This window comes from Thalassophryne amazonica, chromosome 16 (assembly GCF_902500255.1).
Source record: "Thalassophryne amazonica chromosome 16, fThaAma1.1, whole genome shotgun sequence".
NCBI lineage: Eukaryota > Metazoa > Chordata > Actinopteri > Batrachoidiformes > Batrachoididae > Thalassophryne > Thalassophryne amazonica.
This window is the reverse complement of record NC_047118.1, coordinates 78,006,410-78,128,305: the sequence shown is the minus strand read 5'-3', so window position 1 is coordinate 78,128,305 and position 121,896 is coordinate 78,006,410. Positions and strand designations below refer to the sequence as shown.

The 121,896-nt window shown below is 46.4% G+C and overlaps 2 protein-coding genes across 2 annotated transcripts; one reads left to right on the top strand and one right to left on the bottom strand.

Annotated features, from left to right (window-relative positions):
- Nucleotides 1–1,135: 1,135 nt before the first annotated feature.
- samd14 (sterile alpha motif domain containing 14) lies at nt 1,136–86,583 on the bottom strand. The gene is made up of 11 exons (XM_034191012.1): nt 86,302–86,583; nt 82,949–82,995; nt 38,699–38,856; nt 32,743–32,859; nt 32,390–32,576; nt 32,184–32,283; nt 29,884–29,952; nt 12,976–13,114; nt 2,412–2,534; nt 1,891–2,046; nt 1,136–1,395 (listed from the first exon to the last, which is right to left on the bottom strand). Exons 2-11 carry the CDS (start codon nt 82,980–82,982, stop codon nt 1,240–1,242), a joined length of 1,239 nt encoding a protein of 412 aa, XP_034046903.1. The 5' UTR covers nt 82,983–82,995; nt 86,302–86,583; the 3' UTR covers nt 1,136–1,239.
- Nucleotides 86,584–105,646: 19,063 nt separating this feature from the next.
- Nucleotides 105,647–119,980, top strand: LOC117528488 (properdin-like). The gene is made up of 11 exons (XM_034191121.1): nt 105,647–105,841; nt 106,113–106,251; nt 108,040–108,203; nt 108,279–108,446; nt 108,814–109,023; nt 109,122–109,289; nt 109,516–109,707; nt 116,666–116,839; nt 117,725–117,922; nt 118,862–118,973; nt 119,073–119,980. The coding sequence occupies exons 1-11, from the start codon at nt 105,688–105,690 to the stop codon at nt 119,197–119,199; spliced, it is 1,806 nt and encodes a 601-aa protein (XP_034047012.1). The 5' UTR covers nt 105,647–105,687; the 3' UTR covers nt 119,200–119,980.
- Nucleotides 119,981–121,896: the final 1,916 nt, after the last annotated feature.

Here is a 121,896-nt window from a genome sequence, read left to right as displayed (position 1 = left end):
TGCAAGTTGTCACCACTCTCAGTTTTTCGGAACAACTGCTCCAGACTGTAAGGCCCCTCCCCTCTGCATCACATTTCAAATAACCAGCATTTAATTTGTCCAATCAGAATGTTTCCATCATCTCATTCTCCACCCACAACACGTCAGCCTGTGATTGGTTAATGATAGCATGAAAACAGAAAGCGTAAATACTTTTGCTAATTTTGCTTTAAATATAATTTGTTGTTGTTGTTGTTCCACAGGAAGCAACAATGTGACAGCAGGAAGTGCTTTGCTGTGGATTCTTCAAAGTGTTACATAAATAAACGCAGTTTAAGCAGTGATGGTTTTAAGCTCTGCTACATTCACCAGTAGTTCTCTGCGCATGTTAGCTTGACTGCTCACTGTAGCTGGCAGCTCTATAATGACAAAAGGAGAAGGTTCCTGCATTCACTCCCAGGTTAGTTAAACTTGTTTTTTTAGCGAAACATATTTTAAAACAGGGATTATGCTTGACAGAGACACTTATATTGTAATTTTGTGATTTTTACTTACATTTTTAATTGCTGAATCAGCTGTTAAGTCGGCCATATTGGCTAACATCAGTCCAGGCTACGGCAGAAACACAGATCCATTCCTGGTTACTGTAAAAGCACTTTTAAACCGTCGCTGCTTAAACTCTGACTTTTATCTTTGACAGCAAGATCTAGGGGGATAAAATAGCTTCTCTTTGGTCTAAAAGTGCAACATGTTTTTAAAATATTAATATCATAAAGACATTTAGGTTCAAGAAAAAGACATTAATTCTTTACAGCAATTTTCCCAGTAGACAGGATGTATATATTCAGATTCATTCATTGTCAATACCTTGGTTTCCTCTTGAGGTTGACAGCGGCCTGAAATCGATCCCAGCATGCATTGGGTGCCCTGGACACAAAACATTTTTCACATTAAATGATGTCTTTAATGAAGACAGACTTTTAAACATCATTTTAGTGGCATCTTGTGGGGGGGCAATTTTCACCTCCAAATTTTCAAAAAGGTGGGTTTTTTTAACAGCCATATATAGATACTGAACAGTTCTTGTCCGTGTCTTTTTTCATGAGGAGAAAAAATTTGGGATTAAAATGTGAGAAGATTAAATTAACTCAAGCTCTTTTTAAATTTTTTTAAGGGTTTGGAGGCTGGAATGATTTGGGGTTGGGGAGTGACCACCACCGGTCTTCTCCACTAGGACAGTTTCTCTCAGGCAGGCAGCTCCTAGTTCCTCTGCTGCTCCTGATCTTTCCGCCGTTGTTTCTCCTTCTGTTTTTCCAGTTTATCCAGAGCTTTGCGCTCCTTCTCCACTGCTGTCTGGATGTCTTTGATGCGACGCTTCAGGGCACTGCGATCTGACGAACTGAGCACGCCCAAACTCTGCACACGGTCACACAGACACACAGGCAAAGTCCTTAAGTAGGTGACTGAAAACTAACAAAACATTTTCTTCTCATTTAGTTACAGCACTTATTTAAAACGTAAAGAGCATGACAGAGTTCGCTAAACAGGTCCACAGCGGGCACTCTGAGTGTGCATGATAGAGACAAGTGAGGGAAGCCACCAAGACACAGATAATAACTCTGAGGCAGCATCCGTGGCTGTGATTGGACAGCTATGAAGTCCGCCGTTTGTCACTCATGCTTTTAGAAATATAAATAAACGTGATGACCATCAACACACTCTGAAAAATGGACCTGTAGCTCTTCAGGTTTTTTATTTTGAAAAGCAGAACCAGTCTGCCCAGACAACTGCTGTATGAAAAGTGGAACCAAACAACTGAAACACACAAAACCTGAAGGAGAAATCTCTTTTATGACATGTGGGTTTTGGCCTGATTAGTTTGGACACTGAGATCAGGGTCTCTGTCCTCACCTTTAGTCTGGTCCCGTCCATCTGCAGCAGCTGTTGTCCGTCGATGTCCCTCACACTGAATTCTGGGACGTAGCGCTCCATGTTGAGGCCTCGCAGCCACTGGCAGACCTGCTGTGTCGTCCACGACGACGCCTCGCATGGCGGCTCATCGAAGAGCTGAGGAAGAGCAGGAAGACACGTCACTGTATGTCTGAGGGGCTGCTCCTGCTCTACCTCACATGCACACCCACCACGTGCACACAACAGTGTTTCTTTAAAAGGAATGCATTGTGGGTAGCCAATGTGTATTCAGGCATTTCGAAAGTGTAACTTTTTCTTGAGACAAGTGTCAAGTATTTCAAAACAGAGAAGTATTAAAGCAACTGTGTTCAAGTTTTGAAAAAGGGAAGAGTTTGCAATCAAAATGTAGCCACGCCCCTGTTCCTCACTCAGCGGCAGTCAGCTGGTGGAGACACCTGCCCCCCGATGGCCGTTTATGGAGCCATCGCAGGTGGAGATGCATGGAAGCCAACGCTCCTTACCTCGTCAGAGGACTGTGACAGGGTGTGGTACGGGTGGGAGCAGCGGGAGGTAGAAGACTCCACAGGAGGAGAAGTGGAGGAGGAGGTGTGCGGTGGAGAGAACTCCTCACTGAGAGCAGACTCCTGCAGAGACACAAAGACACTCACACTGACCTGATGCTTTTCACGTGGAACCAGAGGCGGTTCTAGCCTGTAGGATGCCCTGAGCAAACACCCCCTTTATCACCCCCACCACACACAGACACACACATTTTGTTGTTGTGATTGCCCCCCCACCCATCACCAAAAAACCCAGAAACAATTCTGCACAAATTTATTTATCTAAATTTTGAATGTTTTGATCTGATGTTTGCTATTTCATTTGGACTGAAACACACCCTATAAGCAATGCATATGCATAACAAACGACACAGCAAGAGGTTAACAAACATAAGATTTGCAATACAGTGGTCCCTCGCTATAATGCGGTTCACCTTTCGCGGTCTCGCAGTTTCGTGGATTTTTTTTTGTACAATTTTGCATGCTTTTTTTTTTTTTTTTTTTTGCAGTGCATTGTGTTCTGCGTCCTTATCAGGCAGGCCGGTCGCGGCACCTGTCGGCATCACCGCGATTGCTCTCACTGCCTCTGATGCGCTTACTGAGTCTGCGGGCTCGGTAAACGCAGCAGCGGGCCACTCACACCGCCCTCCTGTCTGCTGTGCGGAGCTGCGCCAAATCTGGCAACAGGTCCAGAGACTTTGCTCGCTGTTTTGATGTGGATGTTGACTGCAGCCACAGAGCTCCGTGGCCATGACTTGGATTCTTTGCGGGTCCCGCATCCGTACCTCCAGAGGCAGTGAGCGAAGGGAGAGTTCTGCGTGTCTGTTTATAATCTTCTCGCCCAGAAGAAAAAAGAGAGTGTTTACACAGGAGAGAAAAGTGAGAAAATGTTAATGCCTGTTTGAGAAAAGTGTATAAAGTGTGTAGTGAGGGGTTTTACAGCCTTAAAACATCTATAATAATTGCAAAAAATAGCGCTGACTACTTCGCGGATTTCGTTTATCGCGGGTTATTTTTAGAACGTAACTCCCGCGATAAACGAGGGACCACTGTAATTAATATTAGCCCCTCTCATGGCGCACATTAAATCCAGGGGTGGGAATCTCTAGGCTCCTCACAGTTCAATTACAATTCAGAGGGCTGCGATTCAATTATGAAATGATGATCAATGCATCTTTTTCCTGGGTGATAACTTTGTGCTTTTGTTGTGGTACTGGGTTTTTGTTCATGTGTCTCTCCCAAGTCCTGGCTTTTGTTGGGAAAGTGTAGTGACACGGACCCACAACAGGGGGCGCACATGAACGGTCAATAGATGAGCCAAAATATAACAATTTAATGTTGTGAATGTGCACAACGAACATACAGACAATCTCAGAATATCATAACAGTCAATACACAAAGGTGACGTGTGGGCAGGCTCGAGGATAGAAGACGTCTGTCCTAAGAAGAGCCGGAACCACACGATTTCCGCCGCCCCAGAACCTGGTGAATACTGGAGCCGCCAAGTCCCGAATTCCCAGGTGATCACCGTCCCCGACTGTCGGATCTGGTACTGCTGGCGAAGAACAAAGACAGTCAAGTGTGGGTGTGTGTACACCCAGTAACAACAACGGTGGGAATGCCACCTCCACCTCTCACTCAGAATGCTGAGGTATTTACAGTGATCCCTCAGAGGAAAAGAGTGCCGTCCTGCACTCACTCAGCCTCCACAAGAAGAGGGACCAGTACTCCTGCAAACACTCACAATATACAGCTTATTAGAAACACAAATGGCTGAGGATATTACCTCCAATGAAGTATGATATCTCGGCAACGAGGTGGAGATGACGTCTGGTCTTTATGGAGTGAGATGATGTTGAGTAGATGGGTGACAGCTGTCAAGAGGTAATGAGCGACAGCTGTCACCCCCGGCTGTGTCCATGGCGGCAGCGCCCTCTCGTGCCTAAAGCCCGCACTTCAGGCAGGGCGCCCTCTGGTGGTGGGCCAGCAGTACCTCCTCTTCTGGCGGCCCACACAACAGGACCCCCCCCTCAACGGGCGCCTACCGGCGCCCGACCAGGTTTGTCAGGGTGTCGGCGGTAGAAGTCGGCCAGGAGGGCCGGATCCAGGATGAAGCTCCTCTTCACCCAGGAGCGTTCTTCGGGTCCATACCCCTCCCAGTCCACCAAGTACCGGAACCCCCGACCCATCCGACGAACATCCAGGAGCCGGCGCACCGTCCAAGCCGGCCCCCCGTCGATGATCCGAGCAGGAGGGGGCGCCGGTCCGGGAGCACAGAGGGGTGAGGTGTGATGAGGTTTGAGACGTGACACGTGGAAAACCGGATGGATCCGCAGTGAAGCCGGGAGTTGGAGCTTCACTGCGGCAGGACTGAGGACTTTGAGGATCTTGAAGGGGCCAATGTACCTGTCCTGGAGTTTCGGGGAGTCCACCTGGAGGGGGATGTCCTTCGTGGAAAGCCACACCTCCTGCCCGGGCTGGTAAGCAGGGGCCGGGGATCGCCGGCGGTCTGCATGGGTCTTCGCCCTCGTCCGGGCCTTCAACAAGGCAGAGCGGGCGGAGCGCCACACCCGACGGCACTTCCGCAGGTGGGCCTGGACCGAGGGCACACCGACCTCTCCCTCCACCACGGGAAACAACGGGGGCTGATACCCCAAACACACCTCAAATGGGGAGAGGCCGGTGGCCGAAGACACCTGGCTGTTATGCGCATACTCAATCCAGGCCAGATGGTTACTCCAGGCCGTCGGGTGCGTGGATGTGACGCAGCGGAGGGTCTGTTCCAGTTCCTGGTTGACCCGCTCTGCCTGTCCGTTCGTCTGTGGATGGTACCCGGACGAGAGGCTCACGGTGGCCCCCAGTTCCCTGCAGAAGCTCCTCCAGACGTGTGAGGAGAACTGGGGACCACGATCTGAGACGATGTCGGAGGGTATCCCATGCAGACGGACAACGTGGTGGACCAGGAGGTCTGCTGTCTCCTGGGCTGTTGGGAGCTTCGGGAGGGCCACGAAGTGGGCCGCCTTGGAGAAATGGTCCACTATCGTGAAGATGGTGGTGTTGCCCTGGGACGGCGGGAGGCCCGTGACGAAATCCAGGCCGATGTGGGACCAGGGGCGATGAGGCACCGGCAGCGGCTGGAGGAGTCCTTGGGCCTTTGTGTGTACTGCCTTGCCCCTGGCACAGGTGGTGCAGGCCTGGATATATTCCCCCGACGTCTGCCTCCATAGACGCCCACCAGAAGCGCTGCCGGACAACTGCCACGGTCCTTCGCACCCCTGGATGACAGGAGAGCTTGGAACCGTGACAGAAGTCCAAGACTGCCTCTGGTGGGACATACAGACGGTTCTTCTGACCTGTTCCTGGGTTCTGGCTCCGTGCCAGGGTCTCCCGGACGGTCTTCTCCACGTCCCAGGTGAGGGTGGCCACGATAGTGGACTCAGGCAGGATGGGCTCCGGTGGATCCGACAGTGCAGTTTTGACCTCCTCTTCGTGTACCCGGGACAAGGCATCCGACCTCTGGTTCTTGGTCCCGGGGCGATAGGTGATCCGGAAGTCAAAACGCCTGAAGAACAGTGACCAGCGGGCTTGCCTGGGGTTCAGCCGCTTGGCGGTCCTGATATACTCCAGGTTCCGATGGTCAGTGAAAACCGTGAATGGCACAGACGCTCCCTCCAACAGGTGTCTCCACTCCTCAAGAGCCTCTTTCACCGCAAGGAGTTCTCGATTGCCGACGTCATAGTTCCGTTCAGCCGGGGTCAACCTGCGTGAAAAGTAGGCACACGGGTGAAGTACCTTATCGGTCTCTCCGCTCTGGGACAGCACGGCTCCTATCCCTGAGTCAGAGGCGTCCACTTCAACCATGAACTGGCGGCTAGGGTCGGGCTGCACCAAAACTGGCGCAGTAGAGAACCGTCGTTTCAACTCCTTGAACGCGGCTTCGCACCGATCCGACCAGGTGAAGGGGACTTTTGGAGAGGTCAGGGCTGTCAGGGGGCTAACTACCTGACTGTAGCCCTTAATGAACCTCCTATAGAAATTAGCGAAGCCGAGGAACTGTTGCAGCTTCCTACGGCTTGTTGGTTGAGGCCAATCTCCCACCGCCGCAACCTTGGCCGGATCAGGGGCGACGGAGTTAGAGGAGATTATAAACCCCAGGAAGGACAAAGACGTGCGGTGAAACTCGCACTTCTCGCCCTTCACAAACAGTCGGTTCTCTAACAACCACTGCAGGACCTGACGTACATGCTGGACATGGGTCTCAGGATCCGGAGAAAAGATGAGAATATCGTACAGATATACGAAGACGAATCGGTGCAGGAAGTCCCGCAAGACGTCGTTAACCAAGGCTTGGAACGTCGCGGGGGCGTTGGTGAGGCCGAACGGCATGACCAGGTACTCAAAGTGACCTAATGGGGTGTTAAATGCCGTCTTCTATTCGTCTCCCTTCCGGATCCGAACCAGGTGATAGGCATTTCTCAGATCCAGCTTAGTAAAGATTTTGGCTCCATGCAGGGGGGTGAACACGGAATCTAACAATGGCAACGGGTATCGGTTGCGAACCGTAATCTCATTCAGCCCCCTGTAATCAATACATGGACGAAGTCCGCCATCTTTCTTGCCCACAAAAAAGAAACCTGCCCCCATCGGGGAGGTGGAGTTCCGGATCAGCCCGGCAGCTAATGAGTCCCGGATGTAGGTCTCCATTGATTCGTGCTCAGGTCGTGAGAGGTTGTACAGCCTGCTGGACGGGAACTCAGCGCCTGGAACCAAATCAATGGCACAATCGTACGGACGGTGCGGGGGAAGGGTGAGTGCCAGATCCTTACTGAAGATGTCAGCAAGATCGTGGTACTCAACCGGCACTGCCGTCAGATTGGGAGGGACTTTGACCTCCTCCTTAACCTGTGAACTGGGAGGAACCGAGGATCCTAAACACCCCCGATGGCAGGTTTCGCTCCACTGAACCACCACCCCAGACGGCCAATCAATCCGGGGATTGTGCTTCAACATCCATGGGATGCCCAAAATCATGCGGGAGATAGAAGGAGTTACAAAAAACTCAATCTCCTCCCGGTGGTTTCCAGACACCACCAGAGTTACTGGTTGTGTCTTGTGTGTGAGTAAAGGGAGGAGGGTGCCATCTAGTGCCCGCACCTGCAACGGCGAAGGAAGCGCCACCAGAGGGAGCCCTACCTCCCTTGCCCATCTGCTGTCTAGCAGATTCCCTTCTGACCCCGTGTCCACCAGTGCTCGGGCTTGAAGGGTTAAATCCCCGCTCAGGATTGTGACTGGGAGTCGTGTGGCAATTTGTGTGTGTCTCACTTGAATGTTTTGACCCCCCCTTAGCCCAGTCTCTAAGGGCGAGTGTTGTCGTTTTGGCCGTTTGGGGCAGTTTCTCTGTGTGTGCTCAGTTGAGCTGCAGAGAAAACACTCTCCACGGATCAGCCTCCCCATTTTGGCCCTGTGCGTTTCCCTAACAACGTCAGCAGGGGGAGCTGTTGCCCCACAAAGCGCTGCGGCTGTGGAGCGTGGGGAGGGCGGCCCCTTTTCGAACCCGGAAGGGAGAGGGGCGGCGCGTATCCGGTCACGTCCTTCGCCTCGCTCCCGACAGCGTTCCTCCAACCGATTGTCTAACCGTATAACGAGATCGATAAGCCCATCTAAATCCCGCGGTTCCTCCTTAGCTACCAGCTGCTCCTTCAGAACCAACGACAGTCCGTTTATGAAGGCGGCGCGGAGCGCAACGTTATTCCAGCCGGACCTCGCAGCCGCGATGCGGAAGTTGACTGTATAAGCGGCTGCGCTCTCGCGTCCCTGTCTCATTGACAGCAGCACAGTTGAAGCAGTCTCTCCTCTGTTAGGGTGATCAAACACTGTTCTGAACTCCCCCACAAACCCAGTGTATGCTGATAACAACCGTGAGTTCTGTTCCCAGAGCGCCGTAGCCCAGGCGCGTGCTTTACCCCGAAGCAGAGCAATCACATAAGCTATTTTACTAGCATCTGACGCGTACATGACGGGACGTTGTGCGAAGACGAGCGAACACTGCATAAGAAAATCCGCGCACGTCTCCACGGCTCAGGAGGGCTTATGTATGCTTCAGGGGATGGTGGGAGGGGTTGTTGAACCACCACTGGAATGTTTATATCCTGCACAGGGTCAGCAGGAGGATGAGCCGCAGCAGCGCCCTGAGCGCTCGCCGCCATCTGTGTGGAGAGAGCCTCCACCCTGCGGTTCAGGAGGATGTTTTGCTCAGTCATTTGATCCAACCGAGCCGTAAAGGCGGTGAGAATGTGCTGCAGCTCACCAATCACGTCTCCTGCAGACGCCTGCGCTCCCTGCTCTCCCATTGGTCGTTCAACAGCCGGGTGACGCCCCTCGGAGTCCATGACGCTGGCCGAGATATCCTGTTGGGAAAGTGTAGTGACACGGACCCACAACAGGGGGTGCAAATGAACGGTCAATAGATGAGCCAAAAAGTAACAATTTAATGTTGTGAATGTGCACAACGAACATACAGACAATCACAGAATATCATAACAGTCAATACACAGAGGTGACGTGTGGGCAGGCTCGAGGATAGAAGACGTCTGTCCTGAGAAGAGCCGGAACCACACGATTTCCGCCGCCCCAGAACCTGGTGAATACTGGAGCCGCCAAGTCCCGAATTCCTAGGTGATCACCGTCCCCGACTGTCGGATCTGGTACTGCTGGCGAAGAACAAAGACAGTCAAGTGTGGGTGTGTGTACACCCAGTAACAACAACGGTGGGAATGCCACCTCCACCTCTCACTCAGAATGCTGAGGTATTTACAGTGATCCCTCAGAGGAAAAGAGTGCCGTCCTGCATTCACTCAGCCTCCACAAGAAGAGGGACCAGTACTCCTGCAAACACTCACAATATACAGCTTATTAGAAACACAAATGGCTGAGGATATTACCTCCAATGAAGTATGATATCTCGGCAACGAGGTGGAGATGACGTCTGGTCTTTATGGCGTGAGATGATGTTGAGTAGATGGGTGACAGCTGTCAAGAGGTAATGAGCGACAGCTGTCACCCCCGGCTGTGTCCATGGCGGCAGCGCCCTCTCGTGCCTGAAGCCCGCACTTCAGGCAGGGCGCCCTCTGGTGGTGGGCCAGCAGTACCTCCTCTTCTGGTGGCCCACACAACAGCTTTGTTGAGTTCCGTCTGTATGTTACATCTGTCATGTCTACTGATTATGTCTCCCGTCTTCCACCGCGGCCTCCCTTCCTGTCCTGTTGCATCTTCTGAAGTCTACGTGGTCCGAGTGTCATGCACGCCCCTCCTGCTGTCTGCATGTGTTTGTGTGTGTGTGATATACGTCTTTGTTTAGCTGTCAGCGGTGTGAGGGTATGAACGTGTATGTTCCTGTTCCTGCGTTCCTCTCTGTCATGCGTGTATTGAGTCGTCATTTTTCGTGTCAGTCTCGTGCGTGTGTTAGATCTCCAGTGTCTGTCGTTCTTCATGTGTGTCTCTCTCTGTGATTTTTGTTCTTCAGTATGTCATTTTGTCACACTCCTTATTTAGTCCTTCCCAGTGGTTATGTATTTTGGTTATTTTCTAGTGTCCTTGCTTTCTGTGATTATTCTGTGTTGACAGTTTTTTTTCAGTTGTCACTTTGTATTTGTATTTTCTTCTTTCGCTGTGTTTGATTATGTTCATTTTCAAGCTTTCTGGTCGTCACCTGTGGATGTCTTGATGTTTGCCTCCCCTTTGTGTTTTCTTTAGTTAGCACATGTTCCTGTCGTCTTAATTCTTTACACCTTCTGTTAATTGAGTTTGTGTATTTAAGCCTCTTCCATTTGTCTTTCCATTTTGAGTTCTGCATTTGTTACTTCTCATTTGTGCCACCAGTTACTTTGTGATTGCTTGTTCCCTATTTTTTCCCTTGATTTGTAAGTGTGCAGTCTCTTGTGTTTGCACTCCCTTTTTGTCCATGGTTATTTTGACTTTTTCCCTCACCCCCTCTCCTCAGTGTTGGATTGCATTTTAGTTGGAACCTGAGTTTAGTCTGTGTCCTGGAATCTCTCACCCAGAGCTGGGTTAAGACTGTATTTTTGTTGTTATCTTCCCTACACCAGTTTGTGTGATTTTGTCTCACTTATTGTATAATACACAATGTTTTTTTGGAATTCACCTTTTGTCCTGGGGTTCTACTCCGCCTAACCGCTGGCTCCAAATCTTAACTTTTCAAAGCAAATTATTTGCGATGGCCCATAATGAATTTTTTCCAATATATTCTTAACCAGCTCAGCCAAATTTGCACCTGTGTTGCTCTCATTCACTGGTTCTAAATTCTAAAACCCAGGTTTAAGAATTTACAAAGCCTTCGTGTCAGTGTGCATGATCCACACTATGGGCACTGACACATCCATACATATATCCATCCACCCCTCCATTCATAGATAGAGAGTTGTCAGTGCCCACGTAATGTACAGATCTGTGAGGGTATGGGGGGGCTGTCAGTGCCCACGGTGTGAATGATGTACAGATCTGTGAGGGTATGGGGGTGTCAGTGCCCACGGTGTGGATGATGTACAGATCTGTGAGGGTATGGGGGGTGTCAGTGCCCACGGTGTGGATGATGTACAGATCTGTGAGGGTATGGGGGGGCTGTCAGTGCCCACGGTGTGAATGATGTACAGATCTGTGAGGGTATGGGGGTGTCAGTGCCCACGGTGTGGATGATGTACAGATCTGTGAGGGTATGGGGGGTGTCAGTGCCCACGGTGTGGATGATGTACAGATCTGTGAGGGTATGGGGGTGTCAGTGCCCACGGTGTGGATGATGTACAGATCTGTGAGGGTATGGGGGGGTGTCAGTGCCCACATAATGTACAGATTTGTGAGGGTATGGGGGATGTCAGTGCCCACGTAATGTACAGATCTGTGAGGGTATGGGGGGTGTCAGTGCCCACGGTGTGGATGATGTACAGATCTGTGAGGGTATGGGGGGTGTCAGTGCCCACGGTGTGGATGATGTACAGATCTGTGAGGGTATGGGGGGTGTCAGTGCCCACGGTGTGGATGATGTACAGATCTGTGAGGGTATGGGGGGTGTCAGTGCCCACGGTGTGGATGATGTACAGATCTGTGAGGGTATGGGGGGTGTCAGTGCCCACGGTGTGGATGATGTACAGATCTGTGAGGGTATGGGGGTGTCAATGCCCACGGTGTGGATGATGTACAGATCTGTGAGGGTATGGGGGTGTCAGTGCCCACGGTGTGGATGATGTACAGATCTGTGAGGGTATGGGGGGTGTCAGTGCCCACATAATGTACAGATTTGTGAGGGTATGGGGGATGTCAGTGCCCACGTAATGTACAGATCTGTGAGGGTATGGGGGGTGTCAGTGCCCACGGTGTGGATGATGTACAGATCTGTGAGGGTATGGGGGGTGTCAGTGCCCACGGTGTGGATGATGTACAGATCTGTGAGGGTATGGGGGTGTCAGTGCCCACGGTGTGAATGATGTACAGATCTGTGAGGGTATGGGGGGTGTCAGTGCCCACGGTGTGAATGATGTACAGATCTGTGAGGGTATGGGGGTGTCAGTGCCCACGGTGTGGATGATGTACAGATCTGTGAGGGTATGGGGGGTGTCAGTGCCCACGGTGTGGATGATGTACAGATCTGTGAGGGTATGGGGGTGTCAATGCCCACGGTGTGGATGATGTACAGATCTGTGAGGGTATGGGGGTGTCAGTGCCCACGGTGTGGATGATGTACAGATCTGTGAGGGTATGGGGGGTGTCAGTGCCCACATAATGTACAGATTTGTGAGGGTATGGGGGATGTCAGTGCCCACGTAATGTACAGATCTGTGAGGGTATGGGGGGTGTCAGTGCCCACGGTGTGGATGATGTACAGATCTGTGAGGGTATGGGGGGTGTCAGTGCCCACGGTGTGGATGATGTACAGATCTGTGAGGGTATGGGGGTGTCAGTGCCCACGGTGTGAATGATGTACAGATCTGTGAGGGTATGGGGGGTGTCAGTGCCCACGGTGTGAATGATGTACAGATCTGTGAGGGTATGGGGGGTGTCAGTGCCCACGGTGTGGATGATGTACAGATCTGTGAGGGTATGGGGGGTGTCAGTGCCCACGGTGTGAATGATGTACAGATCTGTGAGGGTATGGGGGGTGTCAGTGCCCACGTAATGTACAGATCTGTGAGGGTATCGGGGGTGTCAGTGCCCACGTAATGTACAGATCTGTGAGGGTATGGGGGGTGTCAGTGCCCACATAATGTACAGATCTGTGAGGGTATGGGGGGTGTCAGTGCCCACAGTGTGGATGATGTACAGATCTGTCAAGCTTGTCTGACGCAATCACACGTGATTCAAATCCATATGGTTTTTGAAAAAAATAATAAGGTCGGATACTTTTCTAATAGACCTTGTACATTTGTACTGTTTGTAGCTGAAGGAAAATTCTTTCAGGTGTGTGAAGATGGAAGTGATGCTTTTAAAAGCAAAGGTCACCCACGTCTCTCTGTACCTGGGAGTAAGACTTGCGTGGTCTCGGGGAGCCCAGCGGGGGGATTTTGGGGGAGCAGGGCGGCGAGCCACGCCCCTCTGTGAACCAGGAAAATGAGACAAAGGAGCCCGAGGAGCGAGACGGACTATCCGACGGTTCCCTGGATACAAAAGGACATGGTGGACTTAAACATACAGTTTGTGGTCATTACGACGAGTCTGAATAAGATAATAAGCAGTTTACCAGCACCCCCCACCATGACCACAACACAATGGACAATTTTCAAGTTGCACCACCATCTTGAAACCGTGATTTCCAGTTAGGGAGCCTCTCGCTCGCATGTTTGGCAGCATTAGAAACAACAATTTGTTATGATGCCTCACGCAGCAGCTAACCGATCGAAGACAGACACAGGTTAAACGATGTCTCCAAAAGTCAGTGTAAGTCCAGATTTCTTGTTTCATTTTGGTTTCGGTGCCCTTCGTTAGTGCTGTCTGACCGGGGCTTTAAATTCGTTGGTAGGAAAGTTCAACGACCAAAATACCAACATTCTGGGTGCAATGAACATGTTTTCACCATTATTTGATTTCTTTGTGCGACTGACATCATTATTCAAGCATTCAAAAGGCTATTCCTACCTCCACAACTCCAAACAGCGCCGATAAAGTTTCTTGACATTTCTTGTCATTGAACAAAACCGCGTCTCCCTAACCGGACAGAGTTGTGATGTCATCACACATGCGCGTAGGCGCTGCTCTATCGCAACTTGAAAATCATCCATTCCACTTAGATTTGCAAGAAATAATTAAGGGTCCAAGCCACTGTGGCTACAGGCCTGCTCCAAACAGGGACCACAGAGAATCTCAGGCAAGATCTATGAATTTATGTTATCACTCTGAAATTCATAAGAATATGGTTTGCAGCACCATCTAGTGGCACAGTTCCACCATATTTGGCACTGTGGTTATAACAGAGGTTATACATACACCCGCCAAATACCATGCCATTCAGTTATCCCCTTAAGAATAAACTCAATCGTAAAGTCACTACCTTTGAATATTGTCAAACTCAAGTTTCTGGTCAGATTTCTCAGTTGTGAAGCACAGAACGTTTTGACACCAATCTGGCCTTTCTGTGTCAAAAATCCAGAGACGAGGTCAAGTCGTCCTATTTTGCATATTTAGGAATTTTGCAAAAAAATAAATGTGTCAAGGCGCAAATGGGAGAGGCCTATACCAGCAGAAAGTCCTCACTCCACCGACTGCAACAGTATAAAGTTTAACTATGTGTGTCTGAAATTTCACAAGTTATTCGAAGTTGGTTTTGTAAAAACGTATTTATTATTTATAGCGCCACCTAGTGGTTTTTGCCAGGCATTTTCTGTAAATGGCTAGCTTGCTTTCTATTCTACCAACCTGCCACATTTCATGCCATTTGGTAATCCCATTAATGAGAAAATCATCATTAATTAAACAGCATCACAAATGGTCAAACTCAAAGTCAATAAACTTGTAAACAAAGTAAAAAAAAAAATCACACTCCAAAGAATGTTTTGACACCAATCTGGCCTTATTGGGTCAAAAATCCAGAGACGAGTTCATTCGGGATAATTTCACATATTTCTCAATATTGCAAAAAAAAATGTTCTATGTGTAAATGATGCCTTCGCCTGGTTTAGGCTGCCCAATCAGTTTTTGTGCCTAGAAATAAATAAATAAAAACAAAAACAATATGGTCCTTCAACCAGCTTCACTGGTACTTGGACCCTAATAACTGAGGGGTTTCACAAAATTTAGGTCTAACCAGCAAAATTATTTATTTATTTATTGTGGAAAGGGGCCACATCTTCACAAAACAGTAGAACAGTTAGCCTTGAACAGCCAGTTAATTTTGTCAGATGAGACGAGATGAAATATCTTCAACGATCCTTTTTTTTTTTTTTGCATGATGGAGACGAGACAAGGACGATATTATGCCAGTGTTCTAAAACACTGATCAAGACTAAATTAACTAAATTAACATGACTAAATTAACCGGTTTTGTTTATCTTGTTAGCTAGCTAAGTATGGTTGGCTTATTAACGGCTAATTTAACGTTAGCTCCTCTAACTATAGTTAGCTTATTTTCGTTATTTACATTTTTTTTTATTTTTTTTTACATGGTGTAGATTTTTTATTATTTTTCAGTTTATGGGTTCTTTAATAGATATCAACATATAGTACTTAGTTTTAGGCTTCCATTTTATAGCATATATAGATTATGTATTTTGTCTTCCTATAGTAAGATAACAGGTTTTACTTTAGACAGATACTGTTGTGTGGGCCGCCAGAAGAGGAGGTACTGCTGGCCCACCACCAGAGGGAGCCCTGCCTGAAGTGCGGGCTTCAGGCACGAGAGGGCGCTGCCGCCATGGACACAGCCGGGGGTGACAGCTGTCGCTCATTACCTCTTGACAGCTGTCACCCATCTACTCAACATCATCTCACTCCATAAAGACCAGACGTCATCTCCACCTCGTTGCCGAGATATCATACTTCATAGGAGGTAATACTCTCAGCCTTTTTGTGAGATTTGTAACTCTGTTATTGTGAGAATTTGCAGGAGAACCGGTCGTTTGTGAGGAGGCTGTGCAAGACGGCGCTCCTTTTCAGCTGAGACCGCTGCAACATATTGAATGAGAGGTGGAGGTGGCATTCCCACCGTTGTTGTTACTGGGTGTACACACACCCACACTTGACTGTCTTTGTTCTTCGCCAGCAGTACCAGATCCGACAGTCGGGGACGGTGATCACCTAGGAATTCGGGACTTGGCGGCTCCAGTATTCACCAGGTTCTGGGGCGGCGGAAATCGTGTGGTTCCGGCTCTTCTCAGGACAGACGTCTTCTATCCTCGAGCCTGCCCACACGTCACCTCTGTGTATTGACTGTTATGATATTCTGTGATTGTCTGTATGTTCGTTGTGCACATTCACAACATTAAATTGTTACTTTTTGGCTCATCTATTGACCGTTCATTTGCACCCCCTGTTGTGGGTCCGTGTCACTACACTTTCCCAACAGGATATCTCGGCCAGCGTCATGGACTCCGAGGGGCGTCACCCGGCTGTTGAACGACCAATGGGAGAGCAGGGAGCGCAGGCGTCTGCAGGAGACGTGATTGGTGAGCTGCAGCACATTCTCACCGCCTTTACGGCTCGGTTGGATCAAATGACTGAGCAAAACATCCTCCTGAACCGCAGGGTGGAGGCTCTCTCCGCACAGATGGCGGCGAGCGCTCAGGGCGCTGCTGCGGCTCGTCCTCCTGCTGACCCTGTGCAGGATATAAACGTTCCAGTGGTGGTTCAACAACCCCTCCCACCATCCCCTACATAAGCCCTCCTGAGCCGTACGGAGGTTGTGTGGAGACGTGCGCGGACTTTCTTATGCAGTGTTCGCTCGTCTTCGCACAACGTCCCAGTCATGTACGCGTCAGATGCTAGTAAAATAGCTTATGTGATTGCTCTGCTTCGGGGTAAAGCACACGCCTGGGCTACGGCGCTCTGGGAACAGAACTCACGGTTGTTATCAGCATACACTGGGTTTGTGGGGGAGTTCAGAACAGTGTTTGATCACCCTAACAGAGGAGAGACCGCTTCAACTGTGCTGCTGTCAATGAGACAGGGACGCGAGAGCGCAGCCGCTTACGCAGTCAACTTCCACATCACGGCTGCGAGGTCCGGCTGGAATAACGTTGCGTTCCGCGCCGCCTTCGTAAACGGACTGTCGTTGGTTCTGAAGGAGCAGCTGGTAGCTAAGGAGGAACCGCGGGATTTAGATGGGCTTATCGATCTCGTTATACGGTTAGACAATCGGTTGGAGGAACGCAGTCGGGAGCGAGGCGAAGGACGTGACCGGATACGCGCCGCCCCTCTCCCTTCCGGGTTCGATAAGGCGCCGCCCTCCCCACGCTCCACAGCCGCAGCGCTTTGTGGGGCAACAGCTCCCCCTGCTGACGTTGTTAGGGAAACGCACAGGGCCAAAATGGGGAGGCTGATCCGTGGAGAGTGTTTTCTCTGCAGCTCAACTGAGCACACACAGAGAAACTGCCCCAAACGGCCAAAACGACAATAACCGCCCTTAGAGACTGGGCTAAGGAGGGGTCAAACCATTCAAGTGAGACACACATAAATTGCCACACGACTCCCAGTCACAATCCTGAGCGGGGATTTAACCCTTCAAGCCCGAGCACTGGTGGACACGGGGTCAGAAGGGAATCTGCTAGACAGCAGATGGACAAGGGAGGTAGGGCTCCCTCTGGTGGCGCTTCCTTCGCCATTGCAGGTGCGGGCACTAGATGGCACCCTCCTCCCTTTACTCACACACACGACACAACCAGTAACTCTGGTAGTGTCTGGAAACCATCGGGAGGAGATTGAGTTTTTTGTGACTCCTTCTACCTCCCGCGTGATTTTGGGCATCCCATGGATGTTGAAGCACAATCCCCGGATTGATTGGCTGTCTGGGGTGGTGGTTCAGTGGAGCAAAACCTGCCATCGGGGGTGTTTAGGATCCTCGGTTCCTCCCGGTTCACAGGCTAAGGAGGAGGTCAAAGTCCCTCCCAATCTGACGGCAGTGCCGGTTGAGTACCACGATCTTGCTGACGTCTTCAGCAAGGATCTGGCACTCACCCTTCCCCCGCACCGTCCGTACGATTGTGCCATTGATTTGGTTCCAGGCGCTGAGTTCCCGTCCAGCAGGCTGTACAACCTCTCACGACCTGAGCGCGAATCAATGGAGACCTACATCCGGGACTCATTAGTTGCCGGGCTGATCCGGAACTCCACCTCCCCGATGGGGGCAGGTTTCTTTTTTGTGGGCAAGAAAGATGGCGGACTTCGTCCATGTATTGATTACAGGGGGCTGAATGAGATTACGGTTCACAACCGATACCCGTTGCCATTGTTAGATTCCATGTTCACCCCCCTGCATGGAGCCAAAATCTTTACTAAGCTGGATCTTAGGAATGCGTATCACCTGGTTCGGATCCGGAAGGGAGACGAATGGAAGACGGCATTTAACACCCCGTTAGGTCACTTTGAGTACCTGGTCATGCCGTTCGGCCTCACCAACGCCCCCGCGACGTTCCAAGCCTTGGTTAACGACGTCTTGCGGGACTTCCTGCACCGATTCGTCTTCGTATATCTGGACGATATTCTCATCTTTTCTCCGGATCCTGAGACCCATGTCCAGCATGTACGTCAGGTCCTGCAGCGGTTGTTAGAGAACCGACTGTTTGTGAAGGGCGAGAAGTGCGAGTTTCACCGCGCGTCTTTGTCCTTCCTGGGGTTTATAATCTCCTCCAACTCCGTCACCCCTGATCCGGCCAAGGTTGCGGCGGTGAGAGATTGTCCCCAACCAACAAGCCGTAGGAAGCTGCACCAGTTCCTCGGCTTTGCTAATTTCTATAGGAGGTTCATTAAGGGCTACAGTCAGGTAGTTAGCCCCCTGACCTCTGCAAAAGTCCCCTTCACCTGGTCGGATCGGTGCGAAGCCGCGTTCAAGGAGTTGAAACGACGGTTCTCTACTGCGCCAGTTTTGGTGCAGCCCGACCCTAGCCGCCAGTTCATGGTTGAAGTGGACGCCTCTGACTCAGGGATAGGAGCCGTGCTGTCCCAGAGCGGAGAGACCGATAAGGTTCTTCACCCGTGTGCCTACTTTTCCCGCAGGTTGACCCCAGCTGAACGGAACTATGACGTCGGCAATCGAGAACTCCTTGCGGTGAAAGAGGCTCTTGAGGAGTGGAGACACCTGTTGGAGGGAGCGTCTGTGCCGTTCACGGTTTTCACTGACCATCGGAACCTGGAGTATATCAGGACCGCCAAGCGGCTGAACCCCAGGCAAGCCCGCTGGTCACTGTTCTTCGGGCGTTTCGACTTCCGGATCACCTATCGCCCCGGGACCAAGAACCAGAGATCGGATGCCTTGTCCCGGGTACACGAAGACGAAGTCAAAACAGAGCTGTCGGATCCACCGGAGCCCATCATTCCGGAGTCCACTATCGTGGCCACCCTCACCTGGGACGTGGAGAAGACCGTCCGGGAGGCCCTGGCACGGAGCCCGGACCCTGGAACCGGTCCAAAGAACCGTCAGTACGTCCCACCAGAGGCCAGAGCTGCAGTCTTGGACTTCTGTCACGGTTCTCCTGTCATCCAGGGGTGCGAAGGACCGTGGCAGTTGTCCGGCAGCGCTTCTGGTGGGCGTCTATGGAGGCAGACGTCCGGGAATATATCCAGGCCTGCACCACCTGTGCCAGGGGCAAGGCAGTACATAAGAAGGCCCAAGGACTCCTCCAGCCGCTGCTGGTGCCTCATCGCCCCTGGTCCCACATCGGCCTGGATTTCGTCACGGGCCTCCCGCCGTCCCAGGGCAACACCACCATCTTCACGATAGTGGACTGATTCTCCAAGGCGGCCCACTTCGTGGCCCTCCCGAAGCTCCCAACAGCCCAGGAGACAGCAGACCTCCTGGTCCACCACGTCGTCCGTCTGCATGGGATACCCTCCGACATCATCTCTGATCGTGGTCCCCAGTTCTCCTCACACGTCTGGAGGAGCTTCTGCAGGGAACTGGGGGCCACCGTGAGCCTCTCGTCCGGGTACCATCCACAGACGAACGGACAGGCAGAGCGGGCCAACCAGGACTTGGAACAGACCCTCCGCTGCGTCACATCCGCGCACCCGACGGCCTGGAGTAACCATCTGGCCTGGATCGAGTATGCGCATAACAGCCAGGTGTCTTCTGCCACCGGCCTCTCCCCATTTGAGGTGTGTATGGGGTATCAGCCCCCGTTGTTTCCCGTGGTGGAGGGAGAGGTCGGTGTGCCCTCGGTCCAGGCCTACCTACGGAAGTGCCGTCGGGTGTGGCGCTCCGCCCGTTCTGCCTTGTTGAAGGCCCGGACGAGGGCGAAGACCCATGCAGACCGCCGGCGATCCCCGGCCCCTGCTTACCAGCCCGGGCAGGAGGTGTGGCTTTCCACGAAGGACATCCCCCTCCAGGTGGACTCCCCAAAACTTCAGGACAGGTACATTGGCCCCTTCAGGATCCTCAAAGTCCTCAGTCCTGCCGCAGTGAAGCTCCAACTCCCGGCTTCACTGCGGATCCATCCGGTTTTCCACGTGTCCCGCATCAAACCTCACCACACCTCACCCCTCTGTGCTCCCGGACCGGTGCCGCCTCCTGCTCGGATCATCGACGGGGAGCCGGCTTGGACGGTGCGCCGGCTCCTGGACGTCCGTCGGATGGGTCGGGGGTTCCAGTACTTGGTGGACTGGGAGGGGTATGGACCCGAAGAATGCTCCTGGGTGAAGAGGAGCTTCATCCTGGATCCGGCCCTCCTGGCCGACTTCTACCGTCGACACCCCAACAAGCCGGGTCGGGCGCCAGGAGGCGCCCGTTGAGGGGGGGGTCCTGTTGTGTGGGCCGCCAGAAGAGGAGGTACTGCTGGCCCACCACCAGAGGGCGCCCTGCCTGAAGTGCGGGCTTCAGGCACGAGAGGGCGCTGCCGCCATGGACACAGCCGGGGGTGACAGCTGTCGCTCATTACCTCTTGACAGCTGTCACCCATCTACTCAACATCATCTCACTCCATAAAGACCAGACGTCATCTCCACCTCGTTGCCGAGATATCATACTTCATAGGAGGTAATACTCTCAGCCTTTTTGTGAGATTTGTAACTCTGTTATTGTGAGAATTTGCAGGAGAACCGGTCGTTTGTGAGGAGGCTGTGCAAGACGGCGCTCCTTTTCAGCTGAGACCGCTGCAACATATTGAATGAGAGGTGGAGGTGGCATTCCCACCATTGTTGTTACTGGGTGTACACACACCCACACTTGACTGTCTTTGTTCTTCGCCAGCAGTACCAGATCCGACAGTCGGGGACGGTGATCACCTGGGAATTCGGGACTTGGCGGCTCCAGTATTCACCAGGTTCTGGGGCGGCGGAAATCATGTGGTTCCGGCTCTTCTCAGGACAGACGTCTTCTATCCTCGAGCCTGCCCACACGTCACCTCTGTGTATTGACTGTTATGATATTCTGTGATTGTCTGTATGTTCGTTGTGCTTCTCACCCTGCAGGCACGGAACAACACAGTTCAAATCTCCACTGCAGCAGAAGCTGATTAGACAATTAACATAACGTGACAGCTCACTAACACAAGGTGTGAGGGACACCAAATCCACTGTCATTACTTCATAAAAGTCACCAAAACCAAATTACCTCAGGAAGTGTGCTGAAGAGCGTGAGACCTCACCCAATCCTCCTTCACAGACTGTGGCGTCAAACCTGGAGCGGTCTCTGTGTCCGTGATGGTGAGATTGTTCTCCTGACGTCGATCTCACACGTCTGCTCACAAGGTCGAGTCTCTGGCAATCACACACTGTGCATTCAAGGTTTAAATGCAGCAATCTCTGATTAAGTCAAAATACACCACAGCTGTGAGTCCTGATGACCTGCACGTGATAACAAGCCTCAGGTGTTCAGGGTGAGGTCCTGATGCTCAGCCACTCAGTCCTGAATGCATACCACCTGGTGGGAGAAACAGAAAACAAAAACCAAGCCAGCCAAACACCCTAGCCCACAACAGTACCCCACCCTCACGGGAAGCCTCCCGGCGACCACACGGACCTGGGCCAGGAACAACAAAGCCCCCCTCCAGGGACCATGGCTGGAATGCTGGCTGGGAACAAAAAACGCCTCCTGCAGCTTCAGCTCCCCGTGCTGACGATCCAGCTGGGAAAGGCCCGTCTCCAGGAGCTGTGCGTTACTGTGCTCTGACGACAGCTCCATCATCAGCTGCTCCACCTGCAACGTTAATCTCTTCATGCAGTCATTGATCATCTCAATGTTGAGCCTCTCCAGCTCTTCCCTCAGCTGGATAACGCACGCTCCCAGCCGCCTCTTCTCTGTCAACAGGGAACTCCGTGCCGAGACCATCACTCTCATCCTGGAGCCCATCCTTTCCCATCCTGAGCCTGTCTGCAGCAGACTGCTCCGCAGCTGACACTCCAGTGCAGAGACATCCTTTGTTGACTTGAATGGTCTTGCCCTCTGTTTCGTTTAGCAAACCTATTAGAGTCTCCACCTTTGCGTTCATTCCTGTCGACTCTTGCTTTAGTTCACTTTGCATAAGTTTGGCCAGGAGTTCTTAAACCTGTGCACTCAGCCTTCTTCCGACTATGTGTTAAAGTCTGCTTAGTCATAAACAAAAAAAAAGACAAACACAAACAACCATACCAACCCCCCCTCCCCAGAGGACCGTTCCATCAAACCCTGGGAAGAGGAGAAAAGAAAACACAACCCAAACTTAAGCTTGCAAACAAAAAAAAAAAAAAAACGCTACCCCCCCCCCCCCCCCCCCCCCCCCCGGACGACATGTAGGGACCAACACCCCCCAGAGGACATCCCGCCAGCTCCAGGAGTAATAACCACAGCCGAGGTCCCTCTGGGATCCAAAGTCACCCACGGGGACTCCCAGCGCCTCCCAGAGGACCGTTCCATCAAACCCCAGGAGACGCCCCCCCTCATGACCAACAGACCCAGCCCCGGTCGTCTACTGCTAGATGGACCCACAGTCCTTTCACCCCCAGAGGACACCACAGTCACACCCTGAGGGCAGAAACTGGGGGAAAACAACAACAACAACAAAAACATACAAACAAAACAACAACCCCAACCACACCCCCTCACCGCAGTGGAAACTAGAAGTACGTCCAGTGTCACCAACCACGACTATACCCCAAAAGTCAACCGGGAGGAGTGGAACAGCGGTAATGGCATACGGCACAAGACGGCGCCACCCCTCCGACTTTTAAACCAGCCACCAGCTGCGGGTATATTCCACTGCCCCAAGCCTCAGCTACGCCGATGGCGTACGGCTCAAAGGCGCGCTGAAGCCGGTGGTGGAACAGGGAAGTAACAAAAAACACCCCTAAACCCCCCCCCCACCCGGGTGCAGAGGTTACCTGGGAAACGCCCAGCATAACCGAACTGCACCACCCCAGCAACGCCAATGGCAAACGGCACAGAGGCGCGCCAAGGCTGGAGGTTGTAAAGGGAATTAAAAAAAAATAAATAAATACCCCAAACCCCCCCCCCCTCCCAGGTGCAGAGGTTACCTGGGAAACGCCCAGCATAACCAAACTGCACCACCCCAGCAACACCGACAACCTACGGCTCACACGGCTGGGGCCAGAGGAGAAGACAGGGAACATCAAAAAAAAAAAAAAAAGAAAAAAGAACAACCCAATTACCCCCCCATCACCCCCCAGAGGACCGTCCCATCAAACCCTGGGAGGTGAAACCAAAAGAAATAAAAAAGAAAGACTAACAGACTAACATAAAGTCACCTGGGTCAAACTATGCTCCAGACAGCCTGCCTTTTCAACTCCACCAGACCACAGACAGTGCTTAAAAACCCACAAAAACAACAAATTAACCCCTGATAAAAACACCTCATACTAAAACAAGAAACAGATAATAGACCAATAAAAAAAACTACCATTGGCCTACGTCAAGTGCAAAGAATGTAAAAACGTATTTTCCATCCTTTGAACCTAGATTGTAATGTGACTCTGTCACCAACAGAGGGAGCCAAAGTGCCAAATAAGAAAATCCCTGTGGTAACAGAGTAAAAACCAATACACACTGCTGCAAACGACAGCAGGTTATAACAAACAGCTTAAAGTGCAAACTAAATACCACCGGGGCTGCTACAACAGGCGTCAGAGCCCGCTGCATGGGAGGAGACGGGGCTACAGCCGTAACAGCGGGGTGCGACGCGACCCAAGCTGTAAACTCCGCCATGCGCGCACCAACGCGCACAACCCGGGCAGAGCGCACCCGCAACTGATCCCGGATCAGCTCCAACATCTGCTGCAGCCTTCCCGGCAAAAATAACGTCTCTGCTTCCGCTGGTCCATTGTTAAATGTCCAGAGACTACTGTTATGTTTCGGACGCGGTCGGAGCACCAACCCAGCGTTTGAAGGACCAAGCATAAAATAAGCAGAGCACAGTTCAAAGGATAACAGAATTTAATAAACATAACAGTGAGATGCAGTGCTCAAACAACTAAAAAAGTCCGCGGTCTGGTGAGGTGGAAACACGGCGCGCTCTTAACAGCGCAAACGGTCCGGAGCCACAGCAGTTCGGACCCAGGGACCACGCCGACACCCCCCAGGTGGCCGCGACAAACTGAGTCTGTGAAGAAAGAAAACATGAGGTGAGTCCAACTCCACACAGAGAGACACAACTCAAAGGTGCACGCAATCAGCAAACACTTCCTGGCTTAAATCCATACATCAGCTTCTCACCCTGCAGGCACGGAACAACACAGTTCAAATCTCCACTGCAGCAGAAGCTGATTAGACAATTAACATAACGTGACAGCTCACTAACACAAGGTGTGAGGGACACCAAATCCACTGTCATTACTTCATAAAAGTCACCAAAACCAAATTACCTCAGGAAGTGTGCTGAAGAGCGTGAGACCTCACCCAATCCTCCTTCACAGACTGTGGCGTCAAACCTGGAGCGGTCTCTGCGTCCGTGATGGTGAGATTGTTCTCCTGACGTCGATCTCACACGTCTGCTCACAAGGTCGAGTCTCTGGCAATCACACACTGTGCATTCAAGGTTTAAATGCAGCAATCTCTGATTAAGACAAAATACACCACAGCTGTGAGTCCTGATGACCTGCACGTGATAACAAGCCTCAGGTGTTCAGGGTGAGGTCCTGATGCTCAGCCACTCAGTCCTGAATGCATACCACCTGGTGGGAGAAACAGAAAACAAAAACCAAGCCAGCCAAACACCCCAGCCCACAACACTGATGGCTCTGTGGATATGAGACCGTCGTGTGCTCTTTCTCTGGTTATCACAAGAGCTGGACATCAGCCATTTTCCGGCACATTTCACTTTTAACAAGAGATTTTGTCATGGAAAGCCGCGCGGAGGCTTCGCGCGTCACGACTGATTCGCTGATGAAGCGAGACAAAGGAACACCTCCGTTTCGGAGTGTTAGAGGACAAGTTGGGACATGTCTATCTCGGCTTTCAGTGCTTACCAGTCGAGTGAGTATAAGAGAAATTGTGGATAGCTGGACACATCCCAACTTGTCCTCTGACAAAATGGCTGATGTCCAGCTCTTGTGATAACCAGAGAAAGAGCACACGACGGTCTCGTATCCACAGAGCCATCAGCTTAGAAATGATCCAGTGGTTTGTGCCGCATCGTCGCAGCTCTGAGTGCGGCGCACCGACCGTCCTTAAAGCACTCCTGAAAGCTGTAGTAAAAGTCCTTATTCTCTGTGAAGCCCGTAACATTTTCACCGAAAGCCAGATAAATTTTTTGAATGGTTTCCAGGTGCCAGTCTCTAACAGCTTCTGAAAAAATTCTGATGGAAAAAAGTCCTTTTCATTCCGCCATTTCCAGACAATGAAAATCCGACGAGGGGGCGGGACCACTCCTTCCCAAGGCGTGCTCACAGGCGAATGACGTCACCGACAGGCGTGGAAAAACTCACGCATGCGCACAAGGGTTCAAGCATGTCTGACGTAAAAACATATGAATGAAATCCATATAGTTTTTGAAAAAAATAAAAAGGTACGATACTTTATTGACAGACCTCGTATAAAATGTACCGCGGGTGAATCTGAGAATGTGCGGTGTCATGAACTACCCAGCTCTGGTTTTGTTAACTGGCTTTATTAACAAACACGAACTGCAGAACGACTTGTGGGAACAACACACTTGGCTCTTAGACTAAAAGTTCTTACTGAAGAGTAAGAACTTTTTTCTATATCTCTTGTGTAACCTCACACTGCTCTGTCTAACAGCGAAACCCGGTTGCTAAAGTGAGAACTGCCTCAAACACATCACATCACATGTGGGATGTCCACACACTCAAAACGTTCAAAAATTGTTTTTCAAATAACATCTCTGTTTTGTATTGTTCTGTCTCCTGTCTGTAGGAGGGGGTGGGTCATCATGCCATAGATCTGTAAAGGCCACTAGAGAGGACATAATTGCATTTCATGTCATGCGACTAGCATACATGTCAACCACTATGGATTGTCCGTAAATTATACAGATTTTTCCGAGTTTCAGACTCATACGGATGTACAAATAAAGTCTTACGGATATTCAGGGTTTTCTGTTGTAAATTTATTTTTTTACTGTTGTTTTTATTAACTCGGCGGACTTTCAGACAGCCATCCACCATCTTTGTACTTCTCATAGAAGCTGTGTGATGACGTGCGCAATGTGAGCGTCCAATCGGAATTAGTTCACCGTCACATGGTTTTCTAATATCCAATCGTAGGGCAGAGCAGTCTCAGATGGTAGGGCCAAAGATTGTTAGGAGCAGTGATCTGTTACTCTGTGAGTTCTGGTTTCTGTAAAAATAGAACAGCTGTGTGACACTATATTCAAGGGAAATATATTGAGTTTGTACAAAATACCAAGCGATTTTACTGTGGAGCAAGAGAATTTAACTGTGGAGGACTTCCACCATAAAAGAGCCCATGTTAGTTATTAATATATGGACAAAACCCCAGTTATGTGATACCACCATGCGGTTGTGTGTACTGTAATAAAACTGATTTTGGTATGATTTGGAAGTTATAAGGATTTTGTGTTGATTTTATGGATTTTATCACTTGGTTATACAGGTGGACCCTCAAAGGGGTTGACATGTATGGACTAGTCAAATAAATTAAATAATAAATGGGCTGCAGAGTAAATCCATCTGATGCCAATGACAAACCTTTAATGAAGAAATAGTTTACATGTACACTCTGTCTAACAGTGTTAAAGTGTGATCTCTGTGAGGCTCAGACAGGTTTTTGAACACAGCAACAAATACTATAGCTATCCAATCTCAATTTGTTTTTAACATTATTTATCACTAATGTATGGGTTAGGGCAGATACACGTCACTTCCGGCGAAGTGGCGAATCCGAAGGCGAGAATTCGTACTGCCGCGACTGGCTGCCTGATGAAAACAAGCTCGGGCTTCATTGATAGTCTATTGAAATCAGCTGGTTTGGTTTTGTCTCTAACTTGCTTCTAACAGCCAGCTGACAGCTATCATTGTTTGGAACAATGAGATTTATACACTAAGCTGACCTGAAATGAACCATTGTACATTAAATTGACTGTATTGACGAGTCTGATCCCTTTGAAAAGTGACCAAATTTCATGTATTTGTATTGAGCTTGGCGATGTTTTCATCGGCCAAAAATGGCCACCAGAGGGCGCTTGGAGTAAAATCTATGGCAACCCATATATTGCACAATGGCAGCGGAGGTCCCCATAAGTGGTCAAATCCCGCAATATCACGCCAGGTTCAAATGTAACTGCACTGCCCTACTGGAAAGTTTCCACTACACTTAAAAAAGAAACCAACCAATTCTGAATGAACCCTACCAATTATGTTAAGAAGAGTTGTCAAATATCCAGCCAGAATTATGCCAAAAGCTTGCTTATGGCTATCAAAAGAGTCTGGTCGAGGTGCAGCTTGCTAAGGGACATTTAACCAAGTAATTGTGGGAGTATATGTATATACAGTATTTGAGCCTGTATGTATAATTTAGACCATGAGTGGATTATAGAAATTCAGACTTGTGCACCCAGTTTTTGTTCTTTTTAAAGTCATTAATGATGTTTGCTGCACAATCATTCCACCATGTCAAAACAACAGTTCAAAGACATCATTAAAAGCCCAAAATTACCATGGAATTCATGTCCATGATGAGTGCATGTAAATGTCCCACCAAAACCGTAAGTGCCCTAGCGCTTCACAAAGGTACGGTCCAACCTTCCTCACCCCCTCAGAGCAAGCACATTGGGAACAGTGGCAAGAAAAAACTCCATCGGATGTTTTCTCTCTATTTTTTATCAAGCTGTTCTGCTACTGCAGACAGAAATAAACATCCTACATGACCATAGTGAGCCACGTCACATAATTCAGGTTTATAAACTTCTGGATGACTGCAGTCAAACATGCTCCTACACAGATAACTCACAATTAATTCACATGCAATATTACGAAAGATTCTATACATAGTGTAATCTATTCTATTGTACACACACACACACACACACACACACACACACACATATATATATATACACACACATATACATATATATATATATATATATATATATATATACACACACATATATATTATACATATACATACACACAGACACACACACACACATATATATATAAAACACAAAAAATACTAGTGATATGCAGTTTAAATCTTACAATCCTCAACCCACTCGTGTGCGGAATAACAAAATACTATATGCGGATTTTGGTAATTATTTTTCTTTTACCTTATTTTTGCATACTTGCACTGTTGTTCTGTGACTGTCTTTGTGCTGCTGTAACATTGTAAATTTCCACGACGTGGGACTATTAAAAGATTATCTTATCTTATCCTATTAGGACTACAAAGTACGGCTGTGCCACATCATATCGTGCACAATAATAGAGGTATTCACTGAAGAGTCATATCACAATATAAAAAGCTGGGTTTCTGTTAGAGATTAGAGGAGTAGCTATATGGTGGTGGTGTGTTTGGAAGCTGTCTGCTTTAGTTTTTTTGGTTGCTTTACTATTTTGTTGTAGCAGTTTTGCTTGTTTGTTTGGTAGTGTATCTCCTCTCCTGGTATATAATGTCAGGCATGATTGCTCATGAGTCATGCTCTTGATTTGGTTGTTCTGGGGATATGAGTGCGTCTTTTTTCCGTTTCTGTCAGCTGTGCCGCTGCATTAGTTGGGGAGAGCGGCTGTCTAAGGACACGAGTGCTGCACACATGAGTGGGATGAGGATTGTAAGATTTAAACTGCATATCACTAGTAAATAAAATGTCAAATGTGCTGACTAAATAAATAATTATAAAAATATTGATGTATTGTGTTTTATTTTTGGTGCCATGTGCCCTGAGAAATTAAGTCATAAACATGGGAAATTTTGCCTGATTTTACCTGCTACTGATAAACGCTCAGAAACATGAAGCTGTGAGGAATGCCGACTTTGATGACATCACGCAGGGTAACACCCCTTGAGGCCCTCTATTGAAATGAATGGGAAAACTGAATTTTCTACAATTTTTTTTTTTGTTTTGTTTTGTTTTTTGTGGACTTTGATGGTGAATACGTCAAAATGGTTAAAAAGTGTGTTTTAGGAGGATATAGTCACATGACTCATGAGGTTTATTAGGTGGACAGATTTTCCAAAGACAATACTTTGAAGAGGAAAGTAAGAGTTTTTTTTTAATTATTTTTATTTATTTATTTATTTATTTGCTTTGTTTTGCGTGCCTCTGGGACAGAATGCAGAAGTGAAGCCCAGCACAGCGTGACAATAGTCTTCAAACCATGGATCTAACCACAGATTCTATTCTTTCCATTGGTGGACACAGGTGGAGTGACTTTCAGACACGGAATATTCAGTGCCTGACGTTACGTCATGATTATGGATCAAAACGGTCAATCTGTTGTGTATTTTTCAGATGCACTCTGGCTCATTTTACTTTTATCAGCTTTATCAGGACTCACACAAGATAAAGAGTTGGAAGTAATGATTTATAATCTGATATATAATTTTTTTTTTTTTTAAATAGTGTTGAGTGGAGTGAGAAAAGCCCTTTAAACACACTGGTGCACTATTGTTTTTCTGGGGGCACTGTACACATGTTAAAGATCTCTGACAAAGTGTCACAGTTTGACAGATTTAGAAGGAGGTGGGAAGGTTTTACTGATGACCAGAGGAATGGATTCAGTGACACTGTGTTGCTGTTTAGTGTGTCTGACTGGCTTTGACAGCATTAGACGGCTTTGTGAGGTCGTAAAGGATACGTGTGTCAGCACAGACCTGCTGCCAACCGACAGTCTGTTGGCTTTATCTTTCCTCACCCGTATGTAGGAACGTCTGAGAGTCACCCTGCAGACACAAAATCCAGAAAGCATTCACAAACACAGAACTGGACTGAACACAGAGACTTTTGGTGGATGGACCTCATTGGGTTACATGAACAGGAAGTCCAGTTCTTGGGAAAACCCATGGATATGGCAGCACAACCTCTGAATGATTACAAGTCGACTGCTAGCAGGCTAAGGAAAGTGGCTAGCTGTATAATGTGTCATCTTAAAACATTTCTTTACATTTAGTGAGGTAACCGTGCACACATTTACCCTCATAGGTGTCCCCTTTGTGATGAAAGACCCTTCTAATGACATTTTCACCTGCTCAGTGAGACAAGAAGCCGTTTACTAAGAGTGTTTTCAGTTTGCCCCATGCCATTACATTAGTTAGCCAGTTAGCCCGTGACAGCGTTTGTGTCCTAAATCAACAGCGCACAGATTAATTTAATTTTCTTCCTGAGTGAAAAAGTAGAATCCCAAAATGTCTAAAAATTGAGCCCATGTTGTAAAATCTCAGGGTTCCCCTTTAACCGGACTCTTATTTTTGTTGATATATATGAACTCTGCAGTGTTTGAAGTAAATTCGATGCCCAAATCAGTCTATTTTTGCTGGTGAGCAGTCACATGATTTAGTGGGTGTAAAGAGGCTTGAAGAAGAAAACACCACCAGAAACATTAAATGTTTAGTCTCAGCTGTAGTCTTTTCGCCAACACCAGCCACGTCCATTTTTGTCCCCTTGTGGGTTTCGTAAAGCAGTTTGTATTTTAATGTACAGAGTTTTGTTTTTTGCATCATAATTATAAAAACTCAGTTGAGGCCACACACAGAACTACGACAAACTACAACAGACAAACCCGAACACATGTTGCAACTGTCACCTGATAACAGAATAAATATAAAAGTGTGTGTGTGTGTGTGTGTGTGTGTGTGTGTGTGTGTGTGTGTGTGTGTGTGTGTGTGTGTGTGTGTGTGTGTGTGTGTGTGTGTGTGTGTGTGTGTGTGTGTTGCCATTGTAGTATGAAATTAAATCAAAATGTAAAACTGTATGTGTAATGATGACATAAATACTAAACCCACTTTAATCCTGGCTGTAATCTGGGCAAGATGAACATCTTTGACCCTGAGCAAAGCGAAAGCAGCCAAAAACAAGATGACAATATTTGTTCAAAACTGTGGAAAGATGCTCAACAGTATTTTAATCTACTGTGATGCTGAACGAGGAATGATGTAGGAATCCTGCCTACATCACAAGATACAATTAAAGTCCACTTTGTGACCAGAGGAAGCAGAATTAAACGAGAAGCACTCGGAGAGCGCAAACCTCCGCCAAGGCCATAGGGTCACTGACATCACATGGAATACCCTTTGGCAAAGAGACTTATTCCACGTCGTTTCACGCATCTACCGTCATGTTTCAGATTCAGTGGTTAAACCCTTAGATCTTCAGCAAATGTATTTATAAAGAGAAACTGTATGAACCACACAAGCTTTTTTTATTTTCTAATAAGTTTATTCAGTGAGGAGAAACAAATGCTAAATTATTGTTGTTGTGTCGTAACTTAATTTTTGTTCAGCCTTTGTGACCCGTCGTCATGAAGTTAGATGCAAAAATGTTGAAATTGGCTCTATCCTGCAATGATAAAGAATCCTTAAAAAAATTACTGTATCCAGATCGTGTTCCGGATCATTACCAAAATTTAATGACTTCTAAGTTAGGCCAAGATACACCCCTGGTAAAAATTTCATTCAAATCCATTGAGGATTTTCTGAGTAATCCTGCTAACAAACCAACCAACAAACCAACCAACCAACCAACGGACGTGACCAAAAACATAACCTCCTTGGCGGAGGTAATTATAAGCTCCACCCCTCAAATGTAATTGGTCTGTGACACAGTTTCCTTCTTGGCAGTGATAATACACCTTCATCTGTCCCACCCTTTTTTAATCCATTTATCTTACTAAACAAATTAAACATTATACAAATAACAATAAAAAGCTCACATTACCAGAAAAAAGTAAAATGTAAAGATCTTTTGTTCATTGTTCTGATTTTACATAAAATTTCTGTGTCACACAATTAGACCCCAGTCACCTAAAAACCTAAATAATTGCCTGTTTTTAAATGTTGTTAGGTTTGAGGCCATTGAAAGGGGAAGGACTGTATTGGAATCAACATTAAAGGGCTTTGACAGGTTCACTTACACCAGCAGGTCCCCACAGCAGTAGATAAACATGAGAACATCTCACCCCAAGTCCAAGAAGCGTCTCTTGGCCTTCTTGTCAAAAATGACGGTCGGACTGACAGGATCGGCCAGATTCGTGTCTTGAGTGGAATCAGATACCAGCACTAACACACACCAGGGCGACAAGAAAAAAAACAACAAAAAACCAACAGATTCCTTGACAAAGGTTCAGGAGAGGTTTGAGCCACACCTTTGTCCACAAGTTTGTACCTTCACTGTCAGGCCTCCGGTTCCTCCTCATGTAGACCGGGGAGCAGTCGGAGGATGGACATGACTTGGAGGGTGAACTGGTGGGTGTGGCCAGCCCCTCCTGAGAAGTGGTATTGGTCAGCTGGTGGTACCGCCCCCGCGGGGGATCATGAAACGATGTGTTACCATCCTCCGGAGAGTGACGTCCCTGATGAATAAACGCAAGAAGTAAAGGAGGATGTGGTCCAATTCAGTTTACTTGTACAATGCCAAATCACAAAAAGAGTTGCCCCGTAAGTTCCTTTTAGTGTTTCATTTTTATTTAACTTGTGTTTGTTACTTTGTGTCGTTACTTTGTCATGAACTGAGCTCACCAGGGACGTGTCAAAGGTGAAGCCGGGACTCCTCGCCAAGAGCAACAAGTCAGGGGCCGGGGAGGAGCTTTGCACGGCCAGGTGGAGAGGTGAGCGGGCGGAGTGTAACGGACTGTCCTGCAGAGAGAGATGTACAAGACACAATGTACAAGACTTCAGAAATTCAGTTTTACAGCGTCCCACTGCCCACCGTCTTTTTGAAACGTTTAATCGTTTACTAAAGCATCCGGCATACAGGGTTCAAATATTCAGAGCATAGTTTCTGCTGAACATTCTGAGGTGTCTAAACCTGAAACTGCTTCTCGGCTACACTTGTTTGTGTTATTAATGTGACAAATTCTCTCAAAATATCGCAGTCTTAATTTTTTTACATTTTGTTTTCTACCAGTGATTTAAACCGACTCTTGAAGTACACCTACCCAGAACATTAAATCACTTCCACAAAAAGCTGTGTGACTGCTGAAGGGGGTTGAACATATTACCAACAGGTGACCTACACACCAATCCAAATCCAAACGACACAAAAGTGTGTGTCACCAAAAGGACAGACTGCACAGACCCCAACCCAGTGGTGGGCACAGCTAACAAAAAAGTTAGCTTTGATAACTGTTAACCTGCTAACTGGAAAGTTATCTTTTATAAAGCTAAACCGATAAACCCCTAAAAAAAATTTGTGGAAGTTACAGCTAAATCGATAATTCTTAGTATTGACTCCAGTACACTGGCAGCTACTGATACTTCTGAGTAAATTCAAAGGCAATCACGAACCATGGGCAGAGCCAGGGGAGCACTAAAGGGTGCCAGAGCTCCCCCTGGATTTGTCAAGGCACCCCAAAGAAAATAATTCCTCATTTACTATTTTAATGTAATTTCATCCCATTTTTTAAGGCCTTGTCTACACTGAAACTGAACTTCTGCTATACAGTCTTTTTCTGTGTCATTTTCAAAAAGTGTTCCATTCAATAAATATCTCTGTTCTCACAGATCCAGTGAAACTGCACCCTGTTCAGCGTGCCGCTCTCGTTGGAGCGACATTTCTGCTATTTTGGCATTGTGGGATAGCTCACCGGACTACTATCACCTGACCCAGTGCTGAATTTGCCGACATGAGAAGATGCTGCTGGATGAGTGTGAGTATATTGACTTACAATCATTTAGGCGTAAAAACACACGAGATACACAAATTCTTGTGCCAAATATACTCCTTATGTTTTTGTTACCCATGAAAACGCACTGTCATCGCAAATCCAGCATTGTTTGGGAACTACTTTTTGCACAGGAATTCATCAAGCACATCGGCCACGGGCGCGTACTAACACAGAATATACAAAAACTGTATAGTTGTTCGGCCAAAATGAGAGCATCCACTTTTAGCTTGCCATAAACTAAGCTAGTGGCGCTCGTGAGAGTATGGTGAAACCGTGTGAAAATGCTGTAGTACACATGCCAGGCCTGTATGTACCGTTGTAACGCTTCTACAAAAAAAAGAAGATGATGTGGGGCTAACAACAAAAGCTAAAACTTTACAAGCCGGCTCACGGATTAAATAAAGTCTTTTAATTTGACCTGTTGCCAGGATTCATCATCATAGATGAAAGCTGTTCTCCACATGACACCCTTATTTTGGAAGATGATGTCTGGAAATGCATTAATTCCTTATGACAGAAGTTACTTTTTAAGTTTTTTTTTTAAGAATTTTTAAAGAAGCCCCTCAGCGTCTGTCTGCTCTTGGTGAGTTTCTCAAACTGAGAAGCACTTTGTCCCACCACCAACAAGAAGAAAGAAAATATATGCTAAATTAAACTGTAAAATTACACTGTTAACAACATGTTACAGAGGCAGGGCGATGACATCATCTTTTCAGTTTCCCACAGTAAGACACTTCTGGCATTTTCATATTTATGTGATTAGATAAATATTCCACTCATAAAAGAAAATAAATATTCATCAACAGAACTGATTGTTTTACACAAAATGAGTGTAACGTGATGTTCAGTGACATCATGTTCAACAATGCCATCATAATAATAAGCTGATAAGGTATAATAAGTTTTATTTATAATGCACCTTTCATTAATAAAAAAAAATGTGCTACAGGAAAAAAATAGAAACCAAGGATAAAAAAGAGAATAAAAACAGAAAATCTTAAGATAAAAACAGTCACAAGAATAGAATAAAACCAAAATAAAATAATAAAATAGAATAAAAAGACTAAGATGCAACAGATTCAAATTATTGAGACCTGTGATAGGCCTGTCTAAACAGGTACAGGTCTTGTGGCTTTTTTAAAAGGTTCCACAGTCTGTGGAGCGCTCTGATGGTCAGGGAGGAAGTTCCAAGTATGAGGGACAGCTAAACAGAAGGCCCTGTCTCCCATGATGTGAAGCTTGGTATGAGGGGGACGGAGAAGATTAGTGTTGTATGAATGGAGGCAATGGGAGGATGTGTGGGAACTGAGGAGTTCTTTGAGGTATGTGGGGGCATTGCCATGGATGCATTGGTGGGTGATGAGAGCAATCTTAAAATGGATTCTGTAGGTGGTGGGGAGCCAGTGAAGGTTATGGAGAATAGGTGTAATGTGTTCCTGTTCACATACTCTCATCAGAATTCTAGCTGCACTGTTTTGAATGTATTGGAGCCTTTGAAGGTTTTTTTTTTCCCAGAGATCCCAAAGAGCAGGGAGTTACAGTAGTCAAGCCTTGAGGAGACAAAGGTACTGATGAGTTTTTCAGCATCAATGCAGTGAGGGTAGTTTCAAGTTGCTGAAATGGTTCAGTTTTTGCTGCCCAAATATCCATGAGTGGAACTGGAAACAAGTGAAGTCTGTGTTGCCTAAAGATCTACTTAAGGAACAGCAGTAGGCACAGACAAACCAGTGACCCAGTGTCACTCCTGGCAATTAACCCTCAGAGAACACGGCCTCTGGACAGCAACCAAATCATCGATGCTTTTGCGCTTAACCACAACAACAGGCGAATTGTGCTGTTATGAAGATATCAATGGTAGGTGAAAGATTTTCTCTCTGCCTGCTGTTGGCATTTTTCCCCTGAGGCTATAGGCTACATGTGTAGGTCTATGGATATCTGTATTGAACATTAGCCAAGGTGTGTGTGTGTGTGTGTGATTTTGGTAATTCTGTATGTCATTAGTGACTGTCGCAGATCAGAATGTGGCTATGTGTACGCATGCCTGTGACACACAAGCCCATAGCACCCTAATAAAAATGCCAAGCTCCCCATAGCACCTGCAGAAAAAAAATCTCTGGACCTGCCACTGTCACAAACAACAACACTTGCAATCAGCCATGTCTCAGCAAAAAAGACCTGGTAACCAGAGAGAACAGAAGGGGAGACAAAAAAAAAAGCCATGAATACTGCCATCTACTGGATGGGAGTATGAATACCAATTGCCACACATTTGCTGTACATGCTGAATCACATTTAACAAACAGAATTTTCAGTTTCAAATTGCCTTTTTTTCAAATGAAAAAATATGACATATTTACAAATACAGATTTATTATAAAAACCAACACATGTTACAGTAACTTAAACCGACCAACCACTGATGACAGGAAGTTCATTTTCCCATAATTCCTTTTGGCATGTGTGTCTGTAAATGCTCAAACCCTCAAAATTAGTGCATTACTATAAAACTAAAACATATAGCTGATATTTTCATGTTGTAAAAACAACAGCGGTGATGTTAATTTCGATAACCTGTTCGGAATTACTTTGTTTAAAATTTTAACCATAAGTCAAAACTGCCTTGCTTTGCATGTCTCCAGTGACACGTCTGCAAGACTGTATGGCTGTGAAAATAAATAATCTTTTTTCTTCTCTTCTTTTCTCTCTGGTAGCCAGGTCTCCTCTGCTGGCAGAGGATTGAGCTCTACCTCTCATAGCTGTCTGTCTGCTACAAAACACATAACAGGCAGGAACTAAAATGTATGATTTCAGGCTGATGGTTTTCAAAGTTAGCTGAAAAGTTAATCAGCTAACAAAAAAATTAGCTTCGCTAATTAGCGGAACTGTGCCCACCACAGCCCCAACCTAACCTTTACATAACCCTAACCTTACCTTAAACTGACCCTTAATCTAATTCCTAGCCTTAAACTAACCTCTAATCTAACACCAACACTTTACCTAACTCCAAACATTTAACCCAGCGCTGAACCTTAACGTAACCCCTAACTTCTCACCTTAACCCAGTGGTGTGCACTGTTCTGCTAATCTGCTAACCACTAATTAGCAAGGCTAACATTTTCGTTAGCAGATTAGCTTTTCAGTTAACTTTGAAAACCATCAGCAGACCAGTTAGCCTCTGCTAAATTTAGTGCCGCTAACATTTTTTGCTGGTAAAGTGAGTAAATTTAATGGTTAGAAACATTTGTAAACCCTAAAATCATACATGTTAGTTGCTGTTTATGAACACATAGAGCTAGCTAACACTTAAGGCTCACAGGTCAAAGCACATAAGTGCTGGTAAGAAGATAAGAAGTTACACTGTGGACAAAAACAGCATCAGTGTTGCCAGATAGGAAATATGCAACTATCGTACCAAAACCTCAAAATTATTGTATTTTGGGAGAAATTATCGTACACAAACAAAACGCATACAACGTAGCTTTTAGCGGGTTTTTTTTTTTATTTCCAATGGTGATGGGGGTGGGCTAAGCTGCGTATGTGCGCATGTGCAGCCAAAACAGTCTACATTCCAGGTCAGTTGTCTCGGGCCCAGGGAGGGAGGGGCAGGGCCGAGAATTGGGAACTCGTTACTTTGTATGGAGAGGGGGTGGGCTTTCAAATGACTTTGTCCCCGGGCGGCCAAAGCTAGCAGTAGCCCTGTATGTGGTGTGTCTTTAATGCCGTCTGAGTGCAATGCTTGCAAAATGATTCTTGGGTGTCAGAGAGAAATGCGTGTTTGGGCAACCAACTGAAATTATCGTACATTTTGGATTTTTTCCCATTATTGATCGTACATCGTACAGAGGGCAAAACTATTGTACAAATACGATAATTATCGTACATCTGGCAATGCTGAACGGCATGCAAGCACCTCACAAGTCAGTATTTTTATTTATTTATTTTTTGTGCATTTGCTTTGTGTTTGTGAATGCAATATGGGTAAGCTGTAGCTCAGTTAACGGTTTATAAATATATAAAATAGAGATAAACTGTGACTTCTAATACTGTGATTTACTGCTTTTGATAAAGATGATAACAGTGTTTTGTTTTTATTATTTATTTTTTATTTATTTATTTTTCAGGTGTTTGTTTTGTGTTTGCCTTTGAAATTACCCAGCAGCCCCTGCGGTGCTTAAACTCGAAACTGGCTTATCAGTAGCTGACAGTGTACTGAGTCAATACTAAAAGTTAGTGATTAGTAGTAGCTTCTGCTAAATTCTTTTGTGGTTTAGCGTTATAAAAGTTAACTTTTCAGTTATTGGTTTAATGGCTATCAAAGCTATCTTTTCAGTTAGCTGCCTTAACCTAAGCCATACTGCTTAACTCCAACCCAATTTCAGCACAAAATAAAGATAATAATAATAAATTTTATTTATATTGCACTCTATATTTGATTCCAAATCTCAAAGTGCTACAGAGACAAAAAAAAAAAAAACAGTAAAATCATCATTATTAAATATACACATCAATTAATAACATTAGCTGTAAGCTTTTCTAAAAAGATACGTTTTTAGTCCTTTCTTAAAAGCTTAAAGTCCTTCTTAAGATTTTTGTTCTCGTTTGTTTTGGAGGGTTTTGAGCATCAAAACCTCTGTATGTCTGATCCACAGACCACTGTAACACCTCTTGGAGTAAAAGTGATGAATGTCACCTTAAGTAGGAGGAAATGTGAGGCGTGACATCTGGTCACAGTTGGTACATTCAACAGTTACATGAAAGCCATCAATCAATCCCCCACGTGCAAACCCTCTTCAATCAGCAAAACTCTACCTTCCTCTCCAGACTGTCGTCTCCCTCTGTGGAGCTGACGCTGTCACGGTAATGGGACCGTGAGGGGCGGTGCCTTCGTGTCTTGACAGACAGCTGAGCGCGACCCTTCTGGATGCTATTGTCGAGTAGTTCTGTCTCAGGGATGGCCTCGTTCAGGTCTGAAAGATGAAGAATTTTGACAAACCAGAGGGAGGACGGTTTGAACAAGGACATAAAGTGTATATTTTATGAGTGAGAGACAAGAAGGTAAAAGATGTAAAGAAGAAGAGAGCAGACAAGTAAAGTCCAAATGAAAAACAAACACAAAAGGCCAGGGGTGGGGAAAAGTGTGTCATGATTGACCAAACCAGTGCAGGTTTCTTTGCTGGCGATCAGGTGAGCCAGGTGGTTTTACTGAGAAGTTCCTCCTCTCAAGTTAAGGTGAGAGCAAAGAAAACCTGCACTGTGTTGGCCCTTCATGATGATGTTATTATACTGTATAATTCCTTATTGCTGTATTATTCATTCATCTTCTGCCACAGGCTGTGGTGGCAACAGACAAAGCAACTCATTTCACACTTCACTATTCTTGGCCAAGTCATCTAACTCTTCCTGGGGGATTCCGAGATGTTCCCAAACCAGCTGGGAAATATAATCCCTCTAGTTTGTTCTGGGTCTTCCTGGGAGCCTCCACCCATTTGGACATACCTGGAAGACCTCCCTAGGGAGATGACCAGGGGGCAATCTCACCAGATGTCCAAACCACCTCAGCTGGCTCTTTTGATAAGAAGAAACAGCCATTCTACTACCTGTCCCTCCCAGATATTTGAGCTTCTCACCATGTGAAGATGTGTAGCACAGAGCTGTCATGACACATGAGCCCATAGCACCCTCATAAAAATGCCAGGCTCCAACCATAGCACCTGCAGAAAAAAATCTCTGGAGGTGCCACTGCAGCTCAAAGTCTCGGCCTTAGCAATGGACGTCTTGATCGTGGACCATTCCAATTCCATGTCCCAAATCTCCCTTGGGATGTAGACGTTCCTTGAGAGGTGTGAGTTGAAAGCCATGTGGACAAGTTCTTTCACTAAATATTCCCAGAAAACCCTCACACTGCATTTAAACCTTCAAGGCTGGTTTGGTGGCTTACCCTACAACCTGACACTACTCAACACCAAGTTGTTATCAGTTGACAGCTCCGCTCCTCTTTTCACATATGGTCGCAAGACTTATGACACAATTAAAACAATCAATTATCAACTTTTGACCTGTGGCAGTCTTGTACCAAGTGCACTTATGAACAATCTTGTGCTTGAAGGCATTTGTGATGGACAGTCCATGACCAGCACAGAAGTCCAGTCTTGCGAATAAAGATTAGATTAGATTAGACAGAACTTTACTGATCCCTTGGGAAGATTCCCTCAGGGAAATTGAGGTTCCAGCAGCATTTTATAGCAGCACAAAGAGTAAGAAGCACACAGACTATCAAAAGTGAAAAGCAGTTTGCAAATACGAGGTCTGTGAGAAAAGTATCAGACCTTTTTATTTTATGCAAAAAATATATGGATTTGATTCATATGTTTTTACGTCAGCCAAGCTTGAACCTTCGTGCGCATGCGTGAGTTTTTCCATGCCTGTCGGTTGCGTCATTCGCCTGTGGGCAGGCTTTGAGTGAGCGCTGCTCTACCCCTCTCATCGTTGTTTCATTGTGAGGAAATGGCGGAATGATTTGGGCTTTTTTTCCATCAGAATTTTTTCCGAAACTGTTAGAGACAGGCAGCTGGAAACCATTCGAAAAATTTATCTGGCTTTCGGTGAAAATTTTACGGGCTTCACAGAGAATAAGGAGTGTTATTACAGCTTTAAGGACGGCCCATAATGGCGCACGGCACCCCGCGCTCCGAGCCGCCATCAAGAGGCAGAAACCACCACATCATTTCTAAACGGATCGCTGTGTGGAGCCAGGACTGTTGTGTGCAATTTCTCTGGTTATCACAAGAGCTGGACATCAGCCATTTTCAGGCAGATTTCACTTTTAACAAGAGATTTTGTCATGGAAAGCCGCACGGAGGCTTCGCACGTCACGACCGATTCGCTGATGAAGCGAGACAAAGGAACACCTCCGTTTCGGAGTGTTAAAGGACAAGTTGGGACATGTCTATCTCGGCTTTCAGTGCTTACCAGTCGAGTGAGTATAAGAGAAATTGTGGGGAGCTGGGGCATGTCCCAACTTGTCCTTTAACACTCCGAAACGGAGGTGTTCCTTTGTCTCCCTTCATCAGCGAATTGGTCGTGACGCGCAAAGCCTCCGCGCTGCTTTCCATGACAAAAAAGCCCAAATCATTCCGCCATTTCCTCGCAATGAAACAACGACAAGAGGGGTGGACCAGTGCTCACTCAAAGCCTGCCCACAGGTGAATGACTCAACCGACAGGCGTGGAAAAACTCACGCATGTGCACGAAGGTTCAAGCTTGGCTGACGTAAAAACATGAATCAAATCCATATATTTTTTGCATAAAATAAAAAGGTTGGATACTTTTCTCACAGACCTTGTATATACAAATACACAATATCAATACCAGACATACTGATCAATACTGGTTTACTGGCTACTATTGTTCCTCTCATTCTCATTCCCAACCCCTGTCTTCCTGTTACTCCTCTTCCCCCCGCGTGAGGAGTTGTACTGTCTGATGGCCTGAGGGACAAAGGAGTTTTTCAGTCTGTTGGTCCTGCACTTGGGAAGGAGCAGTTTGTGGCTGAAGAGGCTCCTCTGGTGCGGGCCCCACCCAGGCAGAAAACTTTTATGCAGCCACTGACTGTGTGCACTCGGTGATCCATCACACGCTGACAGATCAGTGCCGTGCATAAAAAAAACACATCAGATCCAGATGGATGACAATCCGTTTTAAAGATTTTCACTTTGCAAGCATATAGCCTCAAGGATCGGATGTGGTTTGGCCCAGAATTGTGTCCAGTACAGGAGGCAGATGGGATCACATGCGCTCACCCTGTATTCCACCTCATCACATTAAAAACACACCTCCCCTTCTGTTCTTTTTTTCTTTTTTCTTTTGGTTTTCTCTGTGCAGCTCCACATTTAGGCAATAAACTGTGTCTGACGTTACTGAGTGCTGCAAACTACGATCTGATTTTCAGTTCATTTTGAAATCAAACGCAGTTTAGCACGTGCAAAAGAGCGATTTTGCAGACAAATGGACGAACGTTGGCATTCGAATGTTGGTGACAAACGTTCTAAAGTTGGGCTTACCAACGTCAAAATGCCTGTAAGCCGCAGAAAAAATAAAACCAGCAAGAAGAAACAGAGAGGCAACTGTCCAAGAGCCCATAGTTCAATTCAAACTGGTCTGGTGGCTTTCAGGTTGTTAAAATGTAGAAATGTAGAAATGTATGAATACACACACACACACTATATATATATATATATATATATATTGTCAGAGTTGTTCAGAGTTTGACCTGAAAAGAACAACTGTTTACACACAGAAATGATCACACAAGAGACACTGAATTTCTTTGTCCTGTACAGGAGAGGACAAACGAGAAGCTCCTTCAGAAAGAACTGTTGTCCGCCCTAAAGGTCCTGCCCATTTGCCTCTCCTTTTTATTGAATATCGTTACATACAGCATATAGGGGTGACAATATCTCAAAACAATGGAAAGACACAAAGTCTGGTCTTACATTGATATGAAAACTGTTATGGCTTTTGAGCCCTCAGTCTCCTAAGCTTTCCATAACAATGTCCAGCCCTTGAACCGTGTTCCAGTTACAATGCTCTTCTTCAAGGCTGAACCATTAATCAAAAGTACACATCTGTGATTAGCCAAACATGACCCTAGCCAACCAGTCTGACATTCTAGAAAAACAATCTGCACATTGAATGGTCAAAGATCATCTGCTCACTTTACAGTTTTAATGATCACTTGAACTGTTCAGCGTATATGATTGCTTTTGACACTAAGTAATTATTTAAAGGAATAATGGTACATGAACTTTCACACATGCATATACGTATATATGAAAAATAGAGAACAGAATCAAAGACATGATTACAGAGAATACATCAAAGTGAAGACATTAATATTTGATTTCATATATATATATATATATGTGTGTGTATATAAAGTCGTGTGATCCACACAGGTGCATGTAATCAACGTGCAGGTGGATATAATTAAAGCTGCCTCTTCGTTGTGGTATTTTCGGGGGGTGTCACAGATAAACCTTTGGCTCATTGCTTTTCCTCCCATCATGACATCATGATGCGCACACCCACCGGACTGTGCAGGAGTGTCTTTTTTGGACCGCTTTTAAAAAGTTCCTCAACTTCAAAGCACGTCCTGCTGCTGCACTCAGCCCACACAGACGGGACCAGACAACAGAAAGAATGTAGACAGACATCAACGTCTGCATCAACAGGCTGATAACAGCAATCCCTCAGGTGACGACTCATAAAATAATTGTATGCCTCCAAAAACTTGAAATCTTTTATGGTCATCGTCTCCAAGATTTAATTTCTCACAATGTCGCTTTCGATCTTCGGGATTAAGACTTGACACGTAGCCTAAAGTCATCTTCCCGTGCGTTTTCTCACCGCATCTGTTTGAAGTTTGGAGTTTTCTGCCTACAGCCTGTGTGCGCATGTGCGGGAAAAGTGGAAGTAAATAACAACAGCATTCCCTTCTGTTGTCCATAATGTCCAGCACTTTGTCCAATGTTCTCTTCTCTGCCACCGTCACCAGAGAGTCCAGCTTCATGTCAACCACAGAGCCAGCCCATCTGATCAGTTTGTGTAGCCTGTGTGTGTTCTTCTTGGATGTGTTGCCCCCCCCAGCACACCACAATGTAATAGAGGACACTGGCTACCACAGACTGGTAGAACATCCATCTGTCCGCTCTGTGCCTCTCACCATGGACAACTCCAGAAAAAGAGAGTGTTCAGCCCCTCTCCAGAACTTTAGTTCCAGAGCCCATGCTGCATGTGGATGTGAGTCCAAATATTTCTAGTTGGTATCACTCAGCCTCCCACACCAGCTCAGGCTCCTTCCCCACCACAGAGGTGATGTTCCACATTCCAAGAGTCATGTACCATAACCATAACAGTGTCAGATGATGTGAGATTTGCACCCGTCCGCTGTCCATAGAACAGTGCACCAGGCTCTTTACTCTGTCCTTCTGGATGGAGGTGACATCATGTTTTGTTTTAAGAGCTGAACCTGACAGAACAATATGCCAAGGTCAGTGGAACCCACAAACTCCTCCACCATAAGGCATCAGTTAATTATTTAAACTGCAATCAGATAACATAACAGTGAGACAGTCACTGACAGTGAAACGAAAATGTAACCCCCCCAGTGGCCGCCTGCAGTACAGTCAGTTAAACCAACTTCACACATCTCCACTCAGTTTTTCCTCATTATGTCCATTCATTTGTATTCTGCATGATTCATCAGCTTTTACAAAGTCCTCCTTGCGAGGGTAAAGAGCTCATCCACCGCTCCACGACCAGGACAAAACCCGCATTGCTCCTCCTGAATCCATGGGCTCCAGGAGTATGGTTCCAGTGCCCATGCTGTGCGTGGAGGTGAGCCCAACTATTTCTATTTCTTTCTCCACCAGAGAGGTAATATTCCACGTTTTCAGAGTTAAGTTCCATAACCGAGTGTCAGTCCGTATGGGTAGTTGCCCTTGACTGCTGCCAAGATAACAGCACACCAGACCCTCGGCAGTATCTCTTGGCTCATCCATTCACCTATATGCAGATGACACTATCCTGTATACGTCCGGCCCATCCCCATTGGCACTAGCAGCTTTGTGTATAAGACTGAAAATGTTATTGTTTCCTACTAATTCTACAGTTGTAAACCTGTTCTGTTGTATATGCTGTAAAAGTGTATTGTTTAATCCACTTTTGTGATTTACCTCTGTGTTTCTCCCTATCCACCAGGTCGTTATTGTAAATAAGAATTTTTCTTAGCAACTTATCTGGTTAAATAAAGGTTAAAAAAAACTCTACAGACTTTATGCAGGTGGTGAGCCCACATGGGGAAGACACATGTCGTTTCTTTTAGCTGAGCCCAACCGAGTCCCACTGTCCATCCCTACTTGTGTCAATCATACAGGGTCATAACGATCACCCTTTGTCTGTCTCCTCACCTGGGGCCAATTTGCCAACGGTGGGCACACCAGGAACTAATGCTCCAGATAACATAGCTCCCAGGATCACTTGACCACACAAACCCCTCCACCACGATAAGGTGGCGATCCAGGGAGGGAAGATGGTCCACAAAGACTGCCAATAAAGAACTTTGGCAGAAGACCAACCATTTACCAGTCTCACATATCACCCAAACCAGAAGATGGAAATGGATAGGGCATATATTAAAGAAAGATGCAAACAACATTAGTTGTCAATCACTAGAATGGAACCCTCAAGGCCAGAAAAGAAGAGGTAGACCTAAGAACAGCTGGAGACAGACCCTAGATACAGGTCTGCAGGTCTTTCATGGGGAGAAGTGAATTAAAACAATTTCTGTGTTGTGTGGGCCGCTGAAAAGGAGGTACTGCTGGCCCACCACCATCAGATGGCGCCCTGCTTGGAGTGCGGGCTTCAAGCACGAGAGGGCGCCGGAACCAGTGGAGTGACAGCTGTCACATCATCACCACCAGCTGTCACTCATCTACGTCAACCTCCATAAAAGCCGGACTGCAACTCCACCTCCCCGCCGAGAAATCAGCTACCATACAGGTAATTCTCTGCTGAATCTAAAACCGAACAAAAGTCTGATCTCTTTTGCAGCCATTTTCCTGTGATGGAGTCCTTGTCTGCTGTGTTGGCATTTGGTGTGGACCGCGACGGCTTCGCCTCCCACCCCACCCAGATAAGTGGTTGTCTCAGGAGCTGTCCGAGTGTGTTATCGGAGGTGGAGGTTCTCCCTCCTAATTGAACACAGACTGTGGGATTACTGAGTGTGCGAACTCACACTCATCAAAAACGGTTTCTGTTCTCTGCCAGCAGTACCGGGTCTGACTGCTGAAGACAGTGGCCACCTGGGGCGCAGGGCTTGGCGGCTCCGGTGTTCTTCAGATCCGTTGGTGGTGGAAGCTGTGTGGGATCCGGCTCTTCTCGCACCAGACGTCTTCTATCTTCGAGCCTGCCACACATCACCTGGTGTATAATTGAGATTCCGCAATATTTGTATTGTCTGTACTTCGTCGTGCGCTTCACAACATTAAATTGTTACTTTTTGGCTATTCCATTGTCCATTCATTAACGCCCCCTGTTGTGGGTCCGTGTCACGACACCTTCCCAACAGGATTTCTCGGCCAGCGTCATGGATCCTGAGGGGCATCAACCGGAGCTTGAACAGCCAATGGAAGAGCGAGGTGCACAGGCGCGAGCAGGAGGCGTGTTAGGTGAGCTGCAGCAAATTCTAACTGCTTTCACTGCTCGGTTGGATCTAGTAACCGAGCAGAACGTTATCCTCAATCGGAGGATGGAGGCTCTCACCACCAGGGTGGAGGCACGCGATCAAAGCGCTGCTGCAGCACCTCCTCCTGCTGGTCCCTTGTCAGACACAGACGTTCCACTGGTCGTTCAACGACCCCCCCTCCGTCCCCTGAAGCATACATAAGCCCTCCGGAGCCATACGGAGGTTGTGTCGACACGTGCGCGGACTTCCTAATGCAGTGTTCGCTCGTCTTTGCACAGCGTCCTGTCATGTACGCGTCAGACGCTAGCCGGGTGGCATATGTTATTAATCTGCTTCGAGGAGAGGCACGCACCTGGGCTACGGCACTCTGGGAGCAGAACTCACGGCTCCTAACGTCATACGCTGGGTTTGTAAGGGAGTTCAAACAGGTTTTTGATCATCCCAACAGAGGCGAGACCGCTTCGAGCGTGCTACTGTCAATGAGACAGGAGCGCCGGAGTGCAGCCGAGTATGCAGTCGACTTCCGCATCGCGGCTGCGAGGTCCGGCTGGAATACCGTTGCACTCCGCGCCGCCTTCATAAACGGACTGTCTCCGGTCCTGAAGGAGCATCTGCTGGCTAAGGAGGAACCGCGGGATTTTGACGGGCTTGTCGACCTGGTTATGCGTTTAGACAACCGCTTAGAGGAACACCATCAGGAGCAGGGCGGGGGGCGTGACCGGGCATGGGCCGTCCCTCTTCCTTCCGGGTCCGAAAGGGTGCCGTCGTCCCCACGCTCCACAGCCAGAGGGCCCCGTGTGGCAACAGCTCCCCCTGCTGACGAAGCTATGGACACGAGCAGAGCCAAAATGAAATCAAATGATCGACAAAGGAGGCTGGCCCGCGGGGAGTGTTTTTTCTGTGGCTCTAGTGGTCATATACAGAGGAACTGCCCCAAACGGTCAAACTACAACGCCTTAGAAACTGGGCTAAGTGTGGGCCATAACACGCACGCGGGGAAACCCCGTAGATCCGCACAAATCCCAGTCACAATCCTTAGTGAGGATTTAACCCTTCACGCCCCAGCACTCGTAGACATGGGGTCGGAAGGGAATCTGCTGGACAGCAGATGGGCAAAGGAAGTAGGGCTCCCTCTGGTGGCTCTGCCTTCACCTTTGAAGGTACGGGCACTAGATGGCACCCTTCTTCCATTAATCACACACCAGACACAGCCCGTGACATTGGTGGTGTCTGAGAATCACAGGGAGGAGATTATGTTTTATGTAACACCTTCTACCTCCTGAGTGATTTTGGGTTTTCCATGGGTGTTGAAACACAATCCCCGGATTGACTGGCCGTCTGGGGTTGTGACGCAGTGGAGCAAAACCTGCCACCGGGAGTGTTTAGGATCCTCTGTTCCACCCGGTGAGACAGCTAAAGAGGAGGTCAAAGTCCCCCTCAATCTGACGGCGGTGCCGGAGGAATACCACGATCTTGCTGACGTCTTCAGCAAAGATCTGGCACTCGCCCTTCCCCCGCACCAACCGTACGATTGTGCCATTGATTTGATCCCGGGCGCTGTGTATCCATCCAGCAGGCTGTACAACCTCTCACATCCGGAATCAATGGAGACCTACATCCGGGACTCCTTAGCTGCCGGGTTGATCCGGAACTCCACCTCCCCGATGGGCGCGGGTTTCTTTTTTGTGGGTAAGAAGGACGGCGGAATCCGTCCATGCATTGACTACAGAGGGCTGAACGAGATCACGGTTCGCAATCGATACCCTTTACCTCTGTTGGATTCGGTGTTCACGCCCCTGCATGGAGCCCAAATATTCACTAAACTCGATCTTAGGAATGCGTACCACCTGGTTCGGATCCGGAAGGGAGACGAGTGGAAGACAGCATTTAACACCCCCTTAGGTCACTTTGAGTACCTGGTCATGCCGTTCGGCCTCACAAACGCCCCCGCAACGTTCCAAGCATTGGTTAATGACGTCTTGCGGGACTTCCTGCATCGGTTTGTCTTCGTATATCTAGACGACATACTCATCTTTTCTCCGGACCCTGAGACTCATGTCCAGCATGTACGTCAGGTCCTACAGCGGTTGTTGGAGAACCGGCTGTTTGTGAAGGGCGAGAAGTGCGAGTTCCACCGCACTTCTTTGTCCTTCCTAGGGTTCATCATCTCCTCCAACTCCGTCGCCCCTGATCCGGCCAAGGTTGCGGCGGTGAGAGATTGGCCCCACCCAACAAGCCGTAGGAAGCTGCAACAGTTCCTCGGCTTTGCGAACTTCTACAGGAGGTTCATTAAGGGCTACAGTCAGGTAGTTAGCCCCCTGACAGCCCTGACCTCCACTAAGGTCCCCTTCACCTGGTCGGATCGGTGCGAGGCCGTGTTTAGGGAGTTGAAGCGCCGGTTCTCTACTGCACCAGTTCTGGTGCAGCCCGATCCTACTCGCCAGTTCACAGTGGAAGTGGATGCCTCTGACTCAGGGATAGGAGCTGTGCTGTCCCAGAGCGGGGAGTCTGATAAGGTCCTCCACCCTTGTGCCTATTTTTCCCGCAGGTTGACCCCGGCTGAGAGGAATTATGACGTCGGCAATCGGGTACTCCTGGCAGTGAAGGAGGCTCTTGAAGAGTGGAGACACCTGTTGGAGGGAGCGACGGTGCCCTTCATGGTTTTCACGGACCATCGGAACCTGGAGTACATCCGGACTGCCAAGCGGTTGAACCCCAGGCAAGCCCGCTGGTCACTGTTCTTCGGGCGCTTTGACTTCCAGATTACATACCGCCCCGGGACCAAGAACCAACGATCGGATGCCCTGTCCCGGGTGCATGAAGAGGAGGCCAAGGCCGAGTTGTCAGACCCCACACAGACCATCATCCCCGAGTCCACTGTCGTGGCCGCCCTCACCTGGGACGTGGAGAAGACCGACTGGGAGGCCCTGACACGGAACCCGGACCCGGGGACCGGCACGAAGAATAAACAATACGTCCCACCGGAAGCCAGAGCTGCCGTTTTGGACTTCTGCCATGGTTCCAAGCTCTCCTGTCATCCCGGGATGCGCAGGACCATGGCGGTAGTCCAGCAGCGCTTCTGGTGGGCGTCTATGGAGGCCGATGTCCGGGACTACATCCAGGCCTGTACCACCTGTGCCAGGGGCAAGGCTGACCACAAGAGGACCTCAGGACTCCTCCAGCCCCTATCGGTGCCTCACCGCCCCTGGTCCCACATCGGCCTGGACTTTGTCACGGGCCTCCCGCCATCCCAGGGCAACACCACCATTCTCACGATAGTGGACCGGTTCTCCAAGGCGGCCCACTTCGTGGCCCTCCCGAAGCTCCCTACGGCCCAGGAGACAGCAGACCTCCTGGTCCACCACTTCGTGCGTCTGCATGGGATACCAGCGGACATTGTCTCAGACCGTGGCCCTCAGTTCTCCTCTCAGGTCTGGAGGAGTTTCTGCAGGGAACTGGGGGCCACCGTGAGTCTCTCGTCCGGGTATCACCCTCAGACAAACGGACAGGCAGAGCGGGCCAACCAGGAGCTGGAGCAGGCCCTCCGTTGCATTACCTCCGCGCACCCGACGGCCTGGAGCACCCATCTGGCCTGGATCGAGTACGCCCACAACAGCCAAGTGTCGTCAGCCACCGGCCTCTCCCCATTTGAGGTGTGTTTGGGGTTCCAGCCCCCATTGTTTCCACTTGTGGAGGGAGAGGTCGGTGTGCCCTCGGTCCAGGCCCACCTCAGGAGGTGCTGCCGGGTGTGGCGGACCGCCCATTCTGCCCTGTTGAAGGCCCGGACGAGGGCCAAGGCCCATGCAGACCGGCGTTCCCCGGCCCCTGCATACCAGCCCGGGCAGGAGGTGTGGTTGTCAACAAAGGACATCCCACTTCAAGTGGACTCTCAGAAACTCAAGGACAGGTATATCGGACCGTTTCCCATCACCAAGGTCCTCAGCCCGGCTGCAGTGAAGCTACGGCTACCACCTTCACTGCGGATCCATCCTGTCTTTCACGTGTCACGGATCAAGCCTTACCACACCTCACCACTCTGCACCACTGGACCTGCACCGCCTCCTGCCCGGATCATCGACAGGGAGCCGGCATGGACCGTGCGTTGGCTCCTGGACGTTCGTCGCAAGGATCGGGGGTTCCAGTATCTGGTGGACTGGGAGGGGTATGGCCCCGAGGAACGCTCCTGGGTGAAAAGGAGCTTCATCCTGGACCCGGCCCTCCTGGCCGACTTCTACGCCCGGCACCCGGACAAACCTGGTCGGGCGCCAGGAGGCGCCCGTTGAGGGGGGGGTCCTGTTGTGTGGGCCGCTGAAGAGGAGGTACTGCTGGCCCACCACCACCAGATGGCGCCCTGCTTGGAGTGCAGGCTTCAAGCACGAGAGGGCGCCGGAACCAGTGGAGTGACAGCTGTCACATCATCACCACCAGCTGTCACTCATCTACGTCAACCTCCATAAAAACCGGACTGCAACTCCACCTCCCCGCCGAGAAATCAGCTACCATACAGGTAATTCTCTGCTGAATCTAAAACCGAACAAAAGTCTGATCTCTTTTGCAGCCGTTTTCCTGTGACGGAGTCCTTGTCTGCTGTGTTGGCGTTTGGTGTGGACCGCGACGGCTTCGCCTCCCACCCCACCCAGATAAGTGGTTGTCTCAGGAGCTGTCCGAGTGTGTTATCGGAGGTGGAGGTTCTCCCTCCTAATTGAACACAGACTGTGGGATTACTGAGTGTGCGAACTCACACTCATCAAAAACTGTTTCTGTTCTCTGCCGGCAGTACCGGGTCTGACTGCTGAAGACAGTGGCCACCTGGGGCGCAGGGCTTGGCAGCTCCGGTGTTCTTCAGATCCGTTGGTGGTGGAAGCTGTGTGGGATCCAGCTCTTCTCGCACCAGACGTCTTCTATCTTCGAGCCTGCCACACGTCACCTGGTGTATAATTGACATTCTGCAATATTTGTATTGTCTGTACTTCGTTGTGCGCTTCACAACATTAAATTGTTACTTTTTGGCTATTCCATTGTCCGTTCATTAACGCCCCCTGTTGTGGGTCCGTGTCACGACACCTTCCCAACATTCTGTCTTATTTACAGTGATGACTTTTAATTTAAACAAATAAAGAACATTCATGTCAAAATATAAACATTTGTAGTTTATCACATTTAATGTGTGACTCACTGGGTCTCGGTCTTTTAATACCCCACACCATGGAATTCCTTGGAAATGATATAATAAAATATTAATGATCAGAGGCTCATTGTAGTAACCCGTCTAGGTGCTGTCCACTATAGAAGACAGCAGGGCGCCCATATAATCTAGATAGGGCTGCCAAATCTCTTCAAATATTGTAAAAAAAAAAAAATTAAAATATCAATCAATCAATTTTTTTTATATAGCGCCAAATCACAACAAACAGTTGCCCCAAGGCGCTTTATATTGTAAGGCAAGGCCATACAATAATTATGTAAAACCCCAACGGTCAAAACGACCCCCTGTGAGCAAGCACTTGGCTACAGTGGGAAGGAAAAACTCCCTTTTAACAGGAAGAAACCTCCAGCAGAACCAGGCTCAGGGAGGGGCAGTCTTCTGCTGGGACTGGTTGGGGCTGAGGGAGAGAACCAGGAAAAATACATGCTGTGGAGGGGAGCAGAGATCGATCACTAATGATTAAATGCAGAGTGGTGCATACAGAGCAAAAAGAGAAAGAAACAGTGCATCATGGGAACCCCCTAGCAGTCTACGTCTATAGCAGCATAACTAAGGGATGGTTCAGGGTCACCTGATCCAGCCCTAACTATAAGCTTTAGCAAAAAGGAAAGTTTTAAGCCTAATCTTAAAAGTAGAGAGGGTGTCTGTCTCTACTTGTATTGAAAGAATACATGTGGATTATATGTATGTATGTACATACATTTGGATTACTTGCAATCTGATTACTTTTGGATTACATTTCAAAGTAATCCTACCCAACCTTGATGGCTAACTAGTGTTACATAATTAAGTTTGTATAGGTTCTTAAAATTATTATCCACCATAATTCCAAGATATCTTATCTCATTTGGGGACAATTTAAATGGGCTCTTTTGCTGATATTCATCATCATGAAAGTTTGAAAGCCGAAGAATTTCACTTTTATTGTAATTTACCTTATATCCTGAGACAGATCCAAGGGTATGTAGAACTAATTGTAATTTAGCAAGAGATTCAAGTGGACTTTTTAAATACAGAATTATGTTGTCTGCCAGAAGATTGATTTTGTGTGTCATCTGACCCACTTTTACACCCTTTATATCTGAATCCTGTCTGACCATCTCAGCCAGAGCCTTGGTTGCCAGAACGAAGAGTCCAGGGGACAGAGGGCAGCCTTGTCTGCTGGACCTGCTTAGGGGGGAGGCAGTGGACATTTGTCCATTGGTGATCATTTTGGCTTGTGCTTTCTTATAGAGAGCTTTAACCAAATTAATAAAATAATGACCAAACCCAAATTTAGACAGCACCTTGAAAAAATATGGCCATTCAAGCCTATCAAATGCCTTTTCAGCCTCTTAAGCCCCGGTCACACAACACTAACGAAGGACACCAAAGCCAAAATGAAACAAGAAATCTGGATTTATGTTGACTTTCGGAGACATCGTTTAACCATTGTCCAGCTTTGTTCCTGTAGCTGGCGCTTCATCAGAATTTTCAAAGTGTTGAAAAATGTGAACGAATCCTGACGACAACCTCAGTTCATCCATAATACGTTTTGCTTTCTGTCTTGACGGTTCCTCATGGTTTGCGTAGTTCCCGTACCATCAGCATTCCATTTGATTGTCGTCCAACTTCATCCAACCTCCTAAGTCCGAAATCTTGTGCGAACATTGATGATGTCTGAACGGATCAAGAACTAAAGATCCGATGAGCTGAACGTGACTCGTCCATGTGTGAGATGAAAAGCAACGTTGTCATACAGAAACAATAGCGGCAAGAATGTTTTATCAACTACTTTAACTATTTACACACGTGCTGTCTGTGGCTGGAGAGGCTGTGCGCACACACATAAATAGCTGCGCGCATGTTCGCATGCTGTCTGTGGTTGGAATGTTCCAACCACAGACAGCATGCGAATATGCGTGTGCACACACGTTGTTTTTGTGAAGACAAACGTGTTGTCAAGACAACCAGAACTCGCGCCTGCAGGTGCTGTGGAGAGTGCACATTGGCTGCAGAAATGACCACAGGCTGGCGCTCGGTCTGACACCCGCTGTCAAGTAACATCATCATGAATGTTTTGTTTTGATTTTGTTTTAAAGCGTCAAGGTCACCGTTCAGTTCGTTCTTTTGTTAGTTTCGGTTTTGTTTCGTTCTTTTATGCGCTCTGGACTTGCAGGCTTTTCGGTGATGGGAGAAGTGCAGGCTCATTCGTACACTTTTTGTCGGCGATTTGTGACTTTAGGACTTTTTTTTCCTTCGTTCAGCTATCTCCGTGTGTCATGTGACCGGGCCTTTAGGTAAGGGCTATGCTGGGCTCAGGACTGGAGGTCACCACATGAATAACATTTAATAACAAGTTATTGGCCAACAGTCTCGTCTGAATAAAACCAACCTGATCTGAGTTTATCAATTTAGGTAAGTATTTACTCAACCTGTTTGCTAATGCTTTCAAAATCAATTTATAGTCTGTGTTCAAAAGTGAGATTGGTTGAAAAGAGGAACATTTTAGGGGGGGGTGTTGTGTGTGGGCCGCCAGAAGAGGAGGTACTGCTGGCCCATTCTCACCGCCTTTACGGCTCGGTTGGATCAAATGACCGAGCAAAACATCCTCCTGAACCGCGGGGTGGAGGCTCTCTCCGCACAGATGGCGGCAAGCACTCAGGGCGCTGCTGCAGCTCCTCCTCCTGCCGACCCTGTGCAGGATATGAACGTTCCAGTGGTGGTTCAACAACCCCTCCCACCATCCCCTGAAGCATACATAAGCCCTCCTGAGCCGTACGGAGGTTGTGTGGAGACGTGCGCGGACTTTCTTATGCAGTGTTCGCTCGTCTTCGCACAACGTCCCGTCATGTACGCGCCAGATGCTAGTAAAATAGCTTATGTGATTGCTCTGCTTCGGGGTAAGGCACGCGCCTGGGCTACGGCGCTCTGGGAACAGAATTCACAGTTGTTATCAGCATACACTGGGTTTGTGGGGGAGTTCAGAACAGTGTTTGATCAACCTAACAGAGGAGAGACCGCTTCAACTGTGCTGCTGTCAATGAGACAGGGACACGAGAGCGCAGCCGCTTATGCAGTCAACTTCCGCATCGCGGCTGCGAGGTCCGGCTGGAATGACGTTGCGCTCCGTGCCGCCTTCATAAACGGACTGTCGTTGGTTCTGAAGGAGCAGCTGGTAGCTAAGGACGAACCGCGGGATTTAGATGGGCTTATCGATCTCGTTATACGGTTAGACAATCGGTTGGAGGAACGCCGTCGGGAGCGAGGCGAAGGACGTAGCCAGATACGCGCCGCCCCTCTCCCTTCCGGGTTCGAAAAGGGGCCGCCCTCCCCACGCTGCACAGCCGCAGCGCTCTGTGGGGCAACAGCTCCCCCTGCTGACGTTGTTAGGGAAACGCACAGGGCCAAAATGAGGAGGCTGATCCGCGGGGAGTGTTTTTTCTGCAGCTCAAAGGAGCACATACAGAGAAACTGCCCCAAACGGCCAAAACGACAACACTCGCCCTTAGAGACTGGGCTAAGGGGGGGTCAAAACATTCAAGTGAGACACACACAGATTGCCACACGACTCCCAGTCACAATCCTGAGCGGGGATTTAACCCTTCAAGCCCCAGCACTGGTGGACACGGGGTCAGAAGGGAATCTGCTAGACAGCAGATGGGCAAGGGAGGTAGGGCTCCCTCTGGTGGCGCTTCCTTCGCCAGTGCAGGTGCGGGCACTAGATGGCACCCTCCTCCCTTTAATCACACACAAGACACAACCAGTAACTCTGGTGGTGTCTGGAAACCATCGGGAGGAGATTGAGTTTTTTGTAACTCCTTCTATCTCCCGTGTGATTTTGGGCTTCCCATGGATGTTGAAGCACAATCCCCGGATTGATTGGCCGTCTGGGGTGGTGGTTCAGTGGAGCGAAACCTGCCATCGGGTGTGTTTAGGATCCTCGGTTCCTCCCGGTTTACAGGCTAAGGAGGAGGTCAAAGTCCCTCCCAATCTGAAGGCAGTGCCGGTTGAGTACCACAATCTTGCTGACGTCTTCAGCAAGGATCTGGCACTCACCCTTCCCCCGCACCGTCCGTACGATTGTGCCATTGATTTGGTTCCAGGCGCTGAGTTCCCGTCCAGCAGGCTGTACAACCTCTCACGACCTGAGCGCGAATCAATGGAGACCTACATCCGGGACTCATTAGCTGCCGGGCTGATCCGGAACTCCACCTCCCCGATGGGGGCAGGTTTCTTTTTTGTGGGCAAGAAAGATGGCGGACTCCGTCCATGCATTGATTACAGGGGGCTGAATGAGATTACGGTTCGCAACCGATACCCGTTGCCATTGTTGGATTCCGTGTTCACCCCCCTGCATGGAGCCAAAATCTTTACTAAACTGGATCTTAGAAATGCGTATCACCTGGTTCGGATCCGGAAGGGAGACGAATGGAAGACGGCATTTAACACCCCGTTAGGTCACTTTGAGTACCTGGTCATGCCGTTCGGCCTCACCAACGCCCCCGCGACGTTCCAAGCCTTGGTTAATGACGTCTTGCGGGACTTCCTGCACCGATTCGTCTTCGTATATCTGGACGATATTCTCATCTTTTCTCCGGATCCTGAGACCCATGTCGAGCATGTACGTCAGGTCCTGCAACGGTTATTAGAGAACCGACTGTTTGTGAAGGGCGAGAAGTGCGAGTTTCACCGCACGTCTTTGTCCTTCCTGGGGTTTATCATCTCCTCTAACTCCGTCGCCCCTGATCCGGCCAAGGTTGCGGCGGTGAGAGATTGGCCCCAACCAACAAGCCGTAGGAAGCTGCAACAGTTCCTCGGCTTTGCTAATTTCTATAGAAGGTTCATTAAGGGCTACAGTCAGGTAGTTAGCCCCCTGACAGCCCTGACCTCTCCAAAAGTCCCCTTCACCTGGTCGGATCGGTGCGAAGCCGCGTTCAAGGAGTTGAAACGACGGTTCTCTACTGCGCCAGTTTTGGTGCAGCCCGACCCTAGCCGCCAGTTCGTGGTTGAAGTGGACGCCTCTGACTCAGGGATAGGAGCCGTGCTATCCCAGAGCGGAGAGACCGATAAGGTTCTTCACCCGTGTGCTTACTTTTCACGCAGGTTGACCCCGGCTGAACAGAACTATGACGTCGGCAATCGAGAACTCCTTGCGGTGAAAGAGGCTCTTGAGGAGTGGAGACACCTGTTGGAGGGAGCGTCTGTGCCCTTCACGGTTTTCACTGACCATCGGAACCTGGAGTATATCAGGACCGCCAAGCGGCTGAACCCCAGGCAAGCCCGCTGGTCACTGTTCTTCGGACGTTTTGACTTCCGGATCACCTATCGCCCCGGGACCAAGAACCAGAGATCGGATGCCTTGTCCCGGGTACACGAAGACGAAGTCAAAACGGTGCTGTCGGATCCACCAGTGCCCATCATTCCGGAGTCCACTATCGTGGCCACCCTCACGTGGGACGTGGAGAAGACCGTCGGGGAGGCCCTGGCACGGAGCCCGGACCCCGGAACCGGTCCGAAAAACCGTCTGTACGTCCCACCAGAGGCCAGAGCTGCAGTCTTGGACTTCTGTCACGGTTCCAAGCTCTCCTGTCATCCAGGGGTGCGAAGGACCGTGGCAGTTGTCCGGCAGCGCTTCTGGTGGGCGTCTATGGAGGCCGACGTCTAGGAATATATCCAGGCCTGCACCACCTGTGCCAGGGGCAAGGCAGTACATAAAAAGGCCCAAGGACTCCTCCAGCCGCTGTCGGTGCCTCATCGCCCCTGGTCCCACATCGGCCTGGATTTCGTCACGGGTCTCCCGCCGTCCCAGGGCAACACCACCATCTTCACGATAGTGGACCGATTCTCCAAGGCGGCCCACTTTGTGGCCCTCCCGAAGCTCCCAACAGCCCAGGAGACAGCAGACCTCCTGGTCCACCACGTCATCCGTCTGCATGGGATACCCTCCGACATCGTCTCAGATCGTGGTCCCCAGTTCTCCTCACACGTCTGGAGGAGCTTCTGCAGGGAACTGGGGGCCACCGTGAGCCTCTCGTCTGGGTACCATCCACAGACGAACGGACAGGCAGAGCGGGCCAACCAGGAACTGGAACAGACCCTCCGCTGCGTCACAACCGCGCACCCGACGGCCTGGAGTAACCATCTGGCCTGGATCGAGTATGCGCATAACAGCCAGGTGTCTTCTGCCACCGGCCTCTCCCCATTTGAGGTGTGTTTGGGGTATCAGCCCCCGTTGTTTCCCGTGGTGGAGGGAGAGGTCGGTGTGCCCTCGGTCCAGGCCCACCTGCGGAAGTGCCGTCGGGTGTGGCGCTCCGCCCGTTCTGCCTTGTTGAAGGCCCGGACGAGGGCGAAGACCCATGCAGACCTCCGGCGATCCCCGGCCCCTGCTTACCAGCCCGGGCAGGAGGTGTGGCTTTCCACGAAGGACATCCCCCTCCAGGTGGACTCCCCGAAACTTCAGGACAGGTACATTGGCCCCTTCAAGATCCTCAAAGTCCTCAGTCCTGCCGCAGTGAAGCTCCACCTCCCGGCTTCACTGCGGATCCATCCGGTTTTCCACGTGTCACGTATCAAACCTCACCACACCTCACCCCTCTGTGCTCCCAGACCGGCGCCGCCTCCTGCTCGGATCATCGACGGGGAGCCGGCTTGGACGGTGCGCCGGCTCCTGGACGTCCGTCGGATGGGCCGGGGGTTCCAGTACTTGGTGGACTGGGAGGGGTATGGACCCGAGGAACGCTCCTGGGTGAAGAGAAGCTTCATCCTGGATCCGGCCCTCCTGGCCGACTTCTACCGTCGACACCCCAACAAGCCGGGTCGGGCGCCAGGAGGCGCCCGTTGAGGGGGGGGGTCCTGTTGTGTGTGGGCCACCAGGAGGTACTGCTGGCCCACCACCAGTGGGCGCCCTGCCTGAAGTGCGGGCTTCAGGCACGAGAGGGCGCTGCCGCCATGGACACAGCTGGGGGTGACAGCTGTCACTCATTACCTCTTGACAGCTGTCACCCATCTACTCAACATCATCTCACTCCATAAAGACCAGACGTCATCTCCACCTCGTTGCCGAGATATCATACTTCATTGGAGGTAATATCCTCAGCCGTTTTACAATATTGTTTGTATATTGTGAGTGTTTGCAGGAGTACCGGTACCGCTGTCAGTGGAAGCTGAGAGAGCGCTAGAAGGCACTTTTTTCCCTGAGGAATCTTCAGTACTCTGCAAGTTATTGAGTGAGAGGTGGAGGTGGTATTCCCACCGCTGTTGTTACTGGGTGTACACACACCCACACTTGACTGTCTTTGTTCTCGCCAGCAGTACCAGATCCGACAGTCGGGGACGGTGATCACCTGGGAATTCGGGACTTGGCGGCTCCAGTATTCACCAGGTTTGGTGGTGGCGGAAATCGTGTGGTTCCGGCTCTTCTCAGGACGGACGTCTTCTATCCTCGAGCCTGCCCACACGTCACCTTTGTGGATTGACTGTAATTATATTGAGATTGTCTGTATATTCGTTGTGCACATTTCACAACATTAAATTGTTACTTTTTGGCTCATCTATTGGCCGTTCATTTGCGCCCCCTGTTGTGGGTCCGTGTCACTACACTTTCACAACAGGGGGTCTTTGTTGTTTTTATGGATAACTGTAATTATTGAAAATGAGTCAGGGAGGCTTTTTGCTTTCGAGGTTAGGTTAATTACTTCCATAAGAAGAGGCATAAGCAGATCCTTGAATTCCTTATAAAAATCGGGGGGGGACCCATCCTCCCCCGGTGATTTGCCTTTTCAATTTCTTTTGCAGTGAATGGGACGTCTAGATCGCTCTGGTCCTCCAGACTCAGTTTAGGCAACTCATTATCAGATAGAAATGTATCTATTGTGGTCTGACCTTCTGGGGATTTGGATTTATATAAATTAACATACGTTTTTGAATTAATTTCTTTTGGGTTCCATGCAATACATCCATCTTCCTTTTCAATTTGATTAATTGTCTTCTTTCTTTAATTGTCTTCTTTCTTTAATAGAATAAGACTTTATGATCCTTCTCCCCCAGCTTATAATACCTTTGTTTTATTCTCAAAATATTTTTCTCAACCCTGTATGTGCATAATGTATTATACTTACAGCCCCAATTCCAATGAAGTTGGGACATTGTGTAAAATGTAAATAAAAAAGACTACAATGATTTGCAAATCCTCTTCAATCTCTATTCAATTGAATACATCACAAAGACAAGATATTTAATGTTCAAACTGATAAACTTTTTTATTTTTGTGCAAATATTTGCTCATTTTGAAATGGAGGCCTGCAACACGTTTCAAAAAAGCTGGGACAGTGGTATGTTTACCACTGTGTTACATCACCTTTCCTTCTAACAACACTCCATAAGCGTTTGGGAACTGAGGACACTAACTGTTGAAGCTTTATAGGTGGAGTTCTTTCCCATTCTTGCTTGATGTACGACTTCAGTTGTTCAACAGTTCGGAGTCTCTGTTGTTGTATTTTGCGCTTCATAATGCGCCACACATTTTCAATGGGCGACAGGTCTGGACTGCAGGCAGACCAGTCTAGTACCCGCATTCTTTCACTATGAAGCCACGCTGTTGTAAGCCTACCATTTCTGCGGAGAATATTTTTTTAAGTCCTTTTGTACAGGAGATTATTTGTCTTCTTAAATAGGCTTTTAAAGTGTCCCATAATATGAAACTATTGGAGGAGGAGGGACAGTTTGTTTCACAAAATATTTTTATTTGTTCCCTCATAAATTTACAAAAGTCAGGCTTTTTAAGGAGGGTCGGATTCAAAACACCACCTGTACGCACAGTGGGCCTCATGTATCAATGTGCGTACGGCGATATTTGAGCGTATATGGGGTGTACGCCAAAACGGCTGCGCTACTTGGCATTTATCAATGTGGTCGTTGGCGTACGCTGCGCTGAAAATATACACCAGGTCGAGAGGTGGCGTAAATTATACACCAAAATGAGCCAGCACTGGAATCCACATAAAAATGAAAATTATCAACATGATAAACAGTGCCATTATACAAATCAATGCATATATTATATAAATAACACTTTCCTGATTATACAACATAATAATCAATACAAATCTCGCTTTTGCGGGATTGCTGGTCTATCGAGCACGATCCGTGGCCACAGCGCTGACCGCAAAGAAAGCGCTGCTCGCCTTTTTCTCCAGAGCCTGGAGCCAGAGCAGCGCTGAGCTTAACTTTATGTGGTGTGATCGTTTTAGACAATGAAATTGATAATTACAACTGTAGTGTTGTCATTCCCTTCGCCCTGCTGCAATCAGGTTTTGTTTTCTCCATTTGTTTGTTACAATAAAATAAATAAATACATTTTAAAAATAAAGAAATCTGAAAAATTAGGCGTGTCTTATTAATTGAGAGAGCAAATATCCACGTCAAGAATTATTGACATGTGAAAAGAGAATAAAGTGGTCCCTCGCTATAACGCGGTTCACCTTTCGCGGCCTCACCATTTCGCAGAGTTTTTAGTCCACTTTTGCATGCTTTTTTTTAGTGTTCTGTGTGTCTGTTTATAAGAATCTTCTCACCCAGAAGAAAAAAGAGCGCCAACAACTACTCATAACTGTGTTTGTCACTCGGAAACAGACACCTGCAGCCAGATGTGAGTGGAAAAAGGCGCGGCGTCAGAACGCAGAGGCGCGATCTGTGAAATACTGGTCAGTCTGTTATCAATCAATCAATCAATCAATTTTTTTTATATAGCGCCAAATCACAACAAACAGTTGCCCCAAGGCGCTTTATATTGTAAGGCAAGGCCATACAATAATGATGTAAAACCCCAACGGTCAAAACGACCCCCTGTGAGCAAGCACTTGGCTACAGTGGGAAGGAAAAACTCCCTTTTAACAGGAAGAAACCTCCAGCAGAACCAGGCTCAGGGAGGGGCAGTCCTCTGCTGGGACTGGTTGGGGCTGAGGGAGAGAACCAGGAAAAAGACATGCTGTGGAGGGGAGCAGAGATCGATCACTAATGATTAAATGCAGAGTGGTGCATACAGAGCAAAAGAGAAAGAAACAGTGCATCATGGGAACCCCCCAGCAGTCTACGTCTATAGCAGCATAACTAAGGGATGGTTCAGGGTCACCTGATCCAGCCCTAACTATAAGCTTTAGCAAAAAGGAAAGTTTTAAGCCTAATCTTAAAAGTAGAGAGGGTGTCTGTCTCCCTGATCTGAATTGGGAGCTGGTTCCACAGGAGAGGAGCCTGAAAGCTGAAGGCTCTGCCTCCCATTCTACTCTTACAAACCCTAGGAACTACAAGTAAGCCTGCAGTCTGAGAGCGAAGCGCTCTATTGGGGTGATATGGTACTACGAGGTCCCTAAGATAAGATGGGACCTGATTATTCAAAACCTTATAAGTAAGAAGAAGAATTTTAAATTCTATTCTAGAATTAACAGGAAGCCAATGAAGAGAGGCCAATATGGGTGAGATATGCTCTCTCCTTCTAGTCCCCGTCAGCACTCTAGCTGCAGCATTTTGAATTAACTGAAGGCTTTTTAGGGAACTTTTAGGACAACCTGATAATAATGAATTACAATAGTCCAGCCTAGAGGAAATAAATGCATGAATTAGTTTTTCAGCATCACTCTGAGACAAGACCTTTCTGATTTTAGAGATATTGCGTAAATGCAAAAAAGCAGTCCTACATATTTGTTTAATATGCGCTTTGAATGACATATCCTGATCAAAAATGACTCCAAGATTTCTCACAGTATTACTAGAGGTCAGGGTAATGCCATCCAGAGTAAGGATCTGGTTAGACACCATGTTTCTAAGATTTGTGGGGCCAAGTACAATAACTTCAGTTTTATCTGAGTTTAAAAGCAGGAAATTAGAGGTCATCCATGTCTTTATGTCTGTAAGACAATCCAGCAGTTTAGCTAATTGGTGTGTGTCGTCTGGCTTCATGGATAGATAAAGCTGGGTATCATCTGCGTAACAATGAAAATTTAAGCAATACCGTCTAATAATACTGCCTAAGGGAAGCATATATAAAGTGAATAAAATTGGTCCTAGCACAGAACCTTGTGGAACTCCATAATTAACTTTAGTCTGTGAAGAAGATTCCCCATTTACATGAACAAATTGTAATCTATTAGACAAATATGATTCAAACCACCGCAGCGCAGTGCCTTTAATACCTATGGCATGCTCTAATCTCTGTAATAAAATTTTATGGTCAACAGTATCAAAAGCAGCACTGAGGTCTAACAGAACAAGCACAGAGATGAGTCCACTGTCCGAGGCCATAAGAAGATCATTTGTAACCTTCACTAATGCTGTTTCTGTACTATGATGAATTCTAAAACCTGACTGAAACTCTTCAAATAGACCATTCCTCTGCAGATGATCAGTTAGCTGTTATGTGTCGGACGCAGCCCGGAGAACCGACCAGCGTTTGAAGGACCCAGTATAAAATAAGCAGAGAACGGTACAAAGGATAACAGAGTTTAATGAACATAACAGTGCTGTGAAAAAATATAAAAGTGCGCGGTCTGGCGTGGTGGTTTTGCGGTGCGCTCCCAGCAGCGCTAACGGTCCGGAGCCAGAACCAATTCGGACCCAAGGACCCCGCCGACACCCCCCAGGTGGCCGCGACAAACCGAGTCTGTGAAAGAAGGAATCATTATGTGAGTCCACACTCAACACACAGAGAGAACGCTCAAAGGTGCACAAACAGCAAACACTTCCTGGCTTAATTACTAATCAGCTTCCCACCCTGCAGGCATGGAACACCCAGTTCACAAAACTCCACTGCAGTGGAAGCTGATTACACGACCAACATACAGCTCAATATAATAAGGTGTGAGGGACACCACATTTACTGACTGTATAAATGTTAGTCACAAAATCTAACGTACCTCAGGAAGTGTGCTGACGAGCATGAGACCTCACCCCCTCCTCTTTCACAGACCATGCATCAAACCTGGACGTTCTCTGCATCCACTGATGATGAGATGGCTCCCGAGACGACGATCTCACCCGTCTGGTCACAAGGTCGAGTCTCTGGCAAATACACACTGTGTACTCCAGTCTTAAATGCCACCATGTTCCAATCCATGTAGATGCACCACAGCTGTGAGTCCTGACGAGCCGCAGGTGATCAGCCTCAGGTGATCAGGGTGAGGTCCTGATAAACTCAGCTACACAGCCACTCAGTCCCAAATGCAAGCCACCTGGAAGGAAAAACAAAAGACAGGACAAAAGACAGAAACAAAAAGGCAGCCAGGCCCCCCCAGCCATACAACACAGTCACTATTAATAATTTCTTATGTGTCCAACCTCGTACGTTGATCATTAAAATTAAATTTGTTAGTTCTAAAAGCCATCATAATTGTTTATAGGAAAACGTTCTATTTTTATTTCTCAAACAAATGTTTGGGCCTGAAAACAGGTTGGTCTTATTTTTCTATTAAGGTTTGAACTTTGAAAATGGAAAAATGCAAATACACACACACCTTCCCCATTCCCTGAAGCACCCGACCCCTGAACACTCGGTGCCATCAAAAATCTCTCAATGGGACCTCCGTTGATCGCTCTCTTAAAGTAACATACCTAACTAATACCTTGTTTGGCTCCAAGCTCTTTTGTATGGAAACATATTGTCACTCTGCATATATTATAAAGTATAAACATTTTAACATCCACTTTAACTCCAAAAATAAACATAGTGCTTCTTGATTTTCTTTCAATTACTGCTTCAAGACAGTAACTTCTCTTTCTTATGCATAATGTTCAAAAATAGGTTGGTGATGAAAAATAAGGAGAAAAATTATGGCAGAAATGGCACTGCACTTAAATAAGGGTCTCTGAAAAGTTTGCGGAATTATATAAATAAATGTTGCTCTCCTCTCACATTTGTGGAGCTGCAGTGCTGCGCCTGTGGTCACTGACAAGATTCAGGGTCTCTCACCTCCCGGATGGTCTCAAAGGAAAGATGCTGCTGCTTCAGGTGTCTTAAAAATCTTCTTCTCTCCATTTGGTCGGGTGACTCTCAGAATTGCTGGATGAAGAAGAAGTGGAGTTTTTTTGACGTGCAGCTCCTTTTTGATGTGGTTGTATTCTTTTGTACGCCGCACCAGGGTTGTGATCAGGTCTAGAAAAACATCACAGTGTTTCCATTGTGGGTGATTGGTCCACCTTTTTCTCTGGTTATCTTAGTGGCTAGTCAGAGAATTTTATCCTGGTCCTGGTACTTTAGCAGGCGGATGAGGATGGGCCTGGGCCGTTTCTCTGTTGGAGACCTGAAAGCCGGGGATTGGTGTGCTTGTTCAATAATCAGCGGCTGGGGGACGTACTCTCGTCCAAGCACAGAGGGGATCCATTCTGTAAAAAATTGCATGGGGTCACCACCCTCTCCGCCCTCCTGCAGGTTAACGATGTGAATTGTCTGCTTTGATTCTCCAGTTGGTCAACCTTATCTATGAGAAAGTTCTTCTATTTATCAGGCAGCGGCACTGGAATCCAGTTCAGTTAGCTTGTCTTCAGCCATGCTAATCCGTTCCTCCGCCTCCGTAATGCATGAGCACATCCCATCAATCACCGTCCTCAGCCCTGAAATGGACTGGTTGATTTTGGCAGTTTTAGCGTTGAGCTTCTGGGAAAGTGCTTCATTACCATGTTTTAGTTTGTGTAATACCGCATAGCCTCCTTCCACTTCATGTTGGTTTTCAGCCACCATGTTGCACCTGGAGCTAGCTTCAATGTCACAGCTTCTCAAGAAGAAAAGTGATCAATAATCAAACTTTGAGTCTTACATCAAGGTCTTAAGTCCATATTCCACCAAATAGAAGAAGTTGAGAGTGGTATGAGCATTATTTATAAGTTAAGCTAAGTTTTCTCTTGAGAGCTCCGGAGCACACGTCTTCTTAGCTCAGCTACATCACGTGACCCCAAAGGCAGGACATTTGAACATAATGTTATTTCAGATTTTAACATTCTGTAGAATGATATGAAATAAAAAAAAAACAATTCTTTAATTCTGTGTTCATGGAAATTAATGCATACAAATGGGAGCGCTGGGAGACAAGATGGCGCCTGCGTGTCATGTGACTGCATTAAAACCAATCATTGCTGTTCATGTAGTGCAGGGGTGGCCAAGTTCGGTCCTGGAGAGCCACATTCCTGACACTCTTAGTTGTCTCCCTGCTCCAACACACCTGAATTCAATGAAAGGCTCATTAAAAGTCTGCTAACGAGTCTTTCCTTGGATTCAGGTGTGTTGGAGCAGGGAGACAACTAAGAGTGTCAGGAATGTGGCTCTCGAGGACCGAACGTGGCCACCCCTGATGTAGTGGCTGTTAGATGATGTGCAGCACCAGGAGAGCTAAATGTGGATAATGTCATCATTCAGGCAGCTTTGTCAGCACTTTATAAGTCAGCTAATGTCAGCAGCAGTGATGAATATTTGATGAAGAGGAGGAAAAGTGAAGATGAAGAATTTTGCAGCATCAAACACTGAGCATAAAGCAGACACTAAACTCACTCACTCGCTCACCTTCTACCGCTTAGTCCATTTAAGGGTTGGAGGGCTGGAGGGGGCTGGAGCCTATCCCAGCAGCCATAGAGCGCAAGGTGGGGTACACCCAGGACAGGACGCCAGTCTGTCGAAGGGCCACAAACAGACAAACAAACACAGACACACCCACACACACACCTACGGACAATTTAAAGATTCCAATCCACCTAACCCGTATGTCTTTGGATGTGGGAGGAAACCGGAGCACCCGGAGGAAACCAACGCAAACACGGGGAGAACATGCAAACTCCACACAGAAAGGCCAAGGGAATTGAACCCACGACCTTCTCGCTGTGAGGCAATAGTACTAACCACTAAGCCACCGTGCTGCCAGACACTAAACTGTTTCAGTAAAATCATGTGAATGTGACCTGAGAAATGTCAAATTCAATCTCAGGTGATTCCAGAAACATCTGTCATCATCATTCCCTTTGATCTATATTATCTATAATATAGATCATATAGATTCTATACGATCAATCACCATTCCACTCCTTCTCTCCATACAGCTTTCTTGTGGTTGTAGAGTGCTACAACCATAAGAAAGCTCCACCCCCTCTTGCTGACACCTCCACCCACCCAGTGTGGGAGGAGCCTGTTTGCCCGTTACACAGCACACAAACCATGTGTTTTGTTTATCTTCACAAACAACTATTTCTAACAGTGTCCATCACATAATATGAAGTGGGGTTCAGCTGCCTGCATGCTGGTAATCAGAGCATTGCTGGTTTGATTCCCCATTACAGAGGTGATAGTGAGGCAGATATGTAACAAAAATTGCCTGAGATGTTCACATTCGGCAGAAAGTATGTAAACTTGCATACAGAATCCTTGAAGTATGCTGATTTCAGATTTTGCCGGATCCAAGCACTTTCCCAAGGGATCCAGAAGTAAAATGAGAATTAAAAATGGCCGCCAACGTTACTGGTTCATTAGATTACATACTCCAGTCGTTGACACGTCATCAGCTTTGAGTCAGGAGGAGTCAGGATAGCTCAGTAGTTAGAGTGTCGGTCCACTAATCCAGGTAAAATACAGGCTTTCCAGGGAGACCATTTCAAATGAACTGAAGCAGAAGTCCTGGGTAAAGATGCTAACAATGTGAAACAGGTTTTAATCTGTTGGTTTTGATGAAATCCAAATTATATGCAGCAGTATTTGATGGCGTAGGATATCATTGAGTGCATTTACAGGTAAATTAGGCAGATATTTTACACTTAAGACTGTCTAACATACCTTAACCTTAATTATTGTATGGCCTTGCCTTACAATATAAAGCGCCTTGGGGCAACTGTTTGTTGTGATTTGGCGCTATATAAAAAAATTGATTGATTGATTGATTGATTTTTCACAAGTTTCAGGTAGCTGTTCCATTGTGAAAGGTTTGTTAAAGAGTCTACGTATTTGTTGATCATTCAAAAATATTTTTGATGGCAATAGAAGCTTTGGATAACAATAGGCCTGACACTCTTCTTTCCAATAATTTCTTATGTTCTTTATTTTTCAGGACTTGTGGTGATGGTATCTGGTGGCGGGTGAAATGAGGAGTAGAATTAAATTAACTGTGTCATGAATTAATAACTAATGTATTAAGAATTAATGTATTAATTATTACATATTAATAACTGTATTATTCATTCAGCATATCAAAATACCCTTGAGTACCAAAATTCAGTAAAACCTGTGTCCCAAGATGGTGACTATTAATGTTTCAACATAGTAGCCATATTGGAATTCAAGATGGCAGCCAACGCAATGGTTAAACGTCTTGGATCCGGCAATTTTTGAATTCACACTGCAAAAACTGATATCTAAGAAAGTTAAAACAGACTTGTTTAAAGAAAATTTGACTTCATTTTTGTCTAAATAGAAAAATAATCTTGTCAAGCATTTTTTACATAAGAAAAATGTCTTATTTTGGGAAAATGTATCTCAGTTTTTCTTAAGTTTTTCCAGCTCATATCAAGCTGTATTTAACCAGTAACACGGAAAGGCAATGGATTTCAAATCATCCAAGCAAAGGAGCAAGATTGTTTTCCTTATTTTAAAACAGAAGCTAATCTTAAAGTAAGAATTCTGTCTAGTTTTAAGGCACATTTTGATTATTCAGTGCCTAGACATTTTGCTTGTTTTTAGAATTTTAACCAAGTAAATTTTTCTTACTCCACTGGCAGATTTTTTTATTTTATTTTATTTTATTTTTGCTTAATACAAGACAATTTGGCTGGAGTTCAGATTGTCTTATTTTGAGAGGGCCAGTTTTTACAGTGCAGCATTTGAAAATACCCCTGTATGCAAAATTTCACATTTTCTGCCAGAAGTGAACATCTTTTTCACATATCTGCCCCACTAAAACTCACTAACATGAATTTTAGCGGTTTTCTCTCTGTGTGCAGTTCCAACCCAGTGTCACGGCAAGTCGTGCACGAAATATACATTAATATATTGGTTTGTGATATTGTGACAAAAAGCGCCCCATTTTTGTCACGGCAGCACAAATTCATTTTTCATGGTTGCACGAAATTAAAAGTGAAGCAGGAGGGTCGGGGTGGTTATGGTTAGGGTGAGGGGGAAGGAGTAGGATTAGGTTATGGTGAAGGTTAGGGTTGGGGTTAGGAGTAGGGTTAGTAATAGTGAGTTTAAAAAAACCGTCACAAAAATTTGACTCATTTTGTCACGGGAGCACGAAAAAAAACAAAAAACAAAACAAAACGTGAGACTGGGCTGGCAGTTCAGAAACATGAAGCCTTTCAACTGTAAAATAAACTGCAAATTTATGAATGTATCATCAGATACAGAAGGACCTCTGGATTATATAATACATAATTTTCATGGCAGTTTTTTCTTCAGTTCAGAGCGCAGCAGAGACGCTGTTTTCAGATGCTGCCCGTCACAGCTCTGTGGCCACAAAACACACTGACTCTCTGATCTCTGCTGTTTGCAACATTTTTCAGAAATTCTGTGCTGGGTGGCACAGCCAATTTGAACCCGAGAGCCGGGTGGAAATTTGCAGTACCGGGCAGGGCCGCCCACCGTGGCTAGAACCCTGATCTTAAATATGGAAACGAATTTCCTGGAGAAAAATCACATCTGTTTTAAGATGTTTCAAATGGATGAAAATGTTGGGAAAGTGTAGGAACACGGACCCACAACAGGGGGCGCAAATGAACGGACAATGGAATAGGTCAAATAACAACACTTTACTGTTGCGAACGTGCACAACAAACACAACAAATTACAACAATGGACAAAGGTCAATTCACAAAGGTGTCGTGTGGGCAGGCTCGAAGATAGGAGACGCCTCTCCAAAGTAGAACCGGAACCACACGGTTTCCTCCGCCACAGGACCCCGGGAATACTGGAGCCGCCAAGTTCCGAACTCCCAGGTGGCCACTGCCTCCGCGTGTCGGACCTGGTACTGCTGGCGAGGAACAAGAACACAATTAACGTGGGCGCGTTTGCACCCAGCAACCTGTACGGCAGGGAAGCTACCTCCACCTCTTGTTGGAGAAAAAAGTCTGCAATCACTCACAAAAATCACAAAGGTTACTGTCAAGCAGTCAGCTGAGATTATTACCTTCCAGGTAGAACGATATCTCGGCGATGAGGTGGAGATGCCGTCCTGCTGATATACCCCAGTGATAATTGCCGTCAGCTGTCTCAGGTGATGGGTGACAGCTGTTACCGAGGCTGCTCCTGTGGGCGGCGGCGCCCTCTGGTGGTGGTGGGCCAGCAGTACCTCCTCTTCAGCGGCCCACACAACAGGACCCCCCCCCTCAACGGGCGCCTCCTGGCGCCCGACCGGGCTTGTCCGGGTGGCGACGGTAGAAGTCGGCCAGGAGGGCCGGGTCCAGGATGAAGCTCTTCTTCACCCAGGAGCGTTCTTCGGGACCATACCCCTCCCAGTCCACCAGATATTGAAAGCCCCGGCCCATCCGACGGACGTCCAACAACCGGCGCACTGTCCAAGCCGGCTCGCCATCGATGATCCGGGCAGGAGGTGGTGCCGGACCGGGTGTACAGAGGGGCGAGGTGTGATGGGGCTTGAGCTTCAACACATGAAACACAGGATGGATCCGCAGTGAGGCTGGAAGCTGAAGCCTCACTGCGGCGGGATTGATGACCTTAAGGATTTTAAACGGTCCTATGTACCTGTCCTGTAGTTTAGGGGAGGCCACTTGTAGTGGGATGTCCTTTGTGGACAACCACACTTCCTGCCCGGGGCGATACGTAGGGGCCGGGGTCCGCCGCCGGTCTGCATGGGTCTTCGCCCTCATCCGGGCCTTCAACAAAGCAGAACGGGCGGCGCGCCACACCCGACGGCACTTCCGCAGGTGGGCCTGGACCGAGGGCACACCGACCTCCCCCTCAACCACCGGGAACAACGGGGGCTGATACCCCAAACACACCTCAAAGGGGGAGAGGCCGGTGGCTGATGACACTTGACTGTTGTGGGCGTACTCGATCCAGGCCAGATGAGTACTCCAGGCCGCCGGGTGCACGGCTGTCACACAACGCAGTGTTTGCTCCATTTCTTGATTGGCCCGCTCTGCTTGCCCGTTGGTCTGGGGGTGATACCCGGACGAGAGACTGACCGTGGCCCCCAGTTCCCGGCAAAAGCTCCTCCAGACATGCGAGGAGAACTGGGGACCGCGATCGGAGACGATGTCTGATGGTATCCCATGCAGGCGGACGACGTGGTGGACCAGGAGGTCCGCCGTCTCCTGGGCCGTAGGGAGCTTCGGGAGGGCCACGAAGTGGGCCGCCTTGGAGAATCGGTCCACTATCGTGAGGATCACGGTGTTTCCCTGGGACGGCGGGAGGCCCGTGACAAAATCCAGGCCGATGTGGGACCAGGGGCGATGAGGCACGGGCAGCGGCTGTAGCAGTCCCGGAGCCTTGCGATGGTCGGCCTTGCCCCTGGCACAGGTGGTACAGGCCTGGATATAGTCCCGGACGTCGGCCTCCAGGGACGCCCACCAGAAGCGCTGCCGGACAACTGCCACGGTTCTTCGCACCCCTGGGTGACAGGAGAGCTTAGAGCCGTGACAGAAGTCCAGGACTGCAGCCCTTGCCTCTGGTGGGACGTAAAGTCTGTTCTTTGGTCCAGTCCCGGGGTCCGGGCTTCGTGCCAGGGCCTCCCGGACGGTTCTCTCTACGTCCCAGGTGAGGGTGGCCACGATAGTGGACTCCGGGATGATGGGTTCCGGTGGATCCGACAACTCCGCTTTGACCTCATCTTCGTGTACCCGGGACAAGGCATCCGACTTCTGGTTCTTGGTCCCGGGCCGGTAGGTGATGCGGAAGTCAAAACGGCCGAAGAACAGTGACCAGCGGGCTTGCCTGGGATTCAGCCGCTTGGCGGTCCTGATATATTCCAGGTTCCGGTGGTCAGTGAAAACCGTGAATGGCACGGACGTTCCCTCCAACAGGTGTCTCCACTCTTCAAGAGCCTCTTTCACCGCAAGGAGTTCTCGGTTGCCGACGTCATAGTTCCGTTCAGCTGGGGTAAACCTGCGGGAAAAATAGGCACACGGATGAAGGACCTTATCGGTCTTCCCACTCTGGGACAGCACAGCTCCTATCCCTGAGTCCGAGGCATCCACTTCAACCACTAACTGGCGACTAGGATCGGGCTGCACCAGAACGGGTGCAGACGAGAAGCGCCGTTTCAACTCCTTGAACGCGGCATCGCAACGATCCGACCAGGTGAAGGGGACTTTTGGTGAGGTCAGGGCTGTCAGGGGGCTAGCAACCTGGCTGTAGCCCTTAATGAACCTCCTGTAGAAATTCGCAAAGCCGAGGAACTGTTGCAGCTTCCTACGGCTTGTGGGTTGGGGCCAGTCTCTCACCGCTGCAACCTTGGCCGGATCAGGAGCGACGGAGTTGGGGGAGATGATGAACCCCAGGCAGGACAAAGAAGTGCGGTGAAACTCACACTTCTCGCCCTTAACAAACAGCCGGTTCTCCAATAACCGCTGCAGGACCTGACGTACATGTCGGACATGGGTCTCAGGATCCGGAGAAAAGATGAGTATGTCGTCTAAATATACGAAGACGAATCGGTGCAGGAAGTCCCGCAAGACATCATTAACCAATGCTTGGAACGTCGCGGGAGCATTTGTAAGACCGAACGGCATGACCAGGTACTCAAAATGACCTAACGGGGTGTTAAATGCCGTCTTCCACTCGTCTCCCTTCCGGATCCGAACCAGGTGATACGCATTCCTAAGATCAAGCTTGGTGAATATCTTGGCTCCATGCAGGGGCGTGAACACCGAATCCAACAAGGGTAAGGGGTATCGGTTACGAACCGTGATTTCGTTCAGCCCCCTGTAATCAATGCATGGACGTAATCCGCCATCCTTTTTCCCCACAAAAAAGAAACCCGCACCCATCGGGGAGGTGGAATTCCGGATCAACCCGGCAGCCAAAGAGTCCCGGATGTAGGTCTCCATTGATTCGCGTTCAGGTCGTGAGAGGTTGTACAGCCTGCTGGACGGGAACTCAACGCCTGGAACCAAATCAATGGCACAATCATACGGGCGGTGCGGGGGAAGGGTGAGTGCCAGATCCTTGCTGAACACCTCCGCAAGGTCATGGTACTGCACCGGCACCGTCCCTAGATTGGGCGGGGCTCTGACCTCCTCCCTGGCCTGGGAACCGGGAGGAACCGAGGAACCTAAACATGCCCGATGGCAGGTCTCGCTCCACTGGACCACTACCCCGGACGGCCAATCGATCCGGGGATTGTGCTTCAACATCCAGGGAAAACCTAAAATCACACGGGAGGTGGCCGGAGTTACAAAAAAACTCGATCTCCTCCCGGTGATTCCCCGACACCACCAGAGTTACTGGTGGTGTCTTGTGGGTGATTGGAGGGAGTAGGGAGCCATCTAGTGCCCGTACCTGCACAGGCGAGGTAAGCGCCACCAGAGGGAACCCTATCTCCCTGGCCCATTTGCTATCAAGCAGATTCCCTTCTGAGCCCGTGTCCACCAGTGCTGGGGCCTTCAGGGTTAAATCCTCATAAAGGATTGTAACTGGGAGTCATGTGGCGATGTGGGTGTGTCCCACGTGAACGTCTCGGCCCCCCCCTAGCCCAGTGTCTAGGGGCGGGCGTTGGTGTTTAACCGTTCGGGGCAGTCTCGTACCTGATGCTCAATCGAGCCACAAACAAAACACGCTCCGCGGGCCAGCCTCCTTTGTGTGACCGGTGCCCTAAATGTTGCCCTACTCGTGTCCATAGCTTCGTCAGCAGGGGGAGCTGTGATCGCACGGAGCGCAGGGGCCGTGGAGCGTGGGGAGGGCGGAACGCGGTCGGAACCGGAAGGGAGAGGGACGACGCGTGCCTGGCCACGCCCTTCGTCTCGTTCCCGACGGCGCTCATTTAACCGATTGTCTAATCGTATGACAAGATCGATAAGCCCATCCAAATCCCGCGGTTCGTCCTTAGCCACCAGGTGCTCCTTGAGGACCAATGACAGTCCGTTTACGAAGGCGGCGCGGAGGGCAGTGCTATTCCAGCCAGACCTCGCAGCCGCGATGCGGAAGTCGACTGCATAGGCAGCTGCGCTCCGGCGCCCCTGTCTCATTGACAGCAGCACGGCTGAAGCGGTCTCTCCTCTATTAGGGTGATCGAACACTGTTCTGAGCTCCCTCACAAACCCATCATATGTCAGAAGGAGCCGTGAACTTTGCTCCCAGAGCGCTGTAGCCCAAGCGCGTGCCTCACCACGAAGCAGATTATCACATAAGCTACTTTGCTAGCGTCGGTCGCGTACATGATGGGACGCTGTGCGAAGACGAGCGAACACTGCATAAGGAAATCCGCGCACGTCTCCACACAGCCTCCGTACGGCTCTGGGGGGCTTATGTATGCTTCAGGGGATGGTGGGGGGGGGTCGTTGGACAACCAGTGGAACGTCGCTGTCACGCACAGGGTCTACGGGAGGGAGAGCCGCAGCGGCACCCGGAGGGCGCGCTTCCACCTGCGCGGCGAGAGCCTCCACCCTGCGGTTCAGGAGGGCGTTCTGCTCGGCCATCAAGTCTAACCGAGTCGTGAAAGCGGTGAGGATCCGCTGCAACTCACCGATTACCCCTCCTGCGGACGCCTGTGCGCCTTGTTCTTCCATTGGCCGTTCAACAGCCGGTTGACGCCCCTCGGGATCCATGACGCTGGCCGAGATATCCTGTTGGGAAAGTGTAGGAACACGGACCCACAACAGGGGGCGCAAATGAACGGACAATGGAATAGGTCAAATAACAACACTTTACTGTTGCGAACGTGCACAACAAACACAACAAATTACAACAATGGACAAAGGTCAATTCACAAAGGTGTCGTGTGGGCAGGCTCGAAGATAGGAGACGCCTCTCCAAAGTAGAACCGGAACCACACGGTTTCCTCCGCCACAGGACCCCGGGAATACTGGAGCCGCCAAGTTCCGAACTCCCAGGTGGCCACTGCCTCCGCGTGTCGGACCTGGTACTGCTGGCGAGGAACAAGAACACAATTAACGTGGGCGCGTTTGCACCCAGCAACCTGTACGGCAGGGAAGCTACCTCCACCTCTCGTTGGAGAAAAAAGTCTGCAATCACTCACAAAAATCACAAAGGTTACTGTCAAGCAGTCAGCTGAGATTATTACCTTCCAGGTAGAACGATATCTCGGCGATGAGGTGGAGATGCCGTCCTGCTGATATACCCCAGTGATAATTGCCGTCAGCTGTCTCAGGTGATGGGTGACAGCTGTTACCGAGGCTGCTCCTGTGGGGCGGCGGCGCCCTCTGGTGGTGGTGGGCCAGCAGTACCTCCTCTTCAGTGGCCCACACAACAGGAAACCCCTCTTTACAGGACCATTCATGCCCTTCACATTCCAGGATAAGAATCTAATGGGATTACCCATGCGTGCACTTTTCCAACAGCATTACAGTGTGGGTACAGTTCCATATTGACAAAAAAGGCTAATACAAACATTGAGCCACCTTAAAAATTAAGGGTGTGAAAGAGAAAAAACACTCTCATCACACACTCATCTTCAACCGCTTATCCAGGATTGGGTCGCTGGCTCAACAGCTCTGGCAGGGGACCCCAGTCTTCCCTTTCCCGGGCCACAGTGAGCACCTCTGACTGGGGGATCCCGAGGTATTTCCAGGCCAGTGTGGAGATATAATCACTCCACCTAGTGCTGGGTCTTCCTCAGGTCTCCTCCCAGATGGATGTGCCTGGTACACCTCCCTAGGGAGGTGCCCAGGAGGCAACCTTACTAGATGCAAACCACCTCAGCTGGCTCCTTTCAATGTGAAGGAACCAGTGGCTCTACTCCGAACTCCTCACGGATGACCAAGCTTCTCACCATATCTCTAATGGACACACCATCCATCCTCCTAAAGAAGTCCATTTAGGCCGCTTGTACCTGCAATCTAGCTCTTTCGGTCATGACCCAACCCTCATGACCATAGGTGAGAGTAGGAACGAAGATTGACCAGTAGATCGAGAGCTTCGCCTTTGCCTTTTACAGAGAAAGCATACAGAGAAAAAACACAATAAACCAAATAAAAATAAATAGTATAAGATAAAACAAGATGGAAATAAATTATAACAAACACACATATGGCCAGAACACCCCATCTACCCACCCTCTTGGTCCCCTTCCCCAAATGAAGATGATTGCAGCTTAAACCAAACATCTGTGACTTCCTACCGCAGGCTCCAGTCACACTATCCTTATGGCTTTATAAAAGCCAAGTTCTGACAAGAGGGCAGTATTACTCAGCTAGGTGAAGAGAAAAGGCATTATGCAGGGCAACTCAGTATGAATTGGGGGCCTTCAGCATTGTTCCGGCTGAGACTGTTTTTTCTTCTCCTTCTCCCTCCTTCTTCCCCCCCTCCCTTCTTCCTTCTTCAACAATAACAGAAACATTTTTGCAGGGTTGCCAACTCTCACGCATCTGGCGTGACAGTCACACTTTCAGCATCAATCTCAAACTCTCATGCACAAGCAAGAAATGTCACGCCAAAATAAAAATCTCCTGTTTATTTTCTGTTGATGCTAGATTAGACCAGACCAGATCACAGTGCATTGTTTCTTAATGAAAGGAGAGGAGTTTAAGACGCGCACACGAAACAGCTGTTAACATCTGCTTACAATGTTCTGACAGTATTCTGTGATCATTCATTTGCTGAACACCTGTCAACTGATATGTCAACTTCGCGTCAAGAGTTTAGAGCAGGGGTAGGCAACCTGTTCCAGAAAGAGCCATGAGGGTGCAGGTTTTCTTTGCAGCCACTGACTCCACCAGGTGATTTTACTGATTAATATCACTTTGAGCAGATGGAATCAGTTAATCAGTGAAATCACCTGGTGGAGTCAGTGGCTGCAAAGAAAACCTGCACCCTCATGGCTCTTTCTGGAATAGGTTGCCTACTCCTGGTTTAGAGAGAGTTCGAGCAAAGCTTCGGAGCTTATGGTTCTGATCGAGCCAGTCACTGATGCGGCATAAAAAGTTTTGGATAACAACTGAAGGAATATATCCTAAATGCGCTTTAATATGCATGAACCACTTGTGCTTTTTTCCCCCATTCAGAATCATCCTATTATTCGTTATCTTTTACTGAGCCAAGAATATATTGTCACATTTATGAGTGTGTTCTAATGTTTGGAAGTGATCATTTATATATGAATAGAGCCAGTTGCTGTTGAAGAATATATTATTCATATGCTCATAGTGATCAATATTTATCAATGCTTATTAAACACATAATCAATAGCTAAGTTTAATTACATGATATCTAAATGTTTAAATATCTTTTGAAATATATGTTTGTATGCTTTTGAATTGTGTATTGTGTGTACCAAATTAAAGGTATGTTATTTTTAATGATTACATTTGCTTTTGTTTCAAGATTTGCTTATGCTTCAAGTATTAGTTTAGCTGTTATAAAGATCATTTACCTATATAATCATTTTCAAAGTGTTATAAATGTGATGTGTCCCTTTTTCAGTGAGGTCCAGAAAGATACATTGAGAAGCATCCACATGTTGCAAGCAGCATATGGAACAGGACGCCAGTACTGACCAGTCAGATAAGGAGATAAAACCTGATACCCGGGTATAATTAGACTTGTTTGTTAGAATATTGTGCAATTTTGAGATGTGCTAATATTCTTGTGGTATAGCCGCGTGATGAGACTTGCTGACAGTCTTTCAGTTTGCAGTTTTCTGGCCCCAAAAATTTCCTATCAGTTTAGGCACAAGTGTCACTTTAGGAGAAAGAGGAAGCAAGAACACTCCACAGAGTGTGTGGGCAGGACCAGTACCACAAAGAAGAGGGATGAAGACCACTCAGATGAAGGACAACGCCTAAGATTAGCATGAATCATTGTATTAGCATAGGAAGACAGAGGAGTATAAAAACAGAGCCCAGCCCACTGTTCAGGGTTCCTCTTTGCTGAGAGCTTGCAGAAACACCAGACGCCTGGTTGGAAGCTCTCAGCTCCTGGGACCCTCAGAACTTCTGGGTATGAGCTCATTCATTCTGTAAAACTTGCATTCTGTTAAATTCTGACATTTAAATTCTGTTAAATAAATCTCTGAGTGCTGGTCTAACCCTCAGAGTAATTATGTTCAAACTTAAATAACTGGTCAAAACCTTCTTTCAAATCAACAGACGTGCGGGATAAGAGAGAAAGGGGAAAGCGAGGTCACTGGAGACCCCTGAATTATCCCAAGACAAGGTAAGCCCATAAAAAGCCCAACTTTGGGTCCCTTGCCACTACAGACAGAGCCTAATCAGTCTAATTGTGTGTTGAGTAGAGGTGGGCAGATCGATGCTAATATAGATAATATCGATACCAACGCTGGTATTGATATTGAACAATACTCGTGTAAAAAGATCGATACGCAAGCTTTTTTCTCTCCCGCAGGAACTGACTGCTGCGCACGCAGATTCATCAAAGTCTACTTTCTGTCTGTAAGAGCAGCGCTGTGCTGTGTCACACAACACGGAGCAGTACACCCTTGTATTGTGGTTTGTCAGCCCTCTACCTCAGGAGATTTTGTTTTAAGTTGTGTTGAGTGATATTTTTTTTAAACAAAAATGTTGATTGTGATAATATTTTGTTGTCACATACAATGTTTGGCGAAATTCTATCCTAGGTCTTTTGGATCCTTTGGATCTATGAAGCTTAAATATGAAAAAGTATCGGTATCGATATTGGCGATACTGGGCCTGTATTTACTTGGTATCGGATCAATACCAAAATTCCCGGTATCGCCCACCTCTAGTGTTGAGAGAGTAGGCTACAGACTTCAACTAGTTGCAAGCTAGGTAATTTAAAGGACATATGATACATTATTTAATGTCCTGGTTAGCAAGTATTCATGATTGTAAGTATCTCTGCACATGCGTTGAAAACGTGTGGTTGCTGACGCATTTTATTGATAATTATTATGGACAGAGAAACTCAAGTGTTTTTAACCACTGAATCAATATGAAGCAATTGTGTTGAAATGGTTCAGTATTTGAAACATTTGATACAATTAAATATGGTGACATCTGCTGGCCAATCTTTAACATAGCACTTGCAAGGAACAATTGATTTTAATTTGGATAAAATGTAAATATGCAAAAAATAATACAAAAATATTAAATTAACGCATAAATACATCAAATACAGGGTAACACAAAAAGAAAAAAAAAATGCTTGTTTCCATTGTTGCCCAACAAAGTTCTCACAGGCAAACATACGTTCATATAAAACCCATAACAGTTAAAAAAAAATAAAAATATATAGTATTTTTTTTCTCAATAATAAATAAATTGTTTGTTCTCTTGTTGAGCCAATTCTTGGAATAAAAACTGTCTGACCGTGTTTTCAAAAAGAGGCTTCGATTCATAAACTCTAATTTGACAAGACACACAGGTCTTCACCTGAGCAACGACCAGAGACAAGGTACTCGACCGAGTATTAATACTGTGCTGTGCAGCTGTAAATTCAAAAGAAGTGACAAAGTGATTTGGGGCTTGCTTATTCACTATGTTAAACATATGATTTAATTTTAATTTTTGAACTCTGATCTCAACCATTCTAAATTCAGCCAGGCCTATGTGGGTCCAGGGTTGTGCAGAGAGGAGAAAGCGAATGATCTTGTTATGCATAATCTGCAACCTCCCTTGATTGCGTGTGGTCAGGCCAGAATACCAGGTTACACTGGCACAGTCCATCTGACACTATATCAAGGCTGATGGAAGAAGATTTTTCATATGCAAATCCAAATCTTTAGCCTGTCTGTATCAGAACTTTAATTTTGCATTTGACTTGCTGATCACTTTGTCAGCTATAAGATCGCCAGATAAGGTCTGATCTGGAATAAATGGAATAGTTTTGACTGTGTTGAATGCTTGGTTTGCAAAGTAAATGAACAAACAATTTCTACGTCCACTGGATTCTATGGCATGTGACAGATGTTAGCCTGAAACGTGACAACTGAGCATGACACATGGTGCAAACTATTCCTTTTTAAAACCCTATTAACTCAACCAAAAATATGCATCACATTTTACAAAAATTGATGCAACTTTATCTTTTGACCCCTATACAAAGTGAAACTGACCTTTGTCTTTCTTGCTGTTTTTACCCCATTGTTATATGGCTGGGGGGGGCCTGGCTGCCGGTTTGTTTGTCTGTTTGTTTTCCTCCCAGGTGGCGTGCATTTGGGACTGAGTGGCTGTGTTGCTGAGGCTGTCAGGACCTCACCCTGATCACCTGCGACTCGTCAGGACTCACAGCTGAGGTGCATCTGGATGGATTGGAGCATGTTGGCATTTAAGACTGGAGTGCACAGTGTGTATTTGCCAGAGACTCGACCTTGTGACCAGACGGGTGAGATCGTCGTCTCGGGAGCCATCTCATCAGCAGAGGACGCTGAGAATGTCCAGGTTTGATGCACGGTCTGTGAAAGAGGAGGGGGTGAGGTCTCACGCTCGTCAGCACACTTCCTGAGGTACGTTGGATTTTGTGACTAACAGTTATACAGTCAGTAAATGTGGTGTCCCTCACACCTTATTGTATTGAGCTGTATGTTAGTCATGTATCAGCTTCCACTGCGGTGGAGTTTTGTGAACTGGATGTTCCATGCCTGCAGGTTGGGAAGCTGATCAGTAATCAAGCCAGGAAGTGTTTGCTGTTTGTACACCTTTAAGTGTTCTGTGTGTAGAGTGTGGACTCACATAATGGTTCCTTCTTTCACAGACTCGGTTGTTGCGGCCACCTGGGGGGTGTCGGCGGGGTCCTTGGGTCCGAAACAGTTTCTGGCTCCGGACCGTTAGCGCTGCTGGGAGCGCACCACGCCAGGCCGCACCTTTTTGTTATCACATTTTCACTGTTATGTATTAAATTCAGTTAGCCTTTGAACCGTGCTCTGCTTATTTCATACTGGGTCCTTCAAACGCTGGTCGGTTCTCCGAGCTGCGTCCGACACATAACACCCATAACTCCATAACAGTCAGACATAGATAGTCCAAACTATACCTTTTTGGAATATTTATGATCAGACAAATAATGTGTTATACTTTTCAATATGACTGGAGCATTTTTAGATTTTGACCCCTGTGTAATTCTTCATTGACCCCTACCTGGCCGCCATATTGGATTTTCAAGTGGCTGGCACTTTTTTCTCAAACACTGATTTATGAAGAACATTCATGCCAAATTTGATGCTTGCATCACCAAGTGAACAATTCTGGCCAGAATACTGTCTGTAACAGAGATATAAATTGTGAAGTGTTTATTCAGCTAGGGACTGTTATGACCATAGTTGTACAAAATGAAGGGGATTTGGGGGCTTCAAAGGTTTTATTTAAAAACAAGATCATTTCAGTGGTGTTAGGTTTGCGTCTGTTCCTCTTCTCTCCAGATTTGGAGAAGAGTCACACGGGAACCAGAAGCTGGTGGCCTATGAAGATAGATTTTGTCCAGCTTGTAAAGAGTTGGATAAACCGCCACCTCCATCCTCCCTATGCAGCCCAATCTCACTTTTTTTTAATGCTCCCATGACGAAATGAGTCAAATTTTCGTGACGGGTTTTTTTTTTTAACTCACTATTCCTAACCCTACTCCTACCCCGACCCTAACCATAACCACCACCATCCCCCCACTTCACTTTTAATTTCGTGCAGCTATCACAGAATGAATTCGTGCTGCTGTGACGAAAATGAGGCACTTTTCATCACAATATCACAAACCAATAGATTAATGTATATTTCGTGCTGCTGAATCACAACTAGCCATGAGACTGGGTTGCCCTATGGGCACATTCATTGCAGAAAATGGTTCTGGGGAGCATTAGCATAACTAAACCCCCTCATCCCCCCAACTAGGGCTCTCTTCACCCCCAGCCATTTTAAGCATTAATCATTATTTGCCTCTCACATGCCTGTAGATGAGCTTACGGAAATATTTTGGAAAAAGGAAAGATCATGGATGTGGAGAGGAGAGGAATCAAACAGTTTCCTTTCCATTATTATTATGATTAGAAAACGAGGACTGTTTTTTTTTTTAAATTAGGGTTAGGGTTACAAAATTTTTCGGAGCGCACACACGCTCCAGCCAAGGTCCCAAAGTTGGCAACCCTGATTTTCGGCACAGGCAGTTATGCTTGATCAACAAAGTTAACACTGAATGATATTACAAGGAAAGAAAAAAAAAGGGGGTGGCTTAGTGGTTAGCACTGTTGCCTCACAGCAAGAAGGTCATGGAATCCATTCCCAACCGTGGCCTTTCTGTGCAGAGTTTGCATATTCTCCCTGTGTCTGTGTGGGTTCCCTCTGGGTGTTCCGGCTTCCTCCCACATCCAAAGACATGCAGGTTAGGTGGATTGGACACTTTAAATTGTCCGTAGGTGTGCATGCAGTTGTGTATGTGTTTGTCTATATGTGGCCCTGCGACTGAGTGCCGTCCTGTCCAGGGTGTACCCCGCCTCACGCCCTATGACTGCTGGGATAGGCTCCAGCCCCCCGCGACCCTTAATTGGAGTATGCGCTTGAAGATGAGTGAGTGTGAAAAAAAAATATTATGAGAAGGCAGTGAACACACACCACAAAGTGTCTCATCTCAGTCTGACCCATGAAAAGGCAGAAACAGCAACGGCCACAATCAGTCCACTTTACTTGTCGACATCAGATGTAGATTGCAGTTTTCTGTCCTACTGGATGGTTGTGAGACCTGGACTCTAACCAGTGATCAAAGGTGACAACTGGATGTCTTTGGCACCAGGTCTCAATCCTTGCATTCCACTGGAACGACTTTCAAATGAACAGTTACTTAGTGAGACAAAGATGAGGAGAACCCGTTACATCCAGGCCTGACGGAGGATCCTGTCTACAGTGACTGAATTTCTCAGAGAAAACAGGTCACCAAAAAAGACCCCAAGAGCAGCAAGAACATCCTTTGTCTTTTGTTGCCTTTCTCCTTGAAGTGGCTAAAAGAAGATACTATTTCTATATAATAAATGTAATTTGTTCAGGAATGTTTCACAAAGAATGTTCAGAACAGAATTGTTTTTGTCATATGAGTGACTTGTTTCTATGCCGTGAGGATACAAAGCTTGAAGTCCACCATTTTTGACAGAAATTGTACATTTCATCTGTCTTTTTTTAAACATTGTTTGTTTGTTTTGAAGTGTTTCACTCTACCATGAAACTGGAGAAACAACAGATTAAAATCTCTCCTATCAGTCAGGGAAGCTTTCCTCCTTGTCTATGTGGCTTCCCTCACTTGGGTTTGTTTTTGAGGCCAGTGTTGTCATGCTGCGTCAGACTCTTATCCAGACGTTCTTGTACGTGTCCCCTGATTAGCCGGCTCTAAAAGTGGTGAGTCACTTTCAGCTCATTTTATTTTAGTGTATATTTCTGTGATCTTACTGAGGTCATGTTGGAGATATTTGTTTTCAGTTTGATATTAAAGAACAATTTGAGGGCATGAAGCATTTAAAAGGCCAGTGGGGTGATTTTATTTATGCTTTTTACTTGTATTTCATTTCTAATGTGAGTGGACACTCACCAAACACGCTGTCCGTGTCGTCCACAGCAGACATGACTCAGCAGTGACTGTTAACAGACACACACACAGAGGGACAAAATTAAAGGCCCGTTAAAGATGACACCAAAGGCCCAGGCCTCACTCAGCGCTAATAAGTCTGCAGAGTTAAAGGCTGAGGACGCAAAGGCTTGATGACTCCGTCTGATGATGTCAGATTGCTGTTGTGTGAATGAGGACACGAAGACTGACAGATGAGAAACACAAGAGACACTGAAAGAGCAGAAGAATACAGAGAGGAAGACAGAGACGGACAGAAAGAGACAGACAGACAGAGAGATAGACAGAGATAATGAGACTGGCAGATAGACAGAGACAGAGAGACAGACAGAGAGAGACAACAATATAGGCAGATAAACAGACAGACAAAGAGAGAGAGAGACAGAGAGACACACAGACAGAGAGAGAGACAGACAGAAAGAGACACAGACAGACAGAGAGAGAGACACACACACAGACAGACAGAGAGACAGACAGAGAGACAGACAGAAAGAGAGACACACACACACACACAGACACACAGACAGAGATAGAGACAGACAGACAGACAGACAGAGAGAAAGAGACACAGACAGACAGAGAGAGAGACACAAACACACACAGACAGACAGAGACACACACACAGACAGACAGACAGAGAGAGACACAGACAGACAGAGAGAGAGAAAGAGACACACACACAGAGAGAGAGAGAAAGAGAGACAGACAGACAGAGAGACAGAAAGAGACACAGACAGAGAGAGAGAGACAGACAGACAGAGACACAGACAGACAGACAGAAAGAGACACAGACAGACAGAGAGAGAGAAAGAGACAGACAGACAGAGAGAGAGAGACAGACAGACAGACAGAAAGAGACACAGACAGACACACAGAGAGAGAGAGAGAGACAGAAAGACACAGACAGAGACAGACAGAGACAAACTCAGAGAAAGACAGATAACACAGACACAGACACTGAACAGCAGAACAGATAGACACACACAGACAGACACAGACAGACAGAGAGACAGACAGAGAGAGAGACACAGACACACAGACAGAGAGAGAGACAGACAGACAAACTGAACAGCAGAAGAAAACAACAAATAGAGACAGACAGAGACACAGAGAGCTTGAGACAGACAGAGACAGAGAGAGAGACACACACAGACAGACAGAGAGAGACACACAGGCAGACAGAGACACAGAGAGATTGAGACAGACAGAGACACAGACAGAGAGAGAGACACACACAGACAGACAGAGACACAGATAGAGAGAGAGACACACAGACAGACAGAGACACAGATAGAGACAGACAGACAGAGAGAGACAGACAGAGACACAGACAGAGAGAGACACACACAGACAGACAGAGACACAGACAGAGACAGACAGACACAGACAGAGAGAGACCTACAGAGACACAGACAGACAGACAGAGACACAGATAGAGACAGACAGAGACACAGATAGAGACAGACAGACACAGACAGAGAGACAGACAGACAGAAAGAGAGAGACACACACAGACAGAGAGAGACACAGACACACAGACAGAGATAAAGACAGACAGACAGACAGAGAGAAAGAGACACAAACAGACAGACAGACAGAGAGACACAGACAGAGAGAGAGAAAGAGACACAGACAGACAGAGAGAGACACACACACAGACAGACAGAGAGAGAGAAATAGACACAGACAGACAGAGAGAGACACAGACAGACAGAGAGAGAGAAAGAGACACAGAGAGAGACACACACACAGACAGAGAGAGAGAAAAAGACACAGAGAGAAAGAGACACAGACAGACAGACAGACAGAGAGACACACACAGACAGAGGAAATGAGGACCACAGACAGACAGGCAGACAGAGAGAGACACACACAGACACAGAGAGAGAAAGAGACACAGACAGACAGAGAGAGACACACACAGACAGACAGAGAGAGAGAAAGAGACACAGAGAGAGACACACACAGACAGAGAGAGAGAAAAAGATACAGACAGACAGAGAGACAGAAAGAGACACAGACTGAGAGAAAGAGACAGACAGACAGAGAGAGACAGACAGACAGACAGAAAGAGACACAGACAGACACACAGACAATGAGAGAGAGAGAGAGACAGAAAGAGACACAGACAGAGACAGACAGAGACAAACTCAGAGAAAGACAGATAAACACAGACACAGACACTGAACAGCAGATAAAACCAACAGATAGACAAAGACACACAGACAGAGAGAGACACAGACAGACAGAGACACAGATAGAGACAGACAGACACAGACAGAGAGACAGACAGACAGACAGAAAGAGAGAGACACACACAGACAGAGAGACACACACACACAGACAGACAGAGAGACACAGACAGACAGAGAGAAAGACACACTGACAGACAGACAGACAGAGAGACACACACACACACACACACACACAGACAGACAGAGAGACACAGACAGACAGAGAGAGAGAAAGAGACAGACAGAGAGAGACAGACAGACAAACAGACAGAGACAGACACACAGAGAGAGAGACAGACAAACTGAACAGCAGAAGAAAAAAACAAATAGAGACAGACAAAGACACAGAGAGATTGAGACAGACAGAGACACAGACACAGAGAGAGAGACAGAGACACAGACAGAGAGAGAGACACAGACAGAGAGAGAGACACACACAGAGAGATTGAGACAGACAAAGACACAGACAGAGAGAGACACACACACAGACAGACAGAGACACAGATAGAGAGAGACACACACAGACAGAGACACAGACAGAGAGAGAGAGACACACACAGACAGACAGACACAGAGAGATTGAGACAGACAGAGACACAGACACAGAGAGAGACACGCACAGACAGACAGACACAGACAGAGAGAGAGACACAGACAGAGAGAGAGACACACACAGACAGACAGAGACACAGAGAGATTGAGACAGACAGAGACACAGACAGAGAGAGACACACACACAGACAGACAGAGACACAGACAGACAGAGACAGACAGACACAGACACAGACAGACAGAGAGAGAGACACAGACAGACAGAGACACAGACAGACAGAGAGAACAGCAGAAGAAAACATCAACAGAGACACAGACAGAGAGAAAGAAAGAGACAAAAAGGGGAGAGACAGGAGACAGAGATAGACAAGAAGAGAGAAATAAGAGACACAGATGGAGACAGAGACGTTCAGAGGAAAAAAAAGAGAAGAAGACGGCTGATGAAAGAGATGGAAAGAGGAATGATGGAGACGGGGAGGGCGGGGTGCAGCAGGATGACAACAAAACAAACAAACAAACAAACAAACACACCTTTGGTTCTGCGAAGGTCCACAATGAGCTCATTTCACGGTGGTGTCACCTCTCTCTCTCTCTCTCTCTCTCTCTCTCTCTCTCTCTCTCTCTCTCTCTCTCTCTCCTCTCTCTCTCTCTCAGCTCTCGTCAGCTGCGTATCGAGGACTTCAACTCCCAGGGTTCCACGGGGCTTCACTGCAGATCAGGCAGCAATGAGGACTTCTGCTGGAGGATTGTGGGAGATGCAGTTGCTGGTGAATCCGTCTCCCGAAGAGGCTCTGCTGCCGTCTGCAGACAAAGTGCTGCACTTCCCCTCTCTCCCTGAGTCCTGATGTCTCTCACCCTCTGTGAGCGTCAAGGACAGCTGACACATAATGGAGGGAGGAGGAGCAAAGGGATGGAAGGTAGGAAGGAAGGAGTAACAGAGTGTGATGGAGTGATTACTAGGAACAGAGGGATGGAGGGGTAAATGGAGACGAGGTAAAAAGAACAAGAAAGAAGACTAAAAATGAATTTATGCATTATCACATCATTTTACTCAAACAAAATAGTTTGAGTAAAAATATTATTATGCAAGGCCATCAAATATGGCCATCGGGTATTGCAAAGGCTTATTGTCCATTCGTCTGTCCATCCGTCTGTGCTCAGCATAAGTCCAGTCCTTTGACTGCTAAGTAACCACCCAGTCACACGGCATTCCTGACAGAAGGGAAAAAAGTTTTTAAAAATCACAAATCGTTGAGTAAAGGTGGACGAATGAGCTTTATCACCGAATAGCCTGCGAATCAAGAGCGCAAAAGGAACGAAAGATGAACAAAATGAAACCAAAGGTAACACTGATCTCCAAACTTTAAACAAAACACACCTGGAGCCACTGTTGGGGCAGTGTGTGTCTGCATCACTGCGTTCCAGGACTCTTCACTGGGACGGAGCTCATAGCGCCTGAGTCCTGGAGAAACGCAGCGCTGGAACAACACCACGATCACTGACTGCCGTTCGCTGGCAGAGGAGGCTGAGAAATTCTTCCTGGCCGGCCAGCACCATGGCATGACTGCGATAGCACTCGCCACATCACATGCAGCGTCAGAAGCCCCACACTGCACACACCAGCTCTGCTGCAGAGGAGCTGCATCTCTCCTCCACAACAGCGCTCATAAACTGGCTTCTGTACTGTATGAAAACATTAAGCTGGTCGAACGAAGTCAAACTAAACACTAACGTTAAAAAACTAAGCAAAGGATAAGAAACCATCAAGAACGACAGCAAAACTAAAAACGGACGAATTGAGGTTTTTGGCAGCATTCCTTCAAATTTTTCAACAGTTTAAAGATCCTGATGAAGCTTCAGCTGCAGGAATGAAGCTGCACAAAGGTTAAACAATGCCAATGAAACTCAACAAAGGTCCAGATTTCTTGTTTCGTTTGGGCTTCATTGCCCTTTGTTAAGTGCCGTGTGACCGGGCCTTAAGGCCTTTAAATTGAGAGGGAACATTCTTGGGACACAGACCTTGTACAGGTTCAAAGATGGCTAATCTTGACCTATTTTAAGAAGTATTTTAAGAGGTTAAAAAGTCACATTCTGTACCTAATTTTTTGGCATGATCTTGCGGACGTTGGCATGGTGACGTCACTTCCTGGATTCACTAGCTGCTAACCTCACTTTGTTTTTGGCTAACAATCACACCCTTCTCATGTATTATGTAAAAGCTAGCGAGAATTAAACACTTCGGCGTTGTGCTGCCATCTGTGTATGGGGTTTTATTAGTTTTGGTGTCTTGCCTGTCCTCTGTGCGTCTGCCTTCCTGTTGCATGTCCGCGTCAGCTGTCAGTGTCTCTGTCTATCATGTGCATCTCTGTTTACCCCTGCCTCCGTTCTGTTGTGTGAGCCTGGCACGTGTGCGTGCTCTTCCTGCATCTGTTGTCATTCATGTGTGTGTCTCAGTCCTGTCTCTTGGACTTGTCATTGTATGGAGTTTATATGTGTATGTGCCCGGATGTGGGGATGGGCATTGATAAGATTTTATCGATATCGATGCCATTATCATTTCCGCTCATCATCTGATTCTTTATTGATTTCCTTATCAATACCTCCTGTGTACTAAAAGTAGGCTTTACAGGTTTTCTATGTCAACAACATTTTACTGAGTCTTAAAGTAAATAAATATGAAATAGGTCACTGGATCCTTGATCTCTGGACATAAATAAAAATCTAAATCTGTACATGGTCACTGGTTCCTAGATCTCTGGGAGAGGTTCATCCAGGAGTCGACAAGTCCTTATTTAGGAGATTGTTTTGGTGATTAAGGATGTCTTCATGTATTGTCATAAATATTCCAGAGAAAGGCAAGAGCTTCTCTCAGCATTTATGATCATGTATTTTGATTTAAATACGTTTTGCGATGTGTTCATCTGTGGTTGATTTTTCTAGTCAGGATTTTGGGTTGTTTATTTTCAGTCTAGGGTTTACTCACTGTTTGCTGTTATATGTTCTGTATTTTATGATATGCATTTTTGTTCTTTCCCAGTGTCTTTGGGTTTTGTGATGATTCTGTTTTGAGTGCCTTTGTTATCTCTTTAGGCTTGCATTCATCTCAAGGTGTTTAGGTGGTTATGTGTCTTCGTATTAGGTTATGTTTTTTCATTTAGGGAGGTCTTGGTTTTGCTGCCCTCTTGTGTTCATTTATGTTTCCCACATGTCTTGATTTGCCTTGATTATTTTCACCTGTGATGCTCAGCCTGCTTATTTATACCACGCCCATTTGTCTTGACTTTGGGAGTCCATTGCCTACTGTTTGATGGTTAGAGCGCTTAATCGTTCCTTCCCCGTTCCGTTTTGTAAATATTGTGATTCTTTTTCCTCCATGGAGCATTTTATTTTTGTTAGTCTTTGATCCTGGGTCCCTCAACGTTTCTCCAGCACAGCTGTATGCTTTTGTTTTTTGTCACAATTGGAAGCAATAACTTACCTGGGTTTTTTGGCACATATCTCTCTGAGTCTAACGGCCTACATTTAGAGTTGTAAATCCTCTTCTTCCATGGGCACTCATCGTAACAGTTCTAAAACTGAAAACGCTGATTTTGTAACCTGGTAACATCCCTGGAAGGATTTACAAAGCATTTAACGGACATTAGCTTGGTAGCATCACTTCCTGCCTTTGCTATCTGCTAACTTTGCTTTGTTTTTGGCTAGAAATAACACCTTTTTCATATATTATGCAAATGCTAGCGAGAAATAAACACTTCCAAAATTGAAAATGCTGTTTTTGGAACCTAATAACACCTCTGAACTGATTTACAAGACAATTCGTGGATGTTAGCATGCACACTAACTCCTGTTAACTCAAAACTTCTATCGGGTTAAATTTGTCTCATTAATACCTGCAAATACACAGAGGGTGATCTACAAATATTCCTTGATTTGCACAACTTCCACTTTTGTCAAAAGCTCATACGAGTCTATTAGAAAAGTATCCGACCTTATTATTTTTTTCAAAAACCATATGGATTTGAATCATGTGTGATTGCGTCAAACAAGCTTGAACCCTCGTGCGCGTGCGTGAGTTTTTCCACGCCTGTCGGTTGCGTCATTCGCCTGTGAGCAGGCTTTGAGTGAGGAGTGGTCCAGCCCCTCGTCGGATTTTCATTGCCAGGAAATGGCTGAATGATTTGGGCTTTTTTTCCATCAGAATTTTTTCAGAAAATGTTAGAGACTGGCAGCTGGAAACCATTAGAAAAATTTATCTGGCTTTCTGTGAAAATGTTACGTGCTTGGTAGAGAATAAGGAGTGTTACTGTTGTATGGCTGGGGGGCCTGGCTGCCTTTTGTTTCTGTCTTCTGTTCTGTCTTTTGTTTTTCCTTCCAGGTGGCTTGCGTTCAGGACTGAGTGGCTGTGTGGCTGAGCTATCAGGACCTCACCCTGATCACCTGAGGCTGGTCATGTGCAGCTCATCAGGACTCACAGCTGTGGTGCATCTACATGGATTGGAGCATGGTTGCATTTAAGTCTGGAGTACACAGTGTGTATTTGCCACAGACCCGACCTTAGATCGTCGTCTCGAGAGCCATCTCATCATCATGGATGCAGAGACCGTACCAGGTTTGATGCATGGTCTGTGAAAGAGGAGGGGGTGAGGTCTCACGCTCGTCAGCACACTTCCTGAGGTACGTTAGGTTTTGTGACTAACATTAGTACAGTCAGTAAATGTGGTGTCCCTCACACCTTATTATATTGAGCTGTTATGTTAGTCGTTTAATCAGCTTCCACTGCAGTGAAGAATGTGAACTGGGTGTTCCATGCCTGCAGGGTGGGAAGCTGATTAGTGATTAAGCCAGGAAGTGTTTGCTGTTTATGTACACCTTTGAGTGGTCTCTCTGTGTGTGGAGTGTGGACTCACATGATGGTTTCTTCTTTCACAGACTCGGTTTGTCGCGGCCACCTGGGGGGTGTCGGCGGGGTCCTTGGGTCCGAACTGTTTCTGGCTCCGGGCCGTTTGTGCTGCTAGGAGCGCACCGTATCTCCACCTCGCAGACCGCGCACTCATTTGTTTGTACTTTAGCACATCACTGTTATGTTTATTAAATTCTGTTATCCTTTGTACCGTGCTCTGCTTATTTCATACTGGGTCCTTCAAACGCTGGTCGGTTCTCCGTCCTGCGTCCAACACATAACAGTTACTGTCGCTTTAAGGACGGCCCCCAGCGGCTGTGGGGCACGCCGCGCTCCGAAGCCGCCATCGACAGGCTGAACGACCATTTAATTTCTAAACGGATGGCTGTATGGATCCGTGACCATCGTGTGCCATTTCTCTGGTTATCACAAGAGCTAGACATCAACCATTTTCCGGCAGATTTCACGTTTAACAAGAGATTTTGTCATGGAAAGCCGAGCGGAGGCTTCGCGCGTCATGATGGATTCGCTACTGGACCGAGACAAAACCACCTCCGTTTTGGTCTCACAGGACGGCTTTGAGATGGCGTTCAGACAGCTGTCGGTGGTTTTTCCATCGAGTGATTATCCAAGAAATTGTGGATGTGCCTGGACATGCCAGAACATGTCCCGTGAGGCTTCATCACGGTGTTGCTTTGCGCCATGCGGCACCGCCGCGACGCACGGAATTCCTCCGCACGCCTGTCTCAATGTGTCGAAAAAGTGCTGAAGTCCACGTCTTTTCACAATTCCTGTGCTAGTCAGACGACGTCCCGGATAAAACACAGTGTCCAGTTTGGAAATGAATGGCACATTCCACTGTTACAGGAGTTTTTGTCATGGAAAGAGGAGCGGAGGCAAGCTCTTCAATCTGTTTGCCATGGCTAGCCTTGGTAGACAAGATTTGTCATGGCAAACAAGGTTACTCCAGGTCTCCAGCTAAGGTGAAAGGGGCTATGTCGGTTCAAGCAAACAAGACATCAACAGCTAAGGCAAACGGGGCTACGTTAGCTAAGGCAAACAAGACATCAGCAGCTAAGGCAAACGGGGCTACGTTAGCTAAGGCAAACAGGGCTATCTCAGCTAGGGCAAACAGGGCTATGTCAGTGAAGGGAAACAGGTCTTAGAGACAGGGTACACCCTGGACAGGACAGGAAGCCAGTTTATCGCAGAGCCACATAAAGGCAAACTCATTCACACCTATGGTCAATTTAAAGTCTCACATTCACCTAAACCACATGTCTTTGGAAATGGAAGCACCAGGCGGAAACCCACATCAAGGAAGCAACTTACACCTTCTTTTGGCAAGGGAAGTCCTTGGACAAATCCTGTCAGCACGGTGTCAGTTTTGCTGTGAAGAACATCCTGGTCACATGCATTGAGCCACTGTCAACGGGCAGCGAGAGAATCCTTGCCCTCCGGCTTTCAACATCTTCATGCCCAGCTACCATCGTCAGTGCATATGCTCTGACCCTCTACTCCAACCCAGAGGAAAAAGACCAGCCCTACAAGTCCCTAGAGGAAGTGATATTTGGGATTCCCAGCACAGAAGGCCTCTACCTACTCGGAGACTTCAACACCAGAGTGGGTGGTGATCACAAGACCTGGCGCACCTGCCTAGGTGTCTATGGAAGGGGCAAGATCAGTGACAATGGCCAGCGACTGATGGTAGTGGGAAGGCCCCAGGGAGTGACGGCATCCCATCAGAAGTGTTAAAGGCTGGGAAATCTGTGCTGCTAAAACACCTGCACATTCTTTTCTGCCTGTGCTGGGAACAGGGACACATTCCCCAGGACATGCGAGATGCGAGCATCGTCACCTTGTATAACAACAAAGTTGACAGAAGTGACTAATAATTATCGAGGCATCTCCCTTCTCAGCATTGTTGGGAAGGCCTTTGCCAGTGTTGCCTTAGCGTGTCTACAGACCTTGGCCTCACGTGTTTACCCAGAGTCTCAGTGCGGCTTTTGACCTGGGAGGTTTACTGTGGACATGATCTTTTCAATAAGACAGCTGCAAGAGAGGTGTCAAGAGCAGCAAATGCCACTCTGCATTGCCTTCATCAACCTGACCAAGGCTTTTGACTTGGTCAGTAACTAGGGGATTAAGGACCTTAGTGATTTTCCGGTCAGGCTGGGATTTGAACCGAGGATCCTTGTGTCTCAAGCCCAACACTTTAACCACTAAACCATCACCTCCCCAAGTTGCCAAACTCACTCTCTAGCTTTCTTCGCAGGTGTTCCTTGCTGCTGTCTTTGATGGAATCAATGCCAAGGACTTTCATTTGAGGTAGTCAGTTTAGCAGATAGTTCACTCATGGTTAAGACTCAAGGAATTGTGAATAATTCGGTTCTGATGAAAAGAAATAGCTCTTCATACGATCCTTGCAGGTCAGTTGCTTATTGAGCTTCAGTATGTTCATCTTCTGTGGCACTCTGTGTAGTTTCTATAACACGACCTGTGATCGTGGGTTTTTGCAGCCACAACATCTCTGCTAACTAGGGCAAGGATTCTGCTGTCCATTTTCTCAAGTGCTGAAGTTCTGATCTTTACATCGGCCATCAGTTCCCAGCACTGAATCAATGGATCTCTTGTATTCAAGCCTTTAGCATATTTATCCTGCTTTTGGCAGAACATACAAACTGCTGTGTATGTTCTAGATTAACTTGGCTCTTGTCTAGCATCCGAATGGTTTCTTGAGCATTGGCTTCACGTCCCGATCTTTGGCTCAGTTTGTCCAGTTCCCTTTTCAGCGTGAAAATACTGCGTCATTTGTGTTTCTATTTGACATATGGAATACTTCCATCTACAGGGTCTTCAGCAGTTTGACGCAGTGGCTTGTGCTTTCATATTTGTGCAACATGCAACAAGTTTTTCCACGATTCCAGATTTTGCGGCGAAATCAGTTCATCAGATTTTTCAGCTGAGCAGTGAATAAAAGAGGTCCTTCTTTGCCTCTTGCAGGCTTGTTCCCCAGGTTTATTGTCTTTCTCCATCTTCAGTCACACCTGAAAAGTACTATCGTATATCTTTTTAGGTATATGATCAAGAGTGTATTTGGCAAACTCATGCCTAATGAAGACTTTTGATGCTGAAGAGAAACAAAAATTATTTACCTTATACCATTCCTTATCTACTGACTTAACTGTTCTTATTTTATCTTCATCTTTTTAGTTACAAATAATAACACTCACTGATTTTGAAATCTCCAAAACATAACCTGGATACCGCATCGAAGTACATGCAGCAATGCTTAAATAAAATTTGCTGAAACTTGAAACTGATTACAAGGAAGATGGCATTATATTCTGGAAAACATGCAAACAAAACCGGTCAATAACATAGCCACTGACACATATTATATTCTATTATATTCTATTATATCCTTAATGCAACAAATTGTGGATAGATTACTTCAGCTATTGAGGCATTTGCAAGTCAGGTATGCCGTAAATGCAATATGTACTTGTATAATTGACGTATGAAGAAGACACCATCGAAATACTATTCGGCAAAGTTTCTGTCAAAGACTTCAGACATTGTACAACCCCATTTCCAATGAAGTTGGGACATTGTGTGAAATGTAAATAAAAACAGTATACAATGATTTGCAAATCCTCTTCAACATATATTCAATTGAATACACCACAAAGACAAGATATTTAATGTTCAAACTGATAAACTTTATTGTTTTCGTGCAAATATTTACTGGGAAAGTTGATGAATGTTCAAAGAACACCTGTCTGGAACATTCCACAGGTGAACAGGTTAATTGGAAACAGGCGAGTTGTTGTGTGGGCCGCCAGAAGAGGAGGTACTGTTGGCCCACCACCAGAGGGCGCCCTGCCTGAAGTGTGGGCTTCAGGCACGAGAGGGCGCTGCCGCCACGGACACAGCCGGGAGTGACAGCTGTCACTCATTATTTCCTGACAGCTGTCACTCATTCTTCATCATCTGGTGGTTGGCTCTCACTGCGGTATTGTATCACTTCCTGTTCCGGAGCACAGCGGTGTTTTGCTGTATCGGTTAGCTGTTTAATCTGCGCAGTTAGATTGATCTAGTTATCTAGATTACGATTTGTTTCCCAGTGTAATCTCCACGTGCCTTAACTAAAGCACTCCTTCTGCTGAATCACCTCTAAATTATTTACACATTATTCACTTTGCGTGTTTTTAGGAATCCGCTAGCTTAGCGCAGCTACTAGCTCTTAGCCGACTTAGCATGGCGGCTTCTCCTGTCTCTCCCGCACTTTTCTGCTCTGGGTGTGAAATGTTTAGTTATTCCTCGGCCTCCTTTAGCAGTAACAGTACTTGTAATAAGTGTAGCTTATTCATAGCTTTGGAGGCCAGGCTGGGCGAATTGGAGACTCGGCTCCGCACCGTGGAAAATTCTACAGCTAGCCAGGCCCCTGTAGTCAGTGCGGACCAAGGTAGCTTAGCCGCCGTTAGTTCCCCTCTGGCAGATCCCGAGCAGCCGGGAAAGCAGGCCGACTGTAGTAGTTCTAAACAGAAGCCCCGTGTACACCGCCAACCCGTTCACATTTCTAACCGTTTTTCCCCACTCGACGACACACCCGCCGAGGATCAAACTCTGGTTATTGGCGACTCTGTTTTGAGAAATGTGAAGTTAGCGACACCAGCAACCATAGTCAATTGTCTTCCGGGGGCCAGAGCAGGCGACATTGAAGGAAATTTGAAACTGCTGGCTAAGGCTAAGCGTAAATTTGGTAAGATTGTAATTCACGTCGGCAGTAATGACACCCGGTTACGCCAATCGGAGGTCACTAAAATTAACATTAAATCGGTGTGTAACTTTGCAAAAACAATGTCGGACTCTGTAGTTTTCTCTGGGCCCCTCCCCAATCGGACCGGGAGTGACATGTTTAGCTCTATAAAAAAGCCCTCCGTAAAGCTAGGACATCTTACTACTCATCACTAATTGAAGAAAATAAGAACAACCCCAGGTTTCTTTTCAGCACTGTAGCCAGGCTGACAGAGTCAGAGCTCTATTGAGCTGAGTATTCCATTAACTTTAACTAGTAATGACTTCGTGACTTTCTTTGCTAACAAAATTTTAACTATTAGAGAAAAAATTACTCATAACCATCCCAAAGACGTATCGTTATCTTTGGCTGCTTTCAGTGATGCCGGTATTTGGTTAGACTCTTTCTCTCCGATTGTTCTGTCTGAGTTATTTTCATTAGTTACTTCATCCAAACCATCAACATGTTTATTAGACCCCATTCCTACCAGGCTGCTCAAGGAAGCCCTACCATTATTTAATGCTTCGATCTTAAATATGATCAATCTATCTTTGTTAGTTGGCTATGTACCACAGGCTTTTAAGGTGGCAGTAATTAAACCATTACTTAAAAAGCCATCACTTGACCCAGCTATCTTAGCTAATTATAGGCCAATCTCTAACCTTCCTTTTCTCTCAAAAATTCTTGAAAGGGTACTTGTAAAACAGCTAACTGATCATCTGCAGAGGAATGGTCTATTTGAAGAGTTTCAGTCAGGTTTTAGAATTCATCATAGTACAGAAACAGCATTAGTGAAGGTTACAAATGATCTTCTTATGGCCTCGGACAGTGGACTCATCTCTGTGCTTGTTCTGTTAGACCTCAGTGCTGCTTTTGATACTGTTGACCATAAAATTTTATTACAGAGATTAGAGCATGCCATAGGTATTAAAGGCACTGCGCTGCGGTGGTTTGAATCATATTTGTCTAATAGATTACAATTTGTTCATGTAAATGGGGAATCTTCTTCACAGAATTATGGAGTTCCACAAGGTTCTGTGCTAGGACCAATTTTATTCACTTTATACATGCTTCCCTTAGGCAGTATTATTAGACGGTATTGCTTAAATTTTCATTGTTACGCAGATGATACCCAGCTTTATCTATCCATGCAGCCAGAGGACACACACCAATTAGCTAAACTGCAGGATTGTCTTACAGACATAAAGACATGGATGACCTCTAATTTCCTGCTTTTAAACTCAGATAAAACTGAAGTTATTGTACTTGGCCCCACAAATCTTAGAAACATGGTGTCTAACCAGATCCTTACTCTGGATGGCATTACCCTGACCTCTAGTAATACTGTGAGAAATCTTGGCGTCATTTTTGATCAGGATATGTCATTCAAAGCGCATATTAAACAAATATGTAGGACTGCTTTTTTGCATTTACGCAATATCTCTAAAATTAGAAAGGTCTTGTCTCAGAGTGATGCTGAAAAACTAATTCATGCATTTATTTCCTCTAGGCTGGACTATTGTAATTCATTATTATCAGGTTGTCCTAAAAGTTCCCTAAAAAGCCTTCAGTTAATTCAAAATGCTGCAGCTAGAGTACTAACGGGGACTAGAAGGAGAGAGCATATCTCACCCATATTGGCCTCTCTTCATTGGCTTCCTGTTAATTCTAGAATAGAATTTAAAATTCTTCTTACTTATAAGGTTTTGAATAATCAGGTCCCATCTTATCTTAGGGACCTCGTAGTACCATATCACCCCAATAGAGCGCTTCGCTCTCAGACTGCAGGCTTACTTGTAGTTCCTAGGGTTTGTAAGAGTAGAATGGGAGGCAGAGCCTTCAGCTTTCAGGCTCCTCTCCTGTGGAACCAGCTCCCAATTCAGATCAGGGAGACAGACACCCTCTCTACTTTTAAGATTAGGCTTAAAACTTTCCTTTTTGCTAAAGCTTATAGTTAGGGCTGGATCAGGTGACCCTGAACCATCCCTTAGTTATGCTGCTATAGACTTAGACTGCTGGTGGGTTCCCATGATGCACTGTTTCTTTCTCTTTTTGCTCTGTATGCACCACTCTGCATTTAATCATTAGTGATCGATCTCTGCTCCCCTCCACAGCATGTCTTTTTCCTGGTTCTCTCCCTCAGCCCCAACCAGTCCCAGCAGAAGACTGCCCCTCCCTGAGCCTGGTTCTGCTGGAGGTTTCTTCTTGTTAAAAGGGAGTTTTTCCTTCCCACTGTAGCCAAGTGCTTGCTCACAGGGGGTCGTTTTGACCGTTGGGGTTTTACATAATTATTGTATGGCCTTGCCTTACAATATAAAGCGCCTTGGGGCAACTGTTTGTTGTGATTTGGCGCTATATAAAAAAAAAATTGATTGATTGATTGATTGATCATCTCACTCCATAAAACCCAGACGTCATCTCCACCTCATCGCCGAGATATCGTACTTCTATGGAGGTAATTTTCTCTGCCAGCATTAAAGTGATTCTAAGAGCTATTGTGTTGCAGCTGTCAACCAGAGGACCGGCGTGGGTCGCGACTGTTTCGTCCTAACGTCCCGTCAGATAAGTGGTTAAACAGACGCTGCATGAGTGTGTGTTAAAGGTGGAGGTGGCATTCCCACCGTTGTTGTTACGGGGTGTACACACACCCACACTTGACTGTCTTTGCTCTTCGCCAGCAGTACCAGATCCGACAGTCGGGGACGGTGATCACCTGGGAATTCGGGACTTGGCGGCTCCAGTACTCACCAGGTTCGGTGGCGGCGGAAATCGTGTGGTTCCGGCTCTTCTCAGGACAGACGTCTTCTATCCTCGAGCCTGCCCACACGTCACCTTTGTGGATTGACTGTTATCAGATTCTGAGATTGTCTGTATATTCGTTGTGCACATTCACAACATTAAATTGTTACGTTTTTGGCTCATCTATTGACCGTTCATTTGCGCCCCCTGTTGTGGGTCCGTGTCACTACACTTTCACAACACGAGTGTCATGATTGGGTATAAAAGGAGCATCCCCAAAAGGCTCAGCCGTTCACAAGCAAAGACGGGGTGAGGATCACCACTTTGTGAACAACTGTGGGAAAAAATAGTCCAACTGTTTAAGAACAATTTTTCTCAACGTTCAATTGTAAGGAATTTGGGGATTCCATCATCTACAGTCCATAATATAATTAGAAGTTTCAGAGAATCTGGAAACCTTTCTACATGTAAGCGGCAAGGCTGAAAACCAACACTGAATGCCCGTGACCTTCAATCCCTCAGGGGTCACTGCATTAAAAACCGACATCATTGTGTAAAGGAACCTACCCGCTGGGCTCAGGAACACTTCAGAAAACCATTGTCAGTTAACACAGTACGTTGCTACATCTACATGTACATCAACAACATCCAGAAATGTCGCCACCTTCTTTGGGCCCGAGCTCATTTGAAATGGGCAGATGCAAAGTGGAAAAGTGTGCTGTGGTCTGATGAGTCCACATTTCAAATTATTGTTGGAAATCATAGACGTCGTGTCCTCCGGACAAAAAAGGAAAAAGATCATCCAGATTGTTACCAGTGCAAAGTTCAAAAGCCAGCATCTGTGATGGTATGGGGGTGTGTTAGTGCCCATGGCATGGACAACTTACACATCTATGATGGCACCATCAATGCTGAAAGGTACATCCAGGTTTTGGAGCAACACATGCTGCCATCAAAGCAACGTGTTTTTCAGGGATGTCCCTGCTTATTTCAGCAAGACAATGCCAAGCCACATTCTGCACGTGTTACAACAGCGTGGCTTCATAGTAAAAGAGTGCGGGTACTAGACTGGCCTGCCTGCAGTCCAGACCTGCCGCGCATTGAAAATGTGTGGCTCATTATGAAGCGCAAAATATGACAACAGAGACCCCGGACTGTTGAACAACTGAAGTCGTACATCAAGCAAGAATGGGAAAGAATTCCACCTACAAAGCTTCAACAATGAGTGTCCTCAGTTCCCAAACGCTTATTGAGTGTTGTTAGAAGGAAAGGTGATGTAACACAGCGGTAAAAATACCACTGTCCCAGCTTTTTTGAAACGTGTTGCAGGCATCCATTTCAAATGAGCAAATCTTTGCACAAAAACAATAAAGTTTATCAGTTTGAACATTAAAAATCTTGTCTTTGTGGTGTATTCAATTGAATATAGGTTGAAGAGGATTTGCAAATCATTGTATTCTGTTTTTATTTAACATTTGACACAACATACAAATTTCATTGGAATTGGGGTTGTATGACTTTTAGCAATATCTCCTACCAATTATTACAAGAGAGCATTTTCCCACTCATACGATGCTCATGTCTGGTTGACCCATATATAAACAGTGCCCTCCAAAAGTATTGGAAGATATTTTAATTTGTTTTTGCCATTTCAAATACAAAAAATACAAAAAAATAAATTATAAAATTATCTTCATTAAACTCAAACTGAAAGCAAATCTCTACAACTCAATATAAAATAATGAAAAATATAAAAGCCAAAATGATAGGTTGCGTAAGTAATGGAAAGCTTTAGTATAATACCTGTAAATAATCAGTTTCACTGCCAGTTTTCATCAGACAAATCAGGGGATGGATACATGAACATTTCCAAATCACTGACTATGTCTTGGACTTTATTTACATCAGTTACAAATAAATACAAACATTATGGCACTCTATAGTAAATCTGTGTGGAGTAGACAGTTCTCAAAAACCAGCGGTGGGCACAGCTAACCAAAAAGTTAGCTTTGATAACCGCTAATCAGCTAACTGAAAAGTTAGCTTTTATCATGCTTAACTGATAAACCACAAAAACATTTAGCGGAAACTACAGCTAACCGCTAACTTTCAGTATCACTGCCAATGCTTCTGATTAGAATCAAAGACGTTCACAAACCCAACACAACCAATGAGCCAGCGCTTCAGTCTTTGTGCGCCCTGCCCACGGCTGTAAGGGTAATTTCTCGTCACAGCATACAGTGGTCCAGCCATGAAGCCGAAGTTCTCAAAAGGAAAGCAGGTTTGACTTAGATGGTAGTGTTCTATGCATTTTGACCAATCTACTGGATGGCAGTGTGAATGATCCCGGTTATATCACATGGTTGCTGAATCACACCTTAACAAACAGAATTTTCAGTTTTACAAATGCCTTTTTTTAACAAATGAAAAAATGACATATTTTACAAATAAACATTTATTTGTAAAAAAAAAAAAAAACCCAAAAAAACACGTTAACTTGTGTGTTGGTTTTTACAAATAATGAATCAATGAATGAGTGATCGGATGATCAGTTTACCCATAATGCAGTTTGGTGTCTGTGTGTGTTAATATGTTCAAAACTTAAGATTTAGTGCAGTATTTTCAAATTAAAAGATATGTATAGCAGGATGAAGGTCCTGGGTCCTGATAGAAAAGACGTTCCCCCTAGCTTGGCTCACGGGGAATTTCCCTTTGGCTGACATGGTAGAGGAATGGTCTTTAGTGCAAGCCATCAGGGGTTCGATACCACCGCCGTCCCAGCCACTCAGGACCCAGGACCTTCATCCTGCTACATATTTCCCCACCATTTTTGACTTCGTCCCGAAGTCACAGGTGCATTTAAGCATGTTCTGTGACTACCCACATCCTGCCAACAACGGCAATTATGACCGTTCCCATTAGCCAAGCTAGCAGGAACGTCTTATCAATCAGGACCCAGGGCCTTCATCCTGCTACACCTGCTTTACTTTTGAGGACTTCAGCCTCACGTCTGGACCACTGTATGCTGTGAAGAGAAATTACTTTTTTTGTAGCAGCCAGGCCCCTTCTACTGGGGTAGAGTTGAGCTCAGCTCCTCTCAGCTGCCTGACTGCTGCAAAATATGTAGCAGACAGCAGCCAAGATGTATGACTTTAGGGTTTATGAATGTTTTTCACCATTACTAACTATGTAAAAAAAAACATTAGTGGACTAAATTAGCGGAAGTAAATTCAGCAGAAGGTAAGTGGTCCGCTGATGGTTTTTGAAGTTAGCTGAAAAGCTAATCTGCTAAGAAAAAGTTAGCTTTGCTAATTAACGGTTAGCAGATTAGCGGAACTGTGTCCACCACTGTAAAAAACTGACTGCAAGAAGCCGAAGAGTGAGGAAAGACACCCAGACAACCCAGAAGAAGTTATAGACTTCTGTGGCTGTGATTGGAGAAATTGTGCGTTTTGCATTTTGTATCACCAGTTATACAGCTTCATGATGAAGTGGTACAGAGGAGGATTTTCTTTCACCAAAACATCAAATCTAGGTTTGTATCTCAGGTGTATCTTCTGGTAAATTGTATCTGAACTTTCAGGTCTTCTTTTAGCAACACACATTACAACCATTTACACACACTTAAAACTGTTTTACAAATGTTTGCAACTGTGGAAAAAATTATTAAGAAATTTTGAACATCAGCACAGTGGCTTAGTGGTTAGCACTGTTGTCTCACAGCGAGAAGGTCGTGGGTTCAATTCCCATGGCCTTTCTGTGTGGAGTTTGCATGTTCTCCCTGTGTTTGCATGGGTTTCCTCCGTGTGCTTCGATTTCCTCCCACATCCAGAGACATGCGGGTTAGGTGGATTGGAATCTTTAAAAAATTATCCGTAGGTGTGTGTGTGTGTGGGTGTGTCTGTTTGTCTATTTGTGGCCCTGCGACAGACTGGCGTCCTGTCCTGTGTGTACCCCACCTCACGCTCTATGACTGCTGGGATAGGCTCCAGCCCCCCACGACCCTTAATTGGACTAAGCGGTGGAAGATGAATGAATGAATTTTGAACATTCAAAATTGTGAGAAGAAAAACTTTTTGCGACCCTAAAATCTGTTTGTAGACTGTTTTGCAATCTTTCACGAACCCTGACAAAACCCACAATTTTCTACATTCGTCAGCATTCGTGAGATACGGGCTTTAGGATCAAGTGTTAAATGTTTAAACCGTATAATGAACTGCAAAGCAGCCCAGAAACAAAAGTCCTGTTGATATTTTTTCAGCAAAATGGGGTTCCAAGCTGACAGGGTCTGGGGCAGTGCACCCACATAGGCAAAAACGTGCATACTTCCAGTTTAAATCTGAGTCATCATGGAAATGTACGTGTGTGAATAGATCTGATGTCTGTTCCCATCTTTTGCCATGAATGGACATAGACACACCCTCAAATAAACATTCATATAAAACGTGTTTGACAAAGAACAACACAAAAATGAAAAAAGAACAGCAAGAATATGAAAAGACAGACCTCGGAGAGATGGAAAAAAACAAGTTCTGAACAAGAGAAATGCCACTGAATGGGTAAAATAAACTGGCACCCAGAACACATAAAATTTCAATAAATTTCATGTAATTTACATCAGCCAATTTTGAGATATTTTTAGCTGTTTTAGCTTTGTGGTGCCGCCTAGTGTCCAACATTTACTAAATTTAACTGGATTCCTTGATGGAGGGTGAAAACAGATTCCAGAGTTACCATTATATATGTAACAGAAAGTTCTTACTTTTTACCAAGGGCAGTTTTAGTTACTGTCAAACTCACTTAACCCCTTAAGCCCTAGAGTGTTGTGTGGGCCGCTGAAGAGGAGGTACTGCTGGCCCACCACCACAAGATGGCACCCTGCTTGAAGTGCGGGCTTCAAGCACGAGAGGGCGTCGGAGCGACCAGAAGTGACAGCTGTCACTCATCATCCGTACCAGCTGTCACTCATCCACTACTCATCACCCCCACCATAAAGGCCGGACTGCAACTCCACTTCCCCGCCGAGAAATCAGCTACCATTCAGGTAATTTCTCTGCTGTATTTAATGCTGACTATTAGTCTGAACTTCTTTGCAGCCGTTTTCCTGTGGTGTGTCCTTATCTGTGGGATTGGCGTTTGGTGTGATCAGCGACGGCTTCGCTTCACACCCCAACCAGATAAGTGGTTAGACAGGAGCTGCACGAGTGTGTGATTGGAGGTGGAGGTTCTCCCTCCCAATTGTATACAGACTGTGGGATTACTGAGTGTGCGAACTCACACTCATCAGGACTGTCTCTGTTCTCTGCCAGCAGTACCGGGTCTGACTGCTGAAGACAGCGGCCACCTGGGGCGCAGGGCTTGGCGGCTCCGGTGTTCTTCAGCTCCGTTGGTCGGGAAGCTGTGTGGGATCCGGCTCTTCTCTCGCCAGGCGTCTTCTATCGTCGAGCCTGCCCACACGTCACCTGGTGTATGATTGACAGTCACCATATTGTTATTGTCTGTACGTCGTTGTGCGATTCACAACATTAAATTGTTACTTTTGGCTTATCCATTGTCCGTTCATTAACGCCCCGTTGTGGGTCCGTGTCACGACACTTTCACAACATAGAGCCTATTTCACCTAAATCACATACCCATACATTATGATTTATTTCTCAGCTTGTACAAGGTCAAAAATGCAAAGGTTTGGATCAGCTAAAAGACAGGTCCTAGGGGATGTTGTGGATGCAAAAAAAAAATGAAAGTAAATAATACTTGGTAGGAGTAAATGAGGTTACTTTCCCAGCAAAGGCCAGTATCCATGTACATCTGGGTGGACTGAGACAATATACATTAAGTGTCTTGTACAAGCACATAGAAAGGTAGTGTGGGACTTGAACCCAGGTCTGCATATTAGTAGACCAACTCCTTATCCACTCAGCTACCTGCTGTAAGTGGAAAGGCAGGGAGGGGGCTAATAATCATAACAAAAACAACCAAGTTCCCAGCTCTACTTCACACGCACTGCGCTGAGCCCCCTGGGGCTTGGACCCTTAATTAGGCCCCAAGTTAAGTTCCAAGTGATGTTCCATGATCACCTTCTGAAGGACCACAGTACTGAAAGACAAGGGGCAATTTAGAACTAGAAATTGGGGGGGGGACAAAGTGTGAGGCCCACAGGGTCGAAGCCCATAGGCAGGGGGACTGGGGGCCGCTTTAGGCCCCCAGAAGCCAACGGTTTCTAGATAAGCTCAGATGCATTCTGAGCATCCAGAACAGTAATTTTAATGTTTTGAGAAGTGGCACTAATGACAACACTCATACTGAACATAATTTTGCTTGCATAGACTGATTTTGGAGATCAAGCAATAATTGCAGATGGGCTTTCTGAGGTCCAAGATAGCTTTTCTGATTTCCTTTTCTAACTTTCAGAATTTAGTAAATTAGCATATGGTCCATTGATACTTATGTGTAGACACTAGTCCCTAGAGGCAACTATTTTTGGTTTCAGATCTGGGCAAATGCAGTCCCAGAAAATTCTGAATGTGACAAACAAGAAACAGGTGTTGTAAACAAGTCAATGCTGCTAAAAATACAAACTTGCAGAAACAAAGATACTACTGACATGGTTTTGCACATAAGACTGACATGGTTTGCACATAAGACTGATATGGTTTTGCACATAAGACTGACATGGTTTTGCACATAAGACTGATATGGTTTGCACATAAGACTGACATGGTTTTGCACATAAGACTGATATGGTTTGCACATAAGACTGACATGGCTTTGCACATAAGACTGACATGGCTTTGCACATAAGACTGGCATAGCATGTTTCAAGTACACACATATATGTCAGAAGTTGGGGGGGACATACCATATTCTGTTCCCCCTGGTTGAAAAGGTGGGGGGACATGTTCCCCCTATCCCCCACCAAATTGCGCCCATGTTGAAAGAGTTTTGGTACATGTTCAGGTCTTGCAGCTGTGTTCAGTCGCATGTCGATTACAGCACCCCCTGGTGACAAACTATGTCATTGCTCTTATTTACTTTGGTCTATTTCTTCTTTTTTTTAAGTTATTGATGATTGCAGTTTGAGTTTTCATGTATTTCACCATTGATTTCTTCACAAAGAAGAGGTGTTTGTTCATCATGTGCGCACGCGTGCACACACACACACGCGCACGCACACACACACAGCGTGTCCAGGTTATGACACACATTACAATACACACTGGCAAAAACAACAACAAAAAAAAAAGCTTCTGCTTTATGCTTCTGGGAATGACTGTGTAAACATTCTATTTGGAGGTTAAAGGTCAGCAGATTGCAGGACGATAGAAGCTGCTGGTTTTAAATATTTGAACATTATGAGGAACAACAACTGAACCCTCTTGTAGCGATGACACACAGCGTTTTAGGAACAATATTCATGTGTAGATTTGATTTTGTTGAAACGTTTCTTCATCAGTTGGACACTGAAGCAGGTTGCGTCATGCGACGGTCAGTGAACTTTACAGGAATTCTCTGCGCTCATACACACAAACGGAGCACCAGTCGACACCCGCAAAGCCAAGAAGACAGCCGTGTGAGGACCACCATGCTTCTGATGGTTCTGGTTCTGCTGCAGGTTCCCGTGGAAGCTTCAGGTCAGTCTCCACGTCTAAATATTAAACAATGAGCTTTTCTTCAGTTTGCAGAAAATTCAAACGGTCAACAAAGATCTCATTTTCCCGTCTCTCTGTGTGAAGCGTAACAACCAAAGCTGAAACCTCAGTAGTGGACAATTTGAATCATGTGACTTTCTGTGTTGATGTAAAGCTCAGAAACAGTTTGACATGAGCAGCTCAAGGTTTTTAGTCATATTCTGACATTTCTCTGTGCATGTGCGTGTGTGTGTGTGTGTGCGTGTGCGTGCAGAGCATGTGCGGTGTTTTGCGACCTTTGACCTGATCTCAGGTGAGTGCGCTCAGGAGCTCGGCCAGGTGGAAAAAGACGACTGCTGTCAGAACCCTCACTACGGTTACCAGGCAACAGATGGAGTGTGTCGGTTCTGTGGGTCAGTACACACGCACGCACACATACCCACACACAAACACACACCCACAAACAGAAAATAAGCTTGACCTAGGCCTTTTTCGCAAAAAAATAAAGCTCATCTTTAAACATACGTATAAACGAGGGATTAAACGTAAGTTACGTCCCAGCACTCGCGACCCACGGCCGGGTTCTGTCCATTCGATGAGCTGCTTCAACAATAATCCCACGGTCCAAAAGGTCAAAGGAGAGGTCAAGCTACAGACATAATAATTATCATATTTCACTGACAGTTAAGGAGAGAATTGGTCAGTTAAAAGAAAAAAATAGTTTGCAGGTTCAATGGCCAGTCATCATAGATCACCAGGGGGCAGCACTTTACATTAAGTGTAATGTAAAGTGCCCACCCAAAGGGGCAGCAGTTTGTTTAGGTCCCAGTGGCTCTAGTGATGTGCATGTCACTGTTGTTTTGTTTTTTTGTTGTTTTATTCCTCTCTCCTGGGACAGACGGCACTTTTGGATTCTTATTTGGGCGTCCTTGTTGTCCTTGGATTCATTCCGCCTCCGGATAAAGGCCGAATCTGAATTCCTTACCTTTGCTCTACCACTTTGCTCTTTCCCTTCATTTTACATATTCATGCAAATGTGCAAAATGGAAAAAGGAAAAGAGTTGGTGAAGGTAGGGTATTGGAATTGGCGCCTAAGTATACCGAAGGGCCTGTTGAAGGATCAGGCTGTGGGTTTCGGAAGGGCAGTGCCTCCTTGGAACAGTCACTCTAACCAGGGCTCCACCCTGCCATGTAAATTTTCATGTAGGGTTTGAGGGTTGAGGTGGGGCTTGGGGTGTGTGGGAGATGAGGGGTAAGGGTTCCCTAGCTGCCCTAGCTTCTTGACATTGGGATGCCTACCCCCACCCCACCCCCATGTCAGTTTTAACTGCAGCGCCGTTGGCTTACACTCCATATACATGTCAGCATTTTTAGTCCCCACTCCTCAAGGGTAATCCTTTGGTTGTAGGTAATAGAGGAGGAGGGGGAGGAATCTGCTACCTGTGGCCCCGCGCTACACTGCCTTGGGTCTGTGGGTGTAGGGGTGGGATCCTACTCCCAACCATAACCAGGTGGTGGGGGGGCACCTGGAGGCTGACCAGAGGCCCTGGGGCGTTTCCCCCACCACCAAGTCCCAGAGCCCCAGCTCGCAGTGAGGTGTTGGCCTGCTTTGTTGGACATTTTGGTGTGAGCAGCACGCTGTGCCCTGCAGGGCTGCCTGGGATCCCCAGCAGACAGTAAGGGTTAATTTCAAGGTGACTGGAGTCAGTCTGGCAGCAGCAGTTGAGAAAATCCTGCTGATGGTTTTGGTGCAAGGACATGAACCACAGGGCACACCGCACTGCTTGTGAGTGGTGTTGGCTCTGGTTGGCAGTCTCAGCTCGGGCTACTCTCTCTCTGGGCTTTTGGGTGCCAACTGGTTTTGGGTCTGGGTGCCTACGTGCTGTATCACATGCTTGCAGGGCTACTTTGCAATTGCGTGCAGCGTGGTTGGGTGCACCCATTGGCACCCATGATGCTGCCATTGCATTGTATGCAGGCGTCACAGTGTTGAGGACCCCAGCAGCTAGAAAAGGCAGAGGACACGACCACATTTCACCTGGCTCAATGGTTTTCATCAAGAACTTAAAGTGGCTCCATTGTGTGGTGGATGCAGCAAGGCGTGGCACCAGCGCGTACAAACTAGGCACTTGGTGAAACAAAATTCTGCAAAGTTACACTGGAGTATCAATGTGTGCAAACCTTTCCAAACATATCCTCAGGTCTCCTGTGTGGTCTCCCTGGTCATCATGGTCACCGTGTACAGTTTTGTGTGGAGAAGGGGTGACACAAAGGAGGAGGTCGTGTTTTGGCATCGGTGAATTAGAATGCGAGGATGCAAAAAATTTGCTGCAGACCAAACCCTGCAACTCTACCTGCTGTGATGGTAACCACATTAATGTTGTATTTGCATGAGCAGATATACAGGCTTCCTGCTCGTAGGCTGTATGTTTATGTTTAGACACGGGGTGGAGCTCCTGGCACTCATGGTCACCTTGCTCACTGAGCTGTGGAGGAAGAGGAGTCAGGAGCAGAAATAGAGTATGCTCCAGTGCCCCTGAGTGTCACGCTGCCTGTGAAGGTTCTTCAGAGCAAGCAGAGCCCTGCAATGCAACTTCACCGTGTCCGGGTAAGCTGTGAGTCTTCCTGTCCGCCTTCTCACTTTGATGTAACAAGCACGAATCGTTAAGTATCATCAGCATAGTACTTAAAATATATGCAAAAATCGTGAGAAATTTACCTAAAGGTAATCACAAGACAACATCAAAAACCCAAGAGCAGAGCCTTGGGGCACACCTTATTTCTTCATTTAGCAATAGCAGCCTATCCTGTTAGCAGAAACTGAGTATAATGAATACAGCAGAGTAAACATGCACCAGAACGACTGAATATCTGGCTGACAGTTCAGGGAAAGGCAACAGGACAAGAACTCTTGGTTACACCAAATTTTACAGCTTTGTAGTTGCATCATGCCAACTAACGTCTGTCTGTCTCAGTCCATGGTGCTTGGTCCAGCTGGTCCATCTGGTCTCAATGTTCTGCTTCCTGTATTAATGACCAGCGCAATAATGTCATCGTCCCCACCAGAATGCAACATCGCACATGCTCTAACCCCACGCCTTCCAGTGACACAGTGCCGCCTGGTAACGGTTGTCCTGGTGACTCAGCAGAGGCCCAGCAGTGCAGTGAGCTCCCCAACTGTCCAGGTGGGAGGCCGTCTGATGAATCAGTTCATCTTGTGCATGAATTAACCAAATAACATTAAACGTGTCATCATTACCAACACTGACCCATTTGATTGCAGTGGACGGCAATTGGGGGGAGTGGTCTGAACCTGGGTCTTGTTCAGTCTCCTGTGGGGAGGGGCTACGACTGGCATCCAGGATGTGTGACAACCCCGCCCCTAAATATGGCGGGCGGCTTTGTGAAGGACCGAGCACTCGGCACTTCGTGTGTCAGAGCCCATGCCCTGGTATCACACACACATACACATAAACATCACCTCATACAGAATAACTCTGATGTCAGGGTTGCAGCTGCCTCCCTTTAATGTTCAACTGACACTTTGAAGCCAGGGGGCGCTCAAGCACATTTACCTCTAAACAATGTATGGCTAATGACCAAATCAACGGTAATTAATATGTCAATCAAATCTGATGCTTTTACAATCTGTCATGGTGTGTCTCTGTCCCCGTCAGTCCACGGTTTCTGGTCTGGTTGGTCAAGTTGGAGCGACTGTTCTTCTTCCTGTATCACAGAAGGCCATGCTACAGTCAGGACTCGTCGTCGCTATTGTTCTAACCCTGCCCCTTCCCCCAGCCCGCCTGGTAAAGACTGTGTCGGTGACAGCTTGCAGACAGAGAGCTGTGACCATCTGTCTTACTGTCCAGGTACCCCAACACACGTGCACCAACAAGTGACCCCACACCTCCAGAGACTGTGAATAGATCCTAAAGAACGCATATCCATTTTTTAAAAAGCATCTTTTCTGCAAACTCACTCGTTGCTAATGGGTGCTTTAGGCTCTTAACTGAATTTGCATGTGAGCCACGTTTTAGAGATCTCACAATCACAAATCTGGAGCTTCAGTATTCCACTGGAACCGTTCGACTGCTCTCTCTGGGTTTGGAGAGAAATGCTGCTGGACTTTAAAGTGTGCTGTTGTGCAAAGGTTTTAGACATTTATGTGCCAGAATGCTTTGAAAAATAACAAACCCTGCTTAATATCTAAGGAGCCTCTTCAGCCACAGACTGCTCCTTCCCAAGTGCAGGACCAACAGACTGAGAAACTCCTTTGTCCCTCAGGCCATCAGACTGTACAGCTCCTCATTCGGGGAGGAGTAACAGGAAGACAGAGGACGGGAATGAGAATTAGAGGAACAGTAGTAGCCAGTAAACCAGTATTGATCAGTATTCCAGGTATTTATATTGTGTATTTATATTTATAATTGCAAACTGCTTTTCTTTTTTTCACTTTTGATACTCTGTGTTCTTCTTACCCTGTGTGCTGCTATCCAGTGCTGTTGGAACCTCAATTTCCCTGAGGGAGTCTTTCCAAGGGATAAATAAAGTTCTATCTAATCTAATTTAACATTTCAAAACAAATCCAAACAAGTAGAACTGTGCCCTTTTTCAACTTCAAAATAATTCCAAAGGTGACTGTGAACCAGTTCACTGTCAGGGCTGGGTTTCCTACGGGGACCCTCCAGGTGGTCCAGGGCCGAGCTCCTCGTTTAAGAAATTATGTTAGAACTATGAATAACTGTGTGTTCTCTCAAGTAATTCTGTTGTCTGATAAATGTGAATGATGATGACACTGTAAGAAGTCCCACCCACAAAATGTGGTTAATGAGGCGGAATGTAACGAGTCTATCCATCCTTTTTCTATAACCGCTTATTTCAAATAAGGGTCAGCTTTCTAAGAAATTCAGGGTCATCGATATTTGGTCCATATACATTCAGAAGGGTTATTGGATAGAATGGACTCTAAACCCTCTGAACACAGTATGAACTCCAATTCTAGAAACAAACAGTAGTTGAACCCTTGATCAATTTCAATTCAGTTTAATTTATTCAATTTGTAGAGCATCACCTCCTGACAGCGTTGCCCCAAAGCGTGTCACATAAAAACAACCCAAAAAACAAATTAAAATTAATTTACCTGACTTGTAGGCATGCACAAAACCTAGTGCAAGAGTTCATGCACACGCCAGTGTCTTTCGTGTAGGACAGTGCGAGGTGCAGCACATGGCACCGCTTATATGGAAGAAATAAAAAATAAACCAGCTGGTACATGTGGAACCACATTGCGCCGCTTATGTGGAATAATTAAAAAATAAATAAATAAAAAAGCACCACCCCTGATGCAAACTCGTGCCTTTCAAATGCTCTGATTGCCAGTCAGTGACATTGCTACGGAGCTCTTCTTTGAAAGCTCCAGGAATCTGCCTCATATCAGGAGGACATGGAAGTATTACAAAAAAAATTTTAAATTACACACCATATAAAACAACGCATTTATCAAGGAGCAATACAATACGATCCGTGATAGTTCTGTTCCTCTGTAGATGAACCATGGTCACTGACATACGGTCATGAAATGACATGAATGAGAAGCAGTTCGCTCATGTCATGATGTCCACATCTGCTGAAGCATCTCCAACTGGCCTCGTGGTGTTTGTCGACGATGCGGCCGCAGGACACACGCATCATGTGAACAGAGCTCACATGGGTGATGTGACAGTGAGATCGCCTGCTGCGTGTTCTGATCTGATGGTCTTTTCAACCTGGGAGCAGCCTTTCCATATGTGCGCCGTGACGTATACTCGCTCTCTGCAGAACGTCGCTGCAGTGATATAGTTTTTATTTATGTCCACTTGTAACAGCAAACAGACACACGCATGTCCACTGTGGGCAGTTGTTGTCCATGTCTGTCCACCCACAGTATGTGGTGTCCAGCTGGGATGTCCAGATCACAGATTTCCACAGCCGCTTCAGTGGAAGGACACACCTGTCAGTTCTTAGCGCACTCACCAAAGCCACACTCGTGTGGGGCTTAGACAAATTTCTCTGCGAGCACGAACATGATTGTCTGCAGTCTGTTATTGTGCCAAGAGTGCGACTGGCCACACATTTTCTGGAATGTGAGCGGTGTTAGGTGATCATGCATGTCACCTGGAATTTGGCCGCACCTGCCGCGAGAGGGTGCAATGGGTTCACACAGTACACTTTGCACTTGTGTGTGCAAATAGTTGTAGCAACAGGTGTACAAGGTGTTGGAGGCAGGGAGGACATTACACGGTTTGCACACCATGCGCACTAAGTGTGCACTTTGTCCAAACTTTGCACTATGTGTGAAGGGGCCCTTATAGATGCCAGAAGACTGTTCCACAGAAAGGGGGCAGGATAAGAGAAAGCTCTTTGCCTCACAGACTTTTTATTCACCCTAGGAACACAAAATAGTTCTGCATCCTGCGAGCGCAAGGCCTGGGCTGGAACGTAGGGTTTTACTAAGTCAGACAGGTAGGGAGGTGCCAGTCCATGAACAATTTTATAGGCTAGTAGGAGAACCTTAAAATCTGCTCTCACAGAGACAGGCACCCATTGAAGAGATGCCAGAATGGGTGTAATGTGGTCAAATTCTGCTTTGTGTCAAAAGTCTGGCAGCAGTATTCTGAACCAATTTGAGAGCCCTAATGCTGGACTGTGGTAACCCTGAAAATAGGACATTGCAATAATCTGATCTAGAAGAAACAAATGCATGAATCAGGGTCTCAGCATCAGCCATAGACAGGATGGGACGACTTTTCGCTATATTTTGCAGATGGAAGAAAGCAGTCCTCGTAATATCTTTAATGTGTCAAAGGGCAACATAGGATCAGAAATTACCCCAAGATTCCTCACTTTGTCAGTGTGATGTATGACACATGAACCCAAGCTGAGCGCTAGCTGATCAAATTAATGCCGATGCCTCGCTGTCCTTATGTTTGATCCTTAAACATATTCAGGTAGTAGTTCTACAGGTGCAAAACCTATAACTAAACCTATTTTGGTGTCAAAATTAAGAATGTGCATAGTCCTTGTCTATTTTCAAACAAAAACTTCAAGGCTTATATTCATTCAGACTCACCTGTGGACCCTACTGGGTCCCTGCCCTCAACAGCTCAGACCATTCAGAAGAGCAGATCATCTAGTCTTGGAAAAATTATTACGATGACCAAATGAAGTCAGTATTCAGGCAGGTGGGCAAACAAAAAAGGGAAGTAACTGTTTAAAACAAGAAAAAAAAGAAAGGGGGGGGGGGGATAATGTCACATCAAATATTCAAATTCAGTTACCAATTATGTCAATCTGAAATTGTTCCCTTAAGTGTGTTTAAGATATCGGCTTCACTTTGTGCTCACATCCATGTAATTGACCAGAGGCACCAGTTCACAATGTCGCCCATCTGAGTGTTGTTCAGTTTTCAGAAGAGAGTGAGCCTCGAAGTGTGTGTCTCAGTTGTTTCTCTGACCAAAAAGGCATTTTGCATACAGACTGGCCTCTTCTGGATCTGTAAATGTGGACTTGTTCCTGTCGTGTGTCACACTCAGCTTGGCCGGATATAAGAGTCCGAACTGAACTCTGGGTTTGTCTTAAGTTCCTGACTGGAGTGAAAGCAGCTTGGCTCAGCGTTAACCTACAGCGGGTGAAAAGTCTTCGAAAATTTAAATTTGCTGGCCTTGGTATATGAGTTTTTTTTATGTTTATAACCCTGTGCAGGATGTCCTCCAGGGCATGGCAGTAGTGCACCCTGAGAATCAGATGTTGCAGTGGTTCGTTATCTCCGGGATGGTCCTGCAGGGCCTGTGTGCTCAGCCAATCACTGGTCTCTCATCGAGCTTTAGCACTTCTGTTAGCAGCTGCGCAAGAAGGGTTCATTAGTCGGATGGTTCACTAGTCCAAAGGTTCAGTAGTCTGTGTGTATTTACTCCAAACTAAGCAAAACATCGCAATTCAGAGTCACCGATGAAGGTTGGATAATTGCCATTTGAATTAAATGCCAGTCTTAATTACAGAATATTGTGTATGACATTTACATTGTACGGTGCATCTTTATAACCGGAGAAGTTAAAAAGAAAGTAACTTTTTTTTTTTTTATTAAAGTAACATTCACTCTCCCATTACAGATGAAAGAAACGTGTTTTTAATTCAAACAAAAAGCAGGTGTAAGTATACAGCTAATAATGCAGCCCATTGAAACTTGGCATCAAATTATATTCATTTGCTGACCTGAACCTTCGGACTAGTGAACCTTCAGACTAGTGGGATGTTCCTCAGCTGCACCACGAATTCCCTGGGTTTTCTGCCCATTTTCTTCCCCCTCTTTAAAGTGTAGGTCATACAATATGTCATGTTTTTTTGAGTATTTAAGACTAAAATTGAACAACAGTTTGAAATTCATCCTTTCCTGGTGCGCAGTTACTGAAGAGATAAATATTTGGATTTTAAACTGCGCGCCACTAAAATCCAGGAACTTCCCGTTGAGTCCTGATATAGGAGAAGAAGGATGAAGTTTCATCAGCACCGGAACCATTACCCCATTAATTTATGGATTTTTACAGGCTACTGACAGCCCCGTTTCCACAGAGTGGTTTGGGTCTGTGTGTCAGAATGGTTCATTCTCGCCAGCAGAATCCCTTTGATTGGCAGGTGGAACCCATAAATTGACAAGTGCGCATGCACGGTCTGCGGTTTCTCTAATCCACATGGAGGCAAAACCGGGTATTTTACATTATTTATTGTTTTGTGGATCATGGCATAGCGTGCAGACTGAGACTGAGAGCAGATGAGGAGCTGCAGCACAAAGCGACTCACGGAGGAACAAGAGGATCCATTCACAGCAGAGACTCAAACCATCAGCTGCAGATGCAATTAACGGATTACACCTGGAGTTGACCGTGCTGGTCCTGGATCGGTACAGCAGAGACTCGACCCATCATGGATTTTTCTTCAGCCAGGATAACAAATTAAATTATTTTCAGACATTTTCATCAGACTGAAGATGATCTCACTGAAACGGACAGGTAAGACTATATTATTTACTCCTTGTGTGAATGGTTTTAATATTTAATATTAATAACGTGTTACGCTACTTACGTACACTAACTGTACTCAAGAAGTAAAAAAGCTGATATTTTCAGCGTCTTGTGTCATTTTCAGATTTGAAATGTATGTACCTGTATGTATCATAAATAAAAAAATCCACACTTCCGCATCACTTTTTTTCTGATATCACAGATAGTAAAGCTATTTTTTAATGAGTTGATTACAACCTAAGAGCTGGCAAAAAAAAAATTATCATCTCCTGCATGCCGAAATCGCCTGCAGTATTTATTTACTGTATTTATTTATTTTATAATCAGTATTCTGTGTTCTGAACTCTGCCAGTAAATATCGTCACTGTTGTCAGACTGAAGTTTTTTCCTCCACGGTTTCATCTCCCTCATTGTGGTCTAAATAAGGCTCAAAACCATAAGGTTGTGTCCCCACAGTTTATTCAGAAACACCTTCAGACTGGACTTAAAAAAAGCTGCACATTAAAAAAAAAAAATGTCTGAAAACAGCTCGACCTCCGCTGTGTTTTACAATTGATTTGAGCCCGACTCAGCAGGTCCCGTTCTGTTTATGACGTAGCAACAATATGGCTGCGGCTGAGGGCTGAAATAGAGCGCAGGCGACAGACAGCTGTTGTTTATCCTTCACCTGTGCACTTATCGACTTTTATTGTGCAGGATTTTTTTTTTAAATATCAACATTTCATCATTTTTAGTGGTTATCTGTGCACTTTTTTGGTGTCACCTACACTTTAACTCCAGTAATTCTCATATTCTGAGCTCCTCCAGGTCCAAGCACTTTTCTGAAAGTTGTTCAACACATCTGTGCAGTTGTTTGACTTTAGCTTCGAGAGCCACAATATCTGAGGTAGCACTAGTTGATTCTCCTAAACCTTTCAACATATCGTTCTGGGATACAGTGGATCATTTACAGCAATAAATGCATTGTCACTTTTGTTTTCAGAGCAGCTATTTCTCGTCTCAAAGTTGTACTCTCACCTGCAATTCTTTCATCAGCGTTGTTGCAGATATATGACTTAGTTTGCGATGGTTCAGCGTGTAGCGATGCTATGGCAGCTAACACAGTTTGGTTGCTCACATTCTGAACACTTATCTCCAGGTTCTCTGTTCCAGTCTGGCTCAATGTTTCGGTTGGGTGTCCATCGTCATTCAACTTGGTGTTGAAGCTCATCTTTGTTTTTGGCATTTGTACTCAACTACAAGCACTAGGAGTATTATAAATACACAATCAGCTAAACGAGAGTTGCATGGGATTAGTTTTAAATGTACTTTTAAAGTTGAAATCTGCAGGAACTATAGCCAGGCACGTCTTATCCCCTCATTGCTCAACAGCGCCCCTTGGTCTTCCTGCAGTTCGGCAGAAAATGGAAAATTGGGTTATTGATGAGTGGATTAAGGTGTGCCAGCAACCAAAACTGTAACATTCCCATTAGATTCTCTGTACGTTCCAACACTTTATCAAGAAAACATCACAGATACTAAAACTGAAATAAATCAGTTTCTGCTGTGTGAACTGAAAACCTGAAAAAGAACCAATCATCTCGAACAAACCAAACCAATCAGGACGAACAAAAACTGACAGTGACACCTGTCCACAGGTTTCAGTTTGTTCACATTTACCCACCTTTGGACGGCATCGTGGCGTTCTGCACCGACGTGATTCGGCACCGGCCTTTGTGTCTTTGCAGGCGCTAACCTGACTGGTGTTTGTCTGTGTGTGCGTGTGTGTCAGTGCACGGCAGCTGGGGGCAGTGGTCGCCATTTTCCTACTGTTCTGTGACCTGTGGGTTGGGGCTCCAGCTGTCAAACAGGAAATGTGACAGCCCCGCCCCCAAGCATGGTGGCCAGTCATGTCCTGGACCAGCGAGTCAGAGCAGAATTTGTGTGACTAACATCCACTGTCCAGGTACACACACAGCATGCATAAAGGAATGGTGCCCAAAAGTATTGGAACACTTGGTATTTCACACATTTTCATTTGTTTACGCTATTTCAAACACAAAAAACTAAAAATTTCTAAAGTTATCTTCCTTAAACTCAAACTGAAAGCAAATCTCTATAACTCGACATAAATTAATTAAAAATATAAAAGTCAAGATGATGGGTTGCATACAGTGCTGTGAAAAAAGTTAGTGCCCCTTGAGCTTCATGTGCTTAAAAATTTTTAGGACATAAAAAAAAACAAAATCCAGGCTTGTTATATTAATTTTTTTAATTTTTTATTATGCCCTTTAAACTCACCGTAATCTCAACATAATCTCTACATCATGGATTAAAAGAGATAAAAATCTAAAAGCCAAAATGATGGTGTCAATAAGTGCCCCCTTTAGTATAACACATACAAACCATTACTTTTACATCCAGTTTTCTTCAGACAAGTCAGGGGATGGATACATCAACATTTCCAAGACACTGATTATGTCTTGGACTTTATTTACATCAATTATATAGAAATACAAACCGTATGGTGCTCTATGGTAAATCTGTGTGGAGTAGACAGTTCTCAAAAACGAAGGGACCGTGCAAGGAGATGAGTGAGGAAAGCCACAAACACACTCAGACAACCCTGAGCAAGTTCTAGGCTTTTGTGGCTGCGACTAGAGAAATTACACATAGTGCAAGTTTTACATTTTGCATATAATGTCACTTAAAGTAATGATTTGCTTTGTTCCATTCAAGGCCATGAGTACTGAGGCAATGTGAAATTTAGAGCTTTATATATTTTCATTTCATTTTGGTAATGTGAGAGCAACTGCAAAGCAAATAATGGTAGCCATTGTTGTATTGACAGTGGACGGGGTGTGGTCAGAATGGTCGTCATGGAAGCAGTGCGAATACCCCATCAGCGGGAAAGAAATCCGCTGTAAGCATTTGGGAGGGAGTCAGTCACGAGAGCGCCAGTGTTTGTATCAGGCTTACAACGGCTCCATCTGCAGCGGCAACAAACTGACCGACAGGCGGGTCTGCTACGACATCAACCAGTGTTATAGTGAGTCAAATACAATCCACAGCACAAACCATTCAGCTGAGATCAGTCTGAACGGCCATATCTGTAATCTGCATGTGTTATTTGCCAGGACAGTTGTTAACCGTGTAAAGGCCCACTGACGCTTGCATGACTTTGATGCACACACTTGCACACCCTGTGTGGTGCAGGAGAGTAAATTCATCTTTAACGGGTGCAGACTGAACGCGAGAGGGTCGGCGGCGCATGCAATTGCGCAAAGAGAATTTTGAAATATTCAAAAAATATTTCACGCATAAATGTCATGCAACGTGGCACAATCAGCTCGCCAACACTATGTGCAGCTCGTCAAGTAGAGTAAAGAAGTGAGCAGAGCGAGTGGTTGCGTCAGCGGATCGCATCAGAGCCCAGCTAGTCTGAACAATTATAACAAGATGTTAAATCTGTCATAAACATACTTTAACAGCTGCTCACAAGAAGGAAAGAACATGCAACTGTTTTACCAAGCCATGACAATGTAAACATGACAAATAATTACCTTTTTAGACGGCTTGAAATGCTTTCTCCAGCTTGTTCTTCGCACACAAACGAGTCTTCAGGAAGCGATTGGAGCCATTTTCAGCAGCCAACTTGCAAAGAAAATGATTAATCCGCTACGACATAATTATTTTATATACGCAGCATCCAGCGCTCAGCTTGTGGCAATCGGAACAAAGCACTGCGTCCAGCAGGGGACACAGCGGACGTGTGTGCAAGTGCGTGCATCAGATGTCAGCGCACCTAAAGTTGTTGATTTCTTGGCCTATATAAAGTGACATCAGTGTCATGCAAATATGACATAAGTTGTCACTTACTATTTATACAGTTTTTTCAGCAACATTGTGTCATTAGACTTGTCTTATATTGTCGACGGCAACACTGCGAGTCGCTAATGTTCTGATAACTGTGTGTGATTGATTGCAGTGAAGGGAAGCTGGGCTGGATGGGAAGCCTGGAGTTTGTGCAGTCCACCATGTGGAGGAAAATCCAGACGCATGAGGCAGAGAATCTGTCAGCCCGATGTCAGTGCCTACAGGTCAGCTTCACCACCACCATGTGTCTTCTACACGTTTGGGGTCTTTGTCAGCATAGAAGCAGTTTATTTTTAACACGATTACGCGGCTGTGTGTTGCAGGCCTACCATCGGCCGCCTCAACGAGAAGGCGACATTCTTTGGGACACCACTATCAGACTGTGGTCGGGTGTCTTTGAAAGAGAAATGGGAGGTCCAGACCTGCCACAACGTGCCCTCATGCACCTGAAAGCAGGGACTTTAAAATTCCCGACAATCAACATCTCTGAGTGATGATTACATTAACATATTCAAACATTCTCTGAGGTTTTCCAGCTTTTTTATTTCAAATGAAATTGTAACTGTGAATCAGATTCACTAAACATAAGGTGACCATCAAATAATAACAATAATCTATCAATAAAGCAAGATGTGGGGCTGTGGCTCGCATATCTCTGACTATTTGTCAGATCGACCTCAGCTTTTGCATATGATTTGTGCATTGCACGGTGATGTGCATGCTTTATTATGAAAATTTGGGGAATTAATTTTCAAAATCCTTTATTTTGATTAACATTGTAACATTCATACTTCCAAGATGGCGTGGCTCGCTGATGTTACTGGTAGCAAAGTTAAACAATATCAGATTGTTCATGTTGCTTGCACCATTTCACAATAAAATGTTTAATGCCAGCATTTCAGCAAATACCTTTACTGTGAAAAGCATGCTGTCAGTCTTCTGAGTTTAACTTGACAACACTGAGGAGATGGCTAAAATCCATTTTATTGGATAACACCAACAAATTTCCCATTTTTTGTACAATGTTTCAGTAAGTACATAAGCTGAATAAAATCTTAAATTTGCTGTGAGTTCAAATTTAAATAAACTGTATTCAGGAGGTGGGAAACTGATTTGCTGGGTCAAATATTCTAAATGTTCTGTTTAATTTTGTTGGACTCTCTTCCAATAACCTGTTTAATAGGAATCCTGTTATTTTCCAATAATTGATAATAAAACTGATTTTTTTTAAACAATATGAAATACTATATTCAAATAATAATATATGACATAAGTATACCTCTTTGTACATCTCACCTTCAAACACAGTCTCATACGACCATCCGTGAGAAATCTACTTAAGCTCCCAATAATCTATAGGAATACAAACTTCCTACGGGCACTGCACTAGTAATACAACCCCAATTCCAATGATGTGTAAAATGTAAATAAAAACAGAATGCACTGATTTGCAAATCCTCTTCAACCTATATTCAATTGAATACACCACAAAGACAAGATATTTAATGTTCAAACTGATAAACGTGATTGTTTTTGTGCAAATATTTGCTCATTTTGAAATGGATGCCTGCAACATGTTTCAAAAAAGCTGGGACAGTGGTATGTTTACCACTGTGTTACATCACCTTTCCTTCTAACAACACTCAATAAGCGTTTGGGAACTGAGGACACTAATTGTTGAAGCCTGGTAGGTGGAATTCTTTCCTATTCTTGCTTGATGTACGACTTGAGTTGTTTAACAGTCCAGGGTCTCCAGGGTTGTTGAATTTTGCACTTCATAATGTGCCACACATTTTCAAAGGGCGACAGGTCTGGATTGCAGGCAGGCCAGTCTAGTACCCGCACTCTTTTACCACGAAGCCACGCTGTTGTAACACGTGCAGAATGTGGCTTGGCATTGTCTTGCTGAAATAAGCACGGACGTCCCTGAAAAAGACGTTGCTTGGATAGCAGCATGTGTTGCTCCAAAACCTGGATGTACCTTTCAGCACTGATGGTGCCATCACAGATGTGTTAGTGCCCATGCCATGGACACTAACACACCCCCATACCATCACAGATGCTGGCTTTTGAACTTTGCGCTGGTAACAATCTGGATGGTCTTTTTTCCTCTTTTGTCTGGAGGACACAACGTCCATGATTTCCAAAAACAATCTGAAATGTGGACTCATCAGACCACAGCACACTTCTCCACTTTGCATCTGTCCATTTCAAATGAGCTCGGGCCCAGAGAAGGCGGCAGCATTTCTGGATGTTGTTGATGTATGGCTTTCACTTTGCATGGTAGAGTTTTAACTTGCACTTGTAGATGTAGTGATGAACTTTGTTAACTGACAATGGTTTTCTGAAGTGTTCCTGAGCCCATGCGGTAAGATCCTTTACGCAATGATGTCTGTTTTTAATGCAGTGCCGCCTGAGGGATCAAAGGTCACGGGCATTCAATGTTGGTTTTCGGCCTTGCCTCTTACATAATAATAATAATAATAAATTTTATTTGTAATGCACTTTACATTTGACACCAAATCCCAAAGTGCTACAGTATAACACAGAAGACTATAAATCAATGTAAAAGCAATAAAACAGTAACAATAAAATCAAAATAAGAAAACAGCAGCAGTTATTAAGTTAAAGGCCAGAGTAAAAACGTAGGTTTTGAGTCCTTTTTAAAAAGCATCCACGGTCTGTGGAGCCCTGAGGTGGTCTGGGAGGGCGTTCCATAGACGGGGAGCAGCCACTGAGAAGGCCCTGTCACCCATGGTCTTGAGCTGTGTCCTGGGCACGGCTAGATAGTGCTGTTGGCCTGACCGGGTCCTAGTGGAAGTGTGTGGTGTGAGCAGTTCAGTGAGGTAAGTGGGGGCCACACCGTGAGACAGTGATGAGTGTGCAGGAGAACTTTGTATTTAATACAGCAGTGAATGGGGAGCCAGTGGAGGGAGTGAAGTGTTGGGAAAGTGTAGTGACATGGACCCACAACAGGGGGCGTAAATGAAAGGACAATGGATAAGCCAAAAATAACAATTTAATGTTGTGAATTGCACAACGGAATACAGACAATTGCAGTTGAGAAGTACAATCAATCGTACAAAAGGTGACGTGTGGGCAGGCTCGAGGATAGAAGACGTCTGTCCAGAGAAGAGCCGGATCCCA

Bases quoted from the DNA above. Each gene is read 5' to 3' on its own strand.
- samd14 (XM_034191012.1), bottom strand. From the start codon at position 82,982: ATGTCTGCTGTGGACGACACGGACAGCGTGTTTG. The intron at 32,577-32,742 runs GTGAGCTCAGTT...TTTATTCATCAG, and splicing joins TCACCTTTGACACGTCCCTG to GGACGTCACTCTCCGGAGGA. The intron at 2,535-12,975 runs GTACAGAGAGAC...GTGTCTCTGCAG, and splicing joins CACGCAAGTCTTACTCCCAG to GAGTCTGCTCTCAGTGAGGA.
- LOC117528488 (XM_034191121.1), top strand. From the start codon at position 105,688: ATGCGACGGTCAGTGAACTTTACAGGAATTCTCTGCGCTCATACACAC. The intron at 109,024-109,121 runs GTGGGAGGCCGT...ATTTGATTGCAG, and splicing joins TGAGCTCCCCAACTGTCCAG to TGGACGGCAATTGGGGGGAG. The intron at 116,840-117,724 runs GTACACACACAG...TTGTATTGACAG, and splicing joins GACTAACATCCACTGTCCAG to TGGACGGGGTGTGGTCAGAA.